At 45.9% G+C, this 111773-nt stretch overlaps 4 protein-coding genes, 3 long non-coding RNA genes and 1 pseudogene across 8 annotated transcripts; 5 read left to right on the top strand and 3 right to left on the bottom strand.

Moving 5' to 3' along the window:
• On the top strand, positions 46782–48784 carry LOC8058054 (peroxidase 57). Its single transcript, XM_002464864.2, has 2 exons — positions 46782–47047; positions 47305–48784. Exons 1-2 carry the CDS (start codon positions 46817–46819, stop codon positions 48064–48066), a joined length of 993 nt encoding a protein of 330 aa, XP_002464909.1. The 5' UTR covers positions 46782–46816; the 3' UTR covers positions 48067–48784.
• On the bottom strand, positions 48587–51093 carry LOC8058055 (10 kDa chaperonin 1, chloroplastic). The gene is made up of 6 exons (XM_002467423.2): positions 50856–51093; positions 50700–50750; positions 49729–49794; positions 49594–49641; positions 49032–49061; positions 48587–48919 (listed from the first exon to the last, which is right to left on the bottom strand). Exons 1-6 carry the CDS (start codon positions 50994–50996, stop codon positions 48851–48853), a joined length of 405 nt encoding a protein of 134 aa, XP_002467468.1. The 5' UTR covers positions 50997–51093; the 3' UTR covers positions 48587–48850.
• On the bottom strand, positions 55491–57767 carry LOC8055625 (E3 ubiquitin-protein ligase Os03g0188200). The gene has a single exon (XM_002467424.2). The coding sequence runs from the start codon at positions 57262–57264 to the stop codon at positions 56065–56067; it is 1200 nt and encodes a 399-aa protein (XP_002467469.1). The 5' UTR covers positions 57265–57767; the 3' UTR covers positions 55491–56064.
• On the bottom strand, positions 73091–74041 carry LOC110431727. The gene is made up of 2 exons (XR_002449168.1): positions 73506–74041; positions 73091–73370 (listed from the first exon to the last, which is right to left on the bottom strand). It is a non-coding gene; the product is annotated as an uncharacterized LOC110431727 (long non-coding RNA).
• LOC110433380 lies at positions 74533–75148 on the top strand. Its single transcript, XR_002450801.1, has 2 exons — positions 74533–74650; positions 74750–75148. It is a non-coding gene; the product is annotated as an uncharacterized LOC110433380 (long non-coding RNA).
• Positions 75477–77233, top strand: LOC8055626 (annotated as a pseudogene).
• LOC110431834 lies at positions 78084–80421 on the top strand. The gene is made up of 2 exons (XR_002449296.1): positions 78084–79350; positions 79453–80421. It is a non-coding gene; the product is annotated as an uncharacterized LOC110431834 (long non-coding RNA).
• LOC8058056 (BOI-related E3 ubiquitin-protein ligase 1) lies at positions 95578–97666 on the top strand. Of its 2 annotated transcripts, none has more exons than XM_021456083.1 (4): positions 95578–96036; positions 96144–96265; positions 96377–96651; positions 96745–97666. In XM_021456083.1, exons 1-4 carry the CDS (start codon positions 95969–95971, stop codon positions 97327–97329), a joined length of 1050 nt encoding a protein of 349 aa, XP_021311758.1. In that variant the 5' UTR covers positions 95578–95968; the 3' UTR covers positions 97330–97666. The 2 variants fall into 2 exon arrangements, with proteins under 2 accessions (XP_021311758.1, XP_021311763.1); XM_021456088.1 differs by having other exon boundaries at positions 95581–96036; positions 96147–96265.

Consider the following 111773-nt stretch of genomic DNA (forward strand, 5'->3'; position numbering starts at 1 on the left):
CCATAACTAGTTCCACTTGTACTCTTAGCTTGTTTATGCAGGAACAACAAATTCAAGACATTATTTGACAAAGCCAACATCAGAATCATCAAGAGGAGATCGAGGGGACAACAGGTGACACCCTGGGCCCACAGGGAGGGGGTCGCCCGACCCCTCTTTGGTGGGACCCAGGTGTGCCACCTAGTCCACCGACATAAGGGACCCCTGTGGACACTGCTGGTGGGCCCAGAGGCCCAGAAGTGGGGTCGCCCGACCCCACATCAAAGGCGGTTCCAGGGTCGGTGGCCTCCCACCGACCTTCCCCACATGTCCCACATGTTGATTTGCCCCTGCCGTTGATCAAATGGCGGTTGTGAGGTCGGTTTGATCCAAGGGTGGAGAGAAGATGTCACGCGGATCGATGACGTGGCGATGGAGTAACCCCTACTCCATCTCCCTCTATAAAAGGCAGCCTCCATCCTTCATTTCAAGTGTGCAATTCCAAGGCCAAGTGCATTACAAGTTCCAAGCATACAAGTAGAGTAGTAGTTAGTCTAGAGTGGGAGTTAGAGTCGAGTCGAGCGAAGCTCGGGGTCTCCGGAGTCGTCTTCTGGAGAGTCTGGTATAGCTCTTGTACCTTTCTACTTTTGTAAGACTTTCCTTTTATTAATATATTATTCTTACTTTACTTTACTGAGTTCTTACTTAGTGCAAGTCTTTTAGTCTTGTTGTGCATTTACTTTAGTAATATAGTTGTCTTAGTGAAGTTAGTGACCTGTAACCACTCCTGTGTGTGCATCATCGTCCTATCTTGTATAGGAGCTCTAGCTAGCTGCAACTAGTTAGCGTTGTAGGATTAAGTGTGAGCGTGGTGCTCATACTTAAGATTACCTTTGATTACCGCTGGCTTGAACGGAAAGTAGGAGCGCACTCCCTAGTAGGTGACAGATCGTGGGCGGCATTAGGTTCTCCTCACGTACAGGCTAGTTCTTAAAAGGTAAGGCGTCCATAAGCCCAATAGTCGCTTTCGGTAAGGGGTTAGGTGAAAAACCTTCTAAGCGTCTTACCAGCTCGGCTATCCCTCGCACAAAGTTAGTAAGGCTCTAGCGTAGTTAAGGCAATTATCTATTAAAGTAAGTCACAGAAGTCAAGTTAGATACATAGGAGTCCTTTACTCGCTCGTTGTCCTCCCACCTAGCTAACTCTACCATTTACCTTTAGCATAGGACCTTGGATTCACCACTACCCTTCCTATTCGTTATTTACCACCCTTATTCACTAGTTGATACTAGATAACTCAAGGAATCTCATTCCCCTTTTTGTTAAACACGCTTAGCCGCTTTCCCTTGGGAAAATATAAATTACGATACCTTGGAATACTCCTTGGTGAAGTGCTACAGCGGTACATTCTGTGCGCTTGCGGAATTATCCAATAGTAAATAGAGTTACCCTACCAGGGCACTTCTGGCGCCGTCGCCGATATCCGGTGGTTGCGTTAAGAAGTGTCAACACTACCCGAGGCTTCCGTACCGGCGTGGCCTCGAGCCATCCCATCTCGGTAGCCTGGTGATGATTACGCGTGCCCCTGCGTCCTGCTCTGCGCGCCGTCTTGGGCTGGTTCAACAGTCGCACGCTTGTATGGTATGGCGGCAGATCCGGCGGGGTGGTTGTGGTGTTGTTAGTCGACGCCCAACTCGTCTACAGGAAGGAACCGTGTCTGGTCGAGGGCTGGACGCCGTGCAATGCCCTGTTATCCGGAGCGCTGACCTTGGTTACCTCGAGGGAGTACCGATTAGACGTTCCATCCCTATTTCCCGCGTCCTGACACACCCTGGGTCGTTTGGTGGGGAAGGCTGCAAAAAAAGAACGATGGGACGGGTGCCTGTTTCCTATCACGCTTCCCGTGACCAGTGTGTTAGGTGAGGAAGCGTCAGGCGCATTAAATGCCCGGGCTCTCGTGCGCGCGTCAGGTGGCGGGCGGCGTCCTTGCGCTCGACGCCTCCCGGTTCGTGAGAGCCCGTTTCCATATTCGACGGTGGCTAGTGCTCGACCCCTGATCGATTCGCTCGACGCTATTTCCGTCTTTGAGGTTGCGGTCATCGACGACCGCACACATGTATGGATAGAGCGTCGAGTTGAGGGCCTTGATCTGCGTACGGGTAATCTCGTTATGTGCATCGGTGAGGGTACCCCTTATTGATACCCTCGACAAGGCTTGACTTGATGGACCGGTTGCAAGAGTGAAGGGCAAGTCAGAGGCTTTGAAGCGAGGGACCGCGTGTGACGGTGAAGCTTGAGCAAGACTTGGCGCCGATGGACCGAGGCAACGGTGAAGAGCAAGTGAGGTCAAGATCGATGAACCAATATGGTCACGTGATGATATGAAGTGGATCATATCATTTGGTGATTGGTTGGTGCATGTGTTGCATCAATATTGGAGGAAATTGAATGGAATGCGCAAGACAAAGGTATAACCTAGGGCATTTCCATTTAACCGGTCATAGGTGTGTAGAGAAGTTTATGACCGGATTTAGGATAGATGGCCGTACTATCAAGAGGGGCAAACTTGTTTGCATATCGGTCATCTAGTGCCACTTGAGCGATCTAACTTTGCATACGTGTTAGGATCGAGTGGCGTGGCAAGTTTGAGAGGCTAACTCCTTTGGGAAAATGTTTGTGAAAATGCTAACACACTTGCACATGGTGGTGTACACTTGGTGGTGTTGGCACATTTGCAAAGGAGGTGGAGTTCCTAGGGTTGAGAGGCACTTTTGAGAAGATTAAATGTATATTTTCTATTTCGCCGGTGGGAATTTTTGGAGAAGTTGCGGGAGTGTTACCGGACGCTGGTGTTGGCAGCACCGGACGCTGGTCCAGAGCATCCGGTGTGGTGTCTTTGACTCAGTGAGCAGAGCGCACCGGACGCTGGCAACGGACGCTGGGCGGTTACTGTTCGAGCGTCCGGTGGTGCGTGACGTTAGCGAGTGCGCAAGAGTTGTTCCTGACCGGTGAGCACCAGACGCTCAGGGTGCGTCCGGTGGCTTGCGTCTGGTGACCGTGCGAGTTTGCGGAGCTCTCTGCGCACGAGTCCGGTGAGCACCGGACGCGTCCGGTGTGACGCAGTAGAGCGTCCGGTGGTGCTGTGCAGGCGCGCGTGCGCAGTAGCCGTTGGCGGCAACGTTCGAGTTCAAACGGCTAGTGACACATGGCCGACGCCCGAGCACCGGACGCTGGGGGTTGAGCGTCCGGTGGCTCCCTGTGAGCGTCTAGTGCCCTCGTGTTTTGCCCAGTAAAGGGGCAACGGCTAGTTTAGCCCTTGGAGCTATAAATAGAAGTGGTGGCCAGCCTTGGCTGGTGCTGAGCACCCTTGGGACTTAGTGTCCATGCTTGGGGAGTGCTAGTGAAGCCTCTAACTCACATATGCTTGATAGTGATCATCCGATTGTGTGAGTGAGCGATTCTAGTGCGTTGCTTTGAGAGATTGCATCGAGTGGCACTAGGTGTTCGTGTTGCAAGCCGGTGGTGCTTGTTACTCTTGGAGGTTGCCACCTCCTAGACGGCTTGGTGGCTTGTGACTCCGTCGAAGCACGCAAGGAGATTGTGCGGTGCTCCGGAGAAGAGATTGTGAGGGGTACGGTGCTCACCCTGCGGGGATCGCAAAGAGCAACTCTAGTTGAGCGAGACGTGAAGAGCGACAAGTGGTCCGGCCGGGTCAAGTGCTAGAGCTTGTGGTAAGCACTCCACATGGGAGAGTGTGACTTGCGGGTCACCACTAGCAAGAGGACCGGCGGCAACTTTGGAGCTTGTCTCAACGGGGACGTAGCTTGGTGGCAACCAAGTGAACCTCGGGAGAAAATCATCGTGTCAACTTTGTTCTTTCCGTTGGTGTGCAAGTCCCTAACACAAGCTTGTATTTACATTCATATATTTGTGCTTGTGTAGTTGCTCTTGTAATTAGTTAGCTTGTGTAGCTTGCTAGTTACCTTCTTGCTTGTGTAGCTAGAAGTAGTTCCCTTGCGTGACTAATTTGGTTTGTGTAACCTTGTTAGTCACATTGCTTAGTTTGTGTAGCTAAGTAATTTGCGCTCTCTAATTTGGCATTGGTTGCCTTGTTATTGAGGTTACTAGTGAGCTTAGGCTTTGTGTGCTTTGCCTCACTAGTTTGTGTAGGAGCTCCCCCGGTTTGCAAAGTACTAGTTGCATAGGTTTGTGTGACCTTGCTCCTAGAATTGATTAGGTGAGCTCTTGCTAAGGTAGCACCTTGCCTGCTTGTTTAGGATCTTTTCCAGGTGCTAAAGAACTTAGATAGAGGGGTGTAGTCTTGGCTAGATCGAAAGTTTTAATTCCGCATTTGTTTCGGTTAGCCGGTGCGATAAGTTTTAGAAAGGACTATTCACCCCCCTCTAGTCCGCCATCTCGACCCTTCACTTGGGCCGATCTAGAGAAGCAGTTCCACAAGTATTTCTTTTCTGGGGTCCATGAAAAGAATATTACCGATTTAGTAAGGCTGAGGCAGCACAATGATGAATCGGTTGAGAGCTTTGTACAGAGGTTGCGGGATGTTAAAAATAAATGTTACAGTTTGGTTCTAGATGATCGGCAACTAGCCGATTTGGATTTTCAGGAATTGTTGCCACACATCAAAGATAAGTATGCTTCTCAAGAGTTTGAAAGTCTGAGTCATTTGGTGCAGAGGATTTCTGATGAAGATATCAAGGCTTTTGAACCTAGGAAAGCTTGGAACAAAAAGGTGTCGTTTGTTGATGAGGCAACGAGTTTAGATTCTGATGAAGAACCAGTCATCGGCTTAGCGGAATGGGTAAAGAACAAAAAGCCGATGTCGTGTCCTTTTGGCCAGAAAGAACTAGAAAAGTTTGCCTTTGATATTACCAAGGCCGATAGGATATTTGATTTTCTCCTTCAAGAGGGGCAGATTAAGCTGTCACCTAATCATGTGATTCCATCGGCAAAAGAGTTGAAAAAGATCAAATATTGCAAGTGGCATAATGCAACATCGCACAACACAAATGAGTGCAAAGTGTTCAGGCAGCAGCTGCAATTGGCTATAGAATCAGGGAGAATTAAGTTTGTGTCGGTGTTTTTCCCCAGGGGGGTCACACCAACAAGTAAATTTGTATGCGTGCTCCCTTTCCCGGATGGTGATGCAAGAAGACACAGAGGTTTATCCTGGTTCGAGCAAGAGAAGGCCCTACGTCCAGCGGGGGGAGAGAGTTTGTATTATCTTGCACCTTAGTGCTTGTACAGGGGCGAATACAAGCGTGGTATGAAGTGTGGAGCTCTACTACGTATGAGCGTGGTCTTGGGTCCTCATCCTCTGCTGATCTATTCCTGAGTCTCTCCTTTTATAGCTCCAAGGAGAGACCTAGGGTACATGCGTAGATGTTAGGGTAGGGGTCGATAGCCGCATGGAGCGCCGACCTACTCGAGGCTTCCGTACGACATGGCCTCGAGCCGTCCCATCTTGATAGCCCGGTGATGATTACGCGTGCTTCTGCGTCCTACCCTGCCCGCCGCCTCGCGCTGGCTCTGAGGTCGCACGCTTGTACGGTATGGCGGCAGATTCGGCGGGGCAGTTGTGGTGTCGTCAGTCGACGCCCAACTCGTCCCTAGGAAGGGTCCCTGTTCGGTCGAGGGTCGGACGCCGTGTAATTTGCTGATATCTGGAGCGCTGACCTTGGGTGTCTCGAGGGGGTCCCGATTAGACGTTCCATCCTTGTTTCCTGCGTCCTGACACGCCCTGGGTTGTTCGGTGGGAAGGCTGCAAAAAGAACGATGGGACATAAGCTTGTTCCCTATCACGCCTCCCGTGACCCATGTGTTAGGTGGGGAAGCGTCAGGTGCATTAAGTGCCCTGGCTCTCGTGCGCGCGTCAGGCGGCGGACAGTGTCCTTGCGCTCGACGCCTCTCGGTTCGCTCGAGCCCGCTTCCGTATTCGACGGCAGTTGTCGCTCGAGCCCTGACCGATTCGCTCGACGCTATTTCCGTCTTCGAGGCCGCGGCCGTCGATGGCCGCGCGTGTGTACGGATGGTCTCGTTATACGCATTGGTGAGGGTACCCCTTGTTGATACCCTCGACAGTAGCCCCCGAGTCTTCATTCGAGCGCTGGCGCTCGAGTGGAGACTTTCGTTTTTACGGTCGAGCTTCCACGGGGGCGCGCGAGCGACCCCGCGGGGGTAGCCCCCGAGCCCTCGAGGGAGTATTTAACTCCTCCGAGGGTTATTTTGCCAAATTTGCAGAAACGCTGTCAACACCCGTGGTGGAAGGTTCTGTTCGGCTTTTCCTTGCGTGGAGGTTTCGACGTACTCTCGATAGAGCGAGCGTCTTCCTCCCCAGATTGAGTTCCTAGCGGGTAGTCCAAGTGAGAACCTGTGCCCCTTTCGAGGGGGTCAGCTGTAGCCCGGAGGCGTTCTCATAAAGCAGGGTCGACGTGGTCGGGGATACCGGTCTCATTCGATAGAGTCCAGCGGCTCGATGCCTCCCTTCGGGGGGATTCCTCTCGACTGTCTCGACCCTACCTTGGACATCGCCAGCGAGTCCTCGAGGCGGGCCTCGATTTTCGACCACTCGCTGGGGATCCCTGACTCTTGGTGCTCGAGATCGGCTGTCGAACCCTTTCGACGGGCCAGCCATCGACCTCTCGAGACTATCGTGGGCGCATACCTTGGCTTACGAAGTAAGGAAGCTGCCGTGTCGGTTCGTCTTTCTGCCCGTTGGGCGCACCTTTTGAGGTAAGTGACGTTGCGACACTGTATCGGCGGGGAAGAGACGATTAGGTGGCGCATTTAAGGGAGGGAGTTACCTTATTTCTCGGATCTGTCCATTGGAGGACTGCTGCCTATAAATACGTCGTGGCGTCGCCGCCGTTCCTCTCCCTTCCGCCTTCTCGCTTTTATTCTCTCGTTGCCTTTGCTTTCTCGCCGTCTCGTGCGCACACGCCTCCTCGAGCTGTAGTGAATCCACCGTCCCTCCAGCCGAGATGCCTGTAAGACTCGTCGCCGCCGACGACTGGCGCCCGTCGTTGATGACGGAGCGCCGGCTGTTAGAGCTCGAGAAAGAGGGACTGCTGCGCCGCCGTACCTCGCTATCGTCGCCAGAGTGGATCGCGCCGCCGGCGAGTCACAGGGGGCCTCAGCCGCCCGAGGGCTACGTGGTTTCGTTCGCCAAGTTCCACCGCCACGGTCTGGGCGCGCCCCCGAGCCGCTTCATGCGGGCCCTCTGCTTCCATTATGGGGTGGAGCTCCAGCACTTCTCTCCGAACGCCATCACCGTAGCGGCGGTCTTCGCCGCCGTGTGTGAGGGCTACTTGGGGATGATGCCGCACTGGGAGCTGTGGCTCCACCTCTACAGGGGCGAGCTTTTCCATGCCCCCACCGGAACCACGGGCGTAAGGAAGCCCGTGCGGGCGGGATGCCTCAATCTGGTTCAGAAGACGGGGAAGACGGACAGGCCGCGGGAGTACATCCCGGTAGGGTTATCGACCAACCACGCCGGCTGGGACTCCCAGTGGTTTTACCTGCGGAACGATGACAACCTCCTGCCTTCCTATTCGGGCCGTCTGATCATGGAGCGTCCAGCGGACTGGACATACGGCGTCGTCCAAGCTCATCAATCTCGGCTCGACCCCCTCCTCGACGCCCTGAAGAAGCTTCGCCAGGAGGGTTTGACTGCCGCTCTCGTCCTCTCGGCCGTCCATCACCGGAGAGTTCTCCCTTTGATGTCTCGACCGTTGAGGATGGACGAGATGGGCCCTGGCGTCTCATCTCGGGACCTCGAGGCGTGTCGGATGTCCAACGAGGCTCCGGCGGACGACGAAGTCGCGGCCCGAGTCAGGGCTGCAATTGCCGGTGATTTTCAGCCGGAGCACGTTAACGGCTTCCCCATGAGACCAGACGCAGGCTCGATCGATCTGGTACGCTTTCTTCTTGTGCGCAGCCTCGATTTTGGGTTTCCTTTCTCCCCTCTCTTTTTTTGAGTCTACCTTTGTTTTGGCAGGGTCGGATTGATGTCCGGTCCTCGAGGCCTCCGGTAAAGGAGGACGAGGTCGATCGTGACAAACGGCGCCAATCTGCCGAAAAGCTAAAGTCTGCCAAGGACTCTGCAAAGGAGGGGGAGAAGAAGAAGAACCTCGACCGCCAAGCATTAGAGGCGCGTCGAGCCAAATCCAGGCAGAGGGGGGAGCCTGAGGAAGAATCTCCTAACGATGATGACGATGACGACGAGGACAGCGACGACTCTGAGGGGATGGCGTCGCGTCTCGATCGGATTCTCGGGGGCCCGCCTCGAGGTGACGTCGACGCCCCCCGGACGGAGGCGCCAGAGGAGGGTCCGAGCGGATCTCGTCGCCCCCGGGCCGACACCCCTCCCGCGCCCAAGGCGGGCCAAGACGCACCGCGCCCTCCCCCGGTGCCCAGGGAGAGCGGTCTGGTTAGGCCCCAGGCGTCGGGGCCACTAACTCGTGGTCGCGCCGCGGCCTCTGAGAAAGGAGATGCCGGCCGTAGGAGCGCCAGTCCCGGCGCCCGCCAGGCGGGGACCGACGTGCCTAGGCCAGTGCCTGCCCTCGAGGGGCCTGGAGCCCTGACGCGGGGTGGCTCGAGGCCCACTGGTCGGGGTGGCGGGAGGCGAGCCGTTCTCCCTGTGGGGTAAGCCTTTTTGATGTTGCGGTTTTTGTCTTCCCATTCTTCCACCTTTCCTCATATGCCAACCTTTTCTCAGGCTAAAGCGGACCCTTGAGCAGGCCCAACCATCCACGGCAAAGAGGCTCAAAACGGGTGCCGCCTCCAAGGAACCAGGTTCGTAATTTATTTCTGGGCGTTGCGGTGTTCTTGTGTCGGTTATCATAACGTCTGACCCTTACCCTTTGTTTCGTAGGCTCCCCCAGCTCCCAACCTCCAGCCGGCGTCGAGAAGGCTCCGTCTCGTCCCGCGCCTACTCCGTCGCCGCCGACTCGTGATGAGGCGCCCCACACGCAAGCGTCGGAGGGAGCCCCTGAGCCCCCTCGATTGGGGGTCGAGGGGGAACCCATCACCATCAGCGATACGTCCGATGGTAACGAAGCGTCTGGGGGCGCTCGCCCTATGGAGGAGGAAGCGTCGAACCCCAACGTCGCGGGATCAACTCCCTGGCCCGCCGGCCTCCGCACCCTCGAGGAGCAGAAAAAGAAGAGGGAGGAGGATGAACAGCGGGAGCGCGAGGCGGCGCGGCAGCCACAGGAGCATGAGCAACAGCAGCAACAACAACAGCGGCAGCAGCAATAGCAACAACCGCAGCTGCAACCGCAGCAGCAGCAACAGCAACCACCGCCGCAGCAACAGCAGCAGCAGGCGGGCCAAGAGGAGGGACCGCTCGAGCCTCCGCCTCAAGGTCCGGCCCAGCCGGTGTCACCGGAGCCGCAAGAGCTCGGCGAGGAGGAGGACCTGCCGGTGTACGGCCCCCCAACCCCGGCGTGGCTCCTCCCGGGGGCACCTGCCGCGATCCGGGCAGAGCCGGGGCGAGCGGATGGAGTGGTGGCGCTCGCCTGCCTGAAGCGCACGCCCCCCGACCCCGAGTCCGATATCAAGAGGACAATTTACGGCATGGACGGGATCGCCCCAGGGTTCCTCCGGGAACGTCGGGCGTGGGAGGACCGCTTCCCTTCCGAGGAGGATGAAATTGGGGCATCGGGGAGCAAGGATGGAACCTGGAATACGGTGGACGACGACGGACGGTTCCCATGCCTCGTCGACCTGTTCCTGCGCCATGGGGGCTCCCTCGAGACCGTCGAGGGCCTCATCCGCGGCGTTAAGGCGCGGGCTGACCGGGAGATGGAGCACTGGTGCCCCGACCGCATCCGTATCCGGGCCTCCCACGACCCGTCCGAGCCCGACATCTTCCTCGACGATCGGAAGGAGGCGGTGAAGTGGGAACACGTCGAGGAGCTCCGCCTTTGGATGAAGCATGTGGTGGGGCTCCTCTCGGACGTTATCAACAACGGGCTCGGCCCGGCTTATTTCGTAAGTGTTTCTCGAACTCCAATCCTCATGGTGCTTTCTGGTTTCTGTATTCTAATCCATCCGACCCTGGATTCACAGGATATGAAAGAGACCTCCCGCATAAAGTCCAGCTTCATACACGCCACGAGGGGCGGTTGGGAGCAGCTCCCCCTCCTCAAGGATCAACTCCTCGAGTCGCAGGAAAAGCTCCTTAAAGCTTACAAAGATCTCATAGCACTTGAGGAGGAGAAGAAGGCGAGGGAGGCTGCTTTGGCCGAGGCCCGAGAGGCCTCGAAGAAGGTGGAGGAGGAGACGATGCAGTTACGGGAGCGGGCTCTTACGGTCGAGGAAGCCGCGTCCAGAGCCCGGGAGGAGGCCCTGTCCTACAAGAGCGTTATCGCGGATCTGGACAAGGAGAAGGGCCTCCTTAAATCTGACCTGGACTCTCTCCGAGAGTCCTTCCGAAAGATGAAGGTGGAGCATGTGAACGGCGAGGTCGCCAGGGGCGCCGCGGAGGAAGCCAAGAAGAAGGCCCTCGAAGATCTCGAGGCGGAGCGAGCTCGATCCCGCAGTCTCTCTAACGACGTCGAGCGTCTGAAGGGAGAATTGCTGGAGAAGAGTGGGGCCATTGCTCAGGCTGGCAAGGCGATCGAGGATCTCCGCGTTGCCAACACCGAGCTGGCACGCTCCAACAAAGAGATCGAGGGGGCCAACACCAGGCTGGTCGGCGAGAACACGGCCCTCGAGGAGACCGTACGCGGTATGTTTCCTCTATCAGATTTCTTTTTCCGCGGTGTGCTTAGTTTTTCCTAAGGTCTCTTTATATTGGCTTTTACAGGGCTCAAGGACGAACTCCTGGCCGCCCAAGCCGAGGCTCGCAACGCCAAGGCTCAGCTCGAGGCGGAGGTTGCTTTGAACCATCGAGTGCGGACGGTGATAAGTGATCTCTCGACCTCTTGGGAGGTCGAGCCTATGGATGAGTCGAGGGAGGACGCTCGAGGCGACGCCCTGGTCGACCAGTTGTGCTACATAGGTGCGACGCTGCGAGATCGGGTGCGGGACGCCCTCCACATCGGGGTGAAGCGGGCGATGGCGGTTGTCTGCTCGAGCTTCTCCTACGACATGGAGGTGGTGTCCCATGGCTTCGTCACCGACATCTCCAAGAACGACGCGGAGAACGAGGAGAGGCTCCATGCCTTGATCGACGACGCGGAGGCTCCTGGGGAAAGGTTGGCCAAGCTTTTCGAGCCAGAGGTACTCCCTCCTGAGGCTAGCTCGGGCGGAGGCGAAGGCGGTGAAGATCGTGCCGCGAACTGAGGCCTGCGAGCCTGCTCGGGGCGCCTGAGGCCCCTTGTACGATACTTTGTTAATTCTGTGGGTAACTGATGCTGTATCACTTTCGTAATTGTTAAATGCTTATTTGGTCTTTCCGCTTGATGCTTTCGTTTTTCTTTGCGCCTACGTTTGTATCCCTTGCTCGATTTTTCGTAAAAGACCACCTCGATCACTTCAATGGTGGGGAAGTGAGTAGAGTTTCCGTAGCCCGGGGGCGTAGGAGTTCTCCAGCTCGTTGTCCCTCGGCCTTTGAGGGGCTCGAGGCGCCTTAGCTACTTGAACCGTGCAAGGTTTACTACGTAAGAAAAGAAGACTTATTGGTTTTTTCGATACTCGGGGGGGGGTCGTCCCCCTAGTAGCCCCCGAGGGGGTGCTGACTATGATGGGTCATAGTCGGCGCCCCCTTTTAACGTCGAGATCGTGACTTATTAATCTTCTCGGCACAAAGAAAGAAGAATTGCTTCGAGGGAAGGACTTTATTTATTCATTCATTCGTTTACAAAGTCTCGGTATAAAACGTAAGCAGGAACATAAGTTTGGAACTTCTAGGGGTAGAATCGACGTAGCTGTTCGATGTTCCATGCGTTGGTGAGAATTGCCCCCTTTTCGTCCGCCAGCTTGTACGTTCCCGGCTTCAGGACCTCGGCCACTACGTACGGACCTTCCCAAGGCGGAGTCAGCTTGTGGCGTCCCTGATTGCTTTGCCGGCGTCGTAGGACTAGGTCGCCCACGTTGAGGTCCCTCTTGCGCACATGCTTGTCGTGGTAGCGTCGAAGCCTTTGCTGATATCTGGCAGAGTTGAGGAGGGCCATGTCTCTAGCCTCCTCAAGTTGGTCGACCGCGTTTTCTTGAGTCTCTTTGTTCGATTGCTCGTTGTAGGCCTTGAGTCGAGGTGACCCATACTCGAGGTCTGTGGGGAGGATAGCCTCAGAGCCGTAGACCATGAAGAACGGGGTGTATTTTGTGGCCCTGCTTGGTGTTGTCCTAAGGCTCCATAGGACTGAGGAAAGCTCCTCGACCCATTTTTTGCCGAATTTCTTCAATCGATTGTAGATCCTTGGCTTGAGTCCTTGCAAAATCATGTCGTTGGCATGCTCGACTTGGCCGTTAGTTCGAGGGTGGGCTACTGCAGACCAGTTCACACGGATGTGATGCCGATCGCAGAAGTCCAAGAATTTTTTGCCGGTGAACTGGGTGCCGTTGTCGGTGATGATGACATTGGGGATCCCAAACCGATGGATGATGTCGGTGAAGAAAAGGACGGCCTGCTCGGAGCGGATGTTGGTGATGGGTCAAGCCTCGATCCATTTGGAGAACTTGTCAATGGCCACCAGCAAATGGGTGAATTCTCCTTTCGCCTTTTGTAGAGGTCCTACTAAATCGAGCCCCCACACCGCAAAAGGCCAGGTAATGGGGATCATCTGAAGAGCGTGGGCAGGAAGATGCGTCTGCTTGGCGTAGAACTGACACCCGTGACATGATCGTACGAGCTCGATGGCGTCCGCCACGGCCGTTGGCCAGTAGAAGCCTTGTCGAAAAGTGTTCCCTACAAGGGTCCGTGGAGCGGCGTGGTGACCGCAAGCCCCCGAGTGCAGGTCATCGAGGAGTTTTCGGCCTTCTTCCATGGTGATGCAACGTTGTAAGACCCTCGTCGGGCTCCGTCGATATAGCTCGTTGTCTTCGCCATAGATCACATATGATTTGGCCCGTCGAGCGATACGACGAGCTTCTGACCTGTCTTCTGGCAACTCGCCGCGGATAAGGCAGTCGAGGAACGGTGTGCGCCAATCGAATGGTCGACCTGGTCGTCGTTCTATCTCCATCATCTCTTCCACCATCAAGAGCGTATCGACAGCATTGGTTGGTTGGGCGGTGGTGACGTCGACGCCAGCCCCCGTGCCTAGGTCGACGGATGGCTCGTGAAGATCTTTTGAGAATGCATCAGGCGGCACCGTGCCTCTGGTCGATGCGATCTTGGCGAGTTCGTCGGCTGCCTCGTTGTAGCGTCGAGCGATATGGACAAGCTCGAGACCGTGGAACCTGTCCTCGAGTCGACGGACCTCCTTGCAGTACGCTTCCATTTTTGGGTCGTGGCAGCTCGAGGTTTTCATTACTTGGTCGATGACGAGTTGGGAGTCACCTCAGACGTCGAGGCGTCGGACTCCTAACTCGATAGCGATCTTGAGACCGTTGACGAGGGCCTCGTATTCTGCGACATTGTTAGATGCGGCAAAATGAATCCTGATTACGTACCTCACGTGGACGCCCAAGGGTGAGATGAACAGCAGGCCGGCTCCGGCTCCAGTTTTCATGAGTGACCCATCGAAATACATCGTCCATAGTTCCGCCTGGACCTGGGTCGGGGGGAGCTGGGTGTCCGTCCATTCTGCGATGAAGTCTACCAGGGCCTGCGATTTGATGGCCTTGCGAGGCGCATAAGTGAGAGTCTCACTCATGAGCTCGACCGACCATTTTTCTATTCTTCCCGTGGCTTCTTTGCTCTGGATTATTTCGCCTAAAGGAAAGGACGAGACCACCGTGATGGGGTGGCCAAGGAAGTAATGCTGCAGCTTGCGGCGGGCAAGGATTACGGCGTAGATCAGCTTCTGGATTTGGGGATAACGCGCCTTGGTCTCCGAAAGCACCTCGCTGACGAAATAGACTGGCCTTTGGACCGGCAGCGCATGACCCTCCTCTTGTCTTTCAACCACCACTGCCGCACTGACGACCTGAGCCGTCGATGCGACGTAGAGGAGTAGCGGCTCTGCAGGTTGAGGTGGAACCAGGACTGGTGCCGAGGTCAGCGTCTTCTTCAGCCTTTCAAGTGCTTCCTCGGCCTCGGGGGTCCAAGAAAAGCGCTCGGCCTTCTTCAGGAGTCGATACAATGGTAACGCCTTTTCTCCTAGTCTCGAGATGAAACGGCTCAGAGCTGCCAGGCATCCCGTGACTCTCTGCACACCCTTGATGTCTCGGATCGGCCCCATCCTCGTGATGGCCGAGACTTTCTCGGGGTTGGCCTCGATGCCGCGCTGCGAAACGATGTAGCCCAGGAGCATGCCTCGAGGCACACCGAAAACGCACTTCTCGGGATTAAGCTTGATCCGGTTGGCACGTAGACGGCTAAAAGCGATCTCGAGGTCCTGGATTAGGTCCCCTCGTCGCTTTGACTTGACGACAATGTCGTCGACGTAGGCCTCGACCGTTGACCCTATATGTTCGCCAAATACGTGGAGCAAGCAACGTTGATACGTGGCTCCCGCGTTTTGAAGCCCAAATGGCATGGTTACATAGCAATACATCCCAAAAGTCGTGATGAAAGAGGTCGCGAGCTGGTCGGACTCCTTCATTTTTATTTGGTGCATCAAGGAAAGAAAGGGTTTCACATCCCGCGGTAGAATCGACAATCTGATCAATGCGTGGCAATGGAAAGGGAACTTTTGGACATGCTTTATTCAGACTAGTATAATCGACACACATCCTCGTTTTCCCATTCTTTTTCTTAACTAATACAGGGTTTGCTAACCAATCAGGATGATGAACCTCCTTGATGAATCCGGCCGTCAAAAGCTTGTGGACTTCCTCGCCAATGATCTTGCGCTTCTCCTCATCGAATCGGCGCAACCGCTGCTTCACTGGCTTGGAACCGGCTCGAATCTCCAAGGAGTGCTCGGCGACTTCCCTCGGTATGCCTGGCATGTCCGAGGGACTCCATGCAAACATATCAGCATTTGCACGGAGAAAGTCGACGAGCACGGCTTCCTATTTGGGGTCGAGGTCGGCGCTAATCGTCAGCACTTTGCCGTCGGAGTTGTTGGGGTCGAGCGGGATCTTCTTGGTTCCTTCCGCCGCCTCGAAGCTGCCCGCACGACGCTTAGGCTCTGGAGCTTCAGCGGCCATGGCCTCGAGCTTCGCAACGAGCTCGGTGGAGCTCTCGACCGCTTCCCCGTACTCGACGCACTCGACGTCGCACTCGTACGCGTGCTCGAAGGAGGAGCTGACAGTGATGACACCTTTGGGACCAGGCATCTTCAGCTTCAAGTAGGTGTAGTTGGGTATAGCCATGAACTTGGCGTAGCCCGGGCGCCCGATGATGGCGTGGTACGTGCCTCGGAACCCAACCACCTCAAAGGTGAGGGTCTCCTTCCTGAAGTTGGCCGCTGTGCCGAAGCAGACCGGTAGGTCAATTCGACCTACTGGCAGTGCCTTTTTCCCTGGCACGACGCCATGGAAACCGCCGGCGCTTGGCTGGAGGCGTCCTCTATCGATGCCGAGGAGGTCGAGGGTCTCGAGGTAGATGATGTTGAGGCTGCTGCCACCATCCATCAGCACTTTCGAGAGTCGGGTGTTGACGATGATGGGGTCGACGACGAGCGGGTAGACGCCTGGGGCGACTACCTTGTCGGGGTGGTCCTCTCGGTCGAAAGTGATAGGAGTGCTTGACAAGCTAAGGTACTGGGGCACCGCCATTCTTGCCGCAAAGACTTCGCGACGCTCCCTTTTGCGCTGCCTCATGGTTAATTGAGTCGAGGGCCCGCCATAGATCATGTAGCAGTCGTGGACGGCGGGGAAGCCGTCGTCATCTTTGTTGTCCTCCTTGCTGCCAGCCTTCTCTTTCTTGGAGTCATCACGCGTATCTTTTTTGAACCCCAGACCGTCGAAATGCTTTCTCAGCATACGACAGTCCTTGAGCTTGTGGTTGGCGCCTCCCTTATGGTAAGGGCACGGCTCCTCCAACATCTTGTCAAAGATGCCTCCATCTGGAGGGCCTCGAGGCTTCTTTCGATCCATGGCGGCGACAAGGTTGTCATCGGAATCTTCCCGGTGGAACTGCCGCACTTTCTGCTTCTTTTTATTCTTCTTGAGGCCTCGACTGAGGGTCCCATCTTCATCGACGGGCTGCTTGCCTTTCCTTCCTTCTGAGCTGAAGAAGGCGCCGACTGCCTCCTCCCCTGCCGCGTAGTTGGCTACTACGTCCATCAGCTCGTCGACGGTCTGAGGTCGATTGCGACCTAATTCCCGCACCAAGTCTCGACTGGTGGTGCCCGAGACAAACGCCAAGATGACGTCGTGGTCAGGGATGTGCGGCAGCTCAGTGCGCTGCTTCGAGAAACGTCGAGCATACTCCCGAAGAGTTTCTCCTGACTTCTGCTTGCACTTGCTGAGGTCCCACGAGTTCCCTGGCCGTATGTAGTTCCCTTTGAAGTTACCCTCGAAGACTTTAACAAGATCCACCCAGTTGTGGATCTGATTAGGGAGTTCCTCGAGCCATCGACGGGCGGTGGCGGAGAGGAAAAGGGGTAGCTGTCTGATGATGGCTCGATCATCACCTCGAGCGCCACCTAGCTGACAGGCCAGCCTGAAGTCGGCCAGCCACAACTCTGGTTTGGTCTCCCCATTGTACTTCGCGATGCTGGTCGGGGGTCGAAATGGATTGGGCAGGGGCGTGCTGCGGATCGCCCTGCTGAACACCCGAGGGTCTGGTGGCTCGGGGGCCACCCGGTCCTCGTCACTGTCGTATCTCCCACCGCGATGCGCGCTATAACCGCGCTCTTCCGCGTCTCCGTGCCGGCGGCGTCGATTTTCTTTGATGTCGTGCCGTGCGTCGTGTCGACGTTGATTGTCGACGGGGAGGATGAGAGCGGTCTTTCTACCTCGAGGGGGAGGTTGTTGATGGACTGACACCTCCTCTTCGTTTAGAGGCTGTTCGTCGTGCTTCTCTGTGGCAGCTCCTCGTCGTCGAGACGCCGAACTTTCGGCTTGTTGAACCGCCGCCACCTGGAGCAATGTCTGTACCTCATCTCGAATGCGTCGGGCCTGGGAATTTGACGGCTCTGGCATATTACGTAGCAGCATCGTCGCTGCCACTACATTCTGGCCTGCTCGAGGGAAACGGCTGACGGGTTGTTCTGGCTCTGCGTCGCCGACGATCTGTCGATGCACCTTTCGAGCGCGTCTGCGGACGCTTCCGCCCGGCGGGTAGGGCAGGTCTTGCTCGAGGATTTGCTCGAGCAGGACGAGGCGCTCGCGATCTTCGTCAAGCTTCATCTTGAGCTCCCGCAGCTGCGCGAGCTGCGCGGTTCTGTCTTCCTGAGGAGGGGGGTCGACCTGTCCGTCGTTCCCAGGCGTCCTGGGGTCTTCTCGCGCCGCGGGGGCTCGACCACCCGCCGCAGCATCCCGTGTCTCGTCAGTAGTTTCTACCACCCCGTCGATGTGATATCATTCCCTCGTAGGGTCATAGCTATCTGTCTCGGAGTCGGAGTCCGGTTCGGCGGCGTAAAAACGCCCGCGTCCTTCCTTCAGCAATCGTTGCCTGAGGGAGGTGATCGAGTTTCGTCCGGGGCCTAGACGACGGAGGCCTTGTACTCGGGAAAGGTCCGGCAGCTCGGACGCCGGCCGCCGTGCTTCAGAGCTACATGGGAGGACCATTGGTCTTTCTACGTACGTCTGGGCGTTTGGGCATATTGCCCTGGCGAGCGACGCCGCGGCGTTGTCCAATCCAAACGGCAGTGCCGCTCTTGGAGTGAACAACCCGTGTGGAAGTAGCCTAGCAGCGGTGGGGGAGAGCGCGCGAGACGTGTCACCTCCCGTCGTCGCGCGGTGCTGAGTCGTCGCGCTTGTTGCTCCGTCACACGGTGCTGCCGACTTGTGGCCTACGTCCTGCCTCGCACGAGTTGTTGGTCGTGCTGAAGCAGAGGGGCCGCGGTGGTGCTGTCCGCGCCTCTTCTTAGGCGGGGAGGCGTGGTGGTGAGGGCGTCTCGGGGCCTTCAACCGTGCTGGCGTAACGCGGGCTCCTCCTGGTCCTTTGACTGAGAGCAAGATCATGTCGTAGCCGGAGCCCGTAGACATGAACTCGAGACTCCCAAACCAAATCACCGTGGAGCACGGAAACGGCGAGGCAAGAGTAGCCATCCGGAAAGGAGTGGGAAATCGATGAAAAACACGCTGGACCCCTACCTGGCGCGCCAACTGTCGGTGTTTTTCCCCCGGGGGGTCACACCAACAAGTAAATTTGTATGCGTGCTCCCTTTCCCGGATGGTAATGCAAGAAGACACAGAGGTTTATCCTGGTTCGGGCAAGAGAAGGCCCTACGTCCAGCGGGGGGAGAGAGTTTGTATTATCTTGCACCTTAGTGCTTGTACAGGGGCGAATACAAGCGTGGTATGAAGTGTGGAGCTCTACTACGTATGAGCGTGGTCTTGGGTCCTCATCCTCTGCTGATCTATTCCTGAGTCTCTCCTTTTATAGCTCCAAGGAGAGACCTAGGGTACATGCGTAGATGTTAGGGTAGGGGTCGATAGCCGCATGGAGCGCCGACCTACTCGAGGCTTCCGTACGACATGGCCTCGAGCCGTCCCATCTTGATAGCCCGGTGATGATTACGCGTTCTTCTGCGTCCTACCCTGCCCGCCGCCTCGCGCTGGCTCTGAGGTCGCACGCTTGTACGGTATGGCGGCAGATTCGGCGGGGCAGTTGTGGTGTCGTCAGTCGACGCCCAACTCGTCCCTAGGAAGGGTCCCTGTTCGGTCGAGGGTCGGACGCCGTGTAATTTGCTGATATCTGGAGCGCTGACCTTGGGTGTCTCGAGGGGGTCTCGATTAGACGTTCCATCCTTGTTTCCTGCGTCCTGACACGCCCTGGGTTGTTCGGTGGGAAGGCTGCAAAAACAACGATGGGACATAAGCTTGTTCCCTATCACGCCTCCCGTGACCCATGTGTTAGGTGGGGAAGCGTCAGGTGCATTAAGTGCCCTGGATCTCGTGCGCGCGTCAGGCGGCGGACAGTGTCCTTGCGCTCGACGCCTCTCGGTTCGCTCGAGCCCGCTTCCGTATTCGACGGCAGTTGTCGCTCGAGCCCTGACCGATTCGCTCGACGCTATTTCCGTCTTCGAGGCCGCGGCCATCGATGGCCGCGCGTGTGTACGGATGGTCTCGTTATACGCATTGGTGAGGGTACCCCTTGTTGATACCCTCGACAGTTTGATAATTCCAAAACTCAGAAGCCGATGAAGATTGATCAACATCCTTTCCCCGCAAACATGCTGGATGCCAAAGGTAAGACCAAGGTCTTGACATCAGAAACAGCTGAGAGAAACGCATCGGTGGATCCCCAGCATCAGGTTACTACCGATGACGCCAAGGGCAAAGGTTTGATTGAGGAGGGTAGCAGCTCTAGGAGACCTCCTCTGTAACGTCCCGCCTCCACGAGGCCGGGCCCGCTTACATCTGGCAGCTTTTCTAAGACATAGACAGCCCCCACAGCCCAACACTAGTCTTTTCTGCACACTTTGTCCTCACTCATGCGCACCCGGGAAGTACTTCCCGGTCGGTCACTCATCCCTAAATTACTCTAGGCCAAGCACGCTTAACTTTAGAGTTCTTTGGAGATGGGCTCCCGGAAAAGAAGTTGCAACTTGTTAGTATGAGTCTGCTATTAATCCTATTAAGCATTGGGCCGGGTGTTACATCCTCACCCCCTTAAGAGATCGACGTCCTCGTCGATCAACCCCAAGCCAGGAACGTCCTCTCTTGGCCACGTCCGTGCATCCAGTGCCAGCGCATGTGCCATGCTGTGTGACCACTCTGGGTCCACACCAGCCATGCACACCATGCCTGCGCAACTGCGACACACGCGCCCGTGAAACCGCGAGAGTCGGCTCTGATACCATTCTGTAACGTCCCGCCTCCACGAGGCCGGGCCCGCTTACATCTGGCAGCTTTTCTAAGACATAGACAGCCCCCACAGCCCAACACTAGTCTTTTCTGCACACTTTGTCCTCACTCATGCGCACCCGGGAAGTACTTCCCGGTCGGTCACCCATCCCTAAATTACTCTAGGCCAAGCACGCTTAACTTTAGAGTTCTTTGGAGATGGGCTCCCGGAAAAGAAGTTGCAACTTGTTAGTATGAGTCTGCTATTAATCCTATTAAGCATTGGGCCGGGTGTTACATCCTCGATCCTGCATTGTGATCACTCATAGACAGCATCGGGAAACATGGCAGCAACATTAAGATCGGTACCTGTTGACGGTCCTTAAGTATCAAATTTAATTATCAAATAAACAAAGAAAAGGATCCAAATGAAATCAACATCTAGACTTAGGGTTTTATCTGACAGAATTCCACGAGTTTTGGTGTTTGTCTATTTCTGCAGGGGGTTATCAGGAAATATGAAAGAAAGGCCCACACGTCGGGTTTACATAGAGATATTAATGTGCCGCGCAATTTTCTACCATCTAGAAGACTCCAGAAGCCACGGGAACGAATGGGAGGCCGATCGGGCCCGGGGGCAGGGCGCCCGCCCAAGTCCCTTGGGTGCCCGCCCAGCTACAGTAACCAATCAGCTTCAACTTCGCGGATCATGCTCCACCGACCTAATACTTCAAGGAAAACCACACGATCAATGTCGGTTTGATCCGACGGCCCAGGTTCACTTGAGGGGACTATAGAACTAGACCCCCTGGCACCTGGAGGAGGCACCCCTTGATCATTATTCATTATTCATAGACAGAGCAAAAGCTAGGGTTTAGAGATGAGAGCTCTCCTCTCTTCTCTAAACTAGAGTAGATCTAGATAGTAGCAAGATGGAGAGCGAAGGAGGATTAGAGGAGAGGCCGGCCTGTCGGTTCTTCCTCCGGTTGTACTTCGTCATGATGAGGCTCTAATCAAGCTTGCTCATGGGATGACTCTGGTAATCTACTTCTAATTCATTATGCAATTACTAATCATGTATGTTCTGGTTCACAACTCTTTTGAGTACTTCTAATCTATAGGACGCTATAGGTTAGAGTTGTAGTATAGGTGTAAGCGTGGTGCTTAGACCTAGATTACTTGTGGATATCCCCTGTCTAGCTGGATCGTGTGGTAGGCCGCGTAGGTGACAGTTACGTTGGTTCTCTGTAGTCCACCTCTCGTTAGCAGGACGGGTAGGGTTTATCGGCCTATGGATAAGCATCCTTTGTGGTGTACTCTTATCACGTGGTTCGTCCCAGACATAGACATACCCCTTTGAAGTAGAGAAACCATAGTTACCCTCTCTATTCTGCTACCATCGCCCATATACTAGAATTGCTCTATTCTCTATTCCCATATTATCACTCACTGTTATCTTACCTTTAATATTGTTCTTATTTGATTCTACCATCTTTCCTATTTACACTTATCTATTTGTCTTGGTTAAGTTAGAGCGTAGATTAGTTCTCCCGTTTCCCTGTGGATACGATAAAACCTTTAACCGGGTAAAAGCTTCAACGGTATCCGTGCGCTTGCGGATTATCTATGTGCGTATAAATACCATAGTACACTCTAGTGCCATGCTGGGGATGACAACCTAGTATTCAAGTGGTGTTAGCAAGTGTCAACAGTACCGCCATCAGCAAGAGGATTGATGCCGAGAAGAAGAAAGACGCCGACAAGAGTGGAATCGGCACAAAGATCACTGGAATTGTCCCTTATTTATTCATTGTTGGGAGTAAAACATCAAGTTACCAACTGTTTGAGACTGCCCTGAATGCAATGGTTATAATTGGTGTGATCGGTCAAATCGACGATTCCACAATGATGATCGACGCTTTAATGAGCCGATCAGGGGAAGAATGTCAGTTCATGATCGGCTGGGGGTAGACTCAGCGTGCATGACAGGCTTGGTGGACGTGTTGGGCATTTTCCAAGGAACCAAGAGGAGCTTAAAGAAATGACAAATGCCCGGGTGCCCGATGAATTTGTTTTCTGCAGGGATGCTAACATTCATCGGGTGGAATCAAGGTAGAATCACTATCAACCAGTGCAGAGGACACAACTTCCCCAATGGTGTCCAGAAGGATTAACAAGGACACAGGAAAGGAGGATGTAGCAAGAAAGGCAGGAAGAATTAAATAGGGAAGAAAATTCTTCTAAGTCTGAGAATCGGCAGCAATCGGATCACAAAGGAAAAGGACCATCGGCAGATGTCAACATGGTATTTATATTGCCAATGGAGTTTCTTGCACCCTTTAGTGATGATGAAGAATTAGATCTCTCTGACCAGATAGCTCAGTTAGCACTTGATCCAATGACAGCCATGTTTGAGAAGCCTTCCGATGATGAAAGGCAACATCTTAAAGCTTTGTTTGTCAAAGACAGGGTTGATGGGCAGCCGATGTCCAAGATACTCATTGATGGGGGAGCTGCTATCAACATTATGCCTTACGCAGTCTATCGGAAGCTTGGCAAGGGAGATCAGGATTTGACCAAGACCGATATGATGTTGAAAGATTTTGAAGGGAATATATCTCTAGTTAAAGGGGCCATATGTGTTGAACTGACCATCGGCAGCAAGACTTTGCCGACAACTTTCTTTGTCATCTGTGGAAAAGATGCATACAATTTGCTACTGGGGAGAGATTGGATTCATGCCAATTGTTGTATTCCTTCTACAATGCACCAATGCCTTGTTCAGTGGGTAGGTGACAAGATTGAAATTGTCCCCGGGGATTCTTCGTATGTTATTGCATCGGCAGAGTCAGATACTTATGAGAGGACTAGATGCATTTCAGGGGAAGTTTGGGAGAAAGATTTTCTCAAGGCTACCGATTATGAAATTCCACCGATCCAAGCAGTCAGTTCTGATGAGGAATTTTAATGGATAGGTTCGCCGATGATGGAAAGTTAGGACAGGGGTTTACATTGGCTGATGATCTAGTAGAAGTAGATATAGGTAATGACGATAAGCCAAGACCTACTTTTATTAGTGCTAAGTTAGATTCTGAGTGTAGCAGCAATTAACAGATTCGTTAAAGGGATATAAAGATTGCTTTGCTTGGGATTATACCGAGATGCCTGGTTGAGACCAATCAATTGTTGAACATCGGTTGCCTATTAATTCTGGATTTTGGCCGCATCAGCAACCAGTATGCCGATGCAATCCTAACATTCTCCCTGATATTAAGGCCCAAATAACCAAACTTATTGAAGCTAAATTTATTCGGCAATGTCGTTATGCCGAATGGATTTCTAATGTTGTCCCTATTTATAAAAAGAATAGAAAGCTTCGTGTTTGCATTTACTTTAGAAATCTCAATAAAGCTACGCCAATGGATGGTTATCCGATGCTAGTTGCCGATCTGTTGGTTGATGTTGCGGCTGGACATTGAATTATTAGTTTTATGGATGGCAATGCAGGGTACAACCAAATATTCATGGCTGAAAAAGATATTCCCAAGACTGCATTTAGATGTCCTGGTCATGTTGGATTGTTTGAGTGGATAGTCATGACTTTTGGCTTGAAAAATACTGGTGCTACTTATCACAGGGCTATGAATTTTATTTTTCACGAATTCATCGGCAAGTTGGTAGAAATCTATATTGATGATGTGGTGGTCAAGTCTGGAGATTTCATAAAACATCTAGCCGATCTGCGAAAAGTATTGGAGTGCACAAGTAAACATGGCTTGAAGATGAATCCTAATAAATGTGCTTTCGGTGTGTCGGCAGGACAGTTTCTTGGTTTCATGGTGCATCAAAAGGAAACTGAAATTAGTAGGAGATCCATAGATGCCATCAACAAAATAGTTGCTCCCACCAATAAAACTAAACTTCAGCCATTGATTGGCAAGATTAATCTTATCAGACGATTTATATCTAATTTGTCGGGTAAGATTCATGCTTTCAGCCCTTTGCTTAAGTTAAAAGCCGATCAAGAATTTGTGTGGGGAAAGGAGCAACAATTAGCATTGGACGAAATCAAGAATTATTTGACAAATCCTCCAGTTTTGGTTCCACCTCAGCAAGGAAAATCCTTCAGATTATATTTTTCTACCGATGATATGGTCATCGGTTCAGCTCTCATTCAAGAATTTGAAGGAAAGGAGCGTGTGATTTACTAAGTAGAAGATTGGTAAATGCCGAGACAAGGTATTCGGCTATTGAAAAATTATGCTTATGCTTATACTTTTCTTGTGTCAAATTGAGACATTATTTGCTATCAGCCGAGTGCACCGTTGTGTGCAAAGATGATGTAGTCCGGTACATGTTATCAATGCCGATTATGATTGGTAGAATCGGCAAATGGATATTAGCATTGTCGGAATTCGACTTACATTATGAATCAGCTAAAGCAGTTAAAGGGCAGATCATGGCCGATTTTGTAACTCAACATTGTGGTGTGGTGGATACTTTGGAAATTGTTCCTTGGATGCTCTTCTTTGATGGATCTACATGTGATCGGGGGGCAGGTATCGGTATAGTGCTGATTTCTCCTCGAGGAAAGAAGTATGAGTTTTCTTTGCCGATTGTTGCCACGTCGACAAATAATCAAGCTGAGTACCAAGCTCTGATCAAAGGATTAGAGTTATTAAAGGAAGTTCATGCCGATGCTGTTGAAATTTTCGGTGATTCTATGCTTGTTATAAACAGCTGGCTGGGAGTTATGAATACCGAAGTGAGGTTTTAATAGCATATTATGAGAAATGTGTACAATTGTTGAAGGAATTCAGGGATTTCCGATTAGAGCACATTCCTCGGTTACATAATGAAGAAGCTAACCGGTTGGCTCAACATGCCTCGAGATATCAACCCATCCTGGAAATATTATCGGTAGTCAGTGCTAATGATTGGAGAAGAGAAATTATTGATTATTTAAAAGATCCATCCAGGAAAGTTGAGAGGCATGTTAGGAGTTTTTCTCAAATGTTTAGGTGAAGATGAATCCAAAAGCTTGATGGGAGAAATTCATGAAGGAGTATGTGGAGCACATCAATCGGCTTTTAAGATGAAGTGGATGATTAGAAGAAACGGATATTATTGGCCGACTATACTTGAGGATTGTTTCAAGTATTTCAAAGGGTGTCAAGAGTGCTAGAAGTTTGGCAATATTCAAAGGGCACCCGCATCGGCTATGAATCCTATTATTAAACCTTGGCTGTTTCGGGGTTGGGCTATTGATCTCATCGGCCAGATTTATCCGCCATCGAGTAAGGGGCATAAGTTTATCCGAGTTGCAACTGATTATTTCACCAAATGGGTTGAGGCTATTTCTTTGAAGAAAGTAACATCGGCCAACATGATTGATTTTGTAAAGGAACACATTGTTTACCGATTTGGCATTCCCCAAACAATCACTACCGATCAGGGTTCCATATTTACGTCGGGGGAGTTTGATGAGTTTGCAATTGGTATTAGGATTAAAGTGTTGAACTCCTCTCCTTACTATGCTCAAGCCAATGGGTAGGCCGAAGCTTCTAACAAAGGGATTATTAAGCTTATTAAGCGGAAGATTGAAGAAAACCCTACGCGATGGCACACATTATTGAATGAAGCTTTGTGGTCATATCGGATGGCGTGTCATGGTTCAACTAAAGTGTCACCTTATCAGTTGGTGTATGGACATGATGCAGTACTACCATGGGAAATCAAAACTGGTTCTAGGTGGATGTTTTCTCAAGATCAATTGGCCGCCAATGACTATGCTACTTTGATGAAAGATGAGTTAGACGATTTAGCAGAGCATCGGCTACAAGCTTTAATCAGCATAGAAGAGAACAAAAAGAGAGTGGCTAGATGGTATGACAAGAAAGTAAAGGCCAAAGAGTTTGCCAAGGGAGATTTAGTGTGGAAGTTGATTTTACCGATTGGGACTAAAAGTTCAAAGTTTGGAAAGTGGTCTCCTAATTGGGAAGGTCCTTATCGAATAAATCGATCTCCTCCTAGTAATGCTTATATTTTAGAAACTCTCGAAGGGGTTGAATTTCCCAGAGCGTTAAACGGAAAAATATTTAAAGAAATACTACCCTAGTATCTGGATCGACACATAGGATATTCAAATGCCAATGATGATCCTATCGGCCGGACAAAATATCAAGTGTATCTGGGCCATGCGTAAAGAGTTTAAATGTCGATAACAGTCCTATCGGCTGGACCAAATGATTAGAGTTTTTGAAAAGGAAGTCAAACAAACTGCCGATGAAAAAGTTTACAAGTTCAGCAAAGTCTGGATGGCCGATATTGCACGCAGACAAATCTGGTTGGCCTCCTCTATTTCTTGGGTATCTTCATCGGTAGAACCTTCTACCGGCTTCAGCTTCTTCTTCATGTGCAATGCTTTGCGGGCTTGGGCGTCTCTTTCTTGCTAAAGAGTCTTAAGAGCGTCGGGTAGCTGGTTTTCTTCCTACTGAGCTTGAGCCAGGGCCTCCTCCACTTGCTTAAGTTTAGCTAGCAGGGCCTCTCTTCTTGTCGATAGAGCAGAGATCTTTTGTTTCAACTCAATACCCGAGGATCACAGGATGCCGATGTTCTTATGCTTCTCATCGGCAGCATGCTTTACTTGCAGCATCTCCTCTTTGAACCGGGCATGAGTGGCTCTGTCGGCAAGGCGCTGAGTAGCCTTCTGAAACTGGAGTTGGCGACTTTCTAGGTGGACGGCTTGGAACAGGATTTCTTCCACATCGGCTAGGATTTGGCCACGGAGGGTCTTGAATATGACTTTGGCCGGATCGGAATCATCCACTAATTGGGCCGTGTCTTGGTGCAGCAGGGCTAGTAGGTCTTCCAACTTGGCCTTGATCTCTGCCGATGTTATTCCAATTGCCTGAGAGGAGCTTGCTTCCTCGCCTTCGTCATCGGAAATATCGATAGCAAAGGATAATAGGCTATCTGGGGAATCTTGCTCCTGGAAAAGGAAGGAAATAAGTTACCCAAAATTAAATATTGGCAGTGCTAAATCTGGTGGATTGGATAACTTGCTTGCTTCAGGGCGATTTCCTGTCTCTGGCGTGGGGATGCAGCTAGCACCATAGTTTGATCGACTGGAGTTGCCGATGGAATATCTTCAGCCAAAAATGGTGTTTATAAAATCATCGATAATGATTCTGTGATTGGTACTTTACCTTGAGGAAGAGTAGTGATTGTTTGCTCAGGAGGGACAACTGATGACGTGCCCAAATCGGTAGGCTCAGTGGTCTGACCAGACACATCGGCTGGATCCGCCTCTGAGGGGAAGGCACTTCTTGCGTCTGAGGCTCTGATTGAGGAGGAGAGGGTGATACCTAGATCGGAGGTACTAGACGAGATGGAGAGGATGGTGTTGTCTTTTGACGCTTTGGCTAGGTCTTGGTGCTTTTCGGGCCCTTTCTCTTGGTTGGAGCTTGGCTGGGCTGGGGGCATCGGCACTAGATGTTTGAGTCCTTTTGGTTTTTGCCGATGCACCAGTCTGCTGTTACGAACATCAAAATTTCATAAGTTAGATATAAGATAGAGATACCAATGAAATTTGTTAAGGGATAAAGTTTGATGCAAAGAAGGGTTACCGATGATGCTCCTGTTGCTGCCGATGTGCCCTGAAAGGATAATATAAGTAGGAGATGAAATCGGTGTAAATAAAGAAAGTTAGGAATTTACCTAGAAAGCCTGTGCCGAAGTGGCAGCAGCTACCGATGGAGACACTTTCGATCGCTTGGTGGACGTCTTTTTGAAACGAATGTTGCGGTGCACAGAGCTGCTAGATTCGGCGCATTATGGCCGATCAAAGAAATTGGGCCTGATTGAAGAAGTTCAATTGGCCTCCCACTTCTGCTAATTGTCGGTGCTGGGTTATCGACCTGTTGAAATAAGAGTAAGTTAACAAAGGAACTGAGGTATCAGCAGGGGACTTACGATATCATCGGGAACTTCATAGTCAAAGTCGATCATGCCGCGATAAGTATGAGCCGATGGCCTAAATAGATGCTCCTTCCATTCTTCCCACCAATGTTTATACAACTGAGTAATGAAGAGAGCTAGGACACAGGCCGATAGATCGATGTCTGTCATATCGGCATCTGGCTGGAGTTGAGCTATCCTAATCCACTCAAGTCCACTGGTTATTATCGCTCTTGGTTTTACCACATCGGCATAACATAGTCTGATCGGCAGTTGACCAAAAGCCAGTTGGCGAGCCAATGCCGATGGGTTGTAAAACTCATAGGTGGTGTTGATGTTCTTCCTGCTACCAAAGCTGTTCACTGGAATTGCTCTTGGAGTGATAATTTCCATCATCAAATCATTATCCTTGCTGAGAGCATTATCAAAATGGTGGAAGGTGAGCGGAAACCTGGTTTCTGGATCTTCATAAGGCATCCATGTGCGCTGATCTTTGGAGAGGCCATCATACAGAGTTTGAATGAATCGGCCAACCTGGTTTTCATTACAACTGGTACCAGGGAGGACTATGAAAGCTTCACCATAATTAAGGGGTGCGAGTTGCCGATTCATCATTTGCTAGTTCATAGTCTTCGGCAATATCTCGAGGGAATTGCTGCGTAAAAAAGTCAAACCGAAGGCGTTTGTGAACGTTGAGCCACATATTAATGAACCACCAAGGGCCTCCTAGATTGCTGATGGGTTCACCTAGCAGGAGTTTCTCGGTCACTTGATGAAGGAGATGATAGACGGAGCCTAGCAGGTATCGGCCAAGAGGGAATCGGCCACCATCGGCTAACCTTTCTGCTGCCGATAAGTAGACGAAGGTTGGTCCTACCGATTGGCCGCAGAAGCTGAATTTGTCTAGCCACATGTTTAGAAAAGTGGCATGTTCCCTCTGACCGACCGATCCCATTTTTTGATATTTCTAGATATACCCTAACCAGCCGCTGATGTTGCGGGTTTCTACTTTGCGTTCGGCTTTACGGCCGAACAACTGGCCATCATCGGCGGTTGCAATATCTAAACCAGTGAGCATGAGGACATCGGCGAGAGTAGAGGAAGCTGGGCCATGGCCAAAAATGAAAGCATTGAAAGTATCTAACTAGAAATATGAGGCGGCTATCAGTAGTGATTCGTTTCTGTCCATATCGGCAATGGACAATCTGATGCACTGATCTATCTTGCGCTCACCCCAATATACTTCATTTGTTTTGCTAACCCTCAAAAACCAATCCTTCCATCCTTTAGTGGGGTTTGGCTAGGATCGGAAGGTATCCTTCCATAGATCTAAAGAGAAATTTTCAGTCCTAAAAGGAATTCTGTTGGTCTCTGCATTAATCAAATCGGTAGGATCTAGGTCACCCATCGGACCGAGGCATTGGAGATGGGGTTGTTCAGTGGGAATGACGATTTTTTCTCTCAATTCCTAGTGTTTGAAGATTAAAAGAAAAGGAGGAAAAGAAAGGGAGAAAGATGCTAAGTAAGTAGACTTATAAAAAGTAAAAGGTTGCAGTAAAGGAAGAAGAAGATGAGAATAGATTTACCTTCGGGACCCTAAAGTTGACGGCCATTTCTTCCCGAGGAAGAGAGAATCAAAGACCTGAAAGATTTTTGGGGAGGTTTTGTCGAGGTTCTTGAGCTCTTCGTTAATACCACTGCCAAAGAGATGAGTTTGGGGGATGAAGAATGGCAAGGTGGAGAAGGAGAGCTGAGGAAGGAGGTATTTATAGGATAAAGTGAGCGGGGGTATTTTTGACTTATCTCCTTGCTGTATCCATGAAATTCGAGGGTGTTCAGGTGGATATGGTAACTGTTTGCACGATAATCAAAGGATTGCACAGGTGATTGGACAATAAGTAACCATGATTTTAGGAGATATTTCACTGTGCAAGATCTGTTAGAGTTGATTGCTGATGAGTAGGTGTTTCGAAGATTTGGTTCGGTTGGTTGAGAAATTCGAGGTGCATGCTGGAAACCCGAATTAAGGTTGTTTGGATTTAGCCATTAATTGCTGTCAGAAGGAAATAATTGTGAAAATGGCGTCATTATCAGGAGAGAATTTTGGAGCATTAATGATTTTATACTCTGAAATTGGGGGGCATGTGTTGACACCGTATTTTGACATAAATTAGGAAAGTTAATAAAGCCTGGATCGATAGATGGAAAAGTGATGACTGACCATTGAGAGAGTTGCCGATGGCCTATGATACCGATGAAAAGGCAGCAGGAGAGAGATATGGTTAAGTCCGGGAACCGTAATTGATCTGTGCCAATGGCTGATATTGACGATTACCGATGCCGATGGAAGATGATATGCCGATGATGGTGAAGGAAGGCGTGGGAGTTGTCAGAAAGACAATGGTGGTGTACCGATCACTCCGGATGGATGAATTGTTATTTTCCATGATTGTTAGAGTTTGTTTTACGTACGAGTTCTGTTTGATTTAGAATTAGAATCCTAGTCGTGTCTGGTTGTAACTCTTTAGGACAGAGTATAAATATAGGCCTAATAGTGATGTAAGAAGACAATCCAATCAATATCATACACAACTTTTACATCTACTTTTGCATCTGCATTTTCGACGACTTCATCAACTCGCATCTTTTCTTTTGCTTACGAGTTCTTAAGAATTCATCGAGTCATACTCGACGAGTTCTCGAGTTCCACGTGAACACCTCTTGGCCGTGGCATCCGGGCGCATCGCTGGTGTCGGGACCAAAGTATTCGAGTTATCACCTTTGTCGGTTGTAAGGTCAAATCGACTGGCACGCCTTAACAATTGAATCGGGTATTAGCCCTTTGTGTTTGTAGATCCACTTTTGCACCAACATATCCTATATCGAGGTGATGATTACAAGGACTTGGATAGTTGTCCAAAGTATGGTGCAAGTCAGTACAAGACAAATAAATACTATCGAGAGGAGAAGTGTGCTGCCTCCATGTGTAAAGTAGGGAAGAAGCGAAAGAAGGCCCAAAAGAACACCCAGCAGAGTTCAAAACCCACCAGCAAAGATAAAGAAGAGGTTGACTATTATGCACATAAAAAGATTCCTACTTTTGTGATGTGGTACCTTCTAGTGGTAAATCGCCTGAGGAGTTTGTTTGCTAACCCTAACGATGCAAAACTTATGAGTTGGCATGCTTCCGATGAGCACAAAAATGATGGCAAGCTTCGCCATCCAGCCGATGGAAACAAGTGGCAAGATTTCAATGACTACCACCGAGACTTTGCGAGTAAAGCAAGAAATGTTAAGTTCACACTGAGTACCGACAGAATGAAACCATTTGCTGAGAGGAGTAGCAAGCACAACACATGGCCGGTGATTCTCACCATCTACAACCTTCCTCCATGGTTGATGCAGAAGCAAAAATACCTTTTGCTAACCATACTTATCTCTGGCCTAGTCCAACCTGAAGTTGACATGGATTTTTTCTTGGAGCCCTTGATGGAGGAGATGAAAATGTTATGGGAAAAGTGTTAAAATGTTGGACGAGTATCGCAAAGATTCATTCACGCTGAGAGCAATTATTTTTGTTACAATCAATGATTACCCTGCTCTCTTCACATTATCAGGGCAATTCAAGGGAAATGTTAGTTGTGTGGTGTGCATAGATGGAACCCATTACGTGTCCCTTAATGCATCTAAAAAGATAGTGTACATGAGGCACAGACACTTCTTATCAAAAGTACACAAGTACCGCCTGAAAAATATGGATGAGTACTTCGACTATAATGATGAAAGGAACTCAGATGCACCATTAGGTAATAGCAAAGGCCAGAGAGTTTTCAAAATAGTGAGCAACATTAAATTTGTGTTTGAAAAGAAGACAAAGGATGGAAAAACAAGAAATGATGTCAAATCAATTCTAGGGGCAACATTTAAGAAGTTTGTATTTGCCACAGTGGAAAGACTTGGATGTACGACATGCGTTCGATGGTATGCATGTCAAGAAGAATGTGTTTGAAAGCCTAATTGGCACATTGATAGACATCAAGACGAAGACAAAGGAAGGACTCAATTCACGCTTCGACATGGTGCAGTTAAGCATAAAAAAAGAGCTTCATCCTGTTCTTCAAGAAAATGGGAAGTACCATCTCCCAGCAGCATGCACAACCTCAACACAGATGAGAAACATGCGATGTGTGAGTGGTTGAAGAATTTGGAAGTCTCATCTAGATTCTGCTCTAGCATTCAGAGTTTTGCATCAATGAAAGACCTTGCACTCACCAACTACAACTCACATGATTGTCATGTCATGCTAACTACTTTCCTCCCTATGCAATAAGGGTTATAAATCTAGTGTTCTTAAAGATGGCAGTCACATGATTGTGCTACTTTTTCAACAAGATCACACAAAAGGTAATTGACCATGATGAGTTGGAATCCCTTCAGGAATTCGCAGTGGAGACAGTGTCACAGTTTGAGATGTGTTTCATCCCATCATTCTTTGATATCATGGTGCACCTTATGGTGCACTTAGTTCCACAAATACAGGCATTGAGTCCTACATGAAATGTGGACGTATGAGCGTTTCATGTCAATACTAAATGGCTATGTATCAACTTGTGCTCGTCCTAATGCGTCCATCATAGAGGGGTATTGTACCGAAGAGGCGATTGAGTCCAGAGGACCATTCTGCAATAGTATCCTAAAAGACCAGCTTGCAATAGGTTTGCCTCCATGAAGACATGAGGGTAGGCAGCATGGAAGTGGGAGGATTAGACAGAAATCATTCATCCTGCCAGATTACAATACAGATCTTGAGGCACATCACAATATCTTACATCAGCTCTCAATAATGGAGCATTTGATCGAGTGACACATGAATGAGCTTCGAGAACATAATCCTGGGAAAACGGACGATTGGGTAATGAAGGAACACAAGAAATAGTTGTACACATGGCTAAGGGAGCATGACATTCCATATGCGGAAACAATTGAGAAACAAACCATCAAGGCTTTGGGATCTGGACCATCACGCCAAGTCACAACATGGCAAACCTATGACATAAGTGGACTCACATTTCATACCAAGTCCAAGGACAAAAATAGCATGGTACAAAATAGTGATGTTCGATGTGAGGCCATAGACGATGAAACTAGTGATTACTTTGGCTTCATCGAGGACACATGAGAACTAGACTATGATACATTTTAGATCCTCGTGTTTCGATGTCAATGGGTTGAAGATAAACATGTCATAGTGGATAATTATAGGGCCAGAGTTCTTGATCTAAGTAAGGTGGGATATAAAGATGACCCGTGGATCCTTGCTAATCATGTTGCATAGGTTTTCTATGCTGAATAGATCCTTTCTAAGAATAAGAAAAAAAGTACCGACAAGCTGAAGCATGTAGTTTTTCTAGGAAAGCAATAAGCAGTAGGAGTTGATGGTGTATCAGACCTGGAGGATTTTAACGAGTTCAGTGACATGTCCCTCTTTATGCATCATCCTGTGAAGATAAAAAATATTGAGTGAAGCATCCCACAGAGTTCTTTGCCCTGGATGTGCTCTGATGAACAAGGAAGAATAGTAGCGGCCTAGATTGTATTTGTGATTCATCATATAATCCATTAATAATATAATATGTACCCTAAACCCTTAAGTGTTGTCATCATTATATTTGTGCTCCCAAGATTATATTTGTTATTCATCATATACGAGTGATAACATAAACCCTAGATAAACAATAAAATAAAAATTATATAAACCCAACATGAACAAAACCCTAGCGAATACCCCTAAAATTAGTAACAGTATATAAACCCTATATAAACAATATATAAAAGAATATAAAAATATTATATAAACAATATATAATATCAACATACAAATAATATATAAACAATATAATTATGTTACAAATAAAAAATATAGAAATAATTATGTTAATGTGGAATATCAATATACAAATAATATATAACATAAAAAATAAAATAGCAAGGTGATAAAAAATATAGAAAATAATAAAAACCATTACAGAAATGATCACGCCTGGCGGTTTCTACAGGCGCTTTGGCGAGGCTTTCTACAGGCGGTTGGTATCGACTACCGGCTGTAGAAATGAATTTATACAGGCGGTGGTCAATGCCAACCGCCTGTATAACTCCATTTCTACATACGGTTGGCATTGAGAACTGCCCGTAGAAACCATTTCTAGCGGCAGTTCTCAATGCCAACCGCCTGTAGAAATGTCACCCATATAAAGGCCGCGCCTAGACCCCTGAACATATGTATAGATTATCATGATGACTTCTCCAACCCCAAACCAAGCGTCAGGGTCCGACCACACCGAGAAAGCACCGGTGTCCGACCCCACTGTGCAAGAAAAAGGTTCAGAACATACAGAGAAGGTACAAGGGTCACACAACACTGAGCAAGCACAAGGGCCTGACCACACGGAGCAGTCAGAAGAACGTGATTCAAGTCCTTTGTACGAAACCTCCCCTAGCGACATTTCTGATCCTCGCATAGAGAGGAACGCCCGTCGTCAATTAGAATGTGACCCCGATTACAATCCAGAATGGGATGAGGTGAATTACTCATCCATAATTAAATCTTTCTAATTTTTATGTTCCTCGGTACATGTAGAAGAATGATTTATGTGTTTAACTTTTGATATGAATAGGAGGTGCTATCTCAGTTGAAAGAATTGAAAGAGATCCTATCCTAGAAAGAATTCACACATGAAGGTACACTCGAGCTGACGACGTAGACAACCACCGAGAGGAAAAGGAAACGAGCTGAAAGAGGATTGAATTAGTTTCCAAAAGTAACGTTTAGAGTTACAGATGTGAGCACGATAGGATATCCCCTAGCTCCTCTAGAGGCCTTACCTAAGTGGTGTAACGCACTCGGATTCTTAGTTAGGGACCATCTTGACATCACAGTCAAGGAGTGGGCAAAAGTGGACCAAAATGAAATCACAAGAATGTGGGACAAGCTGCTTACAAGGTTTGTTTTACCATAGGGTTCAGAAAACCTCGTAAAGGAGTATACATTGAAGCAGTAGGCAATCATGTTCAGGAATTACAAGTTCGAGTTGAATTTAAAGTGGCAAAAGAAAGGGTTAGACCCAACAAAGAGGTATAGAATCTCAGCTGGTCAGTGGGCAGTGTTTCTAGAGCAGAGGAGTACCGAGGAGTTCAAAGCTTTGAGCGAAGCCAACTCCGAGCTCGCAAAAAGGAACAACTACCACCACCACCTAGGCACTGGTGATTACCAGCGCAAGCTTCCCCAATGGGAGCAAGAGGATGAAGCACAGGGGGCTAAGGGTTTGTCGACGCTCCCTGACCAACTTGGTCGCAGGGGCTCGCGGTGGGTTCATGCTTGGGTACCGGCAAAGAATGTCAAGTTTGGCTTGTCATTTGCTGACCCAATGGTCGAAGAGGTCACGAAGAATATTTTTGCGGTGGCAGCTAAGCAGCAAGCGGGTGAATTTAAGCCTCAAAGGGAGAGGGATGTCCTTACCATTGCTCTAGGTAACCTAGAGCATCCTGGTCGTGTATAAGGCATCTCATCCAAAGAAGGATGGAAAGAAGGACTCAGACCGGAGTGGGAAGGAATGTATAGGAAACGAGATCGGTACAAGGAAAAAAATGTCTAATTATTTTAAGGAGAAGGCTAAGAGAGAAGTTGAAGAGGTGATGTCTAAAATCCTCTTTGATCCTCCTCCTAAGTTGATGTAGCGATTGGCGACTGTGATGTCTAGCCAATTGAGTGGTCAGCCTCCTCAGATGCAGCTAGTCGTCACCTTGACAACAACAGAACAAGCTCTGGTCATCCCAAGCAGTGTTGCATCTACCGGAGACAAGGTCTGCTATCCAGTTGACGAGATCGATAGTCATATTCCTTGCTCCCTAGTCATAAGATATAGTTTTAACAATAATCATACAATGGAAGTAGCTACAGGACTTATGATCCTAGGGCACCAATTCCATGGTAGGGAGATTCCCGAGGACTACTGCAGGGTGGAAGTGCTGACAGTTGTCCAAGGATATGAGGACGACATACTAGACATTCTCGGTCCTGAGGGTATTGAGAAACTAGGACAAGCTATCAAGAATTTCATTCTTTGGCCTCGACGGGACGTCCTCTTGTCTAAGCTACCACAACCACCACCCCGAGAAGTGCCGCAGACTTAGGAGTCGTCCCATCCCACATCTCTTCCTAGTCCACCACCCTCTCCGATCTTACATCCACCATCCCCGCCACCACCATCACTGATCACGCCTCAACCACCATCCCCGCCGCCATCACCTAAACCCACTCCACCACCATCACCTAAACCCCAAGCTTCACCGCAATCTTCCACACCACTACCACCCAAAAATGATGATAAGACACCACCACCACCACCCAAAGATGACGAGACGACAACACCACCACCAAAAAAATCAAAATTTTTGGTACCCAAATTGGTTTCCCCATACGATCCAAAGAAGAAGGCTGCTGGTATGACCCTATTTTTGTCAGAAATTACAAGGAGCTGCACGTCAAAACTCGTTGACTTGGCAGAGCACGAGAAGGAGGCGAAAAGGTCTACAACACCTATTGTAAATATCAGGCCACCAATGAAAGATGATTACAAATTCGTCCCTACTAAATATGAGCTGGTCAGGCCTCTACTCATTTGGGACAAACTCAGAAAGGTCCCAGCTGGTATAAAAAGGATGCATGACTGGTACATGAGAGCAGCTTCTGTTGGCATCAACACGATCAATGTGAATATACCACTAAAAGCATTCAACAGTGACCGTACAACAATTGTTGATATTTGGTAACGCAATAAGGAAATGATCCGCAAGCGCACGGATATCGGTGAGCATTTCACCCGGAAGGTTTTCTAGAGTATCGTATTTATATTTTTACCACTGGGAGAAAGGGTGCATCTGACTAACCAAATCTATTGCTACTACCCCTTTAGGCTACAAAGAATGTTTCTCGATGTGAGTGATGTATAGAGAAGATTGCAACCGTAGTCTCGTTCTAACCTTGGTAAGGATGATCTACTGTTCTATTGGGGAGGCTCATGGAATCTAGACAACACAAAGGATGTTCGACCCGCACCTATAAACCTACCCGTCCTGCTAACAAGATATGGGATACAAAGGTAACTCGGAAATGTCACGTTCCTCGCTACTACCACGGTCCAGCTAGTCAGGGGATATCTATGAGTACCCTAGCCTAAACACCATGTTTACGCCAGCAATGATTACTCTAATACTCAACCGGAAGAGGATTAAAGTAAACTCATAAACCAAAGAACAATAAAACAAGAACTTACTAGAATTAGAAGTCGAATTACTGAAGAATCTTAGAAGCAAGCCTCGGGTTAGGAGACTTGATCCCGTAGGTACAACTCGGAGTAGACACCGACAGGCCGGCCTTCCTCCGATCTACACCTCCACTCTATCTCTCTCAATCTAGTAGAAACTAGAAGATCTATTTCTACTTACATTGGTTGCTAAGCCTAAAAAGAAATATTATTTAGAGAAGAGGTTTTCCTTCGAGGGCACCCCTCAATCTCTATGATAATTTCTTGTCTTCTCCAGGGGCCAGGGGGTCTCCTTATATAGTCCTCCCCTTCTATGCGTTTTTGGGTCGGTAGGCGATGTGGTACTACGTTATTCTGGATCCAATAGGTCGGTGGAGATCTTCCGAGAGAAAGAGTCCTCATTGGGCTCGGCAGGTGGGCGGGCGCCCAGGTCCGGGCCCCGTTTCGCCTCCGCTTCGGTCTCGTGGCTTCTGGAGTCTTCTAGATGGTAGAAAATTGCGCGGTGCGTTGATATCTCTATGTAATCCTGACATGTGGGCCTTTCTTCCTTATTTCCTGATAACCCCCTACATAAATAGACAAACACCAAAACTCGTGGAATTTTGTCAGATAAAACCCTAAGTCTAGATGTTGATTTTATTTGGATCCTTTTCTTTGTTTATTTGATAATTAAATTTGATACTTAAGGACCGTCAACAAACTCCCCTAAGCTTACCTCTTGCTCGTCCCTGAGCAAGGATGAACTTAAGAGTTTCTGCAGTGATTTCATTTCTTAAAAGTACACACGCATTCAAGCAAGATCTCATCTCTGAGTTAGAATAAACTATTAAGACTTAAAACTTACTCATTTTACCTTTCATCATGAGGCTTGTAACCGTCACTTGTGTCTTGAGCATTTAAAAGATAGAACGGTCAAGTCAAGCGCCATGTCTCTTATTCTTGATCAGCTATAGCTCTGGAGTTTTTGTAGATTTTTAAATAAAACTCAGAGATTCCTTATATGACTCTCTCAAATCTCTCTTTTGTGGTATTTTTGGATCCTTACCAAGGCAGTAATGGTATATGCCTTCTCTCAAAGTATGTGGTATTTTTGGTATGAGGCATAGTGATATTGCCTTCTCTCTCACCCTACTCTAATAAGGTTTTGATATCTGGAGCTCATAGGTGGGAGACAGCGAATACATACTTACAAGACATTTATTGCATAGTCAAACCATGGATCCAGAGAAACAAGTCAATAAGTCAAATCAAGATGTGCATGTGTGGTGAATGAATGGTGTATGGTGATGATGGTGATAATAATGGTGACAGTCTAATTCTACTTTTGCTCTTTTGAGGGCATACATACCTTTCTTGCACTTTGAAGCTTTTTGGGGAGAATGAGATGCTCTATATTTTCTTTTTCTTTTTCTCTCAGGTGGGTATCTTGTACCCCTAATTCTATTGTCGGACACTTGTCCATTTTTACCTCTCGTCTCACTTTTTCTTTTCTTTGAGGTTCCGGACACTTGCCCCTTTTTATTTCCTCATATTCTTTTCTCTCTCTTTTTTTCTTTTTTTTAGAGCACTCATCTCCTGAGATAATATAGCAAGTGGTAGTAACCAAGATAACTCGAGTATTTATTTCACAGGTAATAACAGGGATAGGATAATGTTTTTGGCTATTCTCTTCCAGATTAGGAGTAGAATAATTTTGGGTGAATCTGGAGATGGAAATGAGTGGATATATGTGGATGGTACTTCCGGAGTAGAAGTAGCATGTATGAGTGAACGTGCAAGTGAATCTTGATTTTAACCACATGACAAGCTCCTAAGGGTCTACACAGCTTGACCACACTCAATGCTCATAAGCAGTAAAAAGTAAATGTGTGGCTCAAAGTCTAATAAGCATATATATATGGCTGTGGTAGGATTTTAAACTCTCATCATACAGGAACTCATCATGTGTTATTTTTAAAGATTTTTCAAAGATAAAATTCTCCAGAATTCTAGCATCTCTAGGAACAGATAAATAGCAACTCAACCTTCCCATATCATATCCGTTAACAACTTAGATTTTAGATCAAGTACTCTTCCCACAAGTTCAGGTTTAGAGCAAATCTTATTTCATAACAGTCATGCCTAAACTTGAGAGAGATTTTAATTTTAAGAACTAATCATGGCAGAGCAACTATTCATCATTTCCATGTGAGAGCTTATCATGAGGGTTCATAGCAAACTTTATTTATTTATTTATTTATTTATTTAGCAAACTAAGCAAAGATATATATATAAGCACAAAATCTTTATTTGGGTTTTTTTTATGATTATGCATCTTTTATTATTTGAGTAAAGTATAAACGCGAGTAGAAACACTTAGCTGGATAAATGGGGGTGCTCTCCCCCAAGCTGGATTTTGACGTAATTTCTTCTGATGTAGCTAGCAGGTGGTGGAGGTGTATTTGAAAGTCGGCAGCACCCTGACAGCGATTAGGATGTCCTCCGTCTGCTAGTCTTCTTTAATCCTTAAATTCTGTGGAGCTCAAATAGACAACAAAGCTTTGTAGAACTGGTTAAGTGTTAGCATAAATATCTAGCCTTTATCATGTTGAGCCTCCTCAATAAACGTTACTTATTTAGCAGGATCATGCACTTATTATTTTTATATTTTTATTGTAAGATGAAAACTTATTTATTTTATTTTTATGCCACCACAGTAAATGTACTTATGGGTTTTATGCCATGAGCATACTCACATGGGGCTTACTATTTTTTAAACATTTTTATTTTCTTTTCAAGATAGCATGAACCTGATTAACTAAGCAAACTATTGAATGGAAAAGGATAACTACCAAGTTTACCTCTTGGCAAGGCGTTCGGTATTTTTAAGTCCTCCGAACGAGACTCTCTGTTTTCTCAGTCGTCCTGGGATTCGCTAGGTGGCGTAGTCGGTGGTTCCGGCAGCGCCTTCCCTTCGTGTATAACTATCTTCTCCCTCCACACCTGACTCGGTGCTACGGTCTTCTCAGAACAATTCTGTTCAAGCTGTATGTCTTCAGTCCTTATCACTTCTCCTTCGTAGTCTACCCATCCGTTCTTGATGATTTGCCTCCTCTGGTTGTGGTTGCGTCGTCTTCTTGTCCTGACCTGCTTAGAGTCTTTAACTATATAGTTATGGTCAGTAAAATAGTTGCGTACCTTCTCAGAGGGGAAGTACATGTGGACTTCTCCGGTTCCAATATAGATGATTGCTTTGATAGTGTTGAGGAACGGTCTTCCAAGGATGGTGGGTGGATCATACTCGTCTTCTCCCATGTCAATGATCTGAAAATCATCTGGAGCTGAATATATATTGGTTGTAGGGGCATGGTTCCATGCAGGAGCTGATAAATGACTGCAGCCATTATGTTGTCGTCATATCCGGTGTCGCAGAGTGTCTTCTAAAAAGAGTATCTGTTCATTGTGCACTCAATGCTTGGAACACCAGGGTCGTCCTTCTTGATCAAGAAAGGTGACTTGAGTCGACGATCTTGACTTCCTTGAGCTGTAGTGACCATCTTAGCTGACTCGGTCCACATTTGCTTGTTTCTATTCCTCCTGTTGGTGCTCTTCCTTGGTTCATGTCGGGATTGCTCTGAAGTTTGTGTAGTCTTGTTCTTCAAGGAAAGTCTCCTTCTTCCCCTTGATGTAGAGTCTGATCTTGGCAGCATTAGCATAGATGACAGCTATGGTGTTTAGGAATGGCCTCCCTAAGATGATGGGTGCCCTCTCCTCAGTACCAGTCTCTATCACCACGAAGTTTGCTGGAGCGTACAAGGTACCAACTCGGACACAGAGGTTCTTCAATATTTCCTTTGAGAAACTAAGTGTCTGATCTCCATTGTGTTTGTGCTCGTAGATCCCGGTTCTTCACTTGGTGGAATCTGGGAGTTGTAAAACTCCTCCATGTTTTGTTTGAAGTGTACCTATTCATAGAGACAAGGCAGAGATCAAGTGCATGGGCCCTATTGGTGGAAAACACCAACAGAACCAAAAGTGTATTTGTTCTTCTCTAACCTTAAGCATAGTGAGCAAGACAAAGTTGATGGATCATGAGTGTAGCATTTATTTGTCAGATCATATGGCTCAACCTAATGGAAAGATAATCTATCTATATTTATGTTTTGTTTATATCTTCCAAAGATTGAATGTGCAACATTTTAGCTTATATGATTAGGAGTGTGGGATAATGGAGGTAGTACTAGGAACAAAGATTAAAGGACTAAACATGTTGAATTAATTGGGTTGGTTAATTTGGAGTTATAAATCATACATGTTTGTCTCTTTGTTTATGTGAATGCTACAACCAAGGAGAAGCTTAATAAAGTGATAGTCAAGTACTTTAAAATGTTACCTTACTTGAAGAGTGACGGTACAGTATCACCTTGTGGAAGCTTTCCTTTCTTAGCGGTTGTGCATCGTGTTTGTGGCACCCTCCATGAATCATCTCTTATGATGAATGAGCTATGTCCTTCTTGTGCAAATTGTTAAACTTCATGTGTCTCTTTTATCTCCAATGAGTTTGTATCTCAAGACTTCCCAGGTTGAAAGTTTTCCAGCAGGGGTTAGTCCAACAAAATATCCCATATCTACTATAGCATACTAGCGGCTCAAAAATCAACCTAGACACCATGTCTAATTTGATTTAGAAGGGCATTTTAACCTAAGCACCATGCTTAATTTAAAATCCCTTGGAAGTAAGATCATCATTCCTAAACTAAGCACCATGCTTAATTAAGAGATAAATAAAACTATTCCAAACCTAGACATATACTAAAGCAAATAAAGGTAGCATGAGAGCATTTATAGAGATCTACTTAAGTGGAGATGAAGTAGTGTAATTAGTATTTAACAAATTGAGCATGTCTCAAAGGTAAGGACAACCAACATAGCAACATGACAAAGGATGTTTTTATGTGAAGTACTCCCCCAAGCTTGAATTTTGCAAAATTCAAGATTGGATGAATTTAGTTCAATGTTGCATGATGATTGGTTGGACATACCTTGTGCTTGTCATTCATCCGATCTTCTTGCTCCAATCCTGAAAAGGTTAGTGACAAGAATACCCGAAGGAATATGCTCAATACACAAGGCAATGTTGCAAATAATTAGAAGTTCATATTACGATCTGATAAGTGCTTGTTTAAGGACGCTAAGCTTATCCTTGGGAAACCATCAATTTATGCCAGCGAAGTGGTTTCCCCTCCAACGCTGACCTATATCAAGATTAACTCAACGATATCTGCAATATTTATTATAGACATATGCATCGACAACTGCTCTTTTAAAGTTTTTATAAATAGAAAGGAAGAGAGGGTTGGAGATCTCAAATGTGGTAAGGATGGAGAGACAAATTGATTGGAGAGATGTTTTATATGAGCAAGGGCTGGGTGAGGTATTTATGAAATAACTTCCATGCTCACTGTTGTTTCTCTCATTCTCAAACTCCAAGGATGATTCTTCATGAATGCTTAAAATTCCTCTAGGATTGTCTCTCAAGTTTGTTTTATCTATCCATTCAATGGTGATAGCACATGGATTTTTAATGCCCTCTAGCCATTGATGTTGCTCTTCTCGATCCTCCTTCTTATGCATGGGATGTCTAGAGAGATTCATAGGATTATCGGGAGGTTCAAGAGAAAAAGCATAGTAGAAATTATTAAGCTCAAGGATGGGTTGGATAGCCGAATTATGGGATTGAAATGTTTGGAAATCGGCTATTGAAACTTCCTCTCCTTGTATGGGAGATGATTCCTTCTCTATCTCTAAGATTTTTCTATGAAGACTAGTACAAGAAGGATGTCCACGAATGAAGACATACCTTCCTTTACTAATAGATAAAGAAAGAAAGACTCTACCAAAGGTTATATGATTAAGACCAATGTGAAAATATCTAGGAAAAACATGGTCTTGTAGGGCTAGGTCTAAACCAGAATTTATAGAAAGATTAACAGATTCCCTAGGTGTAGCTAAAAGTGCATTATCTTCTTGATTAAAAGATAGGACCTCGGCTATAGAAAAGGGTTGGTTTTGACCTATCAACTCCGGACACAGATCATAATTAGGGGCAGGACTTGTTGGCTCCCATGGTCTATGGCTGGTCTCCGAAGGTGCAAAGAATTCAATAATAGGTATGGAATTTAAGTTATCCATAAAGATAAAAAGATAAAAGAATAAAAGTATAAAAGTATAATACAAGATAATAGCAAGATTCAAATTTATCTCAGCAAACCGTCTTTCTCCCCGGCAACGGCGCCAGAAATGCTTGTTGATATTTGGTAACGCAATAAGGAAATGATCCGCAAGCACACGGATATCGGTGAGCATTTCACCCGGGAGGTTTTCCAGAGTATCGTATTTATATTTTTACCACTGGGAGAAAGGGTGCATCTGACTAACCAAATCTATTGCTACTACCCCTTTAGGCTACAAAGAATGTTTCTCGATGTGAGTGATGTATAGAGAAGACTGCAACCGTAGTCTCGTTCTAACCTTGGTAAGGATGATCTACTGTTCTATTGGGGAGGCTCACGGAATCTAGACAACACAAAGGATGTTCGACCCGCACCTATAAACCTACCCGTCCTGCTAACAAGATATGGGATACAAAGGTAACTCGGAAATGTCACGTTCCTCGCTACTACCACGGTCCAGCTAGTCAGGGGATATCTATGAGTACCCTAGCCTAAACACCACGTTTACGCCAGCAATGATTACTCTAATACTCAACCGGTAGAGGATTAAAGTAAACTCATAAACCAAAGAACAATAAAACAAGAACTTACTAGAATTAGAAGTCGAATTACTGAAGAATCTTAGAAGCAAGCCTCGGGTTAGGAGACTTGATACCGTAGGTACAACTCGGAGTAGATACCGACAGGTCGGCCTTTCTCCGATCTACACCTCCACTCTATCTCTCTCAATCTAGTAGAAACTAGAAGATCTATTTCTACTTACATTGGTTGCTAAGCCTAAAAAGAAATATTATTTAGAGAAGAGGTTTTTCTTCGAGGGCACCCATCAATCTCTATGATAATTTCTTGTCTTCTCCAGGGGCCAGGGGGGTCTCCTTATATAGTCCTCCCCTTCTATGCGTTTTTGGGTCAGTAGGCGATGTGGTACTACGTTATTCTGGATCCAATAGGTCGGTGGAGATCTCCCGAGAGAAGAGTCCTGATTAGGCTCGGCAGGTGGGCGGGCGCCCAAGGAAACTGGGCGGGCACCCAGGTCCTGGCCCCGTTTCGCCTCCGCTTCGGTCTCGTGGCTTCTGGAGTCTTCTAGATGGTAGAAAATTGTGCGGTGCTTTGATATCTCTATGTAATCCTGACATGTGGGCCTTTCTTCCTTATTTCCTGATAACCCCCTGCAGAAATAGACAAACACCAAAACTCGTGGAATTCTGTCAGATAAAACCCTAAGTCTAGATGTTGATTTCATTTGGATCCTTTTCTTTGTTTATTTGATAATTAAATTTGATACTTAAGGACCGTCAACAGCAATCATTACCTTTGAGGACATGTTGTTAATGATGAACCTCCAGAGACTAGACGTGTAGCTGGTAACCGTGTTCGCATTGTAAGTGCCACTCGTACTATTTTGTGTTATTATTCATGAGTTGCATTAATTTTCAACATCTAACATACAAGTGCGCCTTGCAGAATGAATTTTGAACAACAAGAGATGCGGTACGGTTTGGATCCGGATAGAAATGTCAGTAAAAGTGTTATATATCTGAGCCCGATGAAGATATATGAGGAGCAGCACACATTCAGCGTCGTAGACAATCACGACTCCTTAAAAGGTTTGGATCCCGCTGAGCGTAGAAGAGCGCAGGAGCTGAGGAGCCGCAGCGAGTGAGGAGAGAGAGGGTGAAGATGTGAATGAGCTAGGGTTCCAGGTCTAGGGGGAGTGGCGAGCGACGACCGGCTTATATAGCCCTCCCCCATCGCGCAGATCCAACGGTCGGGAGCAGGGGGAGACCAATCCAACAGCTATAAGTCATGTCGCCCCCGTGTTGGTCACTAAAGCGGACCGTGCCCGTGCCATGCCATCGTGCTAGCATCGCTGCCCAGGCACGGACACGGGGCCATGCCGTGCTTGGCACTCGCAGTAGAGAGGCTGGGCTCGGGCTATTTTCATATCGGGCCAAATCATCACTCGGGCTTGGCCCGTTTGGAAAACTATATCAGTGATAGGTTTTAGCGCAGCTAGTGACGTTTTATATAATTTCTTGAAGTAGAAAGAGAAGCATCCAGACTTCGTTTCGATAAGACAAGACTTTAGCCAACAATTTACATGTACAATTACTTTTTAAATCACAAAAATATACTATGCATTGATAGGTCATAACGGCACGAAGTATGTCTTCTAATTTTTATCAGAGGGAGTACGTTTAGTCTAGTTTTCATCAAAAGCGCATCGAGAAACTGTTTAGGTATTTTTCAAGTGGGTTTCACAGTTGTGTTGATGCATAATAGGTACAACTTGTGCTTAATTTTCGAGCTTCAATCGCTCAAATTATGCCAATGGTTTGGCAGTGCCTGTGACGACCTCTCGGATTGTGAGAAAGCACTATCAAACTATTTAAACTTTGCTTATTTAATTTTATCCTATATCAAACTATTTAAAGTTTGACCAAATTTATACATAACAATATTGATAATTATAGTACCAAATAATTATAATTAGATTAGTCATAGAAACATTTACATAGGATAGCTATTTGGTGTTATAAGTGTTGACGTTCTTCTCTATAAATTTAAACAGATTTTAGAAAAAGTTTGATATATAGAATAAAACCGAAACAATAACTTTTTTAGGACAGAATCGAGGAAGTATCCTTCTGCTAATAAGCAGATAAGTACCCCCTCCATTCCAAATTAAATTATAAGACGTCTTAGTTCAAGAAAAAAAATAAGACGGTTTTGGCATTTCTAGATATATTGCTTTTATAATGTATCTAGTATTGTGCTTAGGAATTTGTATATTTACGTATGCCAACGTTAACTTGATTGACAAGCAGATTAAAAGATGAAGGAAACCGTTTAGCATGAATTGGAAAAGAAGGAATTCGAAACGAGAAGCGGATAACAATGAAAGAGAAATGTTGCTCTGAAATCTGCAGTGTAGTTGTGTTACTAAACAAGTATGTAGTTGGTGAGTGTAGTAGTGCAAATCCACTAATAACATGCATGGAACCAATCTAGCTGGTCAATTCATACTGTTCAATCAAAATATTGAGATTTAGCCTAAATTAGAACCCTGAATTGTTGCCTGCTAGTCAATTCAACAAACAAAACAAGACCGTCGTATCATACTTCCTTACTCTCGGTCACAGCTAGCATATATAGCTTATTATTTTGTCAATTGGAAAAATAAGAGAAACGGTGAGCATATACGTGATCTCCATGACGAATAACCATAAACAACAACTGACCTCGATTACGTACTCCGGTCGGTATCATCATCTCCCGATCACCTATAAATGGGTTTGGGCGGCATTCGCCATTTGCATCCTCACCGCACTGATCTGAGTGAGCCAGTATAGTGGCGAAGAGACAATAATGGCCTCTCCATCAGCGCGCATCAGTGCGGCGGCGCTAATGGCGATGCTGGCGGTGCTGGCGCTCGCCGCTGGTGGCAGCGCACAGCTGCAGTACGGGTTCTACAAAGGCAAGTGCAACGCCAGCGACGTGGAGGCGGTGATCCAGGGCATCGTGAAGGTCCGCTTTGCGCGCGAGAACCCCATCGTCGCCTACCTCCTCCGGATGCAGTTCCACGAGTGCGCCGTCAATGTACGTATATAAATTAGGTCATGTCTGCTTCGGTTACGTTAAACTTTAACTTCCATTCCATCGAATGTTTAAACATATATATAGAGGAAAGACATAGCTAGATAATAATTTGTAAGACGAATTTTTTAAATCTAAATAGTACATAATTAGACATTAATTATTAAATGAAATAAAAATACTACAATAACTATTAAACTTGAAGACCAAACGGACCTGATAAGGAGTACGTGTACTTACGGTGGTTATTACGATTGCAGGGGTGCGACGGTGGTCTGCTGATCGACGGGCCCGGCACGGAGAAGACGGCGGCACCGAACCTGAGCGTCAAAGGCTACGACCTCATCGGAGCCATCAAAACGGCGCTGGAGGGGAGGTGCCCCGGCGTGGTGTCCTGCTCCGACATCCAGATCCTCGCCACCAGGGACGCGGTGGCGCTGGCCGGCGGGCCGGCGTACGCGGTGCGCACGGGGCGCAGGGACCGCCGGCAGTCTCGAGCCTCCGACGTGAGGCTCCCGGCGCCCGACTACACGGCGGCGCAGGCGGTCGCCTACTACGCCAGGCTTGGGATGAACGCGTTCGAGACGGTGGCGCTGCTGGGCGCGCACACCGTGGGCGCCACGCGCTGCAGCGCCATCAAGAACAGCAGGCTGTACAGGTACGGCGGCAAGCCCGGCGCCACCGACCCAGGCATGGACCCGGCCACCGCGTCCGTATACAAGAAGTGGGTGTGTCCGAACGTGTCCTCGTCGGACGGCAACGCCGTCTTCCTGGACGACCAGTGGAGCGCGCTCAAGGTGGACAACCACTACTACAAGAACCTGCAGCAGAAACGTGGAGTGCTCTCCGTCGATCAGAACCTGTACAGCGACGGCTCCACGCGATGGATCGTCGACCAGCTCGCCAGCAACGCTGCCCTCTTCCAGTCGCAGTTCGCCAAGGTTCTCGTTAAGCTCGGCGAGGTCAACGTGCTGACAGGCGTGCAGGGAGAGATTCGAAAGGTCTGCAGCAGGTTCAACTGAACAGAACACCCGTGCCTCGACCTCCATTGTCGGCTCTTCTTCTCAATTTATTAATTCGTTTACTCTTCTCAATTTCCTCTTGCTTTGATGAAACGAAATGCTTCTTGGTATTTCCTCCTTTTGGTTTGATTAACTTTGTATGATTTTCAATCCATTCCATTTTTTTAATTACACCTTTTTTTGTAATAACATATGTATACGATGGATGAATGTACCATTTGCATGACCAAGCTCTTTTTAGTAATGTACAAACTGCTTGTTTTTGTTTTTGTGTTCCTCATTATTCCTGATCAGATGTCCGATGTTCCGAACTGTGGCCACTTTATTCTTCCTTGTATATGCTCCGTACATGAGAGTCCATGGTGTTGAACAGGCACTGAATAAACTCTGGCTGAGCAATGGGGACGAGAAACACAACACAACAAATTTCAAACCAATCGAATGAGACTAGTCAGCACAATAAAATTTGCAGTTCCTAGTTGAAGTATTTAATTACGATATTGCTTAAAGAATGTTCAGAAGCACAAACACCAGATGAGAAATGTAACCATTTCAACTTTCAAGTTCCGTTCACACAATTTCTTATCCATAATATCTAAGCAATTTGGGCATTAACATAATTCCAGTTTATGGCGGCCAAAATTCAATGGTGACTAACACTCATCTAGAAGCTAAGCTGAATTCACGAACATTCAAATATCAAATGGCATACAACAAAGTAGGAACAACATAAGTCCATGCAGTTGGAGCATAGGTAAGTCCGTAATTTTCATGGTATGAAATTTCATTCAACCAAAGCTAATAGATCTGACTCGCGGCAGAAGCAGTGCTTCTCATCGGTACCAAGGTCCACCTACAACACAGTGAGCTAAGTCAGGTAAGTTGAATCAGAAAATGTAGGGCTCAGGACAAGGTCAGATTTTTTTTTTCTTTTTTTTTAGCTAAGCAGAAATCAGCCAGTTTACCTCATAAGCATTGATGTCTGAGAAGAGAACCTGCAAATGCAAACTCGTTAGAGTATTCTACATTATGGGCATCGTACTTTGGTAGAAGTACATTACACAGACTATGCAAACTGTAAAAATGACAGCGTAACAATATCCATTACAGGGCAAAATAGACAAGGATAGAAAACCAAAATAAAGCATGTCTATTTTCAGCGTGACAGGCAGATTTCAGTAGCAGAAAATGTCATAACAGTAGCAGTTTGCAAGTTAGCACCATGTATTTGTTTCGGAAACATAACCACTCGTCAATCTACTCAAGTAAACATAGTCCATTCATATAAATAATTACAGTACGGTTCATATGTCTAACATTTCAATTAGTTCCATCAACCAAGATAAGCAATAAAATTGAATGGTAAGATTACATAAGACAAGAAACCACAAAGCTCAATGTGCCATCATATGATTGATTGTTCTCTAAAGTACACACTTCACATGCAAAACACAAAATGTTTCTTGTTGGCACAAGTGAGTGTGTGGGCATGCATGAATAAGAGTTGTGTCACAAAATGCTGCTTACCTTCTTCCCAGCCTCAACTTCACTAACATCAGCACCGACCGATAGAATCTAGCATGAACAATACAATGTTGTGGGACTATATCCTGCTGAAATTAACAATTACAGAAACAGAATATATTGCCTTTAAGATCTCACCTCGCCCATCAGATATCTCTCAAACTTAACAGCAGATTTCGGTAGCAATACACCACCAGCAGATTTCTGCATGAATAAAAACCTTGTGTCAGAACAATCAACTGTATAAAAGCATCAACTTCTAAAAACTTCAGCAGTGGCATGTACTCCTGTAATACAGTTTCATAAGATTGTACAGTAATTCAGCTACAGCCTACAGAAAAAGAAGAGAGCAACAGTTGCTTCTAAACTTTTTAAATGACAAGGCTCTGCTACATATCAAACTAATCACACTTAAGGATGAGTACTGCAATCTCTGCGTGTTGCAGTAAACAGAATACTGCAATTCTAGTTGTGAGGAAATGCATGTGTGTTAGCTTCAGTGAATCCATTATACCGCTTCTTAAATAAAGTAATTTCTCTAAGACATTTCAAAACCAAAGTGACAAGAGTTGCTCTCAAAGGCAGAGTAACTACCACGCTTAGGGTATAAGTTTACCGTGCTTAGGCTTGTCTGAATATACCCATCCCCTCTCAACACATGGGGATTGGAGAGGGAAATGAACTAATTTCCCCCTCAACGCCTCCCAATCCAGTCCAAACCACATGGGTAATGGGTTTATCCAACAAGCCCCACTTGAGTTCTGTTAAGCCACCTTAGTACTTAAACTTCATGTGTCTGATCAAGTTCAACAACAGTAGAGAAGTGGGGAAACATTATACTTCTCTGTCAAACGCAACTTCAAATGGAAATTCCTAATTTTAAATTAGCAAGCCTGGCTTTTTTTCAATCAAAGACTTCCTGCATTTTCTGATATAAGCACACTGAGTGTTTACATGGAGCGGTCACTTTGCAAACTGAAATTAGCACATTTAAGGGTTTATTCCACTGGAAATGTTGAAGTGAGAGCATCAAACCAACAATTAGCAGCGAATAAATCTAAATAAAACAAAATAGGAGCATAATAATAATAGAATGATAGCGGAGAGACCTCAGGGATCTGCTGGATACGGACAAGCACCCGGTCGTTCTGCGGCGCCACCTGCCCCCCAAAAACAAGCACCACACTGTTAGACCACGAAGCCCACCCAAAGGACCTTGAAGACATGAAAGCAGAACGCGTCATCACGGCAGCGAGGCCACCAACCTTGGCAGGGTCGTACTTAAGCGCAGCCACGCGCAGCCCGGCCCGGCGGATGGGGGCGGCGCCCAGGGGCCTGCGGCTGCTGCCGCTGCCGGCTAGGAGGAAGGGCGAGGCGGACACGGCGGCGAGGAGGGAGGGCGCCATTGGAGTGGGGACAAGGGGAGGGAGCGTGGAAACGTAGGCTTCTTCCCTGGGGGCTGGGAGGATAGTTGCGTCGTGTGCCTTCCCTTATCTGCTTCTGCTTTTGCACAAGGATGGATTCCTTCTCGATACTTCCATAGTTTTTTGTTGGGCCCTTATCTCGAAATGGGCTGTAATCTTCTTAAGGAGGTGGACGGGCTTTGCATCAATTTCGTTTCGTCCGGCCCCATTACGGTTGGTGCTGCTGGCCTGCTGGGTGCTGGCACAATGGGTCTGATGCGATGTCTACTGGTGGCTACCATGCTCCGCATGGCTTGGAACAATACAAGTTTTCTTTTACGGAAAAAAATCCTCGTTACTTTCTCCGCTACTAGATCTATCATCACCAGGAACGAATCCACATTAAGACTAGTGAATGTGGACGCACCACACATACAGTAAGGCCTTGTTTAGTTCTGAAAAGATTTTAGATTTCGGTACTGTAGTATTTTCGTTTTTATTTGACAAATATTATTCAATCATGGATTAACTAATCTCAAAAGATTCATATCGTGATTTACAGTCAAAATGTGTGCTTAGTTTTTATTTTCGTCTCTATTTAATGTTTCATGCATGTGCCGTAAGATTTGATGTGACAGAGAATCTTGAAAATTTTTTAGATTTCGGGCAGAACCAAACAAGACCTAAAAATCTAGACACCTACGAGACAACAAATGCATCTCCCTTAGGCCAGTCTCAATGGCCCGTTTCAATGCACAGTTTCCAAAACAAATCTGCTGACATAACATCAATGAAACGAACAATGAAACAACCTCCACAATGCATGAGTTTCACCTTGATGTTTCCTAGGCTGGGCAAAGCATTTAATTGCTGCAAAATGATTGGATCACATGCAAGATGGTGAAACGATTTAGTCCTCAGTGGGGATTTCATCCTGTTTCACCGCGTGGGAAACAACGCCAGCGGAGTTTCACCATGGTGAAACTACTTTCTTCTCTCTCCTCTTCGTTTCATGCAAAAAGTGCATTTTTACTGATATAGCGCTCTAATAAATATGCATGACATCCTGATGAAACCCCCACTAAAAGTGGCCTTATTTTGCTTCAACTCCGTCCCTGCTGGCTGCTGATCCTGATGTAAATATGCTAGCTATCAGTCGATCGGCGTGGTGGCCGTGGTAGAGGCAGCCGCAGTGCAGCACGGGGCGGACGGGGCGCTGCGCGCATTGATGCATGTAGCTCCACGGTGTCTGCCTGCACGGATCACGTAGACGTACGCTCGCTGTAAAACACATGCTGCCGCTGTTGCGCACGCACCGTACAGATGCTTTCTGCCACGCATTGATGCACCGCTTGGCTTGCTCTACTTGGATGCGCTACGTACGGCACTTCTCACAGCTGGGAGAGGACCAAAAAGACTTGCTTGGCCAGGCCCTACTACTTCGTTCGTACGCTAACATTCAAGCCAGATCTGGTACGTAGTGTACTGAGACAGAAGTATCTATATACGTACACGGGGCGCTATACTGCTACGCTGAAACTTGAAAGTGCATACATTTCAAGTATTAAGTATATATACCACTGTCTTGCAACTAGACGAAACGCATACTCGATCAGTTACCTGTAAAGATGGAGCAAAGAAGAAAAAAAAGGTCTCTCTGTTTGGAGGTTGTCACTGCCATGGCCTGTTGTGTAGTTATGGATATAAGATGTCGCTGTCACGAATTAGCACGTGTGCAGTGTCCTCCACGCCCCGCAGGTGCGTGCATGACTTGGCATGCATGGACCATAGAGTCATCAGTAGTTCCTCAGTTTCTACTGAGAAAATAATTAATAATCACACGAAATCCCGTGATCGTCATGAACATGAACTGGCCGCATTAGGTTCGTGATGAGTCGCCGTCGCCGGGATATCTAGCTTGCGTACGTACCAAACATACCGGCCGCGCCTGAGATTGTTTAATTAATTGCCTTACCTATGGGAGAGATTAGGGGTGCTATATATATACTGTATCCATGCGCGGTTTTGGATAGACGACGACTCGTGGACTCGTAGTCCTGCTGCTCGTAACTGCCCACGTACGCCAACACGATGGCTGGAAATTACGACGAAGATCACCTGCACAGGCAAGTCAATTTCAGGATAGCTAGACGACGGATATACCAAGCCAAACCATGCATCAACGGCGAATCGATGGCACTGGTGGCACACGTTACAAGTGTATTAGCTCCAAGATTTTTATTTGAAATTGCGAAGGTTATAGTCTAGCTTAATTGGTGCTGCTGACAAGGATGTATTTTGTTTCTTTTTTCTTTTTCTTTCGCGTTAGGAGGGCGAGGATCGATCTAATCATCATCTGGTCAACAGAGCCGAGTTGTTAATTAATCTAACAATGGGCTGGATATTATAGCTAGCAGAGCGGGACGACAAGGTGGCATTTACTAGCTAGCAAGTATTATGATGGGCTGTAACCTGGCTAAATTCTGATGTGAAGGAGCAAAGGGAGGAGAGAGATGAGCTGGCTGTATAGAAAGAGTTCTAGTAGAGGTTAAAGTTAACTCAAAATCCTCCATTCTAATCAAGAAAGAGTAGCGTAGATCAATAGCCACATCTCGGTGGAGCTAAAGAAAGACAGAATCGTGTGGTAGGGTACTGTAAAACTGAGCACGATCCACTAGCTAGTGAGAAGTGGCTGTGTTCATCGGCTTTCAAGCACGGCCCACGGGGTTTGGTTGGCGACAGGTGTCCCACTACCACTCTAATGCCCACAGTACTCCGTAAAACTTGAGGTGATCTCTGATTTGCCCCCGTTGAAATCTTGCTGTCCGACAGAAGAAGATAGGAGCAGTCTTCCATGTCCACTGAGGTGCGCTGCTGGTGTTCCCCAGCACCAGGCATCTCGCGCGCATGCGATGTGATGCGATGCGTGGTAAAACAAAAAAAGAAACAAAAATTCTCGCAAGAGCAAAATTCTGGTCCACTCCACTGTCTCCACATGTGTGCAGAGTTCAAAGCCGCGAACAGCTCGTCAGGCAGGGCCATGCTTGGGACCTGTAGTCGTCACCTGTGTGCAGCAGAGTTGCATCCAGTGTTGTTTGTGATCGGTCAATGGTCATCGATGTCGTCAAATATTTTTGACTCGACTGAATCACTGAACTCCAGAAGCATATGGCTGCGTGGGTCACGAAAATTTAGCTCAAACTTGAAAAGCCCGGGGGGAGACCGTATATATGGATGGAATGGATCAGCGGAAACCAAAGGAAAAGAAAAGAGAAAGGAAAAGGAGAGAAATAAAGGAGGAAATTGCAGAGTCCAGAAGCAGGCCTTTTGCTTTTTTGGCCTTGTCTCTTGCCCTTGTCCCCCTTGCCCCTTGCCCTTGGCCTTGAAGTCAAGACATCAGTCAGTGCTCGTAGCTACTCCTAGCTCGCTCGCTAGCCTAGCCATCCATGCAGTACGGTACTTGGTGCTCGTCCCTGTCTCACCCTTGCCATGCATCTACTGTTCAATGCTGGGGAAAAAGCTAGCTGAGCAGTGAGCATGGACTGCAACAGCTCACACAAGTATTATCATATCTATTGCTACTGCAAGAAAAGCTACTAGAGGGGATGTAAAGAAAGAAGAGGCTTTGGCATTGGCATGGCAAGCAGTGGGAGGCCAATGCATGCGAAACAACACTTGCTTTCACAAGGTAGCCAGGCAATTGCCGTACCCACATGCATGGCAAACCTTGGCTGAAAGCATGCAGTAGCCAGTAGGTACAGTTTGAGAGGTTTCAGAGCAAGGACAAAGGCTTCCACCACCAAAAGCGAAGCGACACGAGCTCTCCTCCCTCTCGTCCACTCCACAGCTTCACTCCGAACCAAACCTTACATATCCACTGTAGCGAAGGACGAGCGAGGGACAAGGCAGGTCAAGCCAGAGCGCGCGTACAGTCAAAATGATGCCCTTTTTAATCATGTTAGAGCAATCACCCTTTTGGTTTATTTGCGCTAATAATAACTGGGATTGCCAAGCGCACGGAGCATGTGTCATGTGTGATGATAATATTATTATTAGCGGCTAGCCGGCCAGGACGATGCAATGGGACAGTGGAGTCCTTTTCCAGTGGGGACTGGGGAGGAGCTAGGAGGCAAGACTGAGACTGAAGAGGGAGTACTTCTTGTAGGCTTGTACGTAATCCATCTCATGGACCACCAATCTTGGTCCATATCCTAACCTCCTCTATCCCATGTGCATTGCATTCTGCTGCTGGTGCACTCTTTGCACAGTGCTCTAGTGAAATTGCACACCCTTCAATTCCCTGCTACTGCTACAAGCACAGGATGTGATGAATGCACTCGTTCATTGTGCATCAATCAAGCAGTATAAACAATCTCAAAGTACAATGCATGGTAAACATTAGGTCCATTTTAGTACCAAGTCTTAGCTTCAACCTTTGTAGATGTGCACCACCATAGCATGAGAATTCAGAAAAAAAAAAGTTGATGGAGTAGGAGATTGATGAATACTATCTCCTACGACCTTTGCTAATTTATTTGCTTATATATGCACAAAATTGGCCAATCCACGCTACATGCAGACATTACTGTACGTACACATACACAAATGATGAGTACCACAAATATAAACCAAATCAAAATGCAGCAAAAGCCCCCCCCAAATTTCTGCCATTTTCTTTCGATTGGCCGAGACTGCTGTGCACCTGCCTAAAAGTCCACAAATTCGTTCCTCATTCTTCCCGCCGACATTCTCCAATTCGGAAGCAGTTTTGAAATCCGCGAACGGGGCATCTCCGTCCTCGAAATCCACCCTCCCGCCCCAGAACCAAAACAAAAATACAAGCAAATAAAAATTCGACGCTCGCATGCCGAAAAGAAGAGCCAGACAGACAAACAGACACCCCCCCAGTTCATTTCGATTCGTTTCACGAAGACGACGAGGAGGGCCTTTCGGGAACACCGCCCGTCGCCGGCCGCCGCCGCCACCGCCACCGCCGCAGGGGTGAAGCAAGTTTCCACCGCGCGCTTTCCATGGATGCTACTATGCTAGCACCGTACGACCGTAGTATTTACTAGTATGCCCCGGTGAGCCACCGCACGAACCCGTAGAACGACGCGGTGCCGTCGTCCGTGTCCCTCCGCCGCGTCGCGGGGGCTACGCCGCCGTCCATGTCCCACCACCACTCCGCCGTGGCCGCGGCCGTCACGGTCCCGGCGTCGTACCGGCTGCTCCAGCGCCCGCTGCTCCACCGGCTGCTCCACCGGTTGCTCCACCTGCTGCTCCACCGCTCCGCCGTCGACCTGAACGATGCCGTAGGGGTCAGGCCCACGGACGACAACGAAGACGACGGCTGCCCGCGCTCCACTGCGGCGAGCTGGTGCTGCTGCTGCTGCTGCTGATGCGACTGCTGGCTTGGCGGGTCGCTGGACCCGGCGGCGGCGGGCTGGCTCGGTTTCAGCACGACCTGGAGCTCCTCCTCGACGAGGTACTCCGACGACGCCGAGTTAGGGAGGCCACCGGGGAGCGGGTACGCGCGGACTGCGGCGGCCGCAGCGTCCGGGTTGGAGCGGCGGCTGCTGACGCTGCCGAGCTCCACACGGAGGAGGTCCGTGAGCGGCGGGTGGGGCAGCGCGATGGAGGCGCGGCACAGCGGGCAGGATGGGTTGCCGCGCAGCCACGGGTCGACGCAGCGGGAGTGGAAGGCGTGGCGGCAGGCGGGCAGGAGGCGGAGCTCGTCGTCGTCGCGGAACGCGCTCTGGCACACGGCGCAGTCGCGCGACGACTTGGGCACCGAGGCCAGCGACGAGGACAGCGTGAACAGCGGCAGGCGCGCGATGAGCCGCTCAGCCTCCGCCTCCGCCGCGGCCGCCGCCTTCGTCCCACCTCCTCCTCCTCCTACCTCCTGGCCGTCGGCGGGCGCCACGGACGCCGTCCCCGCCGCGGGGCGCGACACGAGCGGGAGCGGCGGCGCCTGCCGGGACGACGAAGCGGAGGAGGACCCCGCTGGGCCCACGTGGCGGCAGAGGTGGCGGATGAAGTAGTGGATGCACAGCGACGCGAGCAGCATCACCACCACGATGACCGCGATGATGAGGATGCTCGGCGAGATGCCCGCCACGCTCCCGCTCCCGCCACCTCCCGCACTACTCCCCCGCGCGTCGTCGCCCCTTCCGCCCCCGCCGCCATCGTCCGCCAACCGCGGCACCAGCGGCGGCAGTCTCCGCTCCGGCACCGCCGGAGGCGGCGGGGACGGGATGGCGGTAGATGCCATCAACGTGTACTTGTCCCACCCGCCCGCGCGCTCTCCTCCAGGCTCCAAGGCTCCAGGGTCCTGCCTGCCTCCTGCTGGTGTGGTGGCGCGGGTGAAGGAGGAGGCCGGGCGTCGCGCTGTTGCGGGCTTGTCCGTGGGCCGTGGCTTATAAGTGTGGTTTTGTCCGGTGGCGGCGCTGCCGGTGGCGGCTTGCCATTTATACTTGTGCCGGCTAATTTGTCCAGGAGAGGGACGGATAGAGAAGAGGAGATGGGACTGGAAGTGGACCAGGTGTTACGTTGGATTCTTGTGTGATTAATCTTTTATTAACAACAAATGGCAAATGTTTTAGAAGAGGCCGTGTTAGATTTTTCATAATTGAGATTTCTGGGGCCCAAAGTTTTGGCTCCCCGTTGAATTGTGCCGCTGCCGCACTTAGCTTTTCTTTTCCTCTTTTGATTTGTTATTTTTTTTACAAAATATCTAGAGATCGTTCCCCAGAGAATAAAGGAGTGGTGAGCGGGTATTCTCGATTTCAATATCAGGGAAAAAAAAACATAGTTGTAAAGTTATCGTACAGCAACATTAAGCAAACGCCAACGGGAGACAAAATGATCTGGTTTAGGTTCAAATTACTAGAGGGAATTTCCTCAAGAGTTTAGAGCTTTCGAGGACAATTCTTCATAATTAAACACTCATTAAGTCGCAATACTAAGTAAGAGCAATTTCAAAAGACTCTTTGTATTCTTTTCTAATTGTTAGAAATATCTTGATAGAAAAACACTATCCAACAACTTCTTTAATTAGTTATCTAAATATAGAAAAATTAAATCAATGGCACCAAAAAATTGCCAGACATTGTAGAAATGCATATTTATCACCTTTTGCCTTCTATGTGCATAGTATTCTCATTTGTCCACTTTTGGCACTTTAAATCTCATTTTTATCGCAGAAGAACTCTCTCTTTTGAATAAATTCACCCACCCATTATCCCTCACCTCTCACAATTTATCATTCATAATCATATTCATGATCAAACTCATTATGCCAACATTGTTTTGTTCCTTCGTTTCCAAAGCATGTGACAAGCCATTTGTAATGCTCAATAAGCCAATCATCAAATGCAAGATGGATACACAATAATAAAAAAGTATTCATTTTACCAATTAACAAACCATATCCACATTTTTCCACATCATGAAATCCAAGCAGCATTTCCATAAGCTTTCTTTGATCATTCACAATCCAATACAAGATAATTTATCCAATTTTGTTACAGGTACTACAAAATTGCCTAAAATTATACTAGCATACATAAAATGCAATTATGCAAAGCAATCTTACAAACTATTGATCTTAAAATCACCACCATCTACTCCTTTATATGGAGATATCTCAAGACTCATCAATAATCGGAGAGAAGTTCTTATCTCCAATCTCCAAAATCATAGTTGTGACTCAATGTGATGTTCTTCTGAATATGATGAGATACTATTTTACACCTACAAAACCTTTGACATACTATTTTACATCGGCAAAACCTTTCTAGCAACCAGTCATCTCTCTAAATTTACCCTTATCAAGACAAATAACATCTAGTGGACCGACATATGGCGATATTAATGAAATCACCAGAGGTGACTCGCTATTGGCAGATACATCGCCTGACAATAAAATAATAGCACTGCTAAATACCAGAATAAAAAAATACGAGCACTCACATCAAGTCGAGGAATTGGACTCGGATAAGCATGTTCCACTGAAAGAAACCTAACTAACTGGGTACACTCCGTTTGCTAAGATACACTAGTCAGTCGAGGAATTGGACTCGGATAAGCATGTTCCACAGGAAGAAACCTAACTAACTGGGTACACTCAGTTTGCTAAGATACACTAGTCGTTCTTTGGTTCATAAAGTCTTCACACTTAAGCCTTGCAATATTGTGAGACTTGATGTTACTATGTTTATTAAAATAGTGTCATGTATAGCCTCCTTCCTATTGTTATACTATACCTAGACTTTGCAAAGACATCACTTCTAACTTTTTTAGGATTTGTCGTTTCAAATAAAAGATAGGAATTCAAGCAAAATGTTGCATCTTTTGAAATAATTTGTACTCTAACCAATCAAACACCTCAAAGCATGAATTTTATTATTGGAAAGGTCTCCACCACCATGTTACTATCTATATCTACAAGGGAACGTGTGATTTGCAGGTTTGAGTTGGACCATTCCTAGCAAGTACAGGTAGCGTCAAACACCCCGATGGGTCCGTCACTGTCAGTGTACAGGTAGCGTTTTTTTGGTGAGCAAGGCTAATACAATCAGTGGCGTGATGGAAAACCGCACTTGCCTGCGCAGATCAACTCGCAGTGTCGGACTTAGCTGGCGTGTGATTTTTGGATGGAGAAAAGGAAACTAGAGGCGCTCCTTTGTTTGGTGACTCGTGGCGGGCTCGGGCTGGTTGTCCGCTCGCGTGGGCCTCTTGTAGCGGTAGCGGCTGCCGGGGGCCCACGGAGCTGCGGCGAGGACGATCGAGTGGGTTGGCTCGGCTGGCTGAAGAAGGGAAATGGAATGGAATAGGATCCGATTCCAATTCCAATTCCAACGCTGTCGCCCTTGCCTTTCGCCGTGGACAAGCAAAGCAATCGACGACTCGCTCACCCGAGCTGATCATTTTACTAGCTTTACTTATATAATTTACGCACGCACGCAAAATGTGCAGTGGCTGGAATGAGCTTATCAACTGAGTAGTATTATTACTGGGTCACTGTCGTCGATAGCTTATTCTTGGCTGTCTCTTTTTGTTTCTACTATTTTAGGTATTGTTTAGTTCGTGAAGGGAAAAATTTCGTAGCATTTTCATTTGTTTGTGGTAATTATTGTTCAACCATGGACTAACTAGACTCAAAAGATTTGTCTCATCAATTTCGACCAAACTGTGCAATTAATTTTTATTTTCATCTATATTTAATACTCCATGTATACGTCTAAAGATTCGATGTGACAGAATTTTGAAAAATTTTGAGTTTTTGAGTGGAAGTAAACAAGGCCTTACTATATAGCTGGTAGCCTAGAGCGTGCGAGCAGGAATCATTGGTGTAGTCATTAGCTCGCCAGGATCAAAAGACACATGAGTAAAATAACAGGAACTGTAAAAGAGAACCGCCTCTGTAGCCTGCATCTCCAACCCCAATGCACTGTCTTCAGCGGGTTCATGATGAGGCCCATGAGCCATCGAGAGGTTCTGCATTCTGCTCGGCCAAGGTACTACTGCGCATGTTTACATGTAGCAGCCTGGACCCCCGCCTGGCTGCATTGCCTGGTGGTGGTGGATCGGAGCAGACGATGACGACGACGATGGAGCAGTGATGCGTCCTCGATCTATCCTCTTCTTCCCCACCTTCCCCCCCGGCGGGCAGCCGGCCGCCGGCCAGTTCCTGCGCCCTCTGACCTCTTGCTTCCTCCGCCAGTTAATACTGTAACAACAATCATGGTCCATGGAAGGGGCAAGCATAGAGTCATGTGCATTCCCTCCTGCCGGCCTAGATCCATCCATCTCCACGCCGACGCTGCCATGGCATGCATTGCACGGTGGGCTCTCTGTCTCTGCTGCCTCTGCTGTCTACTAGAGTATCTCGAGACTGCTCAAGTAGTAGGCGCCCCACACACACACACCGCGAGCGATGGAGCGAGCGCAGTAGCTACTGCTACCCTACCATATCGGATCGGCAGTCGGCACCTAGTGTAACTGACATGGGGACAGCATGGACGCATTGCATGATGCTTCAACAGTGCTAGCCCAGCAGAGCTAGTAGTGAGCAGCCACAGAATCAGAGGAATCTAGCTTGGGTCCTGTTTAGATTGGGCATGAAAATTTTTTGGGTGTCACATCGAATGTGTCGGAAGGATGTCGGGAGGGGTTTTTACAAACTAATAAAAAAACAAATTACATAGCTCGTCAGGAAACTGCAAGACAAATTTATTAAGCATAATTAATCTGTCATTAGCATATGTAGGTTACTGTAGCACTTAAGGCTAATCATGGAGTAACTAGGCTTAAAAGATTCGTCTCGCGATTCTCAACTAAACTGTGTAATTAGTTTATTTTTTTATCTATATTTAATGTTTCATGCATGTGTCCAAAGATTCGATGGGATGGATGAAAAAAATTTTGGTGGGGAACTAAACAGGGCCCACTGGCCGAAATCGATCGGCATCATGGATTCATTTGTTTAGTTCGTAAAAATTTTCAAAATTCTCCGTCACATCAAATCTTTGGTCGTATGCATGGAGCATTAAATATAGACAAAAATAAAAACTAACTACACAGTTTATCTGTAATTTGTGAGATATATCTTTTAAGCCTAGTTACTCCGTGATTAGACAATATTTGTCAAATAAAAACGAAATGCTACAGTACCCAAAAACAAAAAAATTTGCAAACTAAACAAGGCCATAGTCATGGATGCTGTGGACTGGTCTCCCTCTCCTGTTTGGCTGTGTCGCTGCCTCGCTGCTAATTGCTATGCTACAAATCCATCTCTTACCTCCGCCAAGAAAAACTAGAGATAAAAAGGACGGATCACCCATCTGCTTTGCCTGCAGAATTTGTAAAAATTGCGCTCTCTTACGACAGCGAGCGAGCAGAGTAATATTATGCTTCCTAAACAAAAAGTAAAAGATCTTACCGAAAAGCATGCTCTAACAAACATCGATCTCGCCTGATTTGATTCGCGATATATAATGCCTGCGCATCATGAGGATTACTACACATTTCTTTGATTAAGGTTGCTTGCGCTTTAATCCTCTCCTGATTCCGTGAATGATATATATATATATATATAGCCATTATATTTTACTCCCCCAATGCAAATGCATACTATAGCAGTAATAATGTGTTCCGTTTTCTAAGTTGCTCCCATTCTCATCTCTCACATCACTGTCAAGCTATCCATCCTTTAAGCAGATGCGAGGAGAAAGAAACCGACGGACGACACTGCTTTTGTCCTGAGCAGCTACCGGTCGAGGAATAGCATTTGCTGCATAAACTGTTAGCGAAGCAAAATCATGACGCCTCTACCGAACCTGAACATACATGGATCAAGAGGAATCGGATCCTCTGTGTTTACTAAAGCCATGGTGCTACACGTACACCGCAACCCAACTTTCGCCATACTATCATGCAGTTGGACGGAGGGAATAGGGTAGGCAGGCACATGCTTCACTCTGTTCTTGTACTAGATTCGATGGCTACCATGCAGATGATCTTCAGTCCGTCCTAAATTTTGTCGATCGGCTGGGGATCCGACAACAACATGGAAACGCCAGATCGATTCAGGCAATCAGGCATGAGCATGACGCGACGTGGACAGCTCGACTCTGTTCGTTGATCGGTGTTACTACGCCGCGTCCTTTTTTTCTTCCTCTGAATCCAGCGTGTTTCTTTTCTTTCGTTCAATCATGGATCGCGTGCCTCTGGTCTTTGCTGCAGTGATGATGGTTTCAGACGGTAATGGCGCGAGAAATGACAGGTTTTACAGGTTCTAGAACCGAGGAACAGAAAATCGTGTACTGATGTACGTTGCACATGGAGCATTGCAGCAGCAGAAGAATCAGTGATTGAGAAGTCAAACATTTCGGCTAGCCATCCATATAGAGATCAAGAGATGCTTTGTTATTGCTAATCTAACTAGGCTACTCTACCAAATGCTTATTCTGTGCTGTGATTGGGCATTTGGCCCAGCGTTTCCTGCTAGTAATCTTTGGAATGGATACCTTGTTTTGTTTGCCTGTAAATCAATTCCCCCAGCCCCTTTCCAAAAAGAAAAAAAAAACAAGTTGACCTTTATTTCATCCACAGGCTGGGCTGGCGATCGGACATCGTAAAATAAAAAGAGCATAGTGAGAAAAAGAGATTCAGAGATGACGCGACATGGACAGCTAGATACTGTTCCTTGGTGCTACTACTACTCCCGTAACAGGCCGCCTGAATCTTCGGGTGAATTACTTCACTGCTGACTAACTCTTGTCCTTCTCATACTCAATCATGCAATGCGTACGCGCCTCATGGTCTTTGATCCATGCAGCGTTTATACTATGGTTTCAGAAAAGAAAGATGGAACTGAAATCATATCGTGATCATGGGTGATTGTGATGCTAAAAAAACAATATGGAGTACTAGTGTGTATACATATTACTATTTTAAAAGAATCAATGACACGGTGACACTGAACATATGGCATACTGCCATGAGATGCAGTGATGCAGGTCGTCCTGGTCTTCTGGAACCGAGGCGCTCTGATTTGCTGACTCTGCGCCATGCAGCTGTCGTATCTGTATCTGATGAAAAAGGCTTGCTAGATTTGGCGTCGACCAGTTAGCCAAGGTAGCCATTCCACGTGTAGATGCTGTCCAACCAACTCTAGTTGGAGTAGGAAGCAAGCAGTAGGAGATGCTGGGCATGGGAGAGAGCACCACGAATGACAAGTGTGATTGTGCACTGTACAAACTGTACAATGCAATGGAATTATGCAAACGATCGAGTGACACCACACCGGCGGAGCACTGCATTCTGTTTAGCTGTTTTTGGAGAGCACTTGATTGAACGGGGCCGGGGGAAAAGAGCTAGCTAGCGAGATCGATCAGAAATCTCAATCGAATAAAAACTTCACGTCAAACATCTTTGCACTGACCACCGGCCACAACCTAGCTTCGCAAGCCCGTAGCGTTGCAGATTCGCACGGCTGCAGTGCAGAACGAGCTGCAGCTAGCTTTGACGACGGCAAGAGAACTGTTGGCGGATGGTCCGGGTTCTCCAATCTCCAATCTCCAGTCTCCACACTCTTCGCAGCAGCAGCGGAAGAGGAAGAAGAGAAGATGACGACGATGACTATTGACTATTGCTTCTTTGACACTCCGGCGTGCAGCCGCAGTGCAGACGGCAAGCGAGCGCGGCACCGTACAAATGAATGATGATTAGCCCGGGCGGGGAGCTGAAAGCTGAAACGGGTGTCCCTGGCCGCCTGTGCCTGTTTTCTTTTTCGTCTTCAGGATTCGCTCGCAGAAGCCACGGCAAGTGGCCGGCCGCCCGGCCTGCAGTCTTTTACGAGCCTGAGCCTGCCTTTTTAATTTGTCGACGATGCAACGATTCTCTGATTCTTTTCTCTCTCCACGTCACTTTTAATCGACCCGAAAGCGCTTTCCTTCTTCTTTAATTAACGAATGGAGTATATTTACTACTAACTCACGCGAAAAGAAATTCTCGGCGCACTGCGCTCTACGGGCTACGGCCCTTATCTATACGTGTACTAGTTCTACATCTGGGCTTCTAGTTTATCTTCGATAATAAGCTGTCAAAAACTGGCCCAACGGACGGACAATGAGGGTGCTGGCAATCTGGCCCAATGGACAATGAGGGTGCAGACTATCGAGAATGGACAGGCCCAGTCGTGGTCTTATTGCTGCAGCTACAGCCTACAGCTAACCATGTCACCGATTCAATCGAAGTAGGACACCATAGCCTGGAAAGTAAGTTCGTTTATCAAAGTTCAAGCTTAGGCCTTGTTTAGTTCGCAAAAATTTTAGGTTTTGGCTACTGTAGCACTTTCGTTTTTATTTGATAAACATTATCCAATCAAGGTGTAACTAGACTCAAAAGATTTATCTCACAAATTACAGATAAACTATGTAATTAGTTTTTATTTTTATCTATATTTAATGCTCCATATATGCGACCAAAGATTCGATGTGATAGAGAATCTTGAAAATTTTTGCGAACTAAACAAGGCCTTAAAAGATCTGTTGGTTTTCTTATAGGTTTCTATTCCCGACTCCATTATGAAAACAAAATGTATTGTGGCAGAGATGGGAACTGAGTATGCAGATAAACATGTGGTGAGGACGTGAGGTATGCATTGTCTAAAGTGTGGGTGCAATTCCATGGGTGGATCGGAGTTGGGAGTTTTTTCTTAATTCTTATTACTTTCTCAGTCTATGAAAAAATCAATCTCTAGAGTTACTCTAAATCAAATTTTTAAATTTTGACTAAATTTCTAGAAAAAATGCTAAGATTTACTCTCTCTGTCCCTGAAAGCTGCAACTTCTAGAGTTGTCCTAAGTCAAATTTTTAAAATTTTAACCAAATTTATAGAAAAAACGTAAAGTTAAAAAAGATTGACTGACACGAATTATAGAAGTTAACGCTTTCAGAGATAGAGGGAGTATGATATCAAATTGGTATCATTAGATTTATCATAGAATATATTTTCATAAGATACACATTTTATGTCATAGATATTGTTACTTTTTTCTATAGAGTTAGTTAAACTTAAAAGAAGTTTGATTGGAATGGATTACAGGAATTAATTCTTTTATGGATGGAGGGAGTATTTTGGTTGTGGGCTCTATTTTTGGTCAACCCAGCAGGTAGACAAGAAGTTTATTACTCCTTAAGACATGGTATTTCTAGAATGAAAGTAGCACTGCTGGAAAACACATGGTTACGATGTTGATCATGCATTGCCTAATATGGACAATAAGGGCATCCGCAATGGTGTTCAAATCGCTAGCTATTTGATCTCTAGGAAGAATGTTATTGGTTCTCAATGGCAATTTGCAAATAGCTAGCTTAAGAAGTCGCTAGCTATTAGAAAGTCACTAGCTATTGTGGAGAGTATTGTGAGAGAGTTATTTCTAGAAGATTGGGCTAGATTAGCTATTTATGAGTCGCTAGCTATTAGGAAGTCGCTAGCTATTTGATCTCTCTCCTCGATAGCCAATGAGAGTGCTACTTTTTTATTATTTTTATACATCATCTCGCTAGCTATTTGTAAAGCGCTATTGAGAGCCAATAGAATTCCTTCTAGCTAGCTATTTGATAACCATTGCGGATGACCTAACCCAAAAGAAGATAAAGGAAAAGAGAAATAAATGAGGACATAAATGAAAAGACCATATTAATAGGCATTGATAGGGGTAGCACCAATGATTAAGTGGTGCTACCCTTGTCCAGATGGGACTTCCTATAGACTAGCGTGGTGATGGGAACATAAAATTGAAAAGTCCTAACTCTACTAAAAAATCATTACTTGATCAATGTTTCAACACCTATCACCCCTTTGCGTTTTAGGCTTGGTTTAGTTTAAAAAAAATTGCAAAATGGATCCGTAACACTTTCATTTATATTTGACAAATATTATCTAATCATAGACTAACTAGGCTCAAAAGATTCGTCTCACAAATTACAGATAAATTGTGCAATTAGTTATTTTTTATCTATATTTAATGTTCAATGCATGTGCCGCAAGATTCAATATGACAGGAATCTGAAAACTTTTGCAAATTTTTTTAGAAGTAAATAAGGCCTTAGCAAGAGGAGTCCAGCAAAAGTTGACCAAGATTCATTGAAAAGGCCGAGCTGCAGAGTTAAAGGCATGTCGTAACCTACAGATTTCAAATGGAAAAAGTTTTATCCCCAAGTATTGGTTACAGCTCTAGGCACTATTGCAGCGATATGAGGATCCGCAAGATCTATAGATTTGTCTTGTCAACACTAGTAGGCAATAGCTACTAGCTACGCAAGTTTTTGCCTCCCATGGATGGTCGTTTCTTCAGTATTGATAAAGAGTGTGAACTTTTTTTCATGTTTCTAGAGCTATTGCGGGTGAGTTTTGCGGCCGTGGTTATCTCTTTGTAATAATTTGGACTGATGCTTTTGTCTTGGATAAGGTTGGAGTTGAAACATCAATTCCTATTATCTAAAAAAACTTTGTAGTAGATCCATTTTGGTAGAGTTCTAAGTATTCATACTTCCGAAATCTTTTGAAGCTGATTCTATCTAGCTCTACAAATTTATAGATCTAAAGCTTTAGATACGATGAGTTTTTTGGTTAAGTTGTCTTCTTTCTATTCTAAATAGGAAAAACTCAAGACTTCTTGATTTTAGTATATGTATATAAATATAGTTTGGTGCTAGAGTAAGCCAAAAGAGGCCATTGTTTGGTTAAGTTGTTTTCTAAAATTAGTCTTAAGAACGTATTGTATTGTCTAAGATTACTTGTTAGTTCAAACTAAACATTAGTCACCTAAAGCTTAGCCAACTAATATTTAGTCGAGTAGTCTTTTGGATGCCCCCCCCCTCTAGAAGCTCTAGGGACACCTATTAGTCTCATAACCAATTAGTGGACTAGTTGTTAGTTGGGGTATAGATAAAACAAAATATTCCACCTATCATTCTGCATGTTTGGATCGACTAAGATTAGGTGAATCTCAGAACTGGAATTGTGTCAAACTTGGCATTACTTTGGATTCCCCCAAGTTGGTTACACTATATTCGACAACGTCTCCCATCATGACTACTCAGGCATGCCACATAGGATTCCCTCAAGTCGGTCTTGCCACCTCCGGGAATGTCTGCAACCAACAACTTCTTGGGTACGTTGTCATCGGGTTCCCCTAAATCAGTCACACCACCTCAGGGCTGACTCGAGCGCCTCCAACAATATTGATGGCCACGACCACTAGAGCAACTCGCCCGAGTCAGCCACGCTGTCACCGTGGCAACGTTGCTAGCCACGACCACTCGAGCACATCGTCGTTAGGCTTCATCTGAGTTTCCAAATTACACCAACCGGGTGCGCTTGTCACGTGCTCACGGACAAAAAAAAGGCAATAACATCAAATGTATCCCTCCAACCGATTCTTCGAATCACTCAGCGGTTCTAGGACTAGGGCCACCAGGTCTGCTCACGCCTCTCATGAACTCGATAGAATACGACTATAGAAAAAGCACTCAAATGAGAAAAGTACTCGCATTTAGACTTCAATTATGACAAAAATCTTAGAGATACCTCATTTAGTTGACGGACAAAACATAAACAAGATATACATGGTGTTATAACTTACTAGAAATTCTACCTGTAAATTCATCAAGACTCTATGTAACCACCACTGAACTATGCCCCTGATTGCTAATCACGAATAGATCCTTAACCCATAAAGACATAGTTATAATCACGTACTCACAAATCGACCCCCAATGCATGATGGACAAGCCAAAAGGATCCTAATCTATACTTGACGTAGGGTATATGAATCAGTATAAATTTGTGCCCAATGCACTACCCCTGATCCACTGTATGTGATACATTGATGACTAGTCGAACATAATAAATGATGACATGTTTACGTGGATTTTGAAGCCCGAATGAGTAATTTATGGTAACTAGAAGTGCTAACTCCATGAAACTAAGGAGTTTCCCAATCCGAATGGTTTGGTTTTTATTAGATGATGAATCCGAAAGATTTAGGGTATAGATCTCCTTGAGGCCGATTGAAACACACCTAATCAAATCCAATCTATTTGTCTTTACTTTCTTACCTCCATTTACCCTAAAATTATTCAAACCTTGCATGTGACCCTCTGATCTCGTATTTCCAAAGGTGAAGCCCTAGATTTGCAATCTAACCAAGAGCAACATGTCGATGTACATGCTCTAATTGGGTCCTTCTCGTGTGAGAGTTCTGATGATCTTTGCTACCCCCTTCATTTTAAATTTCATTACAAGAATCTTGAAGAGTCAAAGCATATTAAATTCGACCAAAATTATAGAGAAAATTACACAAAATTGATATCAAATAAATATTACTATAAAAATATAATTAACGAAGAATGTAATGATACTTAATTGGCATCAAAAATATTATTATCTTATCATATAAAATTGGTCAAACTTAAAATCTTTTACCTATCCAAGATTCTTCAAATGATTTATAATTTGGATGAAGCGGATTGTTTGGAAACATGCATGATGTCATCCATCATCGCCTACAGGAATATGTATCCTTTGCTAAGGTCTTGTTTAGTTCGCCCCAAAAATAAAAAACTTTTCAAAATTTCTCATCATATCGAATCTTGCGGCACATGCATAAAGTATTAAATATAGTAAAAAACAAAAATTAATTACACAGTTTGCTTGTAAATCGTGAGATGAATCTTTTGAGCCTAGTTAGTCCATAATTGGACAATATTTGCCACAAACAAACGAAAATGCTACAGTGTCTGAAAATTTTTCATTTCGCCAACTGAGCAAATTTGTTTATAAATCTAGCTGTTATCACCACGGAAAAGCATGATGTTACCACTCGTAGACGGAATCGGAGAATATCAGCACATCGCTCGGCGAGGCGTGGCATTCCACTGCAGGTGAAAATTCAAAATGCTCGGTGTTCGACACGTCAGACGTCTTTGCAACCAGAATTTTCATTTTCTTCTAGTGACATGAGTTTTTTTTAGTATTTTAGTATTCAAATTTTAATACAAACTTTTTCTACTAAATATATCTTAGGGAGGATTTTCTAGTGCTAACTACTAATTTAAAACACCAGAAGAACTCTAACATTTTAGTAGTGCTAAGTTTTGATAGCTAGCTAGGCCACCTAGCTTGTTGATTTTGGTGCTGGTATATATATAAATTCACTTTCATTTTTACCACCAAAGGTTAAAAGCCTCAAGCAATGGCACGGTGGACAGGATTGTTCTAATAAAAATAAATAAAGCTAGGCTGATCCCAGTCCCAGCTTTGCTGAGCACTGCTATTTGCTTTGGTTCTCTCTTGCATGGATATGCATGTGCCTGTCATGTCTCACCTTTTTTTTTATCTTGTCATGTCTCACTTTGATTCTCCAACACTCATTGTTGCTCTAAACCCGTCACTACTTGTTGGCGCTTCTAGCTTGGTCGTGATCTTCAGGCGCACATCCACCCAACCTTGTTTTACCTGATGCTTTTCTTAATTCTATCGACAAGGCCAGCTCTATACCTAGTACAGTTTGTTACCTGTATCACTCAAACAATGATATGATGAGGTAATAATCAATTATATATGCCTCTATTTTTTTTTTCCTGAAAACATTCATTCATTCATTTGGAAAAGAACACCCATACGGCCATACCCTGCACATCCTTTCCGAGATCCTTTCTTTTCTTTCTTTTTTGCAGGCAGGTGAAGTCACCCCTGTGATTGTGAGGTCTGATCTAGAAGATTGGAGCGTGCAGTTGAGCTGAACCGGTTGTGCCTCTGTGCCATGCTCAAGGAATGGAACTACGACGAGTGTGTGTACGACTCCTAAGTCCTACCACAACCATATAGGCTTTGCAGCAGTAAGTTCATCATCATCATCAATCAAGTAAAGGAATATTATTTGTTGTTCAGTAAGGTGTGGTTGGTTAATGAGTTGCACAGGTCGCTGGTGACATCCAACCCATTTCTGATGGACCACGTTACACCAGTATCAATTGGTGGCAGTTGCATCGGCCGCGACGACCTGCCGTGCTCTCTGCTGCTCCTGCTAAAGGGTAGTACTCGTACGTAGATAGATGAGCTAGCGTTCGCTGATTAATGTTTCTTTCCTCACCAAGTATCAGTCAGGTCCACAAGACGTCACGTTATGTGTTGTCTTTGCATTGTTGTGACTTATGAGTGACCATGCCGTAGACGACGACTTGCCCTGTTTTTTTTCCCCCTGCAAAACCGTGCCAACTGCAAGATTATTATGGCAAAGGCTTTATGGTGGATGGAACTAAAAATGAAGGAAAAGGAACCAAAGGCGCGAAACGATCGGTGTCCTCTGGAGAGAGAAAAAAAAAAGGCAAACGCGACTGCGACGGCACCGGCAGGCGGCACGGCAGCATGACGCTGCCGCGGCTGCGGAGAGGTGGTGGGCGGACGGACGGGCGAATAAGGGCACGTACAACGCCCGTCTTTACCCCGTCTCGGAGACGTATTTTTTCAGAAAAGTCCTCGGCTCCGTGAAGAGACGGGTGCTCCGTCGCCTCGCGAGACGACGGCCATGTCCCGTGCTCCGAGGCGGAATAGACGCCACAGCACCGTTGTAGACTTTCGTCTCCGTAACTCGACAACGTACTGAGATCCTGCGCGCCAAATGCATCTGCACCTACATATCTGCCTGTCGGCGTCCTTGCTTCCCCCTTTAGCACTGACAACGTCCGGTGCTAAAGGCTTTGCCTCGGCCCGTGGCACTGGCCGGTGTTAAAGAAGACCCTTTAGCACCGGTTGGTAACACGAACCGGTGCTAAAGGGTTCCTGCCCTGACAGCACCTGTCAGTAGCCGTTGGACAGGACCCTTTAGCACTGGTTCTTGTTACGAACCTGTGTTAAAGGGGCCTTTAACCCCGGGCTGCAAAAAGGCCGAGGTTTTTGGCGATTTTGGGCATCGACCAATGCCTCATTCTGTAGTAGTGAGTCTGGCCTCGTGTGCGACGGAGAATGGCTGTTAGTCACCTCAGCCTATTGTCGAGGGAGTAAGGGGTTTTAGCTCTAGCTTTGGTTACCCCTACTTGTGGTACCCGACATTCATAGAAAATTTCTAGGAGTAGGATTGTCTTTTTATAAGCCATCTAACAGCACTACCTCTGAATTTGAAGGAAATGGCAATAAATGGATAAAAATATAATGGATGGCAGTGAGGGGAAACTATAATTTTGGATGGCAATAAAGGAATTAATTGTTATAGATTTCATTGGCACCGTAGGGAACCTATTTATACTAGTATAGTGCCCCTGCTAACGCCACGGTTTCATTCTAGAGATGCACTTGAAAACAACCATTTTCAACCAAACGAAGATATATTATTTTTCATAGTTTTTAGTCTCAAGCAATTGTATACAACCATTCATATAATGCGGAATACACTCATACATAATAATAAAGTCATATCTCGCATACTATAAATAAGTAGATTTCAGAGCTCGGGTTGGATATCCAAAATAGCCCCTAGTCAAATGCATTAAGTTTGGCGCCTGCTGGAGACTGCTCACTTTGGAAGGGTGCCTGGTCTTACGGTAGTACGTATGTTTGCATAGAAGTTGAGCAGAGATATTCTCCCAACCAAGAAGAATAAGCACATTAGAAAAATTAGGGTAGAAGATCACAATTATTTATTTCTGGAAGAAACGGTAATGACTACACCTGTTTCTTGTTCCTGATGGATGAAGAGCTAATTGTTTTGTTGACACCGGGTGACACATTAGGCAGAGATGATCTGCTTACAGTTACAGGTAATCTGATCCTCCTTGTTGCTGAAGGATCTTAGTTTGAGCCCAGCGAAGCAGCTGCATATTGCCCATCATTTGCACTTCCTGATTAGTTACAAGATGATTTGTATATAAAAAAGAAATAGGTGTAGCATTTACCCAACTACATGAACAACAAAGACTCTTGTGTGTGTCTTTACCTCTAGTAAGGTATAGAAAAAATAAATTTAGGAGATGCAAAAGTAGTAGCAAGTAGCCAAGTACAGCTAAAACTACAAAGGGAATGCCCCTCACTTGTAAGAGAAGATCTATTTTGTCCAGTGCGAAGACGGAGTTGTCGTAGTTGGCCTTCTTGAGAACAAGCGATTCAGTGACTTCTTGCTGTCCAGGACATCCATCAGGTAGTCCTTTTTCTTTCTTACAATCTTAGTGAGATTTGTTATGTGAGTTCCAAATGCCTAGTCCTTTTTCTTTCTTACAATCTTAGTGAGATTTGTTATGTGAGTTCCAAATGCCTATTCTCAATACACAAATGTTTAGTCCTATGAGATTTATTATGTCAGTCAAACATAGCATCTGCAATGTAATTCCGGTAAGTAACACGCTTTTAATTTGGCTTCAAACAAATTAGAAAATTGAAAATACCATAGTTGTCAAAAGTATGGGGGCTCAAGGCCAAATTGAATCATATTAATATTTTTTGATTTTTTTTTGTATTTCTATATTCACCATGCAAACCAAAACACCTAGGTTTTTCTCTCCTTCCCTAGCTCCTATGATTGATGCAACCGACAAAAATCTTGGCTTAATTATAGTGGCACCAGCATGCTGCATGACCCCAAGCATAACAGGTGTATATACCTAGTTTACATAATAATAGTCGTCCACACAACACATCTAGAATAGAATATGAATTCTACAAATGCCAGAACAATATAAACAGAAAAAAAATCCCCTCATCACGTCAAACCAGTTGATGCACAATTCCATACCGACAAGAGAAGCGCAATCTCGAGAGCATTGGATCTTTAAATGTGACGTAGGCATTCCTCCCTGATGCCACTGTATCACCTGCAACCACAAACCAGAGGCCAAAATCACGATACAGTTCAAAACATAAGCCAAAAAGGGGGCAAACATAACTATAGATAAATATAAAACATAAAAAACCAAGAGGTAGACTGAAAGAAATCAAGAGGCGCTCACAATCTAATTGGACGTCCTTGATTTTGCTGGAAAAGGAGAAGAACTTGCGCACCTCCCTCTTAGTTGCAGATTTGAGATGTTCTGCACCCACACCGTCCTCGCCACCCTCTTCCCCATCTCCTCCAGGCAAAAACAATCAAGGAAGGAACTCAGATGAAGCACATGAACCAACGGTGATTTCGGCCAACGGAAGGAACCCTTGCCACCGGGTGGACTGGGAGCAGGAGAGGAAGGCGTTGTTCATGGAGGGAGACAGGGGTCGGGCGCAGCATGGGAGGGGGAGGCACGGCCAACGGGGGAGCCTATGCCGAACGCGGCCGCAGCCGGCCGAAACCCTAGCCGACCGCCGATTGGGAGAAGAAGACGGAGGCCCTCGCCGAGGACCGAGAGTGGGGCGCGGTGCTGGCCAGAGTAGAATAGAAGTGCCGGCCAGTGAGGGAGGCGTCCGCCGCTGCCAGCCTAGTCGCGAGGTGCGGCTCTTGACTACCGAGAGGTCACGGGCGACGGGGAAGAAGCCGCACGTGTCATCGGTCCCTCTCCCCTAGCCTAGTGTTGTTATTTTTTCAGAAAAAAATGGACGCCAGGAATCGAACCGTGGTCGTCAGGTGAGTGAGAGCTGCGCTTTTCCTCACGTGACGAGGCGGAGTGTGATGGGTGAGAAGCCTGGCTTCCCACATCCAATCATGGCCATTGATTTTGATGGATGTGTTTTATTAGCCTTTGATTTTAATGGAGACGAATTCTTGTGTGCACTTTTTTGGGTACACAATGGTTGGAGGTTCTCAGCGGGGGATATTTTACTGGGTGGACTAAGTATAATTTAAGTGTTCCATTATAGTAGAGATGTATCTGGGGGTTAAATGTTGCATGTATCTAGGTGAAGGCTAAAAGGAACCGATTCAAAGTATCATGTATGTGTCTGGGTGAGATTCCGTCTAGGTTCCTCCGTCCAGGTTCAGAGAAGAATGTGCATGTTGTGTATATAAGCTAACACAATAGGGGCCATTTCTGTGCTACCATCAATTAGTGCTCCCCTTGCAGTCTGGCTCGTGTATATCATTGACACAATAGGAATGGCAGGTGTGGACGTTTGGGGTGCATGATGACCATCTTGTTCTTCCTCACTGCGTCGTCGCCGGTACTGTGTAAGTTACATCTTACTATCTCTTATTTTTATCTTTAACTGTCTATGCATCTGTGTGTATAATAAACTATGGGCCGATGAACAAATCTTTCACATACAGTCGGTCGTCCTCACCAGCACGAGGTCAGAACTGCAAGGATAAGGAGTAATGCTACAACTGTAGATGACAACAAGGTGACTGTGATATTTTGCCTAAAGAGGTACTGTTATACGAAGCCACCACAAGATTGCTATTGTTGCTTGCCGACAGACTTGTGCTACAAGACAGAGAGTGACTGCAGGGCGTCGTGCCCTAATTGCAATCCCAAGTGCCCGGCATAGTCTACCCCTTGAATCGGCCATTGCATGCAATTGGTATTGTGATCAACGTGAATGATTATTACACTAATAAGCAAGATCTATAGCACGTGGCGACTGTTCTTCCATCTTTATAATTTGTGTTATACTTTTGGATTCTCAAGTGTCATGAATTTGTCTCTTCTCTAGTTTATTTTTTTCATGCATTGGTCACTATTTATGGTTTTGTTTACATCTATGGCTCTGGAAAAAAAAATGGGCCTTTTTCCTGTGTGCCATTATAAAAGATGCTCAATTTCTCTATGCTATTAAAAAGTTCACTCGTCCCTGTGTGACCAGACACTAATTTCTTTTGCCCTGTGTGCCATTCCGTTACCTTTTTGTTTGTTTTTAGCCGTTTGGGTGCTCTGACGTGTGGGACCGGGCTGAGAAAAAGACCACACTGTCCTTTCATGTCTGGTCGACCAATGCTGACCGCCGCCGCCCCCAGTCTCCCAGTCACGCCTTCCACTCTCTCCTCGCTCGCAGCCATGGACCACCAGGGGCTAGCGCCGGTGCCGCTGGACCCGCAGTCCCCACCGATCTCGGCGGCGTCGGCGTCGGCCCCGGCCTCGCCGTACTCCGCGCTACACCCGCTCCTCCTGCCCTCCACGAACCCGCACCTCCTCCTCAAGCCCAAGACGCTGACCCTCTCCCTCTCGTCCTCCTCCCTCACCTCCATGGGCTCCTCGTCGCCACACGCCCCCGCTACCGATGCCTGGGAGGTCGTCACTCCCACTGCCCCCCACGTGGACAGCGAGCTTGATGACTGCGCCATCTTCCCGCCGCGGCTGCACGAAGGGCTGGGCCTGGACGGCGAGCCCGACGAGGTGCCGCCGCTGGGAAGGAAGCGGAAGAGGAGGAGGAGGGTGTGGGGGACGATGAGTGGCTGTGGGGATGGGGGTGGGAGAGGTGCCGCTTGGCGGCGAGGCGCGCTTGGGCGACCGGGGTTGGGACCGTCCAGGAGCGGGTGCTCGTGCACGGCGCGTGTGGGTGCCCAGCGGTGAGGCCCGCCGTGTGGTCGGCTGCGGCGGCAGCTGCTGTGGTGGGGGCGCTTCTATACGCCCGTCGGCGGGATAGGAGGGAACGGGACCTGCTCGTGCTTCTCTCCAAGGAGAAGGATAAGGTTTGGATCTCTCTTTATCCTCTGTATAAGTCGTGATGCCAAAGCGATGTCTCTGTGAATTCGATTCGTAGTTAATTAGCTAGTTTGTGTCATGGACGATCCCCTGGGACGAACAGTATGGTGAGATGGAAACTAGTGGTTATTATTGTGCTTCGAGAGATATGCCATTGATTTCGTTTAAGCAAGATATTTATCTGAAGTTCAATATCGATGTGAAATTCAGAACCTGCTACTGTGATCTTGCACCATTTGGTTTGTGGGGAAGCAGTGGCGGAGCTGGAACAAATTTGAAGGGGGTGCATTTGCCTTGTGGATTATTACCAATGTTTGTGTTGTTTCTTTAACTTTCAAATATTTTGTGCTGGATCTAAAGGTTAAGGTAATTGTGCCAAACTATTTGATACTCTTTACTGAGCAATGTCCAGATTAAGGAAGCATATAAGTGCATTAGACCAATATAAATGTTCATGTAATGATTGATATTCCAGTACTCATTGGATTGTTGCTTTTAGGCCTTGTTTACTTCCAAAAAATTTTGCAAAATAGGAATAGTAGCACTTTCGTTTGTATTTGACAAATATTGTCTAATTATGGACTAACTAGTTTTTATTTTTATCTATATATAATATTCCATGCATACGTCTAAAGATTCGATGTGACGGAGAATCTGAAAAATTTTGCAAAACTGCTGCATCAAATTGCTTTAATGAGTGACATCAGAAACGGCAATGAAGCAGTGAAGATCATCAGGAACACCACTGTCTTTTCCCGCCAAAACGCTTGGCCAGCTGCTGTCCGTGAGATGGCACAGAGGAAGTCAAGCAATTTCATTTCCTATGGGCATCAGTGTCAAATGGTTCAGCCGTTATCCACCATTAGAGGCAAAAGGCAACGGAATGGCACACAGGGTAAAAGAAATTAGTGTCTGGTCACACAGGGACGAGCGAACTTTTTAATGGCACAGGGAAATTGAGCATCTTTTATAATGGCACACAGGGAAAAGGCCCAAAAAAATACCTCTTTCTTGTATGATCCTTTTTTCAAACATACCTATATGGCCTTAAAATGAAATTCTCTTTCTTCTATGGCCTTCCATCTATCTTTGGCACTTCACAGCATTAAGTCAAGAATAAAATAACTATTTTACTCCTGGCAAAAAAAAATAAAAGATAGAGTTTTGTTTGTCTGTTGTATATTTGAAGTAATATTACTCTAATAAGTTGACACGTAATATTACGTAGGTAATTATCTCCTATTTATATGAGTCTTGTTTGCTCTTGAGAAAAATGAACTTCCATCTCCGAACGCGTAAAATGCACGGTACAGCTCCGACCAGCTGTCCCTCTCGTTCTAGGTCTAATTATCTAATGCAAAATTTACGACGTGTTCAATAAGGCCTTGTTTAGATGCGCTCAAAAACCTAAAATTTTACAAGATTTCCCATCACATCGAATCTTGCAGCACATGCATGAAACATTAAATATAGATTAAAAAGATAACTAATTGCACAGTTTACCTGTAAATCACGAGATGAATCTTTTAAGCCTAGTTAATTCATAATTGGACAACGTTTGTTAAATAAAAACGAAAGTGCTACAGTGTCAAAATCCAAAAAAAATTTGATCTAAACTAGGCCTAAATATGAAGTGTCTATTTTAGGATCGACTTTGGTTTCACACGTCCATTTCATGTCTCTGCCCTTGCGATCATTTTTCTTTTCTTTTCTTTCCTCAATAGTAAATGGGATGTGCTGGCGCTCGCATGTCCGACGGGATAGGATTCCGACGAACGGTATCCTGTGCATGTGGCTTCGCAGGCTGTCCTGTCCGCATGTGCATCTCATCATGTCCGTACGACTCTCCTGAAACATGCCACCTCGATTCGACCCGCCCGTATATGTGCGCCCCCATCCCGCTCGAAACAAATCGTTTCTTCAGGGCACGTACAACGCCCGTCTTTACCCCATCTCGGAGACGTCTTTTTTTCAGAGAAGTCCTCGGCTCCGTGGAGAGACGGGTGCTCCGTCGCCTCGCGAGACGACGACCATGTCCCGTGCTTCGAGGCGGAATAGACGCCACAGCAGCGTTGTAGGATTTTGTCTCCGTGACTCGACGACAAACTGGGATCCTGCGCGCCAAATGCATCTGCACCTACATATCTGCCCGCCGGCGTCCTTGCTTCCCCCTCGGTCACGCTGGCTGTTCGGCGCCGATGGCTCGCTCCCTCAGTCGTGGTGGTGGCTCGGCGCCGACGGCCCGCTCCCTCACTCGTGGTGGCAGGTCAGCATTGGCCACGACCCGCGCAATCACCAGTGTTCTTGTTAATGGCGCAGCGATGGCGCCATCCTCCAGCGGTGCATCCACCAGAGGCAAGCTTTCCCAACTTTGACAGAGATGCACGCGTGATACCTGGATTGCTATCATTTTTAGGTTTCTGAATCTACCGACACGACCATTAGTTTCAGATTCAGTTTTAGATCGATTTCTGAATCTATCGAAACATCAGGTCCAGCGGAGGCAGCTATCAGTTTCGGATTTCTGATAGCTACTAGCCAATTTTCTGAATCTTCAGTTAGAGCAAGTCTGTGAGCACTGTGATTTTTCTAAATGTGTCGTTTATCATATATATATACTGCTCCCCTTCTAGCTATTGTTCTGAATGTTTGAATCGAGCGCTAGATTACTGCTGCCCTTGTAGCTATTTTTGTGACACTAGTGTGCACGTTGGAATGAGAAAAGAGCTTTACTTTATGATTATGAATGTGAATAAATCTTTGCTAGTTACAAACTGCTCCCCTTCTCCATCCAGCCGATGGTTTTCAAAAACATGTTGCACGTATAAACAATATATGATTTATGTCCATGGTCTCTAAAAAATATTGTAATCATATTACTCTTATTTATGATTGATACATTTTGTTCAAATAGCCACACAATGACATACAAAAATTTATTTTACAGTTGATCTTAGCTATATGTAAAGCATTAAACAGCTTATAGACTATGAGACCATCTATGGGTTGTATGATCTGTCTTTATACTCGTCTGTATGATAGATTTGAGACGTTTAGAGACAACCACTAGTCTGTGCGCGTTGTACATGCCCTAATCAATGCGGGGCTGGGGCGTGGATCACTCATCGCTGTCATGGCGGCGTTGGGCTCCGCAATGGCGACACCATTCAGAGCCTCAGAGGTGGAGCGTGCAGAGTGCAGTGCTCATGGGCTGCTGCGACTGCAAGTCTGCATCCGAATAGTACCCTGTTCCTTCTTGCCCTTTCTTCTCTGCTGCTCCTGCTGTCCGTCAGTGCATCTTGGAAAACTACTGGTTCTATCGCTGCAGCGACAGCGAGCGAGGAGATCACTGACGACGGAAAGCGAGCCGAGGCGAGCTGAGGTGATCGAGGAGGGACAGAGGCTAGTGGTGGTGCTGCGTGGTGGCGGTGCCTTGAGGATTCGGGAAAAGAAAACAACGGTCGGCGTTGTTGCCGGTCATATATACTGCATGATCAGATCAGATGCGATCTCTCTTCACGAGTGCTCTGCTCCGGATGCTGCTGCGTCCCGCTCCAGCGTGGACAGTCGGTCCACTGGCCCCTGAACCGCTGCTACCAACTGGCATATACTACTGTATGGGCTTGTGTGCTTTGAGATGCACGCAGCACTGGCTTGGCTTCTGGCCTTGTGTGCTTTGATAAGATGCAACTGTGATTATACTACACCCCCAAACTTGGTAGTATTATTATTGGTGACAAACCCAGGCCCAGCTCCAGTCTCTCCAAATTGAGACGCTGACAGATCAAGCCGAGCGTACAGTAATTATGTTTGTGCAGCCACACAAAAGGAACTGCAGGAAGTAATGAAAGAAAAAGGGTCGGTTTCAGGCAAAGTGGAGGAGCAATGGGCGGTGCCCGAGGCAGAGGCTTGGGCCGCTGGGGGCACAACACAACACAACACACCACCACCACCTGCCCTGCCCCTGCTGCTGCCTTGGGTTTTGCTTCGCTTTCACGACCATGATGATGATGCAGCCCGCTGCTGGCCTCTCAGCCGGACACACTCTCGTCGTTTGGGAAATGCGAACGAGCTGGCGCCTGATGCCATGGATCTGATCGGCACTGCTCGTCTGTGGTCTCTCAGCTCTCAGCCGCTTCGAATATGAATATGTAGTAGCAACGCTGCCCTTGCTTCACCAGCCAGCCACCTTGGGGGGGCCTCACGCGCTCAGGGTACAAAGTAGGAACGCATCCGAATCGAGTTTTTGGGGCGGTGGGTGGTTAGCTTGCGAGGTCATCCATTCAGCCCAAGAAAATTCCATTCCTATGGCTGAAAAAGATTACCATGTCACCCTCCATCTCCATGCGTAGTTTCAGTTGGGCATGAACGAAGCTCTGCCGACAGCGACAGAGGCAAGGCAATTGATACGATACAGTACAGGATGCAGTGCCCACGCCACGAGCCATCAGCGCACGTTGCGCCGAGCCGGCGCTGTTCCTGCACTGCCAGTGCCACCTGGTGTGGTGTGGTGTGGTGCCGGCACAAAAATAAAGCCATTCCACCACTGGAGGAGTAGGATTATCGCCTTTCAATGGCCCAATCCAATGCTCCCTTCCTCCTTCCTTTCACCGGGCGTCCTGCTGGCTCGCCGGGACGGTGCAGTGCAGGGCCGGGAAGCGAATCCTGCACTGCAGGAACCTGCGTCCCTTGTGTGCTCTGCTTGCTTTTCTTTTCGCGTATCTCGATGACTAGACGGAGACGCTACTATAGATGTGATGAACTTCAAGGCATCAATCACGTTGCCCACTCCACCTCCGTCCATCGAGATCCGCGGATCGATCGAGGCCTTGTTTACTTCCAAATTTTTTTACAAAATGTGAATAGTAGTATTTTCGTTTATATTTGATAAATATTGTCTAATTATAGACTAACTAGGCTCAAAAGATTCATCTCGTCAATTCCGACCAAACTGTGTAATTAGTTTTTATTTTTATCTATATTTAATACTCCATATATACGTCTAAAGATTCGATGTAATGGGAAATCTGGAAAGTTTTGCCGATGGTCCGATCCGCGAATGGCGAAATGAAATGCCACAGGTGCTACCGGAATATTATCACTGCAGCAGCCTGCAGGCCAGCCGATTGATCCACACACATCCCTTGTCAAATGTACACGTACAAGTCCGTACAGTACAGCAGCACGGAGATCTCGACATCATGAGCTTTTACTCCTACCCACGCACAGAACAGTACTGCTACTTGATGTACAGTATACATGGATTTTCTCAAAAAAAATTACAAAATTTTTCAAATCCCCTATCACATTCAATCTTACGGCACATGCATGAACCATTAAATATAGATAAAAGAAATAACTAATTACATAGTTTACCTATAATCTGCGAGACAAATCTTTTAAATCTAGTTAGTCTATGATTAAATAATACTTATCAAATACAAACAAAAATACTACAGTGCTCATTTTACAAATTTTTTTAAAACTAAACAATGCCTCATTAGAAATTTACAAGGGGGGCGGGCAGATAACAGTCGTATGTGATGTGATTATATTTTTAGATGGGATGAAAATCCACCAGTGTACTATACGCATCAACCTTTTGTGTTATTCAGCTCCACGGCAGAACTAAGGCCTTGTTTAGTTCCCAAAATTTTTGCAAAATTTTTCAGATTCCCCATCACATCCAATCTTGAGACGTATGCATGGAGTATTAAATATAGATGAAAATAAAAACTAATTACACTGTTTGGTCGAAATTGACGAGACGAATCTTTTGAGTCTAGTTACTCTATGATTGGACAATATTTGTCACATACAAACGAAAGAGATACTGTAGCAATTTTGCAAAAAATTTAGGAAGTAAACAAGGCCTAAAGTAAAAGTTGCCTCAGTGCTGTTCAAAAGAGAAAATGCTGTCATCACTGTCGCAAACTAATCATGTTTGGGTACCGGTAACAACCAATGTGAGAAACTCTCACCCTTTTTCTAGCAGCTTGTTTCTTTCAGGACAGGCGGGTTTACTGCCGCAGTTTTGCTTTGCCAAACAGTTTTAGCCATATATATAGTTGTCTGTCATAGACTTACCTCTACTCAGTTTAAATTTATCGGTGTTTTTCTTTCGTAACAAATCAGCATCAATCGATTTATTAGCCGTAGAAACCATCTGCTACCGGTTAGTCATATCAATATCAAAACCTATCATACTTAAGGCATATTTGGCACAACTCTAGCTCCAAAATCGATAGTGTACTTAGAATTTAGATTAATAAAAGTGGATTATATATTTTTATGTAACTTAAAATATAAATAAAATGAGTCATGTAAATACACTTAACATGTGCAGCATTAGATCTAGATTTTTCGAGTTATAGGTGCTTCTTTCACATAGCTTTAGCTTCATGCGGCTCTTGTCATATTGGTCTATTTGGTACAGTTACTAGCTTTTAGGTTGAGTGGCTCTGTCAAACAATTTTTTTTCATTGAGATTGAGAAGTGCATCTATGTTGTTTTTGTGAAGTGATTTTCTAAGATTAACTAGGGGGCTGGAAGCTAAAAAATAGTTTTTCCTAATTCACTATATGCATAGTCATTGTATGTACTATATAGTTTAGGATCGGTTTGGGACTGATCCGTTCCACGTTTTGTAGCTCTACTTCATGTTTTTATTTTTATTTTTGATGCAAACTCGCTAAGACTTTTCATGTTTTTCAGCCAAACAATTATAGCTCCACAACTCTGCTCTAGGAAAAAAAGTGGAGTTGTGATATAATCTAAAAAGTTGCTCTAAAAACTCTAAAATTTTGTGAAGTTGTTCCAAATTATAATTTATTCTAGGTGAATTAAATCCCCCAAAATCCTAATCACATGTGTATATGCCATTAGTATCTTCTACTAGGCTTAAAATTTGGTAAGCACAAAGCCTATATAAATAAGAGATGGTTACCTATGTAATTTACATTACCTCATAAATTTGTTCTAGAATTTATGGGATAACTTATATTTCAGGACGAAAGAAGTGTATTGGTTTCTTTAGTTTCTTGTAAGAAATCATTTACTTATCTTTCTTCTTTAATTCGAATGCTACATTATTATTTTGCTTATTTGATACCTTAATTAATGAATATAGAAATTATTCTAGTTTCAGTGTTCTAAGTAGAATGTTGTTTTCCTTTATTATAGGTTACAAGAAATACATGTAGCTTGTGATCAAGAGTTAAAGACTATTATGGCCGAAAACGTCCGTACGAACAACGGCAGAGATGCCGTGGATGCAGCTGCATGCATTCGCCGCTGGTTCATGAATGCATGGAGGGGGGCCACACTCGGCCCTGGCCTGTGCACGCATCTTCCATGACTCACAGGCTGCAGGCACCGGCTGGCTTGGCCTCCTGTCGAATCTTCTAATAATCTATATCTATACCTAATACGCAAAATTTCAGCCTAATCTTTCGTCTGGTCGGATTTTCGTCTGGCCTCTATAACTATCGCCCGCTCGCGCTGGGAACTCTGCATCCGGATCCGTCTTGCGTTATTGCCCCCGCTTCCAGAGTCCTGACCAAGGTCGCGCGACCGGCTTCGTCTCGCTCATGTCTAAATCCAAATCCAAGCTGGACGTGCTATTGTAAAGGCAAACCAAACAAAAAGGCGAAGAAGTCCAAACCCAACCAAAGCCAACAGGAACTCCCGAATCTCCCGTTCCAAAGGTCTCTGCAACACCGGCATACCAAAAAAAACCTGACAGAGCTCCCCCCTATTAACATCAAACATGGCAAGACCAGCTCGCTAATCAGCTCACTGCCAATCGAGCACACCAAAATTCTGGAGAAAAAAAAAAACCACAACCCTGGATCTACCTGTTGTGGCTGTGGGAGGCGTTAGGGGCATTGGCTGAGCTGCCTTGGCGCGCTTGCGGAGCGAGAGATGCGACGCTTAAAGCATGGAACGACACCCACGCGACCAGCACACTCGCCCCCGCGCACGATGTGCATGCTCAACCCCAAGGCCATCGTCGCCGTGCGGCCCGTGCCGAGGTGGCGTATTCGACTCCTGTTGCCGACGGCGCCCCAACGCTGCCAAGCTCTCTCGGCTCAACCACCGCAGACGGCACACTCACAGCTCCATGGCAGACAGAGAATGGGAAGATGAACAGGTCATCATGGCTTGGCGGCGCGTCACTACTTGTGCAACAAAGTGAAGTAGGGTTTCAGGATGGGCGTGACCTGAACCGTCCAATTTAATCGGACGACAGGGCAACGTTCGGGTGTCTTTTGGGCCGTGGCCCAGACATCAACACAATCGGTTGGTCCTAAAGTTTGATTTGTTTTGCAATTATTTTTATGGTTTTTTTTTTACAAAACTTTTTATGGTTTAGATTCTGCTAAAAGATAGGAGTATAGATGGTTTATAAGTTGCTAGAAAAAACTAATGATATAGATGAGCAAAAATACGTTCCACAAAAAAAAAATTACGTTGGTTTGCTGGTAACCAATAAAATCAAATCAGAATTGTTTATTTGGTTATGAATTAGATAAGAAAACGAGTTTGTCTCATGTATAGCTCGGGCAGTTTGGAAAGCTGAATAGGAATCCTAATCTAAATAAAAAATATTAAAACTAACAACAAATTTCTTGTGTTTTAATTTAATATTAAGCTATATTAAAAGGTAAAATTAGAGTAAGAATTTTTTTTGCCTAATTTATATTTTATTATTAAATAAATATGACTCTAAGCTATATATTATTATAAATATTAACTAGCTCATACCATGGATGTCATGGTTATCAACAAAGTACATTGTAGATTTTATTAAATTTTATAGAAAGGATAAAACACAAAAGATATGGAACATTCTATCATTGCTTTCTATAATTGATTATTTGATATGTTTTCCCGTTGCATCGCACGGGCATATTTTGCTAGTAAAAAAGAAAAGATAAAGTGTATTTTCTTTTAACTTTCAATTTGTATGAGTTAGGACTTGTTTAGTTCACCCAAAAAACCAAAAACTTTTCAAGATTTCCCGTCACATCGAATCTTACGGCACATACATGAAACATTAAATATAAACGAAATCAAAAACTAATTACACAGTTTGTCTGTAAATCGTGAAACAAATCTTTTAAGTCTAGTTACTCTATAATTAAACAATATTTTCAAATAAAAATAAAAATACTATAGTGTCAAAATTCAAAAAAAAAGAATCTAAACAAAGCCTTAGATTTTCAACCCTCAACTATAAAATTGAATACTAGACATCCTCCAACTGCCGAAACCAGATAAATTTGGTCCTCTGGCTATTTCAAAGAAAGTTTTCTATTTAAAAAGAACTTATTAAATCTTTAAAAATGTGAAATCAATACAATTTTCCCTAAAACCCATTTATTCATTGATGATCACTTGGAGTCATTTGAATCTTATTTGTTCATGTTTTAAAAAAAACAGATTACAAACAACAAAATAATATGAACATAAATAAATAAGTTTCAAATAATTGTAAATAGATTACTAACAATTAGATAATTTTTTTAGAAACAAGGCATAAAAACTAGGCAAATTTAACAATGCTTAACAGCATGAATACCATAACGATAGTTAAAAAGAGATAAGAGTGCTCCTACTACCGAGAGGAGTAGCAGCAGTCAACTTGTTTGACCTGAATCTGCATCAACTGACTCACAATGCACTAGCTGTCCTTGGATTAACGCGAGTGTTTGAATTACTAGTTTAATCAAGTGGCGGGCCGGTGGAGATGCTCGTCGTAGCACTGATTATTAGTTGCTAGTATTAGCACTGATTTTGTGTTGACTGCACTGCAGTTCATCACTACGGAGTAGTACTGTAGGTGTAAATAAAAAGATAAAGAAGATTGCATGGCCGTGCGTTCCGGACATTTGACTGTTTCACTTTCGGGAAAGCACACCGGTCCTTTCACTAAGGCCTTGTTTAGTTCGTAAATATTTTCAAGATTCTCCGTCACATCGAATCTTTAGTCGCATGCATGGAGCATTAAATAAAGATAAAAATAAAAACTAATTACACAGTAATTAGTTTTTATTACTCCGTGATTGGACAATCAGTAAAAATCCTGTTGCATCGGCACTGCAAGTCTGCTGCTGCAACCTTTGAGGCCTCGCTGTGGGAATACCAGTGTAGTATACTGCTCGAGAGAGAGAGAGAGAGAGTTGCGGAGGGAGGAATCAGAATCACGCGGAATTGCTGTGAAAATCTTGGTGGCCCAAGCTCTCTGCTCCGGTGCTCCCTGTGCTAATTGCAGACAGGCAACAGGTCATCATCATCGTCGACCACCAGCCAGGCCCGATGACGACCAGCATGCATGTCACCGACCAGGACGAGGAGAGACCCGGCAGGAGAAACTGTAGCAGCGCTAGCTCCAACGGCATCTTCACTTCACCCCATCGGCGAAAGTGGAGACGAAGTTACCAGTGTCCGTTCATACTCTATCGTAGAGTCTAAAGTTATTTATTACCTCGAACAATGTGGACTTAGAGTCTAAATAAGACTTGGAGTCTTATTTTTTCTACCTCTTTCTTCAATAAATATGCTGCCACATCAGCAAAATACCATAAATAATATGTAATTAAGTGTCTTAGACTCTGTGATAGAGTCTTGCATTGTGAGTGCCCTAATCTCGCCGTTCCAGAACAAAACTCGAGACGCCGCAGACACACACACACATATTAAGGAGAAGCGTCCTGTAGTTTCGCCGAGTAGTTGTAAAGTGGGGGGAGTGCCCCGGCATGCACGAAACGTCACCGGCTGCGTCCGTCCGTCCGGCTGCTCCAGACCACCGGCACGCTTGACCGAGGCGAGGCGGCCGCCGTGTCTTTTGCGTCGCTCTCGCTCGCCGAGGGGACCCGATGCGCGCGCGGTCGCGGAGAAATCTCCAAGTGCGCCACACCCACACACGCAGCGGTTTCGGTCCCTCGTCCAGTGCTGCTGGCCTTTTTCAATCCCTCTCTTCTCTTTTTTTTTTTCATCAGTTTCGGCGACGCCGGGGCTTTGTTTTCTCCCCCCGCTGCGTTTGCAGTTGCAGTCAACCCGGCCCCGACGTTTCTGAACTCTTCCGGCTCGGTTGCCACGCCCATCCTGCAAGCGCAAGAACGTCTTTGTCCTGATTCCTGATGAATGAATGAATGAAATAATAATGCGTGCCTTGGTAACGTAGTGCTACGCACCTATAGTAGCAGCCACTGCCTACATACAACGAAAGCTACGAGAGAAGAATGAACAAAGCCACGAAAGAGTCTACCTCAGGTCCTCAGCCTACCTGGCCGTGCCGTGCCGTGTTCCCGTCTCGAATTTTTCAATCGGAACCGATACCACAATAGAAAATGTCTCGCATGCTGGATGCCCTATGCCTTGCTGCTGTAGATATCTGTTACTCCAACACCGACTAGACTGCCACCACAGCTCTAGGAGCATCGAGAAAGCGAAAGAACCGCGAATAAACGGGCGCCTCTTCTGCTTGATGACGGGGATAATGACATCACATATTTTATCAATATTCCTTGATTCCCGTGTATATACAAATCTAAAATGCCCAATTTTTTGGTGGGTTTTCTACTCTGGATGGGTCATTTTCGGGTTCGGTTAGGTCATGGATCAAAAATCATGATCCGAGCCCAATTCGACGCACTAACAGGTTAGGTATTTTCAGATACGTCCTTGGTGGTTCATAATTAGGTCTACACATATGACGATGTAAATTCTCATGCGGTTATGCAAAGGCTAAATACTAGAGCTCGATCAGGGCAACTAATATGTGTTTGGTTTGAGAAAATAAGTTAGTCCATCATATTCTCACTGCTCAATTTTTTTGTTTGTTTTGTAAAATGGAATGGAATAGTCCATCATCACCATATTCCTCACAAAGCTTACAATCAGTACTAGTACGGGAAATATAGGTATTCCACCAAATTAAGAAATAAGACAAAATTAGGGAGTAAGCCACATAATGTCTAATCTAGTTGATGTGAGCACATTATTGGATTGCTAACTAACTGAAATCTTTATGGAAGTCTACCATCGGTTGAGGCCGTTGAGGTAACGGTGGAGTCATTCCTTCCTCTCTATATGTTGGGACGTTGATGAGGAAGACGGCGAAGAAGATGATTGATGTCCTCTGGTTCTCGGTGGGAAGAGAAATGGCAGAACGACGGTGGTCTTCTCGTCACTTCAGCACTCTCTTGATTATCATATCTAGAAGATGGGATAGGCTGTAACCGACACTGAACGTCGGTTTGAGGGGAGCGGAGCCATCCTCTTATTAGCGTTGCGTGATGAGGGGTCACAACCTCGTAACGTTAGGGTGCCTCCGATTACGACACGTACAGAGAAGTCATGTACTCCTCTTAACTCGGTCATATGAGCGGTTAGGGTGTTAACCCATACGGTCTACGGGCTTGAGATCACTTATTCCAGCAATGGACAAATAATGCATTATCTCATCTAGTATGGAGTGATTTCTCAAACCATACAAATCTCTACTTGAGCTCACTCCACTAATATAGGATTTATTTTGCATGGCGTCGCCATATCTATAGTTGTGCTCCTACATAATCATTTTCGTCAATATAAGAATATATTACTAAGTAATGATATTATTTTTCTAAGGAGCATTAGAGAGGATCAAGAGGAAGTGCAGGAAGAGAAGCATAGACGCGAAGACGATCAACATGGGCTTCAAAAAGTTAGAGGTCCGATCCCATATCAAGTTCAAGTCCATCTTAGAATTTAGCATGCTACACTAAAATTGTTGATTTGGTGATATATAGATTTAGTTTTCTACGTTTACATATGCACAGTGTAACACTCTGGTGTTAAGCGAATTAAAACATGACATGTCATCATGAGCATTGCATAGTTTATTTGTTAAGTAAACCCTGATGCATTAACTTAAAATAAGTTTATTTTGGATGAATGTGTTTAGGAATTTAAAGTGTGTTTAATTTATGTATGGATGCTTGTTTTGGAGTTTAAAAACCATGGGTGAAAGTTTTTCCGAAAGGCTTAGGGGGGAACCCTAGTTTTCAAAACCCTAGATTTGCCCCCTTTTGTGCAATTCAAAAACCAAGCAAAATTTGAAGTTGAGTTCAAAAGCAAAGTTGTAGATCTTGTCAAGATGTACAACTTTGGTGTTTTGAGTTTTTGAAGATTCAGTACAAAATCCAAAGTAATTTTAAAAATACAGATTTCCGGAAAGTGTCCCCTTTTCAAACTTAAATCCCCAATTCAAAATCTGTTTGGAATTTTGAAAAATGGTCAACATGAGAGTTGTAGGGCTTGAAACGTTGAACAACTTTCATGTTGGAAGTTTTTCAAGTTGTTTTGGAAAATCAAAAGTAATTTTGGAATTTCTAATCTGCCCCAATTCAAAATTGGAATTTTTCCCAATTTGAGTTTTGAATTTCCAACTGTTTGGCTCAAATTCATCCCTTTCCATTTCAAATCAGTCTTTGGTCGTTAAAGATGTTTGGTAGCTCATCAAATTTTGCACAACTCTTATTTTGGCATATTTTCATCTTCTATTCAAAATCTCAGAGTAATTTTAAGTTTTCAGAAAGGGTATTTTGGGGAAAAGGGGGATAAGCTCGGTCCCTGTTCATGGCGGTGGACCGCCGAGCTGGAATCGGCGTTGCCAGCGCGTGAGCCGCCGTTTCATCTCGTCCAAGCACGTGCTCGCGTCCGTGGCAAAGTGGAGCAGCTGCTGGCGAAGTGGAACGCGACGTGCCCTTCTCTCCTGCGATCACCGACCTCTTTTTCGCCACCGGAGCACCGACGGGCAGCGGCTCGTCCAACTCCAAATTCGCCTCGATCGTTCCCTTCCCAATCCACCCGAGCACTCCCCGAGTTTCGCCAAGTCCTTAGCCATCGATTGCGCCCCTGAGCGCAAGCTCTACCCTTCCACAACTTCACACCGAGCCGTTTTCCTCTCCAACTCCGGCCGAAACGCCGCCGCGAGCACCTCACCGTGGCCAGCATCACCCCGAGCTTCTCCGACGCTGCTTCTTGTTCCTTTGGGATCGCGGTGAGCCACTGATGCTCTTGCGCTGCTCAATTCGCGCTCTACTCAAGCGTAGTGGCCGGCATTGGCTCGGCCGGGGTGGCCGTCCGCCGCGTCCATGGCCGTGGCAGCTAGGGTAGGGGAGAGCGGGTGTAAAGGAGGTCTACGGGTGCGCAAGGATCTGGGGAAGCTAGCGCGCCTCGCTGCGGAAGCCGGGAGCTCACCGGTGTTGCGGTGGAGGTCGCCGGAGCGGTGGCGCGAGGTAGAAGGCGAAGGTGACGGGCGGGACCCGCCCGTCAGTTTCTGCGTGAGGGGAGGGGCAGCGCGCGGTCCGCGCGGGGGGAGCTCTCCCGAGCTGGTTTGGGCCGAACGCGTGGGCCGAGCTCCTGGGCCGCAGTGGCACAGTGCTGTTTTGTTTTTCTTTTTTCTTTTATGCAGTTTTTGTTTTATATTTGAAATTGTGTAGTAAATTTTGTGCTGATCCAAAAATTATGAAAATTTTTGTGTGGGTTCCAGAGAATGTAAAGAGTGTAGGAAAAATATTAAATTTTATTTTATGATAGTTTGCATGTATCTATAAATTGCCTCTGTTTATTAATGAATAAACCTTCCATGATTTTTAGTAAATTATGGGTATATCCAAAAATCATGAAATTTAATATGTGATCTTATGTTACTGTTATCTAGCTTCAAGAATAATTTCAGCTCTGTTTGATAAAGTATGCTCTGTCTCTTAATAAAGCTATTTAAAATAATTATAAAAGAAATAGAAATAATAATCCCTTTAGGATTTGGGTGATATTTTGGATTGTTTGACAACCATGGTTACTTAGCATGATATGCTCCCTGGTTATGGTTTATTTTCATATCTTTATGGTATGATAGATTCACAATATTGCTTAATAAAAATAATAAAGTTTGTTTAGTAGTGATTTATGCTTTGATAGCTAGCTTTGTTTGTTTCTTTACCATGAAGGTAAATTGTACTCGAGATAGTCATGCTTATGGTTGTCATCCAAGAACATGTAACCTGTCTTTATCATGCCATGAGTATATCATAATCATGCATATGCACTTTTACGTATAGAATACGCTGCGGAAGAATCTGATCCTCAGTGGATTGTTTCCGAGTTTGTGGATCCTTCGGGTTTTGCTAAGTTGTCGAACGTCCCCTTCGACCAAGGCAAGCCCCGGACATTAAACCCTATCCTTGTATTTTCATAAAGTTATTTATATCACTTGAGTTAATATGATGCATTAGGTGAATAGGAGTTGAGTGAATCCTATTTGCTGCATTATCTACCTTGATGATTTCCATATTAACCTTGATACCTGTTTTATGAAAATACTTAGTATGCTTAGTCCTGCTTATTAGATAAGTTTTCAAATGAGAAAGTTTGAAGGGTTGTTGTGGAATACTTTTAAGGTCAATAATGTTCAACTTGAGACCGGTCGGTGGACTTGCTTTAAGAATGGAGTCTTAAAGTAGTGTCTCCAACTGTGTCGATTAAGGACCGTACCGTTGTTGGCCTGTTGTGATTGAGAACTTTGAGTACAGCCCACATGCGGCGGTAAGCCTTACCTATAGCTATTCCGATACTTGAGAACGGCTAACCGCGTACTGGGAGTGGAAAGATGGCGAGAGTAGCGTGTACCCACCTTACGGATCTGAGATGACCGGGAAACATCTAGATTGGCTGTAGGATGGTGGTGTACTGTACTCTCGGGTGACGCTGGACCCGTTCTTGTATGGGAGGATCTATAGAAAAGGTTGACATATGCAAGATTAAGTTCTACATATGTCGTGTGGTACTGAATCCCCAGCTGGGTTTAATCGATTCGAATCGTCGTGTTTCCTCGGATATGGAGCCTCAATCCTCGTACCATCATCGTAGTAATAAGTGAATCTTTGGTATAAGAAAGAGATGATTTGCTTATGAAAGTTTGACAATGATAGTGGCTAGTTATAAGTGATAATCTTGAGTTAAAACTTAAAAGTAGGTTTTACTCTTAGTAAGCTTTTATGCAAAAAGAAATGCTTTGATCTTGTTAAAGCTTTACCTTGAATCCCCATAGCCTGCATACCTGAGTCTTCACCTCTTTTATAGTCGGTTAAGTCTTGTTGAGTACTTTTGTACTCAGGGTTTTATTAACCCATGTTGCAGGTGAACCTCTTGATAATCCTTTTGATGGTCATGGTTACTTTACTCTTGTGGAGGAGAGTAATGATGATGATGAATCTGATGAGTGACTTTGGGCAAGTAAAATTTGTTGTGTGATCTATGGTTTATGTAATATAAAGTTCCGAAGCTTTTATGTATCAAATACTTATGGTTTGTAAACTATGAACTTAAGTTTCAACCTATGTTATGTAACCTTTCCGCTTTTACTCTGATTTCTCTTATCTATGAAATGTTGTAATACTGTGATGCTTGATGAGGGAATTCCTGAAAAGAATGTTACGTGGATGATTCGGGTTTCCCGAGGACACCCGACAGACTTCTTGAGTCATTTGGAACTCGTGCACGTCGATCAGAAGTCTTTGGGACAATGATGTGTGCATGTGGGCCACTTAATTCAGGAGGTTCTGCCACACACAGAAAGTTTAAAAAAACTTTCTAATAGCACTGGTTCCACGTCTAAATTCTCTATGGGCCATTGAGAACCGTCAAAATAAGTGAACGTATATAATTTATTGGGATGTTTATGTCACCAGCTTTTGGGGCTTCGATTCTGTATCATGTCAAATTCTATTATCTCGAGGGTTCCTTGCCCCTAATCCTGTACTCCTTTCATACTAAAATATGAAGGGAGTATGCACACCGATGCAAAAAATGACTTCATATGTGAAAACAATCTCACCCTAAAACGACTTTATTTTTGAGTATGGAAGAAGGATGCAGTAGCTATCACCTAATTTCTATTCATATTTTACTTAGATTAATCCATCATTTAGTCTCTTTGTACATCTGTTCGTGAGACCACAATATGTGAGTTTAATCTTTTTCAGCATATTTCAGTTGTGTCTTTTCTTGTTCCGACTTGTATTCTTGATTTGCTGATAGATTAATCTTTGTGGCGATATCGGTCGGATAGTGCATGATTGATAACCAGATAAAATGTGATCTTGAATCGGAAACTGAATCGTAAGCGTCAATTTTTTACTAATTAAAAGTCTTTCAGAAAGTCTGAATCTTTCATTCCGATCAGCGCTCAGCGGTCTTGTTGTGCTCCAGTTGATATTTGACGATGGGAACAAGGCTTCATCAGTAGATAGAGCGCGTAAAAAAAAAAGGAGCTAGATGCGTTCAAATCATTTTCAGCGAGGTAGGACGGCTCAACACAACGTGAGGACGACTCCGGCTAGGTGCTCTGTCCAAAACTCGATAGGCGGCGTAGCCGCCTGCGTATGAATCGATCAACTGGAAAACGTCTGAACTGAACACTCCATTCATTCATTCATTCATTCATTCTCCCAGGGCAGAAGAAGACTGCAATAAACGCCCGAATATAACGTAAAGAAACCGATGTTGTGAATGCGAAGGCGTTGCTGCTGCCAAGCACAAGTCGTTGGGATTTTGTTTTTCAGTTTTTGAGGGCTACAGAAGTTGAGAAATTGCAGGATCAGCAGATTTGGACGTTTTACTCTCTTTTCCTTCCAGCCCGTTTCTCCACAAGATTTAATTCCTTGGCCTTGTTTACTTCTAATTTTTTTTTGCAAAATATGAATAGTGACACTTTCGTTTGTATTTGACAAATATTGTCCAATCATGGACTAACTAGGGTCAAAAGATTCATCTCGTCAATTTCGACCAAACTGTACAATTAATTTTTATTTTCGTCTATATTTAATACTTCATGCATGCGTTTAAAGATTCGATATGACGGGGAATCTGAAAAATTTTGCAAAATTTTCTGGGAACTAAACAAGACCCTTGTCTTGCGGTGCATGCCACGAACGAAATGACCATTTCACACCAAAAACGCGCATGGTCGGTTTGGAATTGGAAGGCATGACACAAACACCGTAGACGCGGACACATGCAAAAAAACGCTGTCATCGACGACGACTGTGTGAGAACTCGGAATCGGCATTTTTCAGTCCGAAGTGATCAACTCTCAAAGTCTCGAGCCATTTTCATTTTGCAACCGAAACTAGTTGTACTAGAATTGTACTAAAGATTGTTTAGACTTGAGGGACGACAGCTGGTGCATCGATCGCCATGACATCGACAGGAGGAGACGGTATTAGAACTTCAGAACGACTCTAGTGTTTATTCAATGTGTCTTCTTTTTCAATCACTTTTGTGAGTTGAGTTACTAGTATGATGATAAAGTAGACATGTTGTTTTCAAATCTTTTCTTGGGGGATTCCGTATGGGGCCTTGGATATTTCACCCATTCAAAAATAAAACAACATGATTTGCTTACAAAGGGATATCGCTCCAACAGTGCCGTGACATGATGAAATATGTCACCAGCACCAACCACGCCCCACCGTTTTTTTAGCATTTTCTCCAACATTTTCTGCTCACCACTACGAGACAATATACCATCCGAATAAAATAAAAAATAAGTTGTCTAACACAATACTATGGATCAAAGTGTCACATGTCATTGTCCAAAGAAAAAAAAAAGAACATGCCACAAACAAGCTAATATTGAACTTATTAGGCGCTGAACATTGCAGTTTCATCTGTTCAAGGGCGAATAGTGTGTCTCCAGCAAACTTTATTAAGGTTACGGGTCGCTTTAAAACAAAGGACTTTTAGACACAAGAATATGAAGAAACATATAATTGCATGAAACTTAAAAAAAATATGAATTTTTAGCCAATTTTTTTTAGGAATTCTTTTTAGGCACAAATTGAATTATCTAGTATGTAGTATGGGAGCTGCTATTGTCACATGCCGGATTTTTTAGGAATTTTCAAGCAACAATTTTACACGATCAACTAGTAGAATAATTAAAATAGTAACTCACAAGAGATAATTCATATTTTTTATAATTGCATGTTGCCATTCATAACAAAAAGAATCAGACACCTACAATATAGGAGAAGTGTAGAAATATAGACATAATGGAAAGTTTTTATGCGTCTAACCTCGTGTTAGTTTTCCTCCAAATTTTCTATGGTATTATAATATCCCATAGAAATTCAAAGAAAGAATTTGATTAATCCTTATTTTTCTAAGATTAAAACCCTCTAAAAAAACTCATATGTTTTTCCTTTGTTTTAATAAACTGGCCTAAATGCAGAAAGTTCCAAATTTCCTCTCGTCGTTGAGAAAAGACAGAGAAGTTAATCGTGTGTGTCAGTATATGGCAGTAAATCACAAATTGCCCGACAGTTTTCGCACTAGCCATCGCTAACGCAAAGCATCTACTCCTATCTCCATATTAGATAATAAATATATCCTTTCAAAAAAAGATAATAAATATAAAACGGGTGCTTATATATATACAAGGAAAATGCAAAGGCACCAGCGCATCAGCATCACCACCACCCTCTCCTCATCAACCGAGCCAGCGGCCACGGCCAGCCACGCCTCCTGCCTTCCACCCGTGTCCTCCCTGCAAACTGCATGCGCGAAGCAGGTGAGACTTGACAGGAGCAGCCAGCCACGCCCCGCCCCACGCCACGCTCCCCATGACGCCCTTTTAAGAGGAGGACGAGGAGGCGGTGGACCAGTTCGTTCGCGTTGCCCGCGACTCTCTCCGTCCTCCTACTGCCACCCGACTCGTCTCACACGCTTGGCGCGCGCGTGCTTCCACCCGTCCGTCGCTTCGATTGGTTTGGTTGCCCCGGGCTCCAGCAATGGCGGTGCAGGCGCATTATCACCACCACCACCACCACCACCACCGCGAGTCCCCTTTCCTCGTCAGGTACCTGCCGTCGTCGCCGCTGTACATCTTCTAATTGTTTCTTCCGCGTTGATCGTCGGTCTGCTGGATCGGATTTGGGTGGGTGATTTGAGCGTCTGGGTTGTCAGCAGCGGCGGCGGCACGCCGGAGAGCAGCCGGTTGGTGGCGGCGATGGAGCTGCATCAGGCGCAGAAGGAGGCGATGGCGCCGCAGCAGGCTCCGCCCCTCTTCTTGGACTTCTCGCATGGAGGTAACCAGATCAAACAAAGCGCCCGCCTTGGCTCCGTAGATTTCGTCTTCTTGGGTACCCTTCTGTTCTGCTTTTGGATTTATTATTTGTTGGGATGTTGCGTGCACGTAGATTGCGGCGGCGGGAGGAAGCGGCAGCGCGAGGCGGAGTCCGTGTCGCCGCAGTTCTTCTCGCTGCAGCAGCAACCGGAGGCGCAGGCGCCCAAGTTGATCAACCTGGCGCAACTGCACAAGCGGCCGGCGATGGGCCTCCGGCTCGACTTCGACGAGGGCTCGGAGCACGTGTCGTGCACGTCCTCGGCCTCGGCGTCGTGTCTCCTCTCCGAAGAGCTCGCCGCGCAGCGCGATCAGCACAAGAACGAGATGGACCGGCTGATCCAGGAACATGTAAGGACCGCCCGCTTGATCGATTGCGTCGTTGCCGCCGCCGATATCGACCGGCCTCTGTTGCTGATGGGCTCCTTCCTTGTCGCTTTGCAGGCGGAGAGGCTCCGGCGCGCGCTGGCCGACACCCGGCGGCGGCACTACCGTTCGCTGGTCGGCGCGGCGGAGGCGGCGGCTGCTCAGCGGATAAGGGAGAAGGAGGCGGAGGCCTTGGAGGCCGCGCGGCGCGGCGCCGACCTGGAGGACCGCGTCGCGCGGCTGAGGGCGGAGGCGGAGGCGTGGCAGGCCAAGGCGCTCGCGGACCAGTCCACGGCCGCGGCGCTCCACGCGCAGCTGCAGCAGGCGTCTGCCGCGGCGCAGGCGAGGGGCAAGGCCGCCGAGGAAGAGGAGGACAACGCGGGGGGCGCCGCGGCGGACGACGCCGGGTCCTGCTTCGTCGACCCGGACAGGGTGGTGGAGATCGCCCCGCCGCGCCCGCCGCCGGCCAGGCCGTGCCGGACGTGCAGGCAGCGCTCGGCCTCCGTCGTCCTGCTCCCGTGCCGCCACCTATGCGTCTGCGCCGAGTGCGAACCCGCTGTCCCCGCCGCCGCCCCCTTCGCTGCCGGCGCCGGCGCCGTCGCGGCTGCCTGCCCCATGTGCCGTGGCGCGGTCACCGGCACGGTGCAAGTGTTCTTCTCGTAGCAAGCATTAGGAAAAATGGGAAAAAGGTAAAAAAAAAATCAAAAAACAAAACTGGTGCTCCTGCCGAAAGGAATGGCCGGTGAAAATGGGGATTGAACGATGGCAAATTATGTAGAGGGAATCACATCTTTCTCTGTTTTTTTAGTCATTTGTTCATTATAATCCTTCAATTAGAGTACTACTAGTCATTCTCCTGCTATTGTATTCTAGTAGTAGTTATCTAGTACCAGTAGCAGGATTAGGATCCTGCTGTCTTTTGCCTTGTTCTTGTGGACTTCTGGAAGGCAAGCAATATGATCGACCATGGACCCAGTACTACGTACATTTTGGTAGGCAATGATGTGCAAATTTTCACTTTTTTACCGCCTGATTAATGACTTGTGCAGTACACATCCGCGAGAAGGATGAAGGTTTGCGTGGTCTCTGCCCTGGCCCTGCAGTTGCTGGTACCCTCCTACTCCACAGTGCAAATGCGCCTTGGGGGCGATGCGTTTAAAGGCGAGGCGCGGATTCGCGTGATGCGTAGTAGTGGTAGTGGCGGGAGACGCGGCCGGTCACGTGACGATCGCCAGTCGCACTCGCCAATCGTACTACGTGCCGCGCCGTGCGATCCCGATCGGGCGTACGGGCGCGCGTCGCGGCTGCCCTGTCGGTTGTTCGCCGCGCAGGGGCAGCATGCAGCATTCATCAGTCAGAGTTGGATGCGCGATGGGGGTGCGCGGCGTGCGGTTGCAGGCTTGGGCAACAACAACAATTGATTTCGGCGCGAGCGCAACCGCAAGTCGGCAACCGCGCACGGCGGATCGCATGATCGCAACCGGTCACGGGATCTCGGGCTTTGGTGGGAAGTTGGGCCGCCGCGGGCCCACCCGCACTGATGGGCTGATTCAATCAAAGTTAGTAGTACTAGTGGGGTCGGTGTCTGGCGGTGGGTGCCCACTGCCCCCCAGGGGCGGGGCGACCGTTGGTTCCCGCGCTTTCTGGCCTCTCCGCGCAGCAGTCGTCTGGCCGGCGGATGGGTGGTGCGTGCGGCACCGTCGCACCGATCCAGGAAGACTGCACGAGTTCTTGACCTTCCTGTCACACAACACTGTAGGGCGGTGTGCAATTCCATATGCCCACACAACACACACACCCAGCACTCCATCACAAGCATGGCACCACGGCTGGCTTGCACTTTGAGGGGAAAAAAAAAAACGTCCTGCAGCTATGCTAGCAGTCAGTGGCCGGTGGGAGGGAGGCATCAAGCCGAAATATCCGAAGAGATAGGATTTGCGAGCCGCGGGTGTTGTGTTTCGTTTGCTTCTTGCATTGAAGCGCCGCGCCGTTGGGACGATGTGCGAGAACGAAAGCTAAAGCTAGCTATACCGCACTTTGTTGTCCCTTTGTCTGAGGCTGCGGTAGTATATGCCAACGTCAACGTCTGCCTAGCCTAGCAATTCCTTGGATCTCTCTAATGCTCAGTGCCTAGCAATTCCTTGGATCTCTCTAATACTCAGTGCCTAGTAATAATTAAATTAAAAAAAAAATAAAGAAGCAATTCCTTCTCCTTGGAGCGCAACCACAAGTCTTCACCGACTTGTGCTTGAGCGATGCGAGCCTAGTGGGCGGCCCGCGTGCGTGTGTGTTCGGTGCTTCCGTCCGAGCGGTGGTGCCGGCCGGCGCCTTCCTTGTGCAGCTATATACCAGATTACCGGTGCTCCGTGCTCCACTGCACGCGCGCATGCCTCCTCACTCCTCAGTGCTCGGTCCTCTCGCTCGTTTCCCCCTGTCAGGTGCTGCCTGCGTTGCGTGAGAGATAAGATAACAAGTAATTACAGTAGTTATATATACGTCTTATTTAGTTCATCCCGAAATCCAAAAAGTTTTTAAGATTCTCCGTCACATCGAATCTTGCGGCACATGCATGAAGCATTAAATATAGACGAAAACAAAAACTAATTACACAGTTTGTCTGTAAATCGCGAGACGAATTTTTTAATCCTACTTAGTTCATGATTATTTAATCAAATAAAAACGAAAGTGCTACACTAACGAAATTCGAATTTTTTTTCGGAACTGAACAAGGCAATAGTACGACAGGGGAGATCAGTGACCCAAGTAATGCCAGTAAACTCGTGTAACTGCCAGAGTAATTGCTCAAGATCTCCCACGTGTCTTTGTCTCGAGACAATGTACGTACGTACTGTATATGGGGAGAGTGTACGGCACGGCAAAAGGCAACGCCATGGACACACTCACACACACGACAAGGGCCGGCGCCTCGAAGAAGGAGTATACCCACCAGGCCCGTTGGTGCTGGCCAGTTGGGCGATGCATCATCTTTGGCCACGCCAACACGATCGAGTCCAGACAAGCTAGCCGCCTACCCGTCGCCGCCCAGCTGATGCAAGCAAGACCAGCACGATACCATATGTATAATACGGGATGGAGTAGGGTGGTACGCGCGCGTATGACCGTATGTGACTCGATCGGGCTACGATGTATAGTGTTGCAGTAGATATGTAATAGGAACCGTAGAAAATAAAAGTGAACAGTAGTCCTTTATTGATGGACGATCGGGAGAGTGGGAACGTGAAAGAAAACCCTCATTAACGGTTACTAATTATCCACTAATTGATCACTTTAGAATATTAAGAATATTCTTAACATATTGGAGCAGGTAGCCGCCCGGGCAGGAGGGCAGGCGTATACAGATCGAGACGAACTACCGCAAACTCAATCGGTTGCGTACGGCACCGTGCGCAGGGTTATTAGGTGCGATCGATGTGCAATGTACGACACGCAAAGCATGCAAAACCCACCCGGCCAGAGGGAAAGGGCCGGGGGATTCCAGCATCCGGCGATCTTATCGCATCGATCATTCTCGCAGGCATACTGATGACGGCGGTGGTGGACGGTTGAGAGGCGTCCCGCAGCAGCTAGCGGTCGCCATCTCCGCTGGACGATCCGATGATGCACTGCACTGCCCACTGATGGGAGGCAAGCAAAAAATGGTGTGCGGTGTGCCAAGCGCATTCACAGCGGGCGGGAGTTGGAATAATCGTGACAGGAACCTCTGCACCGCGATTCCGCGACCGACGGCTGGGACGGACGGACGTGGGACGCCCACCGGTCGTCACCCGGAGGCTGACGGGGTGGGCCCTCACCTCAGGCTGACGGAGTAGGTGTTTGGGTTTGGGTTTGGGTTTGGGTTTTGGTTGATGAGATCCAATCCAAGAGCGGCTCAAGCACGCGACGACGAATCGTTCGCCTCAATGCCCTGCCGGCTTTGAGGTGTACACGTCCGTCGTCGTCGAATGCTGCAGCCAGCAGCGCGCGCTTTGAGGTGTCAACGACAAGCGGCGTGACACCCCAAGCCCGTCGTGGACCTTGTGGACAAACGGCGTGACACTCCATCGCGTTTCATTTGTTTGGGCTCAGCGCAACGCAAAGTCGGCAATCCAACAAACTCTCACCTACAACACTGAGAGCACGGAAAGGAGAGTTCTGATAAGGGTTCTTTTTTTGTTTTCCTGGATCGACAGCAGCGCCATTATCGCTAAAGCTTGTAGTAGATGCTGCTGCTCTGCTCACGTTGCCTCCGGCAGCCCGGCTCGAACAATGAATCCACGACAAGCGGCCTTTCTTGGCAAGACGTACACGCTGATGACACTGCATGCATGTGTAGGAGTATAGTCTTCTCGTACAGATGCGATGCGAGGCACATGAGTAAATGACCACCCATTACATTTACGGGCCGGCCACGATCCAGACCGATCCCGGTACCTTTATTACCCAACCCGGGTACCCTGAACTGAGGCCTTGTTTAGTTTGAGAAAAATTTTGGATTTCGCTACTGTAGCACTTTTGTTTGTTTGTGGCAAATATTATCCAATCATAAACTAACTAGGATCAAAAGATTCGTCTCGCGATTTACAGGTAAACTGCGTAATTAGTTTTTGTTTTCGTCTATATTTAATGCTTTATGCATGTGCCGCAAGATTCGATGTGACGGGGAATCTTGAAAATTTTTGGAAACTAAACAAGGCCGAACGAAATTGAGGCCTTGTTTAGTTCCCAAAATTTTTCGTTTTTGGCTACTGTAACACTTTTGTTCTTATTTGATAAACATTGTCCAATCACAGAGTAACTGGGCTTAAAAGATTCATCTCACAAATACAAGTAAACTATGTAATTAGTTTTTATTTTTGTCTATATTTAATTCTCCATGTATGTGACCAAAGATTCGATGTGACGGAAAATTTTGAAAATTTTTGTGAACTAAACAAGACCTGACTGAATTTTAATGTACACTGCGCAACACGAGGATGATGCTGGTGGAGGTAATTACATCATGCTCAGGCCCTGCCTGGACCCGGAACAGGCGGGTTTTCTGAAGAAATGTTCGGCGAACTGTGCCATCACCTCCTCCGACTCCATTTCATTTCCCGTTTTGCAACCAAAGGTTGGGCGACAAAGTGCCAGCTCAGCTGTGTGGGAGTAAGGTTTTCTGAAGAAATGTTCAGCGAGATTGTAGAGTACAGTAGTTTACACAGATTAATGTGCCAGACTGCTAGCAGCACAGCCAAGAGCCTCAAGACATCATCCTCCTCCTTCCTTCCTGCCTGTAATGTGCTGCTCCCAGCCACTCAAGCATCAATTCCTCTCCCTCCTTTTTCTCTTGCTACAGCTACAGCTAGTGGCCCTTTCGATCCGCAACTATGATATCACGTTTGTTTGCATATCAGAGAGGAAAACGAATAAGAACAAGAAAAAGAAAAAGAAATGCAGCAGCTAACGCATCGACATTATTGTTTGCGCGGTCCTCGGTGGAGAGCCGGACAGTTGTTTGAGACGGACAACATGCAGTATCGGTCAGACGAGGTAGGCCTCGGGCTCTTAATGATCTTTTTTTACGGTGATGGTAGGATACCACAATGCAGCCACACAGGTTGAAGGAGAAAAATCCAGGCACGCACAACTAACTGCAACGGTGGATCGTTCGGCTGTTCCTGAGGTCGGTTCGCACTTCGCACTAGGAGGTTAGAGAAAAGACGCTGGCGGCGCCATGGCATTGGCGTCCAACCAACTGGCCCCCTTCCTTCTACCGGCTGCAAACTGACAGTGAAAACACAGCAGTGACAAAAGCACTGACGTTAAATATCGACACCAGTAATCATACTGCCAGTGAAGAGAAGGAACCCGGTCTGCCGATAAGTGATTAGCCCTGGCCACTAGATAGAGAACCAGAGATGAAACCAGAGCCGGCCGGCCGGGCATCCCTTTTGTCAACGGAATCGGGAACCGCTGAAAATTACTGATACCAAACTCCAATCCACATCCACCGCAAGCGTGGATGGACGGACGGCTGAACGCTATCTCGTGGATGGATCATGGATGGACGGACGGCTGAACGCTATCTGTTTTGACCGCCACGCCAGGGAATCAAATGCGTGCACCAAGGAAGGAAGAGGTGATGCAGCTCTTTCTCCGCCCAGACAGAAACGCCCGAGATTCCACCTTCAGCTGGGCTACAACTACAAGTACTACAAGGGTGGCTTGGAGATTGGGCATCTCTTCCAGCCAGATGCTGCTGCGAGGGTAAAAATCCCACTGCGTGCGTCGTCAGTCGCCAGAACGCATCCAATAGACAGATCGTGAAAGAGGCAACAAGCTGTAAACTAATGGCCGGGCAAACTGGGCGTGGAATTTCTAGATCGACAGGTGGCCAGGCCGGCGCAGCAAACTTGACCAGAAATCAATCAACCATCCACGTCGCCGGCCGGGGCACTTTCTAGTTTTCTTTCCTATAGCTTGGATCAGTGCAGTGCAGTGCAGCGTGCGCGCGGGGTCGTAGTGGTTTAGGCACGGGAATGATGCTCATGCTTTGCTGGTTGCCCCCGACCACGAGAAGTGCATGAATGATGAGCGCAGAGATCGGGTACAGGATGCGCTGCGCGTGTGATTTTGATCGAGAAGGGGTGGAAATAGTGGACGGATTTGGCTTTCTATTAGGTCAACTTGTGTGGTTCGTTGTGCACTCAGCCGCAAGCTGATGCGTGTGTTTTTGTTAGGTTATTGTTAGGAGAAGACATTTCGAGCGGTCGTGCATGTGCATGTGCATCTTGCAATCCATTTTGTATCATATCATATATAATAATATATATCACGAGATGATGTACGCAAAAAGATAAAGATGGAGGCTTTAACAAGTGACAGTTGGACCGAATGCTGCTGTCTATCTGTTAGCCGAAGACATGGGCCTAAAGGGAGAATGGATGGACTAGATGGGCCTTTAACCAATATAGGCACGCGGCCTAGGAGCTAGGACAGGTCCTTTCTCAAAATGGGCTAAGAAACCCAGTCGACGCCATAGAAAGCTCATGGAGTATTCTTTGAAGGAAGAAGTCCACTTTACGTCCCTCAACTTTCCCAAAAGTCTGATTTTCATCCCTAAACTTCAAAATCGGGTAAAATACATCCCTCAATTTTTGAAACCATGCATATTACGTCCCTGACATGGCTATGAGCGGTTTTGAAGGCAGTTTTGTTTTTTTTATTTTTATTTATTTTGGCTGAATATTTGTAAAATTATAGTAAATCACATAAAATTCATAAAATAGTAAATCTGATTTTGTTGGACTCCAGATAAGTAGATCTACATAGTGAACATATAATATAGTATGCTTTAGTACAAAATTTTTATTGTAGCTTTAGATCTGTGTTTTTCTATAATTAATTAGAATAATTCATAGCTATAGTTTGTGTGGTCTAATTGTGGTGATTTTTTTATGTTAGACTAATTATTATATGTTTAAACTATGGTAAAAATTTCATACTCATTAGATCATGTATAACTTAGTTATAGATTTATTATAATTTAACAAGCATAAACCTAAATAAATCTATAACTAAGTAATACGTGATTCAATGAGTATAAAATTTTTACTATAACTCAAACATAGAATAATTAGCTCACCATATAAATTTCATCACAATTGGACCATAGAAAATGTAGCTATAATTAGTCTAATTAATTACAGAAAAACATAGATCTAAAGATGCATCAAAAAGATTTGTACTAGAACATACTATATTATATATTCAATGTGTAGATCTACTGATCTAAAGTCCAACAAAATTGAGTTTTTTATTTTATGATTTTTATGTGATTTATTGTGATTTTTCAAAAAATTCAGCCAAAATAAATAAAAAGAAAAAGGTAAAACCGCTTTCAAAACCAGGTCAAGGATGTAATGTGCACAGTTTAAAAGTTGAGGGATGTATTTTGTCCGGTTTTAAAGTTCAGGGACGAAAATTAGACTTTCGCGAAAGTTGAGGGACGTAAAGTAGACTTTTTCCTTCTTTGAATCAGGATAGGCCTTCATGACCATTTCCTCCTGGTAGTAGATATAAAAAGAAAAAGTTGAGAACCAAACTTTTTTTGCAGAGTGCGGCTCAAGTAACGCACAAAGAACGCCAAAAGAGCTTGACCTGAGCAATGCCGCAATGCGTGCCATAGAAAAAAAAACGGTACCGTCGTTTCACGGCCACCTGTTGCTGGGCCTGAAAATGTAGCTCATCTGTTGGAGCCTTTTTTTGCGCATCGTTTTTGCGTCACTGTGATGAGAGTCGTCGTTCCTGCCGGTCAGGCTCAAGCTCATCATGTATTGTATGTTAATCTGCACGGTTAATGACTTTGTTTAAGCAATTCATCCGACGTCAAGATGACAAATTAAGGTCTTCCTTTGACGTATAGCCTAGTAAAAAAAGATAGCAAAGAATACTCCATCACAAATTATACGTCTTTTTTTATTTTTATACGTTTTTTTACTGTGCATTTAGATATATGCTATATATATATATATATATATATAATAGAAACTATATATGTATCTAGAAGAACCTTATAGTTTAGAATGGAAGAAGTTGCTTCATGTTTGGTTAAGTCCTTATCGTTGCTTCTATGATCATAATTGTGTTAGGTTACCTTTATTCAATGGTAGAACTTGGTTCCCTTATTGAAAAAAAGATTACCTATAAGAAGCGGAGCTAACACGTGATTATTGGTTGCCCATGAAAACCGTTAAGTAGGCTTACACAATGCTCAAAACATGTCCAATACTACGTAAGCTAGTACGCCACGATATTAGACAATTCTAAAGATGAAAGAGAAATAAGTTCAAGATTAGATATGGCTTGTTCACATTCTACAACTAAATTGTTTTTGTCAAGTGATCATATTAGTAGCTAGTAGCTCTACTTCTAATGTGGAGTATGGGTGTTTTTTGTCACTACGAGTGTTGGATCTCGACATAGCTTGTAGGGTAGCTAAGGATCGATTCTTGGGATAGTAAGCTTGAGTAACCACATGTTGCGTATGGGAGTGGTAAGCCAAGTTTGGTGGTGACTTGCCAATTGTAGGAATTCGGCTCTCGATATAGCGTGGCGTAACTTGAGGAGTACTTTTGCCCATCTCCGAACCATTCATGGGTTAGAAAGACATCTTGAGGAAAGGTCAAAACCTCGAGAGAATCCTTACTCAGCACGGGTATGGGGGTTCATTCTTGGCCTCCGTGTCGACACAATTGTACACCTATGTAGAGTTCTTTTCGAAAGCTTGAATTATTTGGACGGATTGTTTGGTTGTTCTTCCTTCTAGACTCAATATAGTGAGGGTAATGAACTTGTGAATAAGATGGAATGTTGATCACTTATTATTTATATATCTTTAATACATGTGAATTGATAAGTTATATTAACCTTCACGAGCATGTCATTTTGCAACATATGCCCTACTTTCTTTTCGCAAATTACAGATGTCCATTAATTCCCCTTGCATCCACCAAATATTTATGTTGGAATAAGTCTTCTGAGTATAACCATACTCATGGTACTCCCGTTAAGCATGTTATAGGTACTTCGAAGGTGACCACCCAAGACAAGCTTGGGTGAAGTCTAAGACATAGTAGTTATGGGGTGGGCGTCTCTCGAAGTTGCATTTACTCTAATGATTAACGACCAAGAGTGAGAAACAAACTAGAACAACGGCTTAGGGTCGTAGTTGGGTTATACTCAATCCTGTACTTGGTAACTTATAATCATAAATGCAATGTAAAGTTCTTTGATTTTTTTTGAGTTGTATGATAAGTGAGGTACGTGGATCTTGATGATTGTTTCGTGGAATGTTCCTCTATAATTTGATCCTACGGGTACAACTCACCTAGAGAGGTTTGCTGGTTGCAACTTTGTGGACCTCTGCATGACGTAGAAGTTAGCACCACGTCAGTTGAGAGGATGACTCGGATGCTAGCTTGGTGGGCCAGGAAAGAACCCTCGCGGCTGTCGTTCCTCACACAATAACATTAGGTCATCGTCAGTTGCCAACGCTTGACACTGATTAGTGTTGCAGGTTCCCTTGTTGGTTCAATCTAATTGATTGTTGAGGTAGAGACCTTTCTTCATTTTTTTCTGCCTCCTGTAGACAATTATGAGAGTGAAGACTTCCTTGTTTGACATTTTTATATGCTTCTAGGTTGTGCAGTTGTATTGGTGCATTCAACCTGAAGGTAAATTGACCTCTGTCAATACTTGTTGAATACACAAATCCATCACCCATGTATTGGTACCAATAACAAGGAGCTACAAATCCATACCACATACCATAAGTTTCTCACATAGGAGAAGATGAGGATTGGCCATGCCATACTCATGCTACTCCAGGTGGGCGATCTTGGGAAGTTCAAGAGTGTGCTGCTGGCTATGGAGAAGGGCAATTTTGCCTCCTGAGGAGGGACACTGCCTGTGGAGAGAACTGTGGGCGATGAGGGAAACCAATGGAGAATGTGCGTGTGTTGTAAGTGCGAGGAAGTTGGAGGAGCTATTTTTAGCGCTTCACATATATACTTGTTGTGGTCGAGAATCATGAAGCGAAGAGCTACCAAACAAGCTCTAATGTTATGCATGATTATATTTAAATGAAAGTAAACTAGATTTTTTTATCTCTTTTATTATAGCTAGATGCTTTCCCTTATGTCTATCAGGTTCTAGCACATTATTACGCCATGAGTACTAGACCTGTCATTCTATTATGAATACTTGAAATATGAATGATTACCGAGTTAAGAATTTTCAATTAGTATAAAAATAGTTTAAAATCATAGTATAAACTATGCTATGGAAATCCAAAACTGGTCCATCAAAGAGAAATTGAAAGAAAAGTGAAAACTTTATGAAATAAACGAACATAAAAATTGTATGAGGTACAAAGAAAAAATGGTTGGTGGCTAAAAAAGAAATTCCTGTTCTCATATATCTTTAATAATATGTATTGGTTCTAAAATAACTCTACAATATTAGAAAAGAAACAAAATTTTACACCCATGAATATGAAAAACAAATTATTTTCCTAATAACGACTCTAAGAATATGTAACATCCCAAAAATTCACATTCAAAAATCACTCGCATTAAAAATTATTTTCAAAAACTATAAAATAATTTGATCTCTATAGTATCTCCATCTAATCCATCCATATTTTTTTTCGTGCATAAATAACAGCGAGTACCAGCAAGCTTACATGCAAGAAAACATAGCAGTGCACCTACACGAATATATATCTCATGCATGCATGCAGGACATGCCACCGTCCATTTGCATGCACCTGCATGCAAGGACACGGTGATTAGGCACCGTCTATTTGCATGCAACGTGCATGCAAATGGGACATCGTCCTTCGCATGAAATTAGGCACCGACCATGCGCTGCAGTAGCATTTTTAATGGCACGCAGCTGAGCGCTTTGGCCTATAAAAAGCCAGCCTCGGGTGCTCACTCTCACCACCCGAGAAACACGTTCACTCACTCGCTCACTCGCTCTCACTTCGCGTATACCGTATACGGCCATACGCATAAGCCGAGCTCGACTGTCGTCGCAAGACGAGGTGAGCAGCTCATGAGCATCTCCTTGCTCTTTTCTGTCTTTCTGTAGTATTTTTCTATATTTTTCTTTGTATTTGTCTGTACCGATTCACTGCCAAGAACTCCACGAATAGAACCATGACATACAGAAGAGCTCTAATGACCCCTGCTAATTTCTCTCTAACCATGCATGTGTGGGCCATAAGCATTAACTCCACCAAATAGTACATGCATGCATGCACTACCAGCCAAGCAAATGCCCACGTGAAGCATCCATTTCTTAATCATCGTTAGCCCTTTTCGCATGATTAAATTCTGGCCATTTCACAAATACCATATGCTAACTCTGATTTTAATAATTCTTTTTCCTAAATTCATCTAAAATCATGACCTACCTCCCATATTAATTTCATAATTTTTGGAGCTCATTTGAATTTATATGATTATTTGTCTGTGCCTGTTGTCTGTGTCGTTCGTCGCGTATTTTAGCTGACGGAGTGAACGAGCCGGAAAACGAGAACGTTGGAAACGAGTACCGCGAGTTTGACGCCGAGGACCCGGACTGTCAGCAGGAGTTTGCCGAGGACGCCGACGGAGGCAAGTCCAACCGATCCCCTTTGATGCATATTGATCCTATTTTTAAACACAACCCGTAGAAGCCGTTTTAAATATTGCATGTACAATATATGTACGAAGTATTTTCGCTGCTTAGTTAAAACCTGTTGAATAACAATCCTTGAATTGATATTACCCGGTAATTGTCTTGTTCGAACCTAGGAACAAATAATATGCTATGATAGAAATATTATTATTTAGTATGCTTAGGATTTGTTACTCATCCTGGATACTCATCGCTATATTTTATTAAATATAATGATTTTAAAAGTAAAAGGTGTGAGTGGTGAAAATAAATTGTGGGTATTGTGAAAGGGTTAATGAACAAGTTATAGATGTGATTACTATGGAGATGGGGCGGATGGGATCTCTTTTGGAGATGCCCTGGTGTTGTGGCTTATACCTTGCGGGGTTAAGCGTGAAGATATCCGCCTTGTCTCGATTAAGGACTGAGTTGATGATTCATCTTGCCTAACTCATTTATCGTACAACCACTCGCCTTGCATGGGAAAGGCTTAGTCTAAATCCCTCTAGTTAGTATGGTAATCACCTGGAGGCAGGTGTGCAACGGGACACTAAGTGATGTATGTGAAATTGTGGAAATATATGAAAAGAGCTTTGTGAATTATTGTGGTATCATGAGATGTGGACTTAGTGTTCCCGTGGTGAGCGCCATTACTTAGCTATGGAGGGTAATGACTTTGATGGATCTGTGCTTGCACGACGGTGTAAGTTATAGTATCCTACTTGTGGGAAAAGTGTACAACCTCTGCAGAGTGTAATCTATCTGGATAGCCGTGTCCGCGGTCTCGGACGGGTTATGGTTTGGTTTCAACAACTAGATGGGATGGTATGAGTGAAAACATGAGAGTGAGTGTGATTTTGAAAATAAATGGTTGACTGCCATTGGGTTGTGGGAACAAGGGTTCAACAACACTTAAAATTGTGATTAAACCCCCATTTTTAGAAATACTATCATATGTGGAAAAGGAGCTCTTTTACAACAGTATTTGTGAAATGAAACCTTGCATGTGTAAAAAGATAGCTTTATGCAAATAAAACTAAGCCTCATCCTTGATTTAACCATATGCATATATACTGTTATCCCCTTCCGTAGGGTAAAGTTGGATTTGCTGAGTACTTTGTACTCACCCTGCTTTATTAAACAGAGGAAGATCCGGACTTCGATCCCGAAGTGACGTTCGAGTAAGGTCGTGTCTGCACCCAACTAAGCCTGTGGCATTGGGACTCGTCAGATGTTCGATGGCGATATCGTTTGTTTCTGGGTCCTTTGGACCTGTGTTGTATTTTGGTGTCTTATTATTATAGCGTGCCTTCCTTGTCCACGCTTTCCAAGACTACTGCGCTGAAACTTATCTGATGTAATAAATGTGTTACTAGCCTCCTGGGACTAGTATTGTATCACATTTGAGTTCCTGGTTTACCAGGGGCGCTTCAGAATACATCATACAAAAAATGACAAATTAAAAAACATAGGATGAAAAATATAAAATAGAAAATTGTAAGGCGAATGACGCAAGAAAAGAAAAAAAGGACGAATAGATCATGGAGTATAGCCAAATCTATACTATACTCCTATAGCTGGAGGTAGCGCCTCCTCTCACAGATCACTGTTTGTGAACAATTCTCTCTCACAAAACACTGTTCTGGTACCAGTAAACCCGTTAAAGAACAGTAAAAGTCCGTTAAGTAACAGTGAACCCGTTAACAGAACAGTACAAATCCATTACTACCCGATAAAAAACAATAAACCTTGTCTAGAAACAGTTACACCCGTTACTAAATATTTACGGGTTCCGAACATAACGGGTTAAAAAACCCCGTTTACTGCTCCGTGCGAAAGCACGGGGCACCTGCTAGTTCTATAATATGAGGTAGAAAAACACACCCTGCCTTTGCTATGGTCACCATCATTATGAGAACATCACTCTTAAATAATAAGACTTAAAATTATCATGTATTTTGTCCCTGCCGCAAGGCGTGTTGTAGCATTATCCGTTCATGTTGCGATGCACGAACGTGATCTATCTAGTAAAAGAAATTGTGATTAGGTTTAAACGCGGATGGAAACCTGAGTCGACGGCTCCCGTGTTTGCTAGCGCCGGTGCCAGACAACGGCAACAGAACAGGTGTCCCTCGGCTGGGCGGGCGAGGTGGCGCCGTGGCACGCCGCACCCGATGTCCTGGACACATGAGGTCAGAACTCAGGAAATAATGGAGTCCTGTGGAGCCGAGACACACCACGCAGGAGCTCGTCGTGCCGGGCCGCCGCCCGCCCGCGCCGCCACCTTTGCGTGCTCGGGGGGATAAAGCGGAGGATCTCGTCGCGTCCACCCTCCTGGCGCCGTACGGAGGACCCCATCAACCGGCGTGAGTGCGCGACGGTGCTACTAGCGGTGTAACCAGAAATTATGCATAGGGGAGATCAACTAAAAATTCAACTAATCAAAACTAGTGATCATTTAGCTTAATTTATCGACTTGATATAGGTGCTCACAGTATATGTATTTTAGGATCAAATGTGTTATTATTTTGGTGGTAGACGATAAATCCTTAATAGCAAGATGTTTGAGATAGTTTTGTAAACCTTAAGATCTGCGTCTCAGTTTTTCTAAGGTGCTTCATTGTATTATCTAGTTATTTGTACTTCCTTCATCCCAAATTATAAATCATTTTAAGAATCTTAGAGAATCAAAGTATCACAAGTTGGACCAAAATTATATAAAAACTATAAAGATTTATATCACAAATAGATATACTAAAAAATATAATTAATGAAGAACCTAATGATACTTAGTTGGTATCATAAATAATTAAATATTATTATCTTATCATATAAATTTAGTTAAATTTGGGATACTTTGACTCTCTAAATTTTTTAGAATGACTTATAATTTAAAATAGAGG

This window comes from Sorghum bicolor, chromosome 1 (assembly GCF_000003195.3).
Source record: "Sorghum bicolor cultivar BTx623 chromosome 1, Sorghum_bicolor_NCBIv3, whole genome shotgun sequence".
NCBI lineage: Eukaryota > Viridiplantae > Streptophyta > Magnoliopsida > Poales > Poaceae > Sorghum > Sorghum bicolor.

What these genes read in the sequence shown, in the direction of transcription:
- LOC8058054 (XM_002464864.2), top strand. Translation starts at nt 46,817, where the DNA reads ATGGCCTCTCCATCAGCGCGCATCAGTGCGGCGGCGCTAATGGCGATG. An exon ending in TCCACGAGTGCGCCGTCAAT is followed by an intron (nt 47,048 to 47,304) that starts GTACGTATATAA and finishes TTACGATTGCAG; the next exon opens with GGGTGCGACGGTGGTCTGCT.
- LOC8058055 (XM_002467423.2), bottom strand. Translation starts at nt 50,996, where the DNA reads ATGGCGCCCTCCCTCCTCGCCGCCGTGTCCGCCTCGCCCTTCCTCCTA. An exon ending in GTATCCAGCAGATCCCTGAG is followed by an intron (nt 49,795 to 50,699) that starts GTCTCTCCGCTA and finishes TTATTCATGCAG; the next exon opens with AAATCTGCTGGTGGTGTATT. An exon ending in AGAGATATCTGATGGGCGAG is followed by an intron (nt 49,642 to 49,728) that starts GTGAGATCTTAA and finishes TGTTCATGCTAG; the next exon opens with ATTCTATCGGTCGGTGCTGA.
- LOC8055625 (XM_002467424.2), bottom strand. Translation starts at nt 57,264, where the DNA reads ATGGCATCTACCGCCATCCCGTCCCCGCCGCCTCCGGCGGTGCCGGAG.
- LOC8058056 (XM_021456083.1), top strand. Translation starts at nt 95,969, where the DNA reads ATGGCGGTGCAGGCGCATTATCACCACCACCACCACCACCACCACCGC. An exon ending in GAGTCCCCTTTCCTCGTCAG is followed by an intron (nt 96,037 to 96,143) that starts GTACCTGCCGTC and finishes CTGGGTTGTCAG; the next exon opens with CAGCGGCGGCGGCACGCCGG. An exon ending in CTTGGACTTCTCGCATGGAG is followed by an intron (nt 96,266 to 96,376) that starts GTAACCAGATCA and finishes GCGTGCACGTAG; the next exon opens with ATTGCGGCGGCGGGAGGAAG.